At 38.8% G+C, this 144,179-nt stretch overlaps 2 protein-coding genes across 6 annotated transcripts; both read left to right on the top strand.

Moving 5' to 3' along the window:
- Positions 1 to 3,699: 3,699 nt before the first annotated feature.
- Positions 3,700 to 5,654, top strand: Tacstd2 (tumor associated calcium signal transducer 2). The gene has a single exon (XM_046451014.2). It carries the CDS (start codon positions 3,967 to 3,969, stop codon positions 4,927 to 4,929), a length of 963 nt encoding a protein of 320 aa, XP_046306970.1. The 5' UTR covers positions 3,700 to 3,966; the 3' UTR covers positions 4,930 to 5,654.
- Positions 5,655 to 29,366: 23,712 nt separating this feature from the next.
- On the top strand, positions 29,367 to 92,225 carry Oma1 (OMA1 zinc metallopeptidase). Of its 5 annotated transcripts, none has more exons than XM_046451119.2 (9): positions 29,367 to 29,468; positions 37,940 to 38,476; positions 42,341 to 42,569; positions 45,022 to 45,195; positions 45,293 to 45,400; positions 48,006 to 48,134; positions 50,698 to 50,772; positions 71,558 to 71,707; positions 91,776 to 92,225. In XM_046451119.2, the coding sequence occupies exons 2-9, from the start codon at positions 37,959 to 37,961 to the stop codon at positions 91,986 to 91,988; spliced, it is 1,596 nt and encodes a 531-aa protein (XP_046307075.1). In that variant the 5' UTR covers positions 29,367 to 29,468; positions 37,940 to 37,958; the 3' UTR covers positions 91,989 to 92,225. The 5 variants fall into 5 exon arrangements, with proteins under 5 accessions (XP_046307075.1, XP_046307077.1, XP_046307076.1 ...); XM_046451121.2 differs by having other exon boundaries at positions 29,435 to 29,455; XM_046451120.2 differs by having other exon boundaries at positions 29,443 to 29,563.
- Positions 92,226 to 144,179: the final 51,954 nt, after the last annotated feature.

The following is a 144,179-nucleotide window of genomic DNA, read 5'->3' as shown; positions in this document are numbered from 1 at the left end:
AGATAGGGATAATAACACCTTCTCTGCCTACTCCCCTGGGGGTATTGTAGGCTCTGCTGCAAACAATGGGAGAAATTATACCAAAGTTCCATTTGCACCTGGATATTCTATGTATACCTGTGTCCTGGGAGTCAAGGGGTAGTGGGGCTCTCTGCAACTCTCTTCCCTAGCACCCAGCTCCTTGCTCTTGATATTCAGCAGTCTCCAGAATCACCAGTCTTGTGTAGAATACTTTAATGATCTCCAAAGATTCTCACATTCCTGAGATAGCAGATAACAATAGCTAAGATTATTCTACTTATTACATGCCAAACACTATGTTGGATATTGATAATTTTTATCTTGAATCATTAAAATAATTCTGGATGATATTAGTTTTTAAATTAGTAAAACACAGTTCTATATTTGTGTCTTGTTATGTGATATATAGGTATATCATACCTCTCAATATAAAACTCACATGTTGGTGTTAGTTTTAACCCAGAGAGCACTGGATAATCACTAAGAGTTTGTAAAACAGAGCACAAGAACAACTGAAGTGTCATAGGGAGAGGAAATTGTGCTCTTAATAGCAAAGAACTTTGTGGGAAATCATCCTTTTCATAGACGTTGGAGAAATGTAGGTATTACTACCCCCATTTGGCAATTAAGAAACTGTAGTCAGAGTGGCAAAATAACTTACTCAAAATCTTAGCCAATGAGTGCTATGATGCCAGAATTTAAACCTAAGTCTAACTGGATCCAAAGTCCATTTTCTTTCAATCACATTACATGCCTTGCCTACAGAATCAATCTGGCCTCCTCTGATCACATCCCTCCTCCATCCAAGCACAAGGCCAATTAAAGTTTGGAGTCATGCATAAAAGCAAAAGTAATACTCGTGGCATCATTATCTAGCCTTCCTTGAAATTGAGTGAGTGGAGTGTGAGTTAGGGTAGGTATGGAGAACTGTGGCTGCGGTAGATGGTAAGACTTAAGCTAGAAGTCTTGAAGTGGTCCATATGAAGACTGCTGAAGGAGGATGTTAATACCGTAACATTCTGGGCCAAAGCAACATGAATTCATATAATACACATTGTTTACTGTCTTCTGTAGGCTGGTGCTGGAGCTGGAGTGCTCAGATGGGGTTCTTGCCCACTTACAAGCACTCAAAAATACTGAGTTGATGGAATGCTTTATGTTAAATGTTTAAAAATAAATTTTAAAAAATACCACAAGATAAAGCTTGTTTAAAAAATGCTATTTTTCAGAAATAAGCAGGAAATGGACAAAGAAAGTATCAGAGCTGGGACTGTTTATGAACCCATTCTGGTGTTTGTGTGCCTGTTGTGGAAAGCTGCATGAATTACAGAAGTGAAGGAAGGGGACTGGGGACATATGGAGGTCATCTTTGGTCCACCAGCTTCCCACAGAGGATAGAGAGGCTGGGCCCCTCCTATTCCTGTCTTCCCAGAATAGATAGAACATAACTGGAAAAGGCAGAGGATTTGAGACCTCAGAGCACTAGCCCCAATAATGTACTGCCATTTGAGGCTGTCTTAGCTAAGAAGGCAACACATCATCACAAACAGCCCTCAGTCCTGAGAACCCTCTCCCATCAGCTTTCCTCTATTCAGTCTGGGACCCAGTGGAATGATTACCAGATGGCTCTGCTAGTTGCACAGATTTGTAGCAACCTAGTCCATCTCTGAAGAAGTAAGAAGATAGGAAAGATATTTTTAAAAATGGAAATGTAATCTAACTTCTTTTTAACAGATTATTGGAGTTTACAAAGCCTTTGCATCTACTCTTTCATCTATTTAGATTTGATTCTCAGAATAATCTATGAAGTAGAGACTGTATTATACCCATTTTACAGATGAGGGGAACAGAAGCCCAGAAAAGGTAGTATATGTTAATTATATGCTAATTGCAGTATATATATAAGATAGGAAAGCACAGAGAAGATGAATACTTCTGAGTGCAATAGGGAGGACCTATAGGGAAGGATTCCTGGAGGTGACTCAAGAACTGAGTAGGAATACACAATTATGCACTACGTAGACCAAGAAGGGGAAACTCCAGGTAGATGACGTTGCCAGGGCTTGAAACCATGAGGAATGCTGAAGAAGTTTCAGAAGTAAGATGAACAATGATGATGACAATGACAGTGAAGATGGCAATGATAGTAGTTCACACCTATCCATTGCTTACCATATGCAGATGCTATGGAAACAGATATTGTTCTCAATAGTTTCTCTACGTTAGTCCTCATACCTATCATGTAAGGTGCTTTTATTACCCCCATTTTCCAGATGAAGAAACTAAGGCACAGAGAAGATATGGTAATACAGAAAGGATACTATGTGCTAACTTAAGAAGTAGGAATTTTATCCTAAGAGCCACATATCCTAAGAGAAGGCTTGAAGCACTCTTTGTAGAAAGAAGGTGGCATAGATTTGTGATTTAGAAAGTCTCTCTGAAGCAGGGTGTGCTGGGGTTGAAGAGGGAAAACAAAGTGGGAGCCTGGCTAGGTTATTTGTCCAAAGAACTGAACAGAGACGGTGGGGATAGAAAGCAGAGGCCGAATTCAAAAACTTCTGGTGTTGGTAGGTAGACAATTGTCCTTCACCTATTCACTTCCTCTACCAGTAAAGGCAGAATAATATGTTTCCAGCTACCTGCTTCAGGAATTGCTTGACAATTAATGGGGCAGAGTTCTGACTGCCTTTCATGTGTTAAACAACACCTCTGTGCTACTGGCGGTGCATATTAACTGCTGAATATATAAAACGTGCTTTGATGGAGGACCCAGGCATAATTATAGCTTTCTAATTATTGTTAATTTTACCACAGCTTTGGAACTCTGAACTTTCTCAATGATTCAAAAAGAGATGGCAACTCCTCCATCCCATTAAAGGAGCCACACAGTGGCAGGTTAGCAATTTCTCACCGGCTCCATTCTTTCATTATGTGCAGGTTCGGAGACGTACCCGAAAAAGAAAACTTTGCTCTTCTAGAATCAAGTTATTTATTCAAAGAACTCCTTATAGTCTTGCTGGTTATTTAACATTTTTTTTCCTTTTCATCTCCTAATACTGAATACAGACATAATGTACCAAGCGTGTGAAGGAACTTTTAATAATTGGACACTGGGATACCTAGGTTTTAACAGTGTTTTTCTTTAGATTCTGCACCGTTTCTTTTCCACATTTATTTAAGATCTCACAACAGCTAGGCAGGATATCAAAGGTCCTTCCCAGGAATCTGAGGAAATTGTTGGCTGGGAGACCTTAGTCTCTAAGCCTCACCTGTATCACCTATATAGTGGGTATGATAGGTCGGCATGCCTGCCTGGGCTGGCATGAGGATGAGATAATGCTTGTGAACACTGAACTATATAAATGTGTGCTACTGGAACTTGGGGAGGAAGAGAGGGAATGAAAGAACTTGAAGGAAAGTGTTGGGGAAAGGGAGAGAGAAAGGAAGGGAGTGTGAGGACAAGGTGGGGAGGCCAGCGGCAGCCCTGAGCTTCACTTCCCCCTTGAAACTCCTGGGAATCCCTGCCCCGGAGAGCCGCAGGGACGCCCGAGGTCTGCAGCTAGAAGCCTTGCAGAGGGCGGATCCCTCCCAGGGTGGGGCCAGGAGGGCGGGGCCCGGGGCCCGCAGCCGCAGGTGAGTATCGGTTTCCCTCTTCCCGGCTTTCGGTCGGAGGAGGCGGGAGCAGCTTCTCCTGCCCCGATCCTATCGCGGGCGGCGCAGGGCAGTCTGGGCCCTCCGTGGGATGAGGAGTGGGGGTGATGTGTCACCCAAATACCAGCCGGTGAGTAGTCGCCGAACCAGCCGGGCAGGTCCGGCGGAGTATAAGAGCGGGAAGGAGCGGCCAGGAGGCAGACGCCTGCAGACTGTCCTGGTAGCCGGAGTCAGAGCCAGCGGAGCCCCTGCGCCTAATCCTCCAGTGCCCCGTCCGCGCTCTTCCGCCCCACTATGGCCAGGGGCCCCGGCCTCGCGCCGCCTCCGCTGCTGGCACTGCTGGTGCTGGCGGCCGTGTCTGGCTACGCTGTCGCGCAGTACAACTGCACATGCCCCACCAACAAGATGACCGTGTGCTCCCAGGATGGCCCTGGGGGCCGCTGCCAATGCCGCGCGCTCGGCTCGGGCGTGGTGGTCGACTGCTCCAAGCTGACTTCCAAGTGCCTGCTGCTCAAGGCCCGCATGAGTGTCCCGAAGAGCGGTCGTCGACTGGTGCGGCCGAACGAGCACGCGATCGTGGACAATGATGGCCTCTACGACCCCGAATGTGACCACGAGGGCCGCTTCAAGGCGCGCCAGTGCAACCAGACGTCGGTGTGCTGGTGCGTGAACTCGGTGGGTGTGCGCCGTACGGACAAGGGCGACCAGAGCCTGCGCTGCGATGAGGTGGTGCGTACCCACCACATCCTCATTGACTTGCGCCACCGCGCGACAGACCGCGCCTTCAACCACTCCGACCTGGACACCGAGCTGCGGCGGCTCTTCCGCGAGCGCTATCAGCTGCACCCCAGGTTCCTGACGGCTGTGCACTATGAAGAACCCACCATTCAGATCGAGCTGCGGCAGAACGCCTCGCAGAAAGTCCCCGGCGACGTGGACATCGCTGATGCCGCCTACTACTTTGAGAGAGATATCAAGGGCGAGTCGCTGTTCACGGGCCCAGGAGGCCTGGACATGCAGGTGCGCGGTGAGCCCCTGCACGTGGAGCGGACGCTGATCTATTACCTGGACGAGAAGCCTCCCCAATTCTCCATGAAGCGCCTCACCGCCGGCCTCATCGCCGTCATCGTCGTGGTCGTAGTAGCCTTGGTCGCTGGCCTGGTTGTCCTGGTGATCACCAACCGGAGAAAGTCCGGGAAGTATAAGAAGGTGGAGATCAAAGAACTGGGGGAGTTGAGAAATGAACCCAGCTTGTAGGTACACTGAGGGAAAGGGAGAGGGGTGGGTATCAGATTATCTCAGACCAAACTGAGTCACAATTCTTGATTCTTGGCCCAAAGGAGACATTTCTCTTCCCAAATCCTTACTGCACCCTCCCTCCTCCACACACACACCGAGTTTGATAAATTTGATATTTCCTGGTATCAGGGGACAGCTCTTCCTGACTTCTGTCTTGAAGGAAGCAATTCTAAAACTTCTTCCCTTTGGTCCAAGGAAAACTAACTCTGGGAATTAAGGGAAGGATGGCACTGAGCCACGTGTAAGAAGCAAGTGTCTTACAACCCAGCCTCTTTGCAAGTGATCAGATCTATCTGGAAGCTGTAAATGAGTTTAGAAGGCAAACAGCTCTTTTACTATCTTGAGTTTGTTATTTGATGAGCTCCCCAGTTATCATGGCCCTCCTTATTAATTGGGCCTGTGTAGTATCCTCATTTACCATTGTTTGTATTACCGACCACACAGCTTGTCACTAGGAAAGAAGCCTATTTCTACTGCCTGCCTGAACACATTTTAGATGTCTTAGTTTGAGGGCAGAGACTGCCCCAGAAACAGCTTCGATTCTCAGCTCTCCCTTATTACAGCTGATATCAGTAATGTTTTCTTTTGTAAAATGTTTGTATATATGTCGTCTTTGATAATACTGCTGTGATTTTTTTAAAAAACATGCATTTAATAAAATATGGGAAAGGCACAGATGAAAAGATGGAGTTTGTGAATACTCCCTCCGGATTTATACTACTTTGGCCTCTTCTCTCTGATTTCCCATGACTGGGGTATTTTTATTTCAAATCCTAACACTTCTTTTTTGCAGAGCGGTCATTTCATATTGCTACTGTGGTATTTTCTTAGCGGCCCTAACTGGCCAATTTAAATGCTGGTGAGTTTGAGGCGGGAGGCAAAAACTGGCCACGCTGGCTAAGAGAGGAGCCAGCCTTCTTTGACTACCTCTAAGCAAGTGTTGGCACCAGTAGAGAGGGAAAGGTCTAATTTGTTTCACAGCCCTACTCTGAAATAGGAGGTACTGTTCTCATTTAGTCCTTGGGAAAATTTATTAAGCTCAACATGTTGAAATTCTCCGAGAGGTTAAGAAACTTTCCCATGAAATTAAAGCCAGTGTCTGTGGTCAGCCCTATGAGCTGGCTGTGCACATGGCTGTTTTCTCTAGGATTTTACTATTAATGTTCTGTAAAGATTTTTTTTTTTTCCTTAGTAGCTGTAAAAACCAGGCTCTGGCTCTTTCATGCATTCTCCTCCTCCTCACTCATTTGCATTTATTTATGTGAAGCCAAGCATGGTGCTGAGGAGCAGCCTAAGTGTAAACAATGACAGTAATAACCAGGAAGCTGAGGGTACACTGGACAACTGTAAAGGAGGGAGTGGTTGGCATATCAAATATTCTGTAACTAATACACTACATCCAGGACTTCAGTTTCTCGCCCAGGAATCCATCTCATGCCCCTTTCCCCTCCACAGTCTATGCTAACCCCTGGAGACTGTAACATGGGTGAGAATGGGAGAGACTGCTCTCAGCCAAGGTCTTTGCAGCTCGCGCTGGGGGTTTCAGGTGCTGGAGAAGTTAATACTTCAGGATCACCACAGATCTCAGAGTCTGCTGCCACCCCAGCTGGGGAGGAACTGCTCTTCAAGCCTCAAAAATCTTCTTAGGCTCATACAAGATGTGACTTCACAGAGGGGCAGGGGAAGGATGTGGGCTGACTCCCTATCGTAGGACAGTGCCCAAAGTAAGAATGGTAGCAATGAGAGTGAGACTCCATTCTCAGGCTCCCTGGATGCTTCCCACTTCTGTGAGTCACTCACATGTCTTAGCATAAAGGACCTTGGTAATGGCCTCTGACCTAACCCTTCATTTCTTTTCTTTTCTTTTCTTTTCTTTTTTAAAGAGCAAGTGCCTTCTCTAGTTTAATGTTTCTGTGGCACAGCTGGAACTAGAAAGCTTCATTGTTTCAAGAGTCTCTTCAAAAAAACTATCACTTGACTGCCTAAAAAATAAACAGATTGAGTGGACAGTTAAACAAGGGAGCTCCCCACAAAAGCCATTCCTTCTTTGGAATGTCACTTCTGTATAATATCTATAAGTTTCTGCATTCATTCCAGATGATGACTCCCTGCACTTTATAGCACTCACTGTACAAAAAAAGTACTTTTCACATGTATAATCTTCGAGACACTGACTTACTGGAAATAACTGAAATATTGACAAATCTGCGTTCAAAGCCTGCTCCGTTAAGCTGGGAAGTCACTTAACTCCCGTTTTCTCATTTGTTAAATGAAACTACAAATATCTTATTGTGAAGATGAAATGAGGTGGGACTGGTATAAGTACTTAGAACAACTTGGGCACTTGGCAAGAGCTCAGTGTACGTAAAAAAAATTCTCTTTTCTAAATGATATGCATGGCACACATCAGAAAACCGAGTTCTACAGAAGTCGAGTACTCTCATGAATACACATCCTCCACATGCCAAAGCCGGGGTTTGAAACCTTGCCTCTGGCTTCCCACCCCAGGTTGCTGTCCTATGCACCCAGCAGGCAAAATGCTTTTCCTGGTCCTTTCCTCCAAGCCCCTCATGCTTCTGTGAAACTCAGCTTACCTCTGCTGGGTTCAGGACTCCTGAGCCAGTTACCTTCAGGGGTCTAGCCTCGACCCCCAGAAAACTCCCTCCCTTCCTAATTCACCTTTTACTGTTTGGACTCAGACCTGCAGTTGCCCCAGGAAGGAATGTAAGAAGCAGGTGTGACTCACCTAGCAGGTTGTGGCTTGTCTTCTGAGACTGGAGGAGGCACAACTGATTTCCTTGTGTAGGTCACCAAAGACCTCTCTATTCTGGCTATTTCCTTAATTAGAACAATTTTTAAAAAATTACCCATTCCCCTTTCCTCCACTTACATATTTAATTCAATAGCCTCATTCAGCAGATGAGGAAATGGCTTGCCCAACCCAGCAGAGGGTGGCAGAACTACTAGAGCCCCCAAACTTCACTCTGCCCGTCTAACATTTGTCCCACTTGCCTCCCTGGTTACTCTCCTGCTTATTTATGTTTCCTTGATTATTTCTGTTCTTAGGCTGTGGTTAATCTTTAGCTTTTGAATATCACTTAAAGAGGAGAGATCTTTTGATTAAATGTAAAATGGATGAGCTTGAAGTTACCTGCAGCTGTTTTTCTATTTGTAAAATAGGTCTAGTTTTAACTAACATGCTAGATTTTTGAGATTAGACATGTGAAAAGATGGAATATGCACTCAGTGAGTGATCACTCTTGTGTGAACAACAACAACAAAAGTTACCCTAAGATCATGGGGAATAAATTACCAGTAATGGTTAAGTTATTTCAGTGGAATGTGAGCAGAACTTCCACCCCACTTTCTTAAGAGGACATCTCCATTCTTAGACTTCAACCTTGGAAGCCACATGTTTATAGAAGCAGAGCAATCACTCACCTGGTTTGTATAAAACAGCTATGCCCAACACTCCAACATGAAGGCACAGGCAATGATGTTATCAATAGGACCCCTACAGCTCAGGAAATAATGTTAAGAGTTTATAAATGGGATGATATCAAGTTAACAAAAGCTTGTTCACAGCAAAGGAAACAATTAAAAATGTGAAGAGAGAATCTACAAAATGGGAGAAGATCTTTGCTGATTACTCTTCTTACAGAGGATTAATATCCAGAATATATAAACACTTAATACCAAAACCACACACACAAAAAATCCAGTTAACAAATGGGCAAATGAACTAAACAGACACTTTTTAAAAGAAGAAATACAAATGACAAATATGTGAAAAAATGTTCAACAATTAGGGAAATGCAATTGAAACTACACTGAGATTTCATTTCATACCAGTCAGAAAGGTAGCTAACACTAATAAATGCTGGAGAGGATGTGGAGAAAATGAAACACTTTTAACACTGTTGGTGGGATAGTAAATTAGTACAACCACTATAGAAATCAGTATGGAGATTCCTCAAAAGACTAGGCATGGAACTACCATATGACCCAGCTATACCACACCTTCATATTTCTTTTTCCAAAAGAAAAGTCAGCATACTATTATGAAACACGCCTACTTATGTTTATAGCAGCACAATTCACAATAGCCAAACTATGGAACCAGTGTAGGTGTTTGTCAATGAATGAATGGATAAAGAAAATGTGGTAGATATACACAATGGAGTTTTATTCAGCCATAAAGAAGAATGTTATTGTCATTTGCAGGAAAGTGGATGGAACTCAAGAACATTATGTAAAGCAGAATAAGCCAAACTCAGGTTAAGGGTTGAACATTTTCTATCATCTGATGAAGCTAAAGAGGAGAAAGGAAAAAAAAGTTGGGGGGTGGGACTCATGAAAATCAAGAAACATCAGTTAAATAAAAGGGATCAGGCAGAGGGAGGAGGAGAGGGAAAAAGGAAATACTGGGGAATGATATTGGCTAAATTATACTGTTATATGTTTTGCGAATACGAATATGTAACAACAAATCCCACCATTATGCACGGCTACAATGCGCCAATACAAATATGGAAAAAAAGCTCAGCTATGCCTATCCAGGTGGCACACTGATCTTCAACTAGGATGTGAGAGATAAATAAATGCCTCACTTGTTAAACTACAGGTTGAGTATCCCTAATCTGAACATCTGAAATCCTAAATGCTCTAAAATCTGGAACTTTTTGAACACTGACCTGGTACCACAAGTGGAAAATTCCATACCTCAGCTCCTGTGAGGAGTCATAGTCAAAACACAGGTTCACTAAAAATGTACAAAGTCATCTTCAGGCTGTATGTACAAGGTGTATATGAAACATAAATGAATTTTGTAAGTTTAGAATTGTGTCCCATCCCCCAAGATATCCCAATATGTATATGTAAATATTCCCAAATCTGAGAAAAATCCAAAATTGGAAATAATTCTGATCCTAAGCATTTTGGATAAGGGATACTCTCATGTTATCAGATCTCCCTAACAGTCTTTTGTTTTTATTTTAGCTTATTCTTTTACCCTAATTGGCATAAGTGGCTGTATTATTCCTATAACAAAGGAGAAAACTAGGAGACAGAGAATGGCCCTTATGGAAGACAACCCAGAGAGTCCAATGTCCCTTCCATCACATGAGGATGCAGCAAAAATATGCTGTCTCTGAGCCAGGAAGCAGACCCTCACCAGACACTGAATCTGCTGGCCCCTTGATCCTAGACTCCCCAGCCTCCAGGACTATGATAAATAAGTTTATTTATAGGCCACTCAGTCTATGGTGTATTGCTAGAACCATCCAGATGAACATGGTTTAAAAGAGAGAGCTCTATCTCTACAATCCTCGTCTTGATTTCCCTTTTAAACGAAGTATTTTCCAAGGAGGAGAATGAATTCCTGGCAGAATTATTTCTATATCCCACAATGGGAAGCATAACATATAATGAGCACCCAGGAAATGTGTTGAATTGAACTGGTGGGTTGCCAATTATTGAACACATAGACTGTGCCAATATTTTCACTCAAGCTCTAACCTCACAATGTATATCACAGCAACCCGTGAATATGAAGTATGTTCTGTCATTACTGTTTTACCAAGGAGGAAACCAGGGTCTTAAACAAGAGGTCACATAGCTGGTAAGAAGCAAGGTAAAGTTCAAATGTGGGCTTGCCTTCTTCCAGAGACTGTGCTCTTACCACTGCAGCCTAGAGCACCACAGGATGAAGAACCCTGTCTCACAGCAAGCAGTGATGGTGCAGTAGCGAGATTTATTCTCAGAGACTTAGATGGACTCCCTCAAAGGACCATTCAGGGATTTAACAGATGTCTTTTACAATCAAGCATGTCCTGGTGGCCAGGACATTTCACACAACAGTGTCAGATAGCAAGGGAGTTCAGAGTGTGACTGAGACATCCAGTGTAGGGGCCACAAGGTCATACGTCTTCTCATGGGTTCCGCTGATCTAGTCACGGTCCCTTTCCTCCCAAGGAGACGAGATGCCTCGGGAAGTTGAAATGCCTGTTTTCTGCTGGCTAATGTGTTGACTCTTACTCTGGATCACTTCCCTTTACCTTACCCAGCTCAGCTGGACCTCCTTGTGGAGCATAGAACTGAGATTTTACACTGAACTAGGAGAAGAGCTTGCCGTGGTACCAGGGGCACAGATCTCCTGTCTTCAGGGTAATTCCCTAACAGCGAAGAGTGCTAGCCCTGTAATTTATCCACCCTGCCCTTTCAATAATCCTTTTCTTGAGCTTACTATGAGAGGCAATCATGAAACCTCAGGTGATATTTACCAGCATCTGAGAATGTTTCCAGAAGGGAAATGACAACTGGAAGGTGTCCACCAGGACATGCTTGATTGTAAAAGACATCTGTTAAGTTCCCAAATGGTCCTTTGAGGGAGCGCATCTAAGTCTCTGAGAATAAATCTCACTACTGCACCATCACTTGCTTGCTGTGGGACAGGGTTCTTCATCCTGTGGTGCTCTAGGCTGCAGCGGCTGTCATTTCCCTTCTGGAAACATTCTCAGATGCTGGTAATATCACCAGGGGTTTCATGATTGCCTCTCATGGTAAGCCCAAGAAAAGGATTATTGGAAGGGCAGGGTGGGTAGATTACAGGGCTAGCACTGTTCACTGTTAGCGAATTACCCTGAAGACAGGAGACCTGTGCCCCTGGTACCACAGCAAGCCCTTCTCCTATTTCAATGTAAAAGCTCAGTTCTATGCTGCACAAGTAGGTCCAACTGAGCTGGGTAAGGGGAAGGAAATGATCCAGAGTAAGAGTCAACACATTAGCCAGCAGAAAACAAGCATTTCAACTTCCCAAGGCATCTCGTCTCCTTGGGAGGAAAGGGACCATGACTAGATCAGCGGAACCCATGAGAAGACGTATGACCTCTTGGCCTCTACACTGGATGTCTCAGTCACACTCTGAACTCCCTTGCTGTCTGACACTGTTGTATGAAATGTCCTGGCCACCCTATGAGGTTTTTTTTTAATTGTTTGTTTGCTTTTTTAGTTATTTTTTTGGTTGGGGGGGCGTCTGGAGGGTACTAGGGATTGAACCCGGGGTGGGGGGGGACAGCCACTGAGCCACATCTCCAGCCCTTTTTATATTTTATTTCAAGACAGGTTCTCACAAAGTTACTCAGGGCCTCACTAAGTTGCTGAAGCTGGCCTCAAACTTGCCATCCTCCTACCTCAGCCTCTCAAGTCACTAGGATTACAGATGTGTGCCACTGCACCCAGCTACTCTAGTGTTTTGATGTAAATGTACATTATCATATGATACTGAATAATGTGCTTCAGAAGGTGGGAAGAGGTACTTGTTTTAGTCAGTTTTTTCATCTCTATGACCAAATGCCTGACAAGAACAATGAGAGAAGGAAAATTTTATGTGGAAGCTCAGGGTTTCAGAGGTCTCAGTCCATAGATGACCTGCTCCATTGCTCTGTGCTGGAGGTGAGGCAGAACATCATGGTGGAGGGGTACAGAGGAGGAAAGCAGCTCAAGACATGGCACCAGAAAGTAAAGGAGAGAGAGAGAGAGAGAGAGAGAGAGAGAGAGAGAGAGAGAGATCCTCTTAACAAGGACAAAATATATTTCCCAAATGCACACCCCTAATGATATATCTCTTCCAGTCACATCCTACTTGTCTATGGTTACCATCCAGTCAATCCATTCAACTGGATCAACTTACTGATTAGGTTAAGGTTCTAAAAATCCAATCATTTCACCTCTCAACTTCTTTGCACCGTCTCACACATGAGCTTCTGGGGGAACCTCATATCTAAATCATAACAGCATTCATTAATCCAGCAGATGAGACTTCAAGTCCTGATTGTTGCATTCTGAATGTGTGACTTTGAATACAGCAGTTCATTTTCCTGAATCTCACTTTTGAATCATAAAATGAATTTAGTGAAGTCCACTCACTCTAGCTCAGAGAGCTCAGTGGGACTGAGGTAAGCTTAGCCCAGTTTGACCTGGGCTGGCTATCTCCGGAGTGCAGAGGCCTCTTGTAATTGTGGTGGTCACTCTGGAGCAATCACAAGTTGGGCCTCCTGTGTTTTTTAAGATGCAGAGCATTCCCAGCAGCTCAGGAGGCTGAGGCAGGAGAATCATGAGTTCAAAGCCAGCCTCAGCAAAAGTGAGGCTACTCCGTGAGACCATCTCAAAGAAAATACAAAATAGGGCTGGGAATATGGCTCAGTAGTCGAGTGCCCCTGAGTTCAATCCCTGGTTACCGCCCCCCCCCCAAAAAAAAAAAAGATTCATTGATCATTCATCCATTCCTTCAAATACTCTTTGTTGTATTTTATGCATATATGGTACCTATTTGGGGAATATAGGATGAAATGGACAAATGAAGTTTCTTTGGTGCTTATTTTACATTTTTTTTCTTATCAGGAACCCCCATGACCTTCTCAATGGGAGAAACACCCCCGTTTGTTGAGTCTTAGTGGGAGACCAGATGGTTCTGGAGTGGTGGGACATGGGCACGTGACCTTGTTCAGCCAATGGAACACTCCTGACTAGGACATTGTTCTAAAGGCCACAAAGTCATGACTCAGGCCAGCTGAGAAATCACTCACAGCAAATTGACTTTGCCAAGAAGAGCACAGCTATGCTAGAGAAGGACCAATTGTCCACCAGTGGAGAAATACTTCTGTTGCCTCATAGCTTGACCTTGGCCATGTTCCCTGCTGCACAGCCCAACTTTAGTACTTGGTAATTTTCTGCATCTGATTTCTGCCTTCCCATGGATTCTGCAAACTTCCCCAAAATCCTCCAATAAATTCCTTTTATGTTTAAGTGCAGCCAGAATCAGTTTTCGTTATTTACAATCAAGAATCTTGACTCCCAGAGTCTCTACCCTTATGGAACTAAAAGTCAGTTATTAACCACATAATCACATAAGTAAGGGCACAATTAAAAAATCAGACAAGAAAAAGAGCAACTATGGATTATGGGGAGTCACTTCCTTAAAGAATTAATGCTTGATCTGAATTGCAAGATAGAAAATGTTATTTATGAATGGAGAAAAGCATTTTAGTCAGGGAAAAAGCACATGCAAGGAGCCTGAGGCAGAAGGGTGTGATTCATCTGATGGCCTGAGAGTAGATCAGCAAGCGTTGAACATGGATAGCACTATGAACTGGTGCTGCATGAGGTTGGGAAAGGAGGCTGGGACGGACAATGGAAGACCATCTAAGCCTATGAAATGTTCTGAACTTTGTGCAAATGACAAAACCATGCCCTTCATGCAGAAAGATTAGAAAAAAGCATTCTATATAGTTGTACTTAGGTTGCAGCATAGGACATGACAAATGCACCCATCACCCACTATAACTTAGCTTTGGCCGCTCTTCTGTTAAGAGCATAGGGATATCATTTAAAAAAATTATTTTAGGAAGTAACATAATCAGATTTGGGTTTTAAAAAGACCACTGTGGCTGGAATATGGAGACTAGGCTGAAAAGGAGCAAGAATGGAGATAAGGAAACAATACAAGTCCAACTTTAGGAGTATTTAGGTGATTGAGACAGCATGAACTAGGGATGGAGCAGAGTGGTGCTGATGGGGGGATGTAGGGGTACTGGAGGGATAGTTAGGATGTAACTATGGGCATGGAGTCTATATGGGGAAAAGGAGAGGCTGGATTAAGTGGCCAAGACTTGCCTAGGTACAACTTTGCAAGTAGCCAAGCTATTTGCCAGTGTGTGATCTTGGATCAAGTTACTTAACCTTGGGCCTCTGTTTCTTCACTTGCAAAGTGAGAACAATGGTATATCTACCCCTCCCCACAGGAGTGGTGAGAGAAATAAAAACCTTAGTGTATATATACCTCTCTGACTAGCGCCTGGCATATCTTGAGCACTCATAAACCTTAGCGATTGTTGAGGTTTTCTGAAACTGGACCGCACGGTGCCTTTGCAAGCTCCTTGAAAGGGTGCTGCTCCTTTTATTCTCCTCATATTTCAGTGTGTAGAACAGTGCCTGGGGCATAGCCAATGCTCAATTATTAATGCTGATTGAATGGATGGAGGGATAAGATGGGTGTAGATATCTCCCAGAAGGAGTCCTGGACTGTGAGTTTAGACAGGGCCAAATGTGTCCCTTTGACTGTGGGATCAACTTTTCAAGGGGTTAGATTGCATAGAGTTTAATTTATATCTCACCACTGAAAATTATATTCAGAAACAAAAGGAAGAAAAAGAAAGCTACTTTGGATTCCATGAAGGTTTCTTAAGAAAAGCAACATAGAATGCAATTAGGTAATTTATGAGTAGAATAAATACAAGACAAGCAAGGAAAACAGCCCAATATAGTATGTAAAAAGTTAATAGCTTTAGTATATAAAGCTATTAACTTTTTAGTATATAAAGCTATTAACTTTTTAATTAATTTAAAAAAACAGTTCAAGTCTCAGCGATGTACCTTTGTGTAAATTAGAAAGGGCGCCCCCCTCTGGGCAGACAAATTAGAAAAAGGCATTCCATCTCCTTGAAGTGCTCTTGCAGGGCAGGACTGAGCAAGCGTATGGGGACAATGGTGCCCTTGTAAGAAGAAACAAGGTGCTCCCTCCTGAGTTGAGGGTACACAGGTTGGTGACTGGAATCAGGCTTGATTTTTGGCCCTTTGCACCCCCTTGGCCTTTGTGTGGCACATAACACAGAACAACCCCCTGAGATGACCCCGAGTTTGGTAGAAGATGATCCAAGGTCATGAGTAGATAATTCCAGAAAAGGAGACTGAAATGGCAATTATTTAAATCTTTGAGTTTAAAAGAACAGTGGATAAAAAACTTTCTTGCAAAATTAATAAAATGGATTTTGCTCAGTGCTGGTGAGAGGGGTGTTAATTGGTATGTCCTTTCTGGAAAACATGTAAACAATATCCACCAAATATTCAGTGGACAATATCCATTGAATTGAGATGTTTTGGGTGTTCATTTTCTTTGACATCCTAATTCCATATCAAGGATTTTATCTTAAGAAAAAATGATGAAAACAAAGATTTACATAAAAGACATATTCCCTGCAGCAGTTCTAAAAAGTAAAAAGGTGAAAATAATCTAAACATCCAACAGAGGGATGGTTATACAGGTCTACAACTCCTTGAGATCTGGTACATTTCAGAATCAGAAAGTTTTCAGATCACATCAAAACTTGGTGCATATATTATTTAATCTCCTCAGCGGTGATGGCATCCTTTAGTCATTACATCCAGATTTCTGTCTTAAATCTTATAAATAGTTCCACTAAATGATATAAATAGGCCATAACATCAATAGGTCACTTTAGGTCAGCTTTAGTGACACAGGAATTTGCACCAAATTTGCAAAATAGCTTTTGGTTTTCAGAGCATTTTGGATTTGTAGGTAAGGAATTGTGATTTTGTACAAATTATGGTATAGTCCTTGAAGATTTTTTAATATGGAAAAAATATACTCAGCGTTATTGTTTGGATGTGAGGTGTCCTCAAAAGCTCACGTGTGGGACAATACAAGAAAGTTTGGAGGAGAAACAATTGGGTCACAGCCTTAACTTAATCAATGAATTGATTCTTGGTGGGATTAACTGAGTGGTGACTGGAGGAAGGTGGGGTGTGTCTGGAGGAAGTGGTTCATTGGAGGCGTGGCTATGGGGTATATATTTTGTATCTGGAGAGTGGAGTCTCTCTCTTGCTTCCTGATCATGTGAGCTGCTTCCCTCTGCCACACTCCTCCACCATGATGCTCAGCCTCACCTTGAGCCCTGAGGAATAGCGTCTGCTATCTGTGGATTGCCACCTCTGAAACCATGAGCCCTCAAATCAACTTTTCCGCCTTTATGATTGTTCTGTTCAGATCTTTTAGTCACAACAGTGAAAAAGCTGACTAAAACACTCAGTATACTGTGGAGCTAAGTGAGGAGGGGAAATGTAACAAAATTACACAATGATTCCACTCCATTAAAAAAAAAAATGGGAACAAATTAAATCGGAACTGACCATAACTGCTTTCCTCTCACTCCACATCCCCCACACCCTGACATCCCTCTTTTTAAAAAACATATCTTTGAGTAAAATGGTATGAGTGGTTTTCTTTAATATCTTTATTTTACTTATTTATTTTTATGTGGTACTGAGGATCGAACCCAGCGCCTTGCATGTGCTAGGCAATCGCTGTACCACTGAGCCCCAGCCCCAGCCCCTAGAATGGTATACATTTTCTCAGTCGGGAAATCCACTATTTTCTTTTAGTCTGTTTTACTTCAGCCTTGAAGAACCTATAAGGGCAGAAGCAAAGGAAACCTTCCTGGTGGCCACCTCCTGTTTGCCGAGAAAGAGTAGGAGCCTTTGCGCATACTGAGGGAGGCCCTGTGCCCAAGGGAGAGGCTAAAGAACAGGATTAGGAAAGATGTTTTGGACTCCACGGAGGAGCGGTGGGGGAGAAGATCACTTGGCAGGAGATAGGACCATGTGTTAGTTTCCTGGGGATGCCATTCAAAGTACCACAAACTGGATGCCTTAAAATGGCAGACATTAAATTCACATAGTTCTGGAGGAGATGTCAGCGGGACTGTGTTTTCTCTGAAGGTTCTGTGAAAAAGTCCTACTTTGCAACTTCAGAAGCTGGAAGTTGCTGACAATCCTTGGTGCTCCTGGGCCTGGGGCAGTGTAACTGCAAACTCAACTCCCTTGCCATGCTGTCTCCCTTTTGTGTGTCGCTGTGTCCAGATTTCCACCTTCTTATGAGGACAGCAGCCACTGAATTGGGGCTCCCTCTAATCCAGCATGACCTCATCTTAACTTGATGACATCTGCAGAGACCCTATTGCCAAATAAGATTACATTCCTGGGTTCCAGGTAGACATGAGATTTTTGTTATTTATTTATTTATTTATTTATTTATTATTATTATTTTTGTGGGAGGGTACTCTTGGACCCAGTTCAGACACCTAGTGACTGAGGATCCAACCCAACACCTTGCATGTGCAAGGCAATCGCTGTACCACTGAGCCCCAGCCCCAACCCCTAGAATGGTATACATTTTCTCAGTCGGGAAATCCACACTCAAGTGGAGCAGAAGGTACAGACATTCTTTTGCATCTCTTGCCCCCACACATGCATAGCCTCCTCCACTATCAACATTCTCCATCAGAGTAGTACATTTCTTATAACCAATAAACCTGCATCAACACATTATTATCATCCAGAATGCATAGTTCATATTAGGGCTTTCTCCTGGTATCATGCATCTTATGGATTTGGACAAATGTATAATATCATGTATCTACTACCATAATGTTTTGACTACTGTAAAAATCTTCTATGCTCTACTATTCATTCCTGCATCCCTCCAACCTCTGACTACCTCTGATGTTCTTATCATGTTCATAGTTTAACCTTTTACAGAATGTTATATAGTTGGAGAAATACAGTCTGTAGCCTTTCCAGACTGGCTTCTTTAACTTAGTAACATGTGTTTAAGTTTCTTCCTTGTCTTTCATAGATCAATAGCTCATTTCTTTCTAGTGCTGAGTGACATTCCATTGTGTGGATATACTACATTTATCCTTAGCCTACTGAGGAACATTGTGATTACTTCTAAACTTGGCAATTATGAAAAAAAAAAACTGTTGTAACTATGTATGAAGTATTTTTTTTTGACACTTTTTTCCCCCAACACCTTGGGTTAAAAGTCAAGGAGCATGATTGTTGTATTGTCTGTTAAGAATATGTTTAGGGGGGCTGGGGTTGTGGCTCAGCTTTAGAGTGTTCGCCTAGCACGTGCGAGGTGCTGGGTTTGATCCTCAGCACCACATAAAAATAAATAAATAAATAAAGTAAATGTATTGTGTTCAACTACAACTAAAGAATATTAAAAAAAAAAAAAAAAAAAAGAATATGTTTGGTTTGGTAAGAAAATGCCAAACTGTATTCTGAAGTAGCTGTACCTTTTTGCAGTCTCACAAGCAATGAATGAGAATTTATGTTGTTACACATACTCTCAAGAATTTGTTTACTCTCAGTGTTTTGCATTTTGACCTTTTTGCCAGGTATAAAGTGGGGGCTCACTGTTGTTTTAATTTACATTTCCTTGATGACATATGATATGGGACTTTTCATATGCTTATTTCTTTTTTCATGAAATGTCTCTTAACATCTTTGGCTGAGTTTTTAATCAAATGTTTGTTTTCTTACCATTGAATTTTAATTGTACATTTGGGATAACAATCCTTTATTTGACACCCTTTTGCAAATATTTTCTTCTGGTTTATATTTTTTCTTTTCACTCTTTTGACAGTGTCTTTTACAGATTAGAAAATTTCAATCTTAGTGAAGTCAGTTCATCAATTCCTTCTTGCATGGATTGATGTTTTGTTGCATTTAAAAAGTTATTGCCAAATCCAAGGTCATCCAGACTTTCTACTATGTTCTTTTTCTCATTTGGTATTGTGTTAGTTAGGTTTTTGTTGCTGTGACCAAAATACCTGAGCAGTTCAAATTAGAAGAGAAATTTATTTTTAACTCACATTTTCAGATTTTAGTCCACAGTGGACGACTCTATTGCTTTGGGCCCAAGGTGAGGAGGAGCATCATGGCAGAGGGCATGTTGGAAGAAAGCTGCTCACCTCAGGGTAGCCTGGAAGGAGGGAGGGAAAGGAGAAGGGAGAGGAAGAGAGGGAGAGACTGCAGGGGGCGTTAAGGCAAAATATACAATCTCTAAGGCACAAGGCCAGTGATCCGCTTCCTCCTATCGGACCCCACCTGCCTATAGTTACTACCCAGTAATCTATTTAAATTATTAATCCATCAAATAAGTCTAAAAAGTGGATTAATTCATGATTAGAATATGGCTCTCATAATCTAATTCTTTAATTCTTGTATTAACAGAGGCACTTTTAGGGGGAAACCTTATATCTAATCCATAACAGGTATTTTACATTTACACCTGTGACTCCTTTTGAGTTACTTTTTGTGTGTGACAAATGCAAAGAGGTCTGTTCTTTATTCACATTTTGTATTGAGGATGTCCTCTTATTTCAGAACTATTTGTTGAAAAGGCTACCTTTCTCCATTGTATCATCTGTTCCATTGTAAAAGATCTATGGACTCTATTATGTGGTCAATTTCTAGATCCTCAATTCTGTTGCATAGGTCAATTTTTTTAAAAAAAATTCTTTTGGCAGCACCACTGTGTTGGTTACAGTAGTTTTGTGGCAAGTCTTGATGTTGAGTATTGTCAGACCTCTGATTTCATCCTCTTTCAATATTGTATTGGTGATTCTGTTTTGTGTGTGTGTGTGTGTGTGTGTTTCCATGTAAATTTTGGAATCAATTTATCAATATTCACAAAATAATTTGTCAGAATTTTGATTGAAATTGTATTGAATCTATAGATCAAGTTTTGAAGAATTAATAGTTTGACAATATTGAGACTTCCTATCCAGGTACATGCAACATCTCTTCATTTAGTTGGTTGTTTGATTTCTTTCATTAGAGTATTGCACATTGGCTTCAGGGTCTCAGCCTAATATTTGGAGCTGGGTCTCTGCACTTGTATTTACAATCTCAGTAGGAGCGATATGAGCTCCAGCTGTTCATAAGAAGGTAAATGCACCAGCTCTGGCCTAGATACATGCCAGATTGCCAGAGTTGGTGATTTTTGTTTTGTTTTGAATAGTGAATTAAGCAGGTGACGGTAGAAAAGACATTTGTAGCAGGTGCCACTGGTGTTCCATTACATTTCCCTTCATTTTGGAGACCAGCACAAATTTCTGCACATGTTAGTTCAACTTGCAACTGCCAACAGCTGAAGCTCTTTGCTTGAGGCTTTCTCTGGTCAACAGAAGCCCTCTTTGCTTATACAGATAGGAGGTTGGAAGTGCCAGAGGATTAATCACCTCCAGGACAGACTTCAACAAATGACTAGCAAAAGATGGTGGATAAATAGCCCAGCTCCTCATCCCTCAGTTGGAAAAACTCTGAAGCATTTTTTTTACAGTGTTCCAGTCTTCCTCCTCAGGGTCACACTCCATCTGTTCTCATTTGCAACTTGGGTGTCAATACATCCTTTATTGGTGCTATTGCTTGGATGTTGAATGTTCCACAAAGCCCTGAGTGATAAAGGCTTTATCTGCAGGACAGTATTGAAAGGTAATGTAAACTGGAAAGCCTGTGAGAGACCCATAGGTCATTGGGGATGTGCCCTTAAGGAGTTTCTGAGACTCTATCTGCTTTCTCTTTCTCTGTTGTCTCCTGGCCTTGAGGTGGGCATTGTTTGCTCTGCCACATGCTCATGTCATGAGGTGCTGCCTTGGTACAGGAACAAAACAATAATCAACGGATCATGGGACTGGAACCTTGAAAACTGAGCCAAATAGACCATTTCTCCTATGAGTTGATTACATCAAGCATTTTTTTAGAATCATGCATATCTGCCTAACACAATTGGCTTCCTTTCCTTCCTTATTTCACTTCTCTACTCCCCAAATGTTGTCTCCTGGGGTCACCTTCCCTGTCCCCAAATCACTTGCATTTGAATCCTTGTCCTAGAGTCTCCTTCTGGGGGAACCCCCATTAGGCAAAGTGACATGTGCAACCCCCATTAGAAAGAGTGACATGTGCAAGAGCATGGGAGTAAAAGCATGGAGATCTCAAAACAAATTTAAGAGGCTGTCCATCTTATTTGGGAATCTGCTGCTTGGTCTAGTGATTTAATGTATGAAATAATCACCTGCAACCTTTTAATACATGGACACCATGATGTAATGATCCATATTTTATTCAGGGGATTGTGGAAATTGAGACAAGGCATTGAGGACTGCTAATTTCCCCTGAAGACCAGTTCTACACCATCTCTGGAACATAGCATTCATTCCATAAGTGTTATTAATCAATGGATTTGCCTATTGTATTAAAATCAGTGTATTAAAAATGCCCCGAATAGGGGCTGGGGTTGTGGCTCAGTGGTAGAGTGCTTGCCTAGCACCAGTGAGGCAGTAGGTTTGATCCTTGGTACCCATAAAAATAAATAAATAAAATTAAAGGCATTGTGTTCATATACAACTAAAAAAAGTATTTAGAAAATTTTCCCCAATATAGACTATGGGCTCTGGATGATAATGATGTATCAATTTTAACAAATATACCACTGTGGATAGTGAAGGAGACTGTACTTATGTGGGAACAGGACATATATGAAAACCTTCCATGCTTTTCACTCAATCTAAAACTTCTCTAAAGAATAAAACTTGTCAGTTAAAAAATTCTAGTATGTATTATGCACTAGGATTCCTAATGCATGCTCAGAAAATAAGATTTGTCGAACAAAATGAAGGACCTTGGAAAACCAAAGGAATGGTTTTCCAAGGAATGTCTATGTTTGAACTGAGCCACCTGCTGGTGATTTTTGACAAGGGACCTCTACAGTGATTGTGTGCTCTAGAATTTTGGGGTCTTTGACTTCAGAATTCAAACTTGTGAGCAGAGTTTTTCATAACAGCAAAAGAGTACAAATGACTAAAATGTTTATCAATAGAGGAATAATGGAGTTAAGATGCCAATTGTTATAGTTTTGATCTGTAATGTCACCCAAATGCTCCTATGTTGAATACTTGGTCTCAATGCAGCAGTGTTAGGAAGTGATTGGATCATAAGAGCTCTAACTTCACCAGTGGATTAATCCAGTGATGGATTAATAATTTGATGGCATTATTGAGTTGTGGTAAAAATTAGGGAATAGGAGGTGGTAACTAATTATGGAAAATAGGTCACTTGGGGTTTGTCCTTCAAGGATACATCACATCCCTAGCTTTCTCTCTCTCTTTCTCTCCATCTCACTCTCTCATTCTTGGCTTCCTGATTTCCACAAGGTGAGCCACTCTACTCAACCACATGCTTCCTGCCATGATAATCTGCTTTGCAACAAACACACACCAGTGGGGCCAAGTGATTATGGACTTAAACCTTTGAAACTGTGAGCCAAGGCAAATCTTTCCTCTTTGGTTTTTCTCAGGTATGTTGTCACAGCAATGAGAAGCTGACTTACATACACATCCTTTGCACAGAACACCATGCAGTGAGTAAAATGGATTTAGTTGACCTGTATATATTGACATTCGAATTCCCCTTTTTGTTATTCAAGTAATAAACTGGAAGTCACAGAAAATATATGTAGTTTGATTTTATCATGTTTTTAAAACACCAAAATATACCCCAGATATTTAGTTATGCAAGATGGAAACTCAACAAGAGATGGGATAGGGGTGATGAGGTGATTTTTGAGTCCCTTCTAGCTTTCAGATTTAGTAATCCTAAGAAATAAAAATTTATATTCCTTTAAAAAAATACTGTTTTGACCCATATAAGAAAACTGTAAAATGTTATAGAGAGACATAAAAGGAGACCTGGATAAAAGGAGATGCATACCAGTTTCCTGGATTGATAGTCAGCATTGCCAAGCTATAAAGTTCCTTAAAGTAATCTAAGATTATAAACAGTGACAAAATCAAAATCCCAGTGCATTTTGGGAAAAGAAAATTAGTTCTAAAGTAAAAAGAACAAGACAATATTTGGCAATAAAATGTACTTTAAAAAGTTACAAAAGTTAGAATTATGTACTAGTATATATACCACATTTTCTTTATCCATTCATCTACTGAAGGGCATCTAGGTTGGTTCCACAATTTTGCTATTGTAAATTGTGCTGCTATAAACATTGATGTAGCTTTGTCTCTGAAATATGCTGTTTTGTGGTATCTATACACAATGGAATATTACTCAGCATTAAAAGAGAATAAAATCATGGCATTTGCAGGTAAATGGATGGAGTTGGAGAATATTATGCTAAGTGAAGTAAGCCAATTCCAAAACAGCAAATACCAAATGTTTCCTCCGATATGAGGATGCTGATCCATAATGGGAATGTGGGGGGTGGAGCATGGGAGGAATGGAGGAACTTTAGATAGGGCAAAGGGGAGGGAAGCGAAGGGAGGGGGCATAGGGGTAGGAAAGACGGTGGAATGAGGTGGACATCATTACCCCAAGTACATGTATGAAGACATGAATGGTGTGACTCTACTTTGTGTGCAACCAGAGATATAAAAAAATTGTGCTGTATATATGTACTATGAATTGAAATGCATTCTGTTGTTATATATAACAAATTAGAATAAATAAATAAATAAAAGATATGTACTAATGCCAGAACAGACTGATTGTGAAACAAAAGAGAAAATCTAGAAACATATGAGAATTTAGTATGCAGCAAAAGTGATACTTCATCAGGCAAGGCTGGAATATTAGATCACCTGTAGGGACATCAGTTGGCTTGGCAGTCCTCCCATGGGGAGGGCAATGCTGTGTCTTTTGGAAAAGCTCTCTCAGCCTAATCATTCAAAAAGAATTTTAGGTTCTGTTACTTTCTCCTACCTCATGCTGAAATATATTTCTAGTATATTAAAGCTTCTAAAAGACTTAAGAAAGAACAGTCATTAAAGTCCCACTAAGATATTGATAAAAATATAACGTTGGGATTAAGACATAATATAAATGTGACCTCAGAGGCAGAGACCACAACGAAAAAAATGGATAGATTTATTCATATCAGAAAATCGAAAATTAGGTACATTTGTATATGCAAATTAACAAAATTAAAAGACAACAACCAAGTGGGGGGAATGCTACATAAGCCACAGACAACTCTTAAATACATACAGAAGTTTTATTAGTCAGTACATTTAAAAAATGAACATTTTATAGAAAGATTGGTTAAGGGAATGAAAAGGCATTTGCTGAAGTAGAAATTCAAGCAGCACATAAACATGAAAAAGTGTTTACCTCATCAGGAATAAAAAATGCACATTAAAATAGCAGGGATCAATGTTTTAAGTTTTTAAATATGTAAAGTAGTTTCATCTTGCTTTTCATAGCAAAATGGTAGCAGTGTTTGTCAAATTTCCCAAACTATTTGCTTCATTTGGATATAGAGGACTGACAATAATAATTTCCTTTGGATAAGTCCTCAGAAAAAGTGCTCCATTTTGAGCATTTCTTGATGAGGTGTGAGCATTTTTTGTAGGTAGCATGGTAGCGGAGCTGCTAAATGGGTTCTACAGAGGCATTTGTCCTGCGACACCAATGCTGCAGCGGGACCTTTACTCATTAACACTTACAGTAGAAACTGCACTGCACACCAGATCCCATTCAAAGAGGCACCATTCCAGCAGCTGCCTGCCTCCTGGGAGATTTCATTTGGCAGAAGATACACCTGTCTCATTCAAGGATATGTCCTCTCTCCAGGGACAGGACAGTTCAACAACTAGTTGATTGGAGGTACAAAGTCTGGGACTTTGTACTTCAATGGAGGATAACCTTGCAGAGCTATCCCACTCCAGAACTCTTTCTGGGAGTAGCTGAAAAACTCCACAGCTCCCTCTACCCTGGGCTCTTTTCCTTGCTTTCTTATAGGTGTTGCTCCTGAGGACCCTCTCCAGTAACCTTGCACAGAAGGATTTATCACAATCTGCTTCTAGGGGATATAATCAAAGACAACTCAGCTTTCTCCAGTGGAAAGCCACCTTGATAGAGAGGGATATTTATTGATAACTCCTATAAGAAGTGCTGAAGAATTATGATGCATGACTTGTTCTTTGACAGGTTCAGACAGAAGCTCAACACAACAATTGGATCTTTGCTGATCCAAATGCACACTGTGTACCAGTTGAAATGGCCCCAGAATTTGATGAGAGGGTCCCATTATTTGGTGGGCTGCAATGCTTGGACAGCACCTTATTCTACTTAAATATGTGCCAACTGTTCAACATGGTGGAAGTGGATGGCAGTATATTTGAAATCTCTTCAACCTGTAGGATTTGCACAACACCATTCACGTGCTCTATTCCAGTAAAAATTAGTTTGGCATTTCCTTCATCCAGTGTGACTCCCTTTACTTTCTTGTCATCCAGATTGTTCTTCCTACATAACACAAGCAGATCTTCTAATTAAAGCATTTGTTTTCTGCTCCAAAATAATGGTCACACTGGGGCCCAGTATATTATATTTATAATAGATTATTATTATTATTATTATTATTATTTATTAGATTATTATTATACCAGCTTCCTAACTGGTCTTCCTGCCTCTAGCTTCACTCATTTTGTCTAATTTTGTATCTACTAGGATCCAATTCCTGAAGTTAAATGTCAGAATGATTCAACATGGCCCAGCAGGCTCTAGGTAAAGCCAAAGGGGAAGGCCTAAGCTCAAACCCATCCTTGCTTATTCCCCAGAGATTTTTTTTTTCTTTAGAAATTCTAGTGGAACACTTTTCTAAGTGTTGGTGAAAGCAATTTTTTTGTTATACAAGCAAAATATTAATACCACAGAAAAGCAAAATAAAAAAAGAAAATTATTCTTGCTTACCCCTACTATAGTCACCACTACCATTTTGATATGTAACCCTCTTGAAATGCCAGCTGGACAGTGGGGGGCATAATTGACTGACAGTCTGTGCCTCTGATATTGTGGGTTCTTCCCCACATTGAAAACAAGCTCATGCTCACCCCAGGCTGCTCTAAACCAATGACTGGGCATAATGTGAGTTTTAGTAGACACCCATTTTTTGGAGGAATGAAACTCCTCTAAAAAACAAAAGAAGAGAGAGATTAAGGATGGCTAGGATCCCACAATCCCTTCTGAGGCACACCCCAGTGACCTAAGGAGCTCACACAATGTCCCACCATAGTAAGTGGGAATCTGATGGAAAGAGTCACGAAGCCCTAGAGATGTTTCAATGCTTAGCCAAGGCAGATGTGAGCCCTGGTTGGGAAAACCTGAAGTATGGAAATGGGACATCTAGATAGAATCCTTGAGGATGTTGACTCTGTAGACCCTTATAGCTTGTGGATGTGGCCAACTCTTCCATAGTAAGAGTGACACTTAACCTAAATGGCAAGGTCAATCCGAGGTTCTAATCACAAGGCAATAGGTGCTCATTCAGGGACCGCTCCCCATCTTCTCTTTGTTATCAGGAAGGGGAATAGCCAGGGTTCAATCTCAACATCACTCAGTTAGAGACATATTGGGCCTGTTACAGAGGAGAGAGATTGCATAATGAGGCGGCTGCAAGAATTAGTAAGCATGTACCAGCAGGAGCTGACAGCAATTTTTGATTAAATTCAACTTTTTAAGGGTGCTTGATCAAGATATGCAAGAACATAAGCCAGGCTAAATAAAAATTTATTGTCTTTGGGAACCTTTTCTTGGGACATGAAATCCTGGTAAGACCCTAGAAGATAGGGTAAACTCACTGCTAGGTGATTCATAGCACCCAGGAGAAAGTCATGATTCATGCACAGTAAGGCAGCAATGTCTGAATTGCCCTAAGACATGGTAGAGAAGGAAAGAAAGAGCTGTGGGAAGTAGGCTTGCTGGGATGAATTTATTGTGTGAAGGCAGAAGACCAGTCAGAGGGCTGTGTTCTGCCAGCACACAGATACACAAATGATGAATGGGGTGCACACAGATGAGAGGGGCACTGGCATCACTAGGAAATTCAGAGGAGTCTGTCCTCTGTAGGCTAGGGATGAAGGAAAAATCAGCCATCATAAGGCTGGCCTAGATAATATCCAGGGGATAAGAGGATCCCAGAGTAATAGAAACTTGGTGGTGGCTTGAAGCATCAGAAGCCTGCAGGCTGTGATTACTGTTAACAGCTGTAAGCAAGCCTGGCCCTCCCTCTCTGTGCTTCCTATTTTGAGATAATGATGCTAGATTCTATATGTGCTTCTGCTATGATGTGATGCCATCCATGGACCTCACCAGAGGCCAAACACATGGGGCTGCTTGATATTGAACTCTGAGCCTCCAAAACTGTGAGCTAGCTAGACTTCTTCCTTCCTAAAGCAGCATCCCTCCGACATATCTTATGGAATACCAAACTAATATAAGATCCTTAAACTTGAGTTAAAGTATTGGAGAAGACCAGATGGAAGCTGGTGAAGTTGCTCCTTTTCCCAAGTCCAGATAATAAATAAAAACTAATATTTCCCCCAAGGAGGATGATGGTAGAGATAAGTGCCATCATGAAATATTTAAAGGATACAGGATTGGTTATCCCTGTCATATTTTCATTTAATTTGCCAGTGTAGCTTCTTTAGAAATCAGATGGCCCCAGAAGGAGGGCTTAAGATGGAGGCATTATTTGGTGAAGCACCAAGAGAGATGGAGGTGTTATCTGTCCAACTTGTTGCCACTGGACTGTCCCTGTAAGCACTTAAAAATAAACCTTGTGCCTTACATGCCACCTTCAGGTACTTTCTTTTGGTCTCTTAGCAACTTATCCCACTGCTCTAACACAACTGGGTTGTAGACAGTACAGAGGTGAACCACATGGACATCCCACAGAATGTCTCCATTTATTACAACAATGACATCATGTTAAATAGGCATGATAAGCGGGCAGGTGCCTAGCATTCTGGAAACCTTGGTATGGCATATGTACTTCACAGGTTCAGAAAACAGCCCTAGAGAACTGAGGGAACTACTACTTCAGTTTTTAGGATCTAGGGGTCAGGGGTTTGCCGGGGTGTTCCCTTCAAAACAAAAGGCAAATTATAAAATACATATAAGCCAGATAAAAGGAAAAAAATCACTTATAAATCCTCTGAAAAAGATACCTAAAATTGTTCATAGCGTTTATGTCCTTTGAATCTTTTTTCATTGTGCAGAGTCTAAATATGATCCTCAGTCACTAGGTGTCTGAACTGGGTCCAAGAGTATACAAGAGTATTATCTTGTTTATTTATCGATATACTTGTTTACTATCTACTTTCCTTTTTGTGATATAAGCTCTATGAGAGTCAGGTCTTTGTCTTGTTCATTACTAGATAACTGGCACCTAGAATGCAATTCATGCTCAAGAATTTTATTTTGTGTGTGGAATGAAGTGCACTATATACCCTGCTTTGTAGTTAGCTATTTTCAACTAATTTCCAGACACTTCAGGTAGCATTTCATCTTTCTTCATGTGTCACTCCAGAAGTCCTGTGAAAACAGAGTGCCCCCATACTCCAAAGACTGTGTAGCTTCAGAACCAAGAAGCTTGAGTCTTTTGTAGCCCTCAAGTCTTTCTCCTTTGGCCAGTACTGCTTTAAATCTTCAGCAGGTACAGCCTTGCTCTAATCATTCTTTAAACAACCCAAATGAGCCAAAGCAAGTAACAAGATCTGAATAAGTTAACTCACTCCCGGGCAAACCACCCAGCCCAGGGCCACATTCCTCCTCCGACCACACGGGGGCACTATAGAGCCATAGTCCGCACAGGGGCAGAGGTTTCCCCCAGGGAGGACGACTCTGGGCGGGAATATTGACTGCTCGGGGTGGGCGGAGAAAAGGTTCTGGCCGAGCCAAGGGCAGGAAGTGAGGAGGCGGGGCTTCTCAGAGGGTTTTGCGCTTGCGCAGAAGTCGGGCCGGAGGAACCCAGGTTTTCGCCATTGCTAGAGTCTGTGCTCACGGTGATGCCTTTGCCCTCTTCTTTCGTGTTGGGCGGGGCGGAGGGGACGGGGTGCCGAGTGGGAGCTGGGGTGAGCAGGGCAAGGAGAGACGCTGGGTAAGGAGGGGACCTGTGAGGTTGCAGCGGGGCTGGGTGGCGAGGCCTGGGGCGCGGGAGAGAGGGCAGGTGCGAGGGCACAGCCTGGTCCTCCCCCGACCGGGGTGCCACGGAGCCAAGTTGCAATTTGGCACAGAGGCGGTGTTTTCCGGGAAGATCCTCTCCTTCCCTCCTCCCACAGACTGTCCTTCTCATCATCTGCCCTTAAGTGTCCCTACCTAACACGGGATTGCGCGCCTCAGCCGAACCCCTTCACCTGTGCAAACCTCTTGTAGCTGCTTAAGGCATCTCAATATCAGCCCCTCGCTTTTTTCTTCTTTCTGAGGGAGGAAAAAGTTTCCTGCCTATAGTCGACAGTGAAAACCAGAAAACTTCTTGCGTAAATAATTCTGGAGAGTTTTAATAGTTTCTTTATGAACTTGTCTACGAAATATCACTTTTATTCTATTTAAATGTCACCTATGTATGTAAAATGGAGCAACAGTTGTACTGTGCCATGTAGTCCTCAGCGAGAAACGTTGGTCCAGGGACATGAAAATACCTCATTTGAAATTCAGGAGTTGATCAACTATAGTGACTCCGACCAAGGCCTTGTAAGCCTAACTAAAAAGGTTTAAGGTTCATATCAGTCATTCTCTGACAGGGTGAAGGGGGTGCAATGTGGCTTTTGGAAGCTTAAGAACCCAGACTGCTGCCTTACAATTTTTTTTTTTTTAAACAGACTTCCGTTATGTGTGTACTTTGCTTGAATGATTATTTTAAAGTACATGTCCTATTTTTGCCAATCTGACAGCTGTTTCCATAGAAACTAGAGAAGAAATAGTCATTTTCAGCGAGAGTTGTTAAAACTGTCTTCCAGTCTTCAGCTGTGAGTGCCAGTGAGTGCTGTACTTGCTCATTCTGAGATGATACTTAAAGAATTAAGAATCTGAAATGTTCTTAGAGGCTCACAATTCAAATTGCTTAATTTTCTCACATCATTAATTTAGTAATCCTAGAAGTCTGCCTGCTATGTTTGTTGACCTGTCACAGTTCTTTGAAGAGGATGTGTCAGATCCAATTCTTTCTTAGGTGCTGTATTGTCTAGTGATTGGCTCTTTGAAAATGTATAAATAGATTTCTTCCCCCATTCTTTACCCCATTTTAAGGATAAAGCAGAATTACAAAATATCAGGTACTGTTTCTATATAAATGACACTTGATTGTCAGTGATATAAATGGTAATGATTTAAATTATATATGGGTAGTATTTGGGGCTTTTGGCTCTGTTAGTAGAATGCTTAAAACTTTTTACACAAGTTATGAGGGATGAGCAGGAGTTTGCTTGTCATATGAGCAAAGCTAAGCAGTATGAATAGATGCACATAGGCATAGAGATGAGAGCTTTCTTTTCTGAGGGGTACAAGTAAAGCAGAGATTCTGAAATTTAGGGATGGGTGAAGAAAGTTTGGGAAAAGTGCCTGGAGATGTAAGGGGGAGACAGCATTATGAAGATTATTGAGGCCTATAGAAAATGAATGGAAATAAAGCAGAGTTGGTTGGTTTGGAGTTTATAAAAGTAATAAATCCTGTAAAAATTTAAACTGCACAGAAATATGTAAGATGGAAATACTAAATCCCTATGACCACCATCCTGCTACTCAAAGTGTCATTATGAATAGTAATCTTCCTTAAGATTTGCTTATTTTTGCATACATTAACATATTTTAATATTACTATTTTTACAAATTGGGTAGGAATTTTTTTCTGTTTTGTTCTCTGTAATATCCCTACCACCCACAACTATGTCTGGCATGTAGTAGGAACTCATTAAATATTGAGTAAACGAATAAATGAAATGAATAATATAATCCAGAGGTCAAAAACTGAATGAGATTTGTGAATATTTGGTAAAGGTGGTTAAAAAAATTATGTTGGTTGCCAGCATTTTACAATTGACAATTTTTAAGCCTGGATTTCTGCTGGTGGTTTTGAAACATTTGGGAACATTAAGCTCAAATTCCACCATACTTGTATCTCCTTTTAGTTGGAGGTGAATCTGTGTTCATGTAAGTGTGGCTTTACTGATATTCACCTGCCTGAATCCTACAAACCTGCTGCCTAGTATGATAACCACTAGTCACACACAATATGGCCATTTAACTTTAATTAATTAAAATTAAGCTAGCTAAAAATTCTGTTCCTTAGATGTTCCAAGTGCTCAATAACTATGTGTAGGGGTTATCATTGGACAGTACAGATATAGAATATGTCCATCACTGTAGAAAATTCTGTTATGCAATACTGCTTTAGATATTTCAGTTTGCCTCTCCTGGTATACAGAGTTTTTGCAAGTAGCATTTATTGTAATTATTTCTTAAATTCGCACATTTCTTGGTCATGATGTGGATCTCCATCTTTTTAGTGATTGTCTAATATTTAGCACCATATGATTTTATGTGAATTATGTAACTAGATTCTGTTGTCTGATCTGCATTTTAGAAAAGTTGCCTTTACTGTAGTTTGGGGGATGACTTGGAGTGGAAGAGATGGGGTGAAATGAGGCCAAATGATTGGAGACTGTATAGTAATCAATGTTGTAGGATTGCAGAGCCCAGGAACTGGATTGATAGGAGGTGAATACACAGGACTGATTTAATGTGGGCTTAGGTCTTTTGGATGTTACAGTCGCTATAGAGATAATCCAGCATTTTCGGGAACTTTTGCAGTGCTATAAATTGGGAGGTTTGTAAAGTATAGAAGGAACATTAAGGTGGTTTCAATAAAGAACATGTATAATTCTAAAATGTTATCAATTTGTATATAAATGAATGTGTAACTGTTTCATACCATGTAAATGTCTTCGAGATAATTTATTTGCAAGACACTCAGTGAAGAGAGGGAATTATTTTAGGAATAAAGTAAAAGCTTATAAAGCTCAATTAAATGTAGAAAGTACTGTAGTAATCACTTAGGAACCAGGAAGTTCTTATTCATTTTCCTGTGTCTCTATCTCTTGCTGGCTTCATGGTCTATCACTTGTCTCCTTTTCACACATTTATTCCATTGTCCTTTCTGTATATCCTCCTGCAAAGCTTTTGGTTTTCAGCTCTTGCTTGTATATTGCTTTGCATTTCTATAGCACCAACTATAGTCCCCGTTTATTCAACCCCATATATTCCTATGTTGAATACTGTCTTACATAAAACTTTTCTATATCAGATATCCAGTCTTAGCTTGGTGACCAGTGGCAGGGGTCATTAGGGACAAACATAACTCTTTAGGTACATCTCCTAAGTTGAGGTTGTGATTGGGGGCAAGTATTTAAAGCTTATCTACCGTATTAAACCCTCAGATTTGAAGTAAAGGAAGGAAAATGGATTTGTACTGTTTTTGCAGTTTGGTTTCTAGTAGAAGAACTTAAATACACTTTCCCATTTGAAACAGTTCTTCAGAATTTTTGTCTCTTTACATCTACCCAGGTGGCATAAAGAATTATAGTTTCCTCGACTAGATGATAACCTCTGTTAGGGCAACGACTGTGTTTTATGCTGTTACTGTAACTCCTATGCCAGCTAGACAAACTAAATACATGAGGATGGTCCCATTAAATTATAACAGAACTGAATATCTCCCATGGCCTCATGACATTGTATATCTTATAATATGTTCCTGGCACAATGTGTTACTCACCTGCTTGTTGTGATACTGGTGTAAACAAACCTGCACTGTGGGTCATATAATAGTATAACACCTATGGTATGTACATTACATAATACTTGACAATAAACCACTATGTTACAGGCTTCTGTATTTACTATACTTTTTATTTTAGAGTACTCCCTACTTATATTTTAAAAAGATTTACTGTGAAACAGAATGCTATATTATTCTGGCAGCAGCCTCACACATTTTGTTTATCATGTCCCTCGATTGCCTTGAGAGGCCATGTTGAGTGTTTGACCTATACCATCTAGGTTTGTATAAGTACACTTTATGATGTTTGAATAGTGATGAAATTGCCTAACAATGCATTTCTCAGAATGTATCGTAGTCATTAAGCAATGCATGACTACTATTTTTGAAATGATTTTCAAGGTTAAATTATTTTACCACTTGTCATATTGGTTCAAAAAATAAAAATCCTATAAAACATCTTGTTAAAATGTCAAACTATTATAGATCAGCCTGGACTCTACTAATTAAAAATTGGTAGTAACTCAGAAGGGGTTAACTTGGAGTTATTTTTACTTAGCATGAGCTTTATTCACTTTATACATTAATAGTATAAGCTCAGAGTATATAAACTACATACAAAATAAATTTGAATGCTTTTCAAATGGTTTAGTATATAGATAATCTTACTTATTAAAACTAGCAGTTCTAAAGCATCTTTTAGATAATGTTGTATTAGCCAAGGTTGAGTTAGTTTTTTTTTTCTCTTTTCTTTTTTTTTTAAATTTTTTATTGTTGGTTGTTCAAAACATTACAAATTTTGAGTTAGTTTTATATCTCCCCAATTTTTATTATAAAGATTTTTAAAACATTTAGAAAAATTGGGGGGGAAAAACATTTAAAGAACTCATATAGGGCTGGGTTGTGGCTCAGTAGTAGAGTGCTTGCCTAGCACGTGCAAGGCCCTGGGTTCTATCCTCAGCACCACATGAAAGTAAACAAAATAAAGGTATTGTGTCCAACTATAACTAAAAAAAAATAAATATTAAGAAAAAAGAACTCATATAACCATCACAGACACAGTAATTGTTAATATTTACACTATTGGCTGTATGTCCTCTATGTATGTGCATTTGCAGTACAATTTTTACAAAAGTAAGATTTGTACTTCAAGTATCTCTGGAATGAGATATTCACCTACATCACCACAATATCATTCCCTAATAAAATAAGTAATCTTTATCTAAAATAACTTAAAAACAAGTCCAAATTCAAATTCTCCCACTAGGTCTTTTAAAGCTGATGATTTTCTTCCAAATTAGATGCAATTTGGGCACATTGTATTTGGTTATTGTCTTTTTAGTATCTTTTAAAAGATAGTTTAATTGATAATTAATATGTAGTGATTTGTACATATTTAAACTGTACAGTGTAAGTTCTGACTTGTGGTTATCTATAAAATCAATACTGTAATCAAGAGGGTGAACAAATTCATTACCTCAGCTGTTTGCAATGCCTTCCCCTGCCCCTTTTTACCTATCCATCCCCAGGCAATTATTGCTCAGATACTATAGATTACTTTGCATTTTTTGCAGTGTATATTATAGATCTGGAATTGTAGAGTATTACATATACTTTTCTGGAGGGGTACATATGGTTTCTATCACTTGTTAGTATATAAAAATACAATTATTTTTATATATTATTTTTGTATTCTGGTACCTTACTGAACTCGTAGCATTTTTTGTTTGGATTTTTAATGTAGACAATCATGTTATCCAGAAGTAAAGACTGTTTTGCTTCCTTATTTTTGGTCTGGATATCTACCCTCCTTCCCTCCTCCCTCCCTTCTTTCTTTCCCCCTTCTGTCTCTTTCTGACTAGGACCTCTAATGCAGTGTTGAGTAGAAGTGTTGAGAGCTGACATATGTGCCTTGTTCATGATCTTAGGGGGAAAATGTAGTTTGTTTTTTTTTAAACCAATAAATGTACGATGTTTGCTTCCTGTATTGACTGTTTCCTCTTTTATGAGATTGAAGAAGTTTCCTTCTATTCCTAGTTTACTGTGAGTTTTTTATTTTAAAATCTGTGATGGATGTTGAATTTTATGAAGTATTTTTTCTGTGTCTATTGAGATGGTTATATGGTGTTTCTTTCACAGTCCATTAATAGGGTGAATTATTTTGATTGATTTATGAATGTGTAACCATTCTGGGATGAATCTTTCTTAATCATGAGGCCACCTTTTTTTTTTTTGGTACCCAGTATTGAACTCAGGGGCACTTGCCCATTGAGTCACATCCCAAACCCAATTTTTGTATTTTATTTAGAGGCAGGGTCTCACTGAGTTGCTTAGCACCTTGTCTTTGCTGAGGCTGGCTTTGAATTTGTGATCCTCCTGTCTCAGCCTCCTGAGGTACTGGGACTACAGGCGTGCACCACAGTGCCTAGCATGAGGCCACCTTTTCATACAATGAGTTAGATTTTCTAAAATTTGTTAAGAACTTTTGTATCTAGTGGGCTGGGGATATAGCTTGGTTGGTAGAGTGCTTGCCTTCCATCACAAAGCCTTGGGTTCAATCCCCAGCACACCCTCCCCCTGTCCCCCTTCCCCGCGACAGAGAGAACTTTTATATCTAGGTTCATGAGGGATATTACTTTATGGTCTTACTTTAGTGTAGTTGTCTGGCTTTGGTATCAGGCTAATGGTGGTCTTAGGAATGTGTTACAACTATTCTTTCCTTTAATATTACTGAAAGTGTTTATATAGAATTAATATTAATTCTTTATAGAATTCCTCAGTGAAGCCATTTGGGCCTGAGCTCTCTTTGTGGGAAAATTTTTAAATTGGACATTCAATTAAAAAGGTAGAGCTCTTCAGGTTATCTGTTTCTTCTTGAGTAAGCTTTGATTGTGTTTTTCAAGGAATTTATTCATTTCATCTAAGATGTCAAGTTTGACATTTTCTCTTTCATTGGTTTTAATAAATTATCATGTGCCTTGGAGTTGTTTCCTTTGGTTCATTAAACTTTTTAGAATTGTGGGTTTATGGTTTTTATCAGGTTTAAGCAATTTTTGGCCATTATTTCTTCAAGAACTTCTCATCTACCTCCCTTCCCCTGCTTGAGAGGATTCTAGCTGTAAGCATATTAGGCTGTTGAAGTTCCATACCTCATTGATGCCCTATGCAGTTTTTTTAAGTCTGTTTTCTCTCTTATATTTCTTCAGGTTCACAAGTCTTTATTTCCACAATGTCTAATAAGGTGTTTAATCCTTTATGTCTTTCATCTTAGACATTATAGTTTTCTTCTTCAGAATTTAAATGTAGGCCCTTTAAAAAATACATTCCATGTCTCTACAGAACATGCTTAAATTTTCCTTTAACTTCTTAAACATGTAAAATATAGTTATAATAACTCCATGAATATCCTTCTCTACTAATGCTGTCATTTGTATTATTTAGGAGTGACTTCATTTCCATTGATTGATATTTCTCCTAATTATAGATCATATTTCCTGCTTCTTGAGAGCCTAGTAATTTTTAATTTTAAATTATACCGTGTTAAGTACTAGACTTTTTTTTTTTTATTCTTACATCTGTTCTTGAGGTTTTGTCCTCTACTGGCATGTAGCTGTTATATGGAAACAGTCTGACCTTTTAGGTATGTCTTGTTGTCTGTTGGTTAGGATCAGAACAGTGTTGGACTAATTGTTCTGTAAGACTGAAGCCAAACCCTTCTGGGCACTCTACCCAGTTACCATGAATTGTAAGTTTTTCTGCTTCAGTGGGTGGAAACAGACACTGTGCCCAATGCTGTGTAGCCTTGTATATATATTGTGCCCTCTATTCTTTTCAGGTAGTTCTTTGCAAACTTTAGTGGTTTTTGTTTTGTTTTACATACATGTGCCTATAGGACTCAGCTGAATGTGAGAGGGAGCTTCTCTGTAGATCTCCAGAACTCACTCTTTCTGCAGCTCTGTCTTTTCTTATTGTCTGCGTTGTAAATTGGGCCTACTGGCACTCCCAGCTTCATCTCTTCAATTTAGGGCAACCATTGAGTTTCACCCGTATTTTCCTGTCTGCATGGTCACCTGGAAACTCACCAGGTAGTATAGTAAGCTGGGTGAATAAAGGACTCATCTTGTTTGTTTCCCATCTTTCTACCTTTCATTTTCTAATGCTCAGTGTGTTGAAATGCTCAGTTGTTATATATAATTTTTTTTTTTTTTAGGTGGGAGAGTAAATCTGGTCCCACTTTATTTTAATCCCAGTCAAAAGTCCTAGGATTTTATTTAAAAGAAAAACCATTTGTATTTTAAAAGATATATTTTATTAATTTTTCTATCCCACTGCATCCTTCTTTTCCTGTTACTACCAACTGATAAAATTTTACTAGTGTCTTTTTAATCCTGTCTATTCTTACTCCTCAAATAATTTGCTATTAAAATAAAAAGTAGACTTCTCCCCAACAAAAGGTTAAAAATGAAGTGAAAAAATGCAAGTTTTAAAAGTACATATTGTACAGTAATAGTGTTATATATGTCCTTCTAGTTTGTATTGGTGAAAGGCATTGCCATGGGGGTGATGAGTAGAAGCCCAAGGTAATTTAGGCTGAGATATGGCAAAAGAACTACATCATACCTGTTTCATAAATATTATGTTCTTGGTTTGGTGAATAAATATTTTCCATAGATACTTATCTTTTATTTTTTTGTGTTCCAGATAATCAAGCTCAAGAAAGATGAGCTTCATATATGGACTGCAGTCTGCTACTAGAAACTGTTTTCTTTCCCAGTTTAATTCACTGACCAACTGGAGAAAATGGAATTCACCAGCAGTAACTTTAGTGGGCTGTTGTCAAGTACAAAATCTCCAAATGATAAAGAAGTGTCAGGGTCTTAAATCATTCAGTCAGTGTGAGCTGTCAACTTTTCTCCCTGGAAACTTTCATTTCTGTAGGACTTTCAGTAACAAAAGAATAGGATACATCTCAAGTGCCAAAAGTAAGGAAATTTGGATGGTTACTCACAAAGGTACTGCATGGAATGACTCTTTTCCAAGATGGGAGCTTAAAAGATGGGTGCTTACCAAAAAAGTTGCAGTTGATCCTGCTCTTGGAGCCTTGTGTCCGCTGAGCTGTTCCTCTGTCAGGGTTGGCAGGAGCTTCCACACTTCTTCACGGGTTCAAACTGCTCCAGTTCCTCTCTTCTTGATCATTCTGAAACCAGTGCAGAAGCTACTTGCAATTATTGTGGGCAGGTAAAGTAATTAACAAAGTAACTTTTGTACTAACTTTTGTTAATTTTAGTGTTCACATTTGTATCGACTTCTATTAACTTAAAAATTAAAGTGTAATATGGAAAAACAGTACTTTTAAAGAAACCTTGTTTAGTCTTCCTCATACCATATTTAGCTCAAAATTGAGTTTTTATACAGTAGGTCCTACCCAGTTTTGTTATGTGTAATTTAATGCTCTCAAAATAATTTGCTGCATATTAATTTATGGTATAGAAATATGATCTTGAAAAAGTTATGTGTTCATGAGACCCCCTTTTGTTTAAAATATATTTTTAGTTGTAGATGGACACAATATCTCTTTTTAAATTTTGATATGTTATATATGACAACAGAATGCATTATAATTCATATTACACACATAGAGCACAATTTTTCATATCTCTGGTTGTACACAAAGTAGAGTCACATTCTTTGTGTCTTTTTACATGTACTTAGGGTAATGATGACCACTGCATTCCACCATCTTTCCTACCCCTATGCTCCCTCCCTCCCCCTTTCCCCTTTGCCCTATCTAGAGTTCATTTAATCTCCACCCACCCCCCAAGCATATTATGGATCAGTATCCTTAAATCAGAGAAATCATTCAGCATTTGTTTTTTTGGGATTGTCTAATTTCACTTAGCATTATATTCTCCAGCTTCATCCATTTACCTGCAAATGCCATGATTTTATTCTCTTTTAATGCTGAATAATATTCCATTGTGTATATATACCACATTTTCTTTATCCACTCATCTACTGAAGGGCATCTAGTTTGGTTCCACAGTTTAGCTATTGTTAATTGAGCTGCTATAAACATTGATGTGGCTGTGTCCCTGTAGTATGCTGTTTTTAAGTCCATTGGGTATGGACTGAGGAGTGGGATAGCTGGGTCAAATGATGGTTCCATTCCCAGTTTCCCAAGGATTCCCCCTACTGTTTTCTATATTGGCTGTACCAGTTTGCAGTCCCACCAGCAATGTATGAGTGGACCCAATATCTTTATTTATTTCTATGTGGTACTGAGGATTGAACCTAGTGCCTCACATGTGCGAGGCAGGTGCTCTACCACTGAGCTATAGTCCCAGCCCATTTTGTCATGTAAATTTTAAATAGGAAATAAGTGTACCTTTTAAAAAGACTTTATAAGAAGAATCAGAAGTATTGACTATAGCTCATGCTATAGTACTTAACATTGCCTTTTTATTTTGTGGAATTTGAGCCAGTGAATCATGAAACTGAAGAGCTTTTCTTTTTTTTTTAATTGGTTTTATTTTTTTAAATACATGACAGTGGAATGCATTATAATTCTTATTACACATGTAGAACAGTTTTTCATATCTCTGTATATAAACTATGTTCACACCAAATCATGTCTTCATACATGTACTTTGGATATTGATGTCCATCATATTCCTCCATCATTGCTAACTCCCTGCCCCCTTCCTTCCCCTTTCACCCCTCTGCCCTATCTAGAGTTTGTCAATTCCTCCCATGCTCCCTCTCCCTACCCAACTATGAGTCAGTCATCTTATATCAGAGAAATCATTCGCCCTTTGTTTTTATGGGATTGGATAACTTCACTTAGCATTATCTTCTCCAGCTGCATCCATTTACCTGCAAATGCCATGATTTTATTCTCTTTTATTGCTGAGTAATATTCCATTGTGTATATATACCACATTTTTTAATACACTCATCTACTAAAGGGCATTTAGGTTGGTTCTTTTCTTATATAAGAAAGTGCTCATACCTAGTCAAGTTAACTTTTAAACCATTAATATGTAATTGTTCTGATTCTAAAATATTTCTCTTAGTAGTCCTTTATAAAAATTACCATTTTTGCTTCATATAAATAAATTCTTTTTGCAGTTCTGGGAATTGAACCCAGAGCACTCAACCACTGATTTATATCCCAACCTCTTTTTATTTTTAGCTTGAGACAGTATCTTGCTAAGTTTCTCAGGTTGGCTTTGATTTTGCAATATTTCTGCTTCACCTCCCATGTACTTGGGATTACAAAAAGTGCTTAAATAGTATATTTTTTTAAACCCTGTTTTTTCTTATTTCATTGAAATTGAAGAAAGCTCATCTCCTCATTAAGCTTTCTTAAATTTGGTAACTACAATGTCTCTTCTAGTTTTCTTTCTTCCTTACCAACAACCCAATTTGCTTTTAATAAAAATAAAAAAGTTCTCTGTAGGTTATTGTGTTCTTTATGATTTGGTGTTTGCACTCAGAAAATAACTAGTTATATTGGATCATAGGTTAAGTAACAAACTCTTCCCAGTTTCTTGGGATAATAGCTTTCTAACTTCTCATGTGAAAATTTTTTATTTTTAATGATTTTGTTTTTGTTACAACTATCAGTTACTTAAAATTGTCTTTTAAAATGTGTTCTATATACATTTTAATTAAGTAATAATGTCATGTAAATTTTAAATAGGAAATTTAAAATTTGTGTTTGATTTACTTATTTGTAGTTTGATTTATGTCTCTTCCGGTTAAGACTCTTTGTCTAAGGCATTTGTCTAAGGCATTTCATATATGTTATTGTGTTAGGCAGCTTTCCATTATGACAAAATACGTGAAATAATCAAAGGCTTATTTTGCTCATGATTTCATAGGTTTCAGGCAGTTGTCTTTTGGCCTTGTTACTTTTGTCTTGTGGAGGTTCAATGCATCATGGCAGAAGCCTGGAAGCAAAAAGAGGGAACTAGGAAAGGGCTAGGGTCCCAATATTCCCTTCAAGGGCATGCACTTCATGCCTAACTTCCTCTCACTAGACTCCTACCTCTCAAAAAGTTCCACCATCTCACAGTCCCAGTGGTGCCATAGGCTGTAACAAACCTTTTAACACTTGGACCTTTGGGGATAATTTGTAAGCCATATTAGTAACTTAACAAAATTATGATAACTCTTAAGATTTTTTAAAGTAAATTTTTGTTGAAAATGATGTATACATATTAAATTTTTATTTTGATTTTACTGGTGAACTTATACGGAAAACTTTTTATCCATTATTGAAAACATTACTTGTTGTCAAAATGTTTATGAATTCTGCTGAGCAATAGAAATTGGACCTTCTCAGATGTTATCTAGAAAATCTCCCATTTGCTTATTTACAGTGCTTCTGATCTTCTTTTTACCTCTCCTTTCTCATGTTCTAGAGGGGATAAAGGAGTTTCTGCTTCTGAACAATATTTATTTCCAAAATCAATGCTGAGGTAGTTTTCCTTATACCTTGCTGAAGCACTGGCCAGAAATCTGAGAAGCAGTGGGAAGAATAGTGGTTAAAGGTATAGATTTGTTGTATAGTAGCTCCTTATATGTTTATTTGGGCAATTTATCCCTATTAAGTGGTTAAATGGTCAGACTCTGGAATGTCATTGCCTTCATTGCCTGGCTTTCCTCTTATTACTCTCTGAACTTGCACAAATTGCTTAATTTCTCTGTGTCTCAATTTTCTGTAACATGGTTGTTAGGAAGATTAAATGAGATGACATCTGTGTAATGATTAAAAAGAGTGCTTTTTGTGTGGCAAATAGTCAATAAATGTTAATTAGGTAGTTGCAGTAAAATAATCAAATAACTCCTCATTTACTATTTGTCCTTAAAATAGCTGAAGAACAAATTCAAATGAGCATTAGAATTTTTAGCTATCTCTCTATATAGTTGATTACTCTTTGATCTTTTAGCTAATACGTTAAAAAATCCAACTATACTGAGAAAAATATCATAGAGATTCAAATGTTTAATGACATAAAATTCTAGCACATGCATTTGCATTTTGATGATATATGCTAGTACAGTTATCAGAACTTTGAACTTTTCTCTTTGCTCTAGGGGCATAAGGAAATGGTGGCAGGCACTTCCTCCTAACAAGAAGGAACTATTTAAAGAGAGTGTCAGGAGGAATAAATGGAAGTTATTCCTTGGTTTCACTGGCTTTGGACTGCTATTTGTAGTGTTTTATTTTACTCACCTGGAAGTGAGCCCAATCACAGGAAGAAGCAAGCTATTATTATTGGGGAAAGAGCATTTCAAACTTCTGTCAGAACTGGAATATGAAGCAGTAAGTAGTAAGAACTGTTTTTCTTTAGATTGTTTACGATAACACTCAAAGCAGGAAAGTTACACATATATGAAAGATGCACTGCTTTTTAGTTGTTGGAATGAAATAAACATCTTTTAGTTGTTGGAATGAAATTAACATCTTTTTTTTTTTTTTTTTTCAAAAGTCCTGAGAACTTTCACATGTAGTATTCCCACTGTCTTCATTGCTTTGTTTCCCATTCACCCAATAACTCCTGTTCAGCATGTGTTATCTTTACTTTCTCAGGAAAGCCTGTCTTGATTATTCAGACTGGGATAGGCAGGGTGACTAGATCAGGCTCTAGGGGTTATCCTTCATTCACATTGAACTATGAACCTGCTCATTTGTAGTTGTGGCTGGTGCTCGGTGATAGTGGGGTTAGGTCTCTTACTTTTGTCTTCTTTTATCTTATTGTATTTTTCCCTCAAAGAACATACAGGAGGGTAACTTCATTATTTGTATAATTATTTACTTGTTAGTTTGTCTCCCTTATTGAACTAAGCTCCATGGGGCCAAGGACCTTGTCTGTTTTGTTTGGTGTTTTATCTTAAAGACTAGCATGTACATGAAGTGTGTTTAGTGTGAATTTATTGAGTGAACACATATGTAGTGATGTTTTAATTGAAAGTCAAGTAAAATAAAATATACATTTTTTCTAAACATTAGCTTTGGCAATTGTATTTCCTGAATGCAAAAAAAAAAAAAGGAGTGGGTGGGTGGGAATTCTAATTCTTAACTCCTTGGAAAGTATAATAACTCAGGTAGTTAGACATTTTGTACCCTAGTGAGCTACTTGGGGATAGCAACATTCTGTCTCTAATGCCTAGGGCATACCATGATATGTGCTTAGGTCATGTTGGCTGAATTGATGTCTTTTAACCTCACTTGACCAAACTTTGATATGATTAGGTCTTTTTTTTTTTTTTAATTGCAAATAAGCTGCTGAATTTATCAAAGAAAAGTTACCATTAAAATAAAAAATAATAATGACTTGTCTCTGTAAAAATTGTTCTTAAGACTAATCTCTTATAAGAGTATATACAGAGATGTGAGATATTTTTTAGAATTTAGCCTAGTAGGAGACAATTTTGAGGAAAGTATTCTGGAAAGATTAAGATGGGCTTTCTATTAGTGCATCTTGTACCATTCATATTGCTAAGAAATTTTTAAAAATTATATATATGTACTTCTACATGTGTATATACATATACATATAGCCATAGATACACTTGTCTTTTTTTATTGTTTAATCTACAGATATAATACCTCTGTGATAAAATTAAAGCAAATGTTCTTTTAGAGATAAAGTATTATAATTACATATAATTGGAACTCCTTCAGATAGGTTCATAGTAGGTTTTTTTGTTTGTTTCAGTCAGTTTACATTGATGTATTATGCTTTAAAAATGTTAGTTGATATAAAGACTATTTTAATAGTCTTTAGAATATGGATTCTACAAAATATGTGTTTTTAGTGAAGCTGAAAAAGAAGGTTGCTCACTTGTTGATTCATTTGTGAACGACAACTTGGAAGTTAAAGTATATATTCAGAACATCCTTAGTTATCTCAGTATACTTGAAAGGATCTCACATGAATATAGCTTCAGAAAAAGTTCTTGAAACACGAGGTGGCTAGTTTTGATCAGCATCATATGGAGAAAATTATGTAACCATTAGTTCTGATATTTTAGTAATTCCCTTTCAATCTGTGTGAATAAATCACTTTAAAATGAATAAAACGTCTTTTTAAAATTTTGTTCTTCATATTAGTATTGGTGTGTGGGGTGTTTTTCTAGTAAGTTATAAAAGTAACTCTTATGTCTTGCTTTTTTATGTGAAATCTTTGTTTTCTAGGCAGTGTTTTGCTTTCTAAAATACTTAGAAAGTAGAAATAAAATTTAAGCACTTTACTAGCATATAGGTTAATATAATGAAATTTTGATTTCAACACATTTATGTGAAAAATATTCATATTAGAATTTGTTCCATTGTGAGAAACCACTTTGCCTTTGCATGAATAATTCAAATTTGAGAGATTTGAGTGTTTAATATATACAAACTTTTACGTAATTAAAACTTAAAATGTTCAACACTAAGTAGTCATGTAACTCTTTATGAAGCAATATAAATGTTTTGTAAAATTCTTTTACAATAAAGAATATTTTCTTTATTTTATTTTATTTTTTAATTTTTTTATTGGTTGTTCAAAACATTATAAAGCTCATGACATATCATCTTTCATACATTTGATTCAAGTGAGTTATGAATTCCCATTTTTACCCCAAATACAAATTGCAGAATCACATCAGTTACACATTTCACAATTTTTACGTAATGCCATATTAGTGACTGTTGTATTTTGCTGCCTTTCCTATCCCCTACTATCCCCCCTCCCCTCCCAATAAAGAATATTTTCATTTTAATTTTTTAGTGGATGGAAGAATTTAAGAATGATATGCTAACTGAGAAAGACCCTCGATATCTGACTGTTAAAGAAGTGGTATATCATCTAATTGAATGTAATAAAGATATCCCAGGAATCTCTGAGCTCAATTGGGTTATTCATGTTGTTGATTCTCCAGATATAAATGCCTTTGTACTTCCAGTAAGTAAATGTTTTCAAACACATTTTTATTGCTAAATTTAATGTCCTTATATTTTATGTTGTTCTAATTGCTTGTATTATTTTCTTTATGGTGCAGAATGGACAAGTTTTTATTTTCACTGGGCTCTTAAATAGTGTAACTGATACGCATCAACTTTCCTTCCTTCTGGGTCATGAAATAGCACATGCAGTACTTGGGCATGCTGTAAGTACCTGAAGTGAATATTCAGTTGTCAGAATATTGCTGCAAAAGTAGCAGGTTACATCTCTTCCAAGAACTGAGTCTTTTCAGTTTTCTGTTTATAATGATGGAATTTTAGTGTTTAGTAATTTCCTTATTCTGTTACCTAAAAAAAATGTGATTGGCTAATTTTCAGATTTTTTTATGATCTTTATACTTGATACTGAATCATTAGTGTTTCTTTTAAATACTATTTTTATTACCTGTCTCTTTTGCTAAAAAAGTAATTATTTTCAACCACTAATTATTTCAAATTAGATTTTAAACTTTCCATAGTTATCAACATATATATAATCTAGTCAGAAAATTAATTATATAAAATGATATTACTATTGAAGTGTGAAAACTAGTTTTCTTTTTGTTCATTCTCAGAGGATAGCTTAGAGCATCTCTGAAAATATCTAGAATGATAGGCCATATATAATTAATGCAAAGTAATAATGATACCTTGTCATCTTACAGTTTACCAAGGTTTTTAATATGTATCTTTTCATTCATAACTTTAATACCTCATGAAGTATATATTTATTATGCCTATTTTATATATGAGGACTGGTATTTAAAAAGACTCTAAATAACACAACATGACAAAGTGACTGACTTGGGAATTTAAAATAGGTCTTCTGCTTTCAAGTCCAGCATTTCTTCCTTTTACCACAATTACCTGTTTGTTGGCAGCAGTTTTTAAAATACATTATAGAATTCAGGTTGATTTATGGTCTTTTGATTACACATCTATTTGACTTGGTATGAGTCCAGGAAAATAACATATACTTGTTTTACTCCTTTTTAAATTGCCACTCATTAAAAAATATGAATGGCTCTTTTGTCCACATAATTAGAGAGAAGTATATTTTCTTTAATTGAAAACCTGAAAGCAAATAGTGAAGGGATTATGAAATACTAAATCAGAAGTGTAAGTAATGTTAACCTCAAATGGAAACAATAATGTTTATGTTCCTTCTAAAAGTCTTCTTAAATTCTGCCTATTCCTAGAGTAATAAGAAAATAAGATAGGTCAAAGTTGTACTTATTCTGAAGTGCAAATAGTACTTTTCTCCCTTATTTCCTCAAAGTTAAAGGAAAATTTAAAAATTGTTTTTCTTAAATATGTACAAAAATAAGTCTAAGCAATTGTTAGTGTCATTATATGCACTCTGTCTTCCAATTAATGTTGTCATAATCACAAAAATAAATCAATCTGGCCACTTTAACATTTAAAAGGTTTTACTATTCATTATATTTTTCTGGAATCTAGTTCAATGCCTCATTCTCATTATATTGTTGTTATCTTTGTCAGTGCAAGAACAGTAATTAGATGAGACATAAAATGCAAATAGTACCCTTCATAGAAAACAGTTATTAATACTTCTATTGCAGAGGTCTTTATTATATGAACACATTTTTCTCTTTTGGGAGTCTAATTTTAATTAAATCTAACTTTTTTTTGATGTTTTCTTTGTTTTACAAATACACAAATTTTTTTATTTCTAGTTTTCTAAGACTGTGTAGTGGTAATCATATTCTTTAGTAATTAATAGCAAGGACTTTCTGCTCCATAATGGCTTCATTATTTTAAGTTTCACTCTTTCATGTTAAAATAATCCTGTACTTGTTTTTCATAGGGCACAGTTCTTATAATGAAGCAAAGTGTGTTTGTGATGAAAGATGATATTTTTGAAGAATATAGTCCAAGTCATTGCTTTTAGTTTCAGGCATGTTTCATATGTTCAAGTTAATAACTGCTATGTTATCATTCTCAGCATTCCATTAACATTTACTAATCAACATCAGTAGCAAACAAGAAACAATCCAGTGTATTAAACTTATATTAGACGTTACTATTCAAAACAACTATATTATGTATAACCTTATTTGGTTACTTTTATAGGTAAATACAAAAACTCAACCTAATTCTCTGGTGAGGGATACTAAAATCACAAAATTGACAACTTGTATAAATCAATCATACTTTCCTAAATTAGATCATAAAGACCAAAAGACTTTTATTTAAAATAAACTTCCAGTCTTTTTCTGAATTATTTCTTACTTTAACTGCTTCATATGTTAGGTAGTGTTTAGTCTTTATCCAAAAATGTAAGTACAATAAACACATTTATTTTATGTTTAAAAAGATTTATGATTGTATTAGAAACTAAAACTTACTGGGTCTGTCTGATTCCTGGTCCTTTCACTAATAATGATATGAATTTGGGTAGTATTTTTAAGGGCCTTCTCCATCTCAGTTTCATTATCTGTAAAATAGGAGTAATTTAACCTATTTCACAGTATTGTGCTGTTAATATAAGAAACTGTAGATTAATAAACCTGTCATTGTCTGACTTGATAGTAAGCAGTGCAGTAAGTGCATGACTATGTAAGTAAGGGACAGGAAAAAGAGACTGGGAATGATATGCACACAGAAGAAAGAGAAGTAAGGGTTTTATTTGTTGAGGACCACTTAAACACATGCAGTTATTTAATGTGATTACACATGATAACTAGAGAATATAAACACACTGTCTCAATTTATTGAATGTAATTTTTCACTTTTTTTTATTGTTCTCAGGCGGAAAAGGCTAGCTTGGTTCATTTACTGGATTTCCTTGGTATGATTTTTCTCACAATGATTTGGGCCATTTGTCCACGAGATAGTTTGGCAATTTTGGGCCAGTGGATACAGTCTAAACTGCAGGAGGTAAGTCTGAGATAATAACTTGAATTTATAAGGGTTACTTGCGGATATTTTAATACTATTGTGAAGCAACAAATACCAGAGATGTTTCCACTTTTAGGGTGGAAATTTAATATTTAATATTTAATATTTATTTTATTTAATATTTAATTTAACATGGGTATTGAATTTTAGTGCCTTATGTTTACTTGTTTTAGGGAATATTCTTATATGAGAATTTCAGGAATGCTACACCTCTCAAATAAGTGATGCGTATGGATGGTTTAAAAGGGTTAGGTAATTTTTAGCTAATATCTTTTTTTCACATAGTTGTTGGTTTTACAGAGAGAAAGCATAGTCATGAACCCTTTCTTTCATTCTGTTACTCTAGTGTACTGACTCCCTTGTCCCCCAGATATTTTCATTTTTGGGGAAAACTCTTCAAAGAAATCTCTAATGATGATAGGGTTACTAAGCTGCTTTATCACCCTCTCCTGCTCACTCCCATTTAAACTTACATTGCCTCAAAAATATTGAAAGGACAGTCTTACTAGGTATTTGTTAACTTTGGTTCTTAGTGTTTATGTGTAATGATAATCTCAAAAATGTATTAAGTCTTTCATTTTGTTTAAAACGCTGCATTACTGAAAGTAGGTCTTGTAATCTTCATAAGTACTTTGTTAACCATGATTAACTATTTTACATTTTTCTTTATTTCTTCTTGTCCTGGGAGTTTGGTTATTTAGGCACAATCTGTCATTTGTTTATTTAATGTTGTGGAGCACCCATCAGAGTGCCATCTGGGTGTTGTTCAAATCTAATGTTCAGAATTCTCTGAGACAAATTGCTTTTGAGATTCAATAACTAAGGCTTTTATTTAGAGTTCTCCTATCACTTGGCTTCATTTATATTGAAGTAAAGGTTCTCAAAGGGAAAAAAAAGAAGGAATGGTTATTGCTTATATTATAGGATCTCACATTTTGGACCTTTGTTTCTGTCACTGACCTGCTGGAATGTCAGAGGAGTTCATATGGTCTTCCCCAACCCATCCATCTATAGATTACTTTTTCTGTGGTGGAATCAGATTTGGTTATAATAAAGATATCTTGTATCTGTTTCTTGAAATTCTTGACGAAGCCTGCCTTTTTATGGTAATTCTTTAATTCAATAATTAAATTGAAAATAGAATAGAGATTACTTTTGTTTGAATTCTTTTCCCCTCAAAACTTTTGGTGACACATATTTTTCTCTCTATAAAGCCCTGCTCACTGTGACTGGGAAGGAGAAAGGAATGCTGATAGTAAAATTGTTAGGGAGTGGGAATTGCCTACATTCATTTGCTGTGGCTATTGAAAACTACATTTAATGACAGGATTTCTCAATCTCAGAACTATACTTGTTTATTGTGGGGAGTTTTCCTGTGCCTTGTAGTTATCAGGGTCTTTTCCTAGTTGTGACAGTCAAAAAGTCTGTACTTAACAAATGTCCCTGGGGGACAGAATCATACCAGATTGAGAATACTAATTTAAAGCATTTAGCACAGTCCTTGTCATAAAGTAAGGACACGGTAAATATGAACTATTGATTTTATTATTGCTTCATTTAATTCTCTTTGTAAATCTAGGAATTTGGTGCTTGCTGGTATTAGTTCCATTTTATATATGATACTACTGGTTCTCCTTTTAAAGCCAATGTTTTAAATTGGTATATTATGAGTAGACTCAATGGGACACATGAAGACTGCTCATGAGAGTGAAGAGACTGTGATGTCGTTTACCAATCTAAACCAGATACGATTGAGAAGAAAAAAATTCACTTCTAATGATCACATACTGTTTTCAGATTGATTATTTTTAGTCGTCACAAACATGTTGCTACGTTTGAAAAATCGTTTCCCCAATTAATAGCTCTTTTCTCAAAGAAAAAATGCCTATTGATCTGTCCTTTACAAAGTTTTAGTATTTACTGAAAATTAGAATTTAACTGAAAAGCATTCTCATAAATACAAGTAATTAGGAAAATAAAAGTTATAATATCTATTCTTAAAAAATTGAAGTCAGAAGAAAATTTCATTTTCCTAACAAATTAATACTTAGAAAGGAAAGGGAAATTAAGATAATTTATCAAAGAAACAAAGTTCTGCTATATTGTTAATTTTCTTACTGAAATAAATCTTCTAATAGTATCACTGGTTATTATGGACTTATATTTTTTTAATTTCATTTTAAACTGTAATATCAAAATGTTCTTTGGTCATATTAAGAGCTTGCATTAATAAGCTTTCTTAGAGATCCCTCTACTCAGTGGAGATTATAATTGGAAAACAGATATAATGATACAATTGACTGTCCAGAAATTTGTAGGCATGTTTTTTTCTATTTTTCCTTGTTTTTAAAGTATTAATCTGATGGAAGAAATGAAGGTTCCTTTTATGTTTTATACCATGGTATTCTTTAAAGATGTAGGAAGTATAGAAATTTTATCCTAGATACTCTCTGAAATTGATTTTTAAAAATTTCATTTTGTTATTCCTTTTGTCAAAAAACAAATTACCTTAATGGAATTTTTCTATCATATTTCTTTTTAGTATATGTTTGATAGACCGTACAGTAGAGCACTGGAAGCTGAAGCTGATCAAATTGGACTACAGTTTGCTGCAAAGGTAAAGTGATTATTAGTTGAAAGTAGTGTTCTTCACATAGTAAAAGATAAATGTGTGTTGTCTTAATGTTTGGCATGGGCAGAGATTAAGAATTAAAATATATTAATCCTAAATATTTATCAGCTTCCCATTACTACAACAAAATACCAGAGTCAGCTAATTTCAAGTGAGAAGAGGTTTATGTAGTTCGTAATTTTGGAGGTTCAAAAACATAATGCCTGCATTGACTGAGTTCTGGTGTGGGTAGAAGATGGTGACATGTCATGTCAGAAGCGTGCATAGAAGCAAAGTGGTAATATCTATAATGGAAGTAGAGAGAAAGAGAGGACAGGTGAGGTCCCACAATCTCATTCAAGGACACACCCCCAGTGACCTAGGGATCTCCAACTTGTTCCCACCTTCTAAATGTTCCACTACCTCCCAGTAGTGCCACCTGGGGTCCAAGCATTTAATGGTAATGGACTCTTGGGCGTCATTCAGACCTTATCCAAACCATAGTCCCCTTATGTAATTTTCATTAATCTGTAGAATTTGAAGATTGTCACCTTTGCAAGAATGCAAACTAAAGATGTTCACTTAACCCCCTCCTATATATGAGGTTTTGTTATGTCTTTAACAGAATATGTAAGATTATAGTGCTGTAATTATAGGGTTATATAAAAAAGTCTTAATCTTTTATTGGAAATAATTTTTTGCATGTTTTATTATTTGATTACAGACATGAATTATGTAAATTGAAAATTTTAAACGTAGGGATAAGTAATGTCTTGATCTCCTTTCTCTATAGCCAGGAATGGTGGCACATGCCATTAATCCCAGTGCCTTGAGAGGCTGAGGCAGGAGAAGGAGGTCAGTCTCAGCAACTTACCAAGGCCCTAAGCAACTCAGGGAGATTATGTCTCTAAATAAAATATAATAAAGGGCTGGGGATGTGACTCAGAGGTTAAGTGCCCGTGAGTTCAATTCCTAGTACCAAAGAAACAACAACAACAACAAAAATAACCAGTCAACCCCAAAAAAAACCTCAAAACAAAACAAAACAAAACAAAACTTGCTCTCCCTAGAAAGCTAATGCAGTCTTTAGTTTCCTCCTGTCCTTGCGTTTCTGATCTAAGGAGGCTCTTTGAGTAAATAAGATGATGTATAGCTGTTACCCCACCTAGAGAAAGGCTAATCCTATTGTAGCTATGATTCTGATTGAGCAAAATGTTTTTACATTTTTACATACACGTAAATAGATGTATAAAGGAATAGGCATTCAGTGTGTTTTTGTTGTAGCAGGTGACTTTTTTTTCCTTTACTTTTACTTAAATTGGTTTTGTTTCTCTCCTGAATGGATACTTCTTGCTTGACTACTATTTTAATCACCTGTAGTAACTGAGTTCCTGAATTTAACATTAGAAGTAAAAGTGTAGTTTTAATAAAAATGAGTGTAAACAATGCCACTTCACATATTAAGTTCAAGTTTTATTTGATCCTTTGTTAAGTTTCCAGTAGTTATTATTATTGAAATTACTATTACTTGAACCTCTCATAATGAGTTTTATAGTTTAATTTTATAAATCAAGATATTACTCATTTACAAACCAGAAATCATTATTTGAATATTAAGTAAGTAAAATTAAGTGAATTTTCAGACTGCATACATTGAGATTCCTAAATAAGGAGTGATAGATATGCTATATCAAGACCTTTCTAATTTTAATGTAGTACGGTCTGTCAGATTTTCCCTTTATATTGTGTGTTCTTTGTTCTTGATAAGAAACCTTGTTGATCTCAATAAATTGTGCCTGCTTAATTTCCAAGAAACTTCTTTATTATCTTTTTCATACCATATAAGAGGCTAAGATAATTTTTTTCTATATGGATAGCTAGTAGAGTTGGCACCATTTATTGATGAGTCATCTTTTCTTCACCACACTTCAGTATCTTTTTGTTTTAAAGGTGGTGGTATATCTGGGGGTCTATCTTCTGGACTCCTTATTCTCTCCCATACCACATCATTACTATGTTTTTGTAATAAATGTTGACATCTGATAGCTTTTGTCCTCCAGTGTTTTGCAAGATGGATTCGGCTATTCTTGGACCTTTGCATTTTCATTTGAATTTTAGAATCAGCTTTAAATTATACAACTGTTTACAAAGCATGCCTAGAATTTTTATTAGAATTGCATTGCATTTATACATCAATTTGGGGACGACTGCGTCCTGTGCAGGCAATGGGAATGGGATTCCCCTCTGTGGAATGGGTTGCCTGAGAAATAAAAGCTAAGAAAAATAGAACTACGACAAAAACCTCAAGACACAGAAAATATTTTCAAAAAGTTGGGGTGTGATGGGCAAGCTAACCAGACAGATCAAGCTTCTAGACTAAAAGGCAAAATGGAGCCCACGTCTGCTTTATTTATATTGGGGGGCATCAAAGGCCTTCCATAGAATGTTCTTCTCCAAAAAATGTTGAAGGTGAGCTGCCCAATTCCCAATGGGTTGTGCCCATCTCTAGAGAGACTGTGAGAGATTTTCCTAGCTGAACAAAGATAAAGGTCATGTGCCTTGGGCAATCTATTGCATGGGAGAGCCAGGGATAGTACCTAAGGTTAAACCTGAAATCTCCCTGACTACATGCTAAGATCCTCATGTATTTTTTACAGGTGGTGCCCTGTTGTCTACCATATTGATTTTCTCATCCATGAATATGATATATTTATCTATTTATTTAGATGTTTTTAAATTTTTCTCAGTAATGTTTTGAAGAGTTTTTGTATGTAGGACTCAGACATATTTGGTTAGATTTATTGTTAAATGTGTGATGTTATGATAGATAGTGTCATTTTAAAAATAAATTGCTTACAGATAGAACTATCATTTATTTATATAGCTAACTTGGTATTCAGCAATCTATTTCTTACTTTCCAGTCTGTATACTTTTTTCCTGCCTTATTGTAATAGCAAGAAACTTCAGATGATAGGCAACTTTGCTTCTTCTGGATCTTAGAATATTTTGCCATTAATTATGATGTGTGTTATAAGCTTTTTATAGAGACTTTTTATCAGATGAAAATTTCTCTTTTAATATTTTAAGTGATTTTTAAAAATTATAAATATTATATTTTATCAAATGTATTTGCTACATTTACTGAGAGGATTATGTGATTTTTCTCCTAATCTGTTAGTGAGGCAAATTACATTGATTTTATTTTAAAGTAGTCAAACTTTTACTTGTAGAAATAAACTGGATTTTGTCATTTACATTACTCTTTAATATGTTGCTTGAATTAGTTTGCTGACGTATATTTTGAATGTTTATGTTTATTGGAGATGGTAGCCTGGAATTTGCTTTTCTTATAATGTTTTTCTCAGTTTTTGGTATCAAGGTTATACTGACGTAATAAAGTGAGTTGGGAAGTGAACTTAATTTTCTATTCTCTGGAAGACAAGAATTGTAAGAAATGTAATGAAATGAAAGCCGTGTAATGTTAATCTTTCTATAAGAGTAGCATTATTTATTTTTTAAATGTTTGGATAATTCATAGGTAAAGCCACTTGGTTCTACAGATCTCTTTGTGGGATTGTTTTTAATTATGGGCTTAGTCTCATTAATAGATGTAGAAGTATTCAGTTTTCTATTGCTTGTGTCAGTTTCTGTTGCTTGTTTCTCTAGGAATTTGTTTAAATTTTCAACAATATTGGTATAAAATTATTTTAATATATTATTCCTATATTTTTAATGTCTAAAGGATACCTGTATTTTACATATTAAATTTTAAATATCCTCCTGGTTCCTAATATTGGTGATCTGTGCCCTATCTTTTTTTTCTAGATTTTATCACTTTCATTAATCTTTTCAAAAACCATCTTTTGATTTTATGTAATTTCTTTATTATATGTTTGTTTTCTATTATATCAGTTACTTTTCCTATCTTTATTAATTTTTTTCAGGTTTCATATGCTGTTCTTTTCCATTGTTTCTTAAAGGGATACTTATTGATTTTTTAAATTCTGTTTTGCTTTTAACACACATGCTCTTTAAGTTACAGTGGGGTTACATCTTTATTAACCTGTCAGAAGTTGAAAAATATGCTGTGGTTTGGAAGTGTCCCCCAGAGGCCCAGGTATTAGAGACTTGGTCCCCAGCCCATGGTGCTATTGGGAGGTGGGCCTATTGAGAAAAAGTTAGATCACTGGGAGCATGCCCTTGAGGGAAATATTGGGTCTCTGGCTCCTTCCTCTTTTGCTTTCTTTGCCATGAGGTGAATAGACCTCTTCTTCCATATGCTCCTCCCATGATGTATTGTGTCTCCACAGGCCCAAAGCTACAGGGCCAAGTGACCATGGCCGAAACCTCTGAAACTGTATGCCAAAATCAGTCTTTCCTCCTTTTAAGTTGATTATGTTAGGTATTTTGTCATAGTGACAGAAAATTGACTAACAGCTCATTACACCTAACTTTTTAACCATCATAGCTTAGTAGTTCAGTGCCTTTTACCATATTTGTGACTTATCTTTGTGGTCATGTGTCTGGCTGGGAGCTGTGACTCTGCTGCTGCCCAGGCTCATTAGAGTACCCTATATATATATTGCTAGCCCAGGAAAAGATCAAAATTTGAAGTGTGATTTCTCCTGAATGCCTATCACTTTAACAATATCCTCTAGTCAAAAAAACTCAAGTTAAACCATTGTAAGTTGAGGACTATGTATATATTTAAGGATATCCTTTAGGAGAACCTTTGCTTGCCACATTGCAGGAATTAATATGCATTTTTTTCTTTAGTTTAAAATATATTCTTGTTTTCATTGTGGTTTTCTTTTTGACTCTTGGATTATTTAGAGGTTTATTGCTTAATTTTTAATCATTTCATGATTCTATGGTTACCTTTTGTTTTTGATTTCTAAATTAATTACACTGATTAGAGAATATACTGAATGATTAATGTTATTGTTTGTATATGAGGTGTCCCCCCAGAACTCCTGTGTTGATGCAGGAATGTTCAGAGATAAAATGACTGGGATTGTGAGAGCTATAACCTAATCTGTCAATGTTAGTTTGAACAGACTAGCTTGCTAACTGTAGGCAGATGGGCATGGCTGGGGGTGGGCATCTTCCCTGTGACCCTTTCCCCCACAACTCTCTGCTTCCTGACCTGAACAGCTTTCCTCTGCTGGGCCCTTCTTACCTTGATCTCAGAGAAATGGCATCGACTGTCTATGGATTGAGGACTTTGAAACTGTGGACTCCAAATAAACTTTTCTTTTTCCGAGTTGTTTTTGTGGGGTCTTTTGATCATAGCCTGGCAAAACTGACCAAAACAGAATCATTTTTGGGTCTTGCTTTGTGATTCAGCATGTGATCAAGATTGTTAAAATGGTGTGCACTTGAAAGTTGACTCTGCTATGTGAATGCAGGGTTCTACAGATGCTAGTTTTCTCAATGTTGTTAATTTTGTTGTTTTAGGTCTTCTTGGTGAATTTTTTCCTCACATATCAGGGAAAAATTCTGAATGATTAATGTTATGATTTGTATATGAGATTAGTTAGTCTTTCATTATCATTAAAGATTTTTCTTTTTCTCTTTTTAATTGTATCAATTTTTGCTTTATGTATCTTTTAGCTATTTTAACCATCCACATTTAGAATCTTACATCTTTCTGGTGGATTGATCTTTTTATCAGTGTACAATGCCTTTTGTCTCTAGCAGTGCTTTTTGACTACTATTCACCTTTTTCTTTATAAGTATTGTTATTCCACATTATTATTATTTTTTTGGTTAGTGCTTGAACGGCATCTTTTTCTTCCTTATTATTTTCAAACTTTCTATGTTCTTAACGTGTGTATCTCTTATAAGCAGAAATCCTGTTCTTGAGAGGCGCTAAGTAACTCAATGAGATCCTGTCTCTAAATAAAATACAAAATAGGGCTGGGGATGTGGCTCAGTGATCGAGTGCTCCTGAGTTCAATCCCTGGTACTCCCCCCTGCCAAAAAGAAGAAATCCTGTTCTTTAATCTTTACCTTTCATCTGTTAGTTTAACTTGCATTTCTTATTGACTAATGGTGTTAGTGTAAGCACATTTTCATGTGCACATTGGGCATCATTCATGTATTTTTCTTTGTGACCTGTCCAGGTATTTTGCCCTTTTCTGGGGCAGGGGGACAGAGTACTGGGGATTGAACTCAGGGGCACTTGACCACCAAGCCACATCTCTAGCCCTGTTTTCTATTTTATGTAGAGACAGGGTGTCACTGAGTTGCTTAGCGCCTTGCTTTTGCCAAGGCTGGCTTTGAACTTGTGATTCTCCTGCATTAGCCTCCGAACCTCTTGGATTACAGATGTGTGCCACTGTGCCTGGCTACTTTGCCCATTTTAAATTGAATTGTTTGTCTTCTTATTCTTGAGTTATAAAAAGTTTTTATATACTTGCTAGGTAGAAATCCTTTGTCAGATGTGTGTATTTTATCATTTTTTTTTATTTTATGGCTTGTTCTTTTTGTTGTTTGAATGGATTTGGAGAATATTTAAAATTTTATGAAGCCCAATTTTCCACTTTGGATGTAATTATTATTCTTTGTTTCATTTTCTTCAGATGGATATTTTAGCTTTTTAGACACTGAGACCAAAAGACCTGACAAGAACAATTAGAGGAGGAGAAGATTATTTGGGGGCTCATGGCTTCAGAGATCATGGTCCATAGATGGTTCGCTCCATCGCTCTGGGTTTGAAGTGAGGTAGAACACCAGGGTGGAAGATTGTGGAAGAGGAAAGCAGCTCAGGTCTTGAAAGCAGGAAGCAGAGAGAGGGGCTAAGCCTAGCTCACAAAATATATACCTCAAAGGCATATCCACCTAATAACCCACCTCCTCCAGTTACACCCTTCCTGACTACAGTTACCTCTCAATTAATTCCTGTTAGGGGGATTAATGCACTGATTAGGTTAAAACTCTCATAATCCAATCATTCCCCCTGTGAACTTTCTTGCATTGTCTCATGTGAACATTTGGGAGATACCTAATATCTAAACTCTAACAGTGAGAGCTAAGATCTTTGATTTTAGACTTTCTTGTTCTTTACCAAAGACGGTTAAAGCTATAAATTTCCCATTCTCCATTATTTTAGGTGAATTTGAAACATTGATATATTGTTATATTTATTATCATTTTAAGTAAAGATGTTTTCTAATTTTTTTGTTATTTCTTTTATCCCTGAGTTGTTCAGAAATGATTCTTTTTTTTTTTTTTTGTGAGAGAGAGGGAGAGAGAGAGAGAGAGAGAGAGAGAGAATTTTAATCTTTATTTTTTAGTATTCGGTGGACACAACATCTTCGTTTGTATGTGGTGCTGAGGATCGAACCGGGGCCACACGCATGCCAGGCGAGCGCTCTACCGCTTGAGCCACATCCCCAGCCCCAGAAATGATTCATTTAATATCCAGATATTTGTGGTTTGTTTAAATGTTCTATTGTTGTTTATTTCTAATTTAATTCCTTTGTGGCCCGTAAACATGTTCTATAAGATCTTAATCTCTTAAAGATCCAGAAACTTGATTTGTGGTGCAACATTTGGTTTGTTATGGTGAACAGTCTATCATTTGGAGAAAAAAAAAAGTGTTCTACCATAGTTGAGTGTGTTTTTTCAAAAAATACAAGTTAGTTTATGCTGATTTACACTGTCATTCAGATTTATATCCTTCTGATTTTTTTCTACAAGTCTGCTTTTTTGAGAGAGGAGTTTCAGAATCTTCAACTATAATTTAGATTTGTCTATTTTCCCTTTCAGTTCTCTTGCTTTTTGCTTCGTGTAATTTGAAGCTCTGTATTAGGTGCATATGCATTTGGGATTATTTTACCTTCTTGATTTGATTAATCATTACAAAATATTTCTTTTTGTTTGTAATAATACTTCTTGACCTGAAGTCTATTTTATTTGACACTAATATAGCCTCTTTAGCTTTCTTATGAATTACTTCACTTGGTATATCTTTTTCTACTAATTTATTTTCTAGCTATTTGAGTTTTCACATTTAAAATATGCCTCTTCATGATACTCATCATTCGGTACAAGGGCATGGCCAGTGTGGTCCCTGTGGCCACAGTAACATACACTGATTGTGTAGCCTGTTGTTACATGTTACAGGGTGTTTAGGGTGGTTCAGAAAGTAGAAGGCAGAAGAGAAGAGGGGAAACCTCAGAATAATTAGGAAAGAGGACATGTTATATAAAACCTGAAATTAATTGGAAAAAGTTTCTAATTAATAAATTGATCTAATTTCAGAAAAAAAATAAAATAAAATATGCCTCTTCTTTGCCTTTAAGTTGAAGTGATAGTCCATTTATATTTATTTAAATATTTTTGAGTGTGGTTGTATTTAGGTCTGCCAATTTGTTGTTTTTTGTTTGTCTTATCTTTTTTTGTTTGTTTCTCTGTTGCTTCTTTTTTGCCTTTTTTTGATTCAGTCAATATATTTTTATCTCATACCATTGACTTTCTAGGTATAGGTTTTTGCATTGTTTTTAAATTGATCCTTTTAAGATAATGGTAGTCATATTTAACTTATTCAAATCTACTTGAGGTTAATATTGAATAATTTCTAAGAAAAAACAGAAGTCTTACCATGATGTTTGGCAGTCATCATGCATTTAGGCAAAGATAAAGTCCAATCTTCATGATTTCTGAGGGTTTCTTCTTAAATTGTAACATGCTGCTGGCCTGAGTTTTTTTTTTTCCACAAAAACTACAAACCATATCACTTTAGCTTTTTGTTGCTCAAACTCAATTATTTGATGAATGCATTGATTTCGGGGGGGTGGGGGGGAAGGCTGCAGACCCATAGATCTGGTCTCCAGCATTGCTCTTTTAAAAGTAGATGTCTGTCTATTCTCTGCCAACTTTTCAGTAGTCCCCCAGAATCCCACCCTTGCATTTCCCCTTCTTCTTGTTAGATAATTTGGGCAGAGCTGACAGAGTTTCTCAGGCCTTTTGTTCTCACTGTAAGAATTTCCTCTTTCAGATTTCAAACTGCTTTTTTATCCTTGAGCTTTGTTCTCTGGCACTGTAGCTGGTGAGCTGTTGTTTTTCACTACTATTTTCTGCAGCTTTGTCTGTGGAAGCTGGACAATATCCTTAGGCCTGAAAACCGTGAGCTTTTGTCTTACTTATTCTAAAAAAAGTTCAATATTTAATTCTCTCTCTTTTTCGGGGGAGGGGCAATACCAGCTATTGAACTCAGGGGTGCTTGACCACTGAGCCACATCCCCAGCCCTATAATGTATTTTATTTAGAGACAGGGTCTCACTGAGTTGCTTAGTGCCTCCTTGTTGCTGAGGCTGGATTTGATCCTCCTGCTTCCCTCTCCCAGCGGCTGGGGTTTCAGGCATGTGCCACTGTGCCTGGTTTAATTCTCTTTTGACTTGTTTATTTTTGTTTACTGGCCAGTGTCATTAAATATCTGTTATTTTTGATCAAGTTTTTTATAATTTTTATCTGCTGTAGTGTTCACACAACCTTTTTCTGTCCTTACTGGAAGCTTCACATTCTTTGAAAGAATATTTTTATAGGGCATAATATTTTAAACTGACAGTTATTTTCTTTTAGCATGTTAATGATGACATTCTAGCATTTTCTAAGTTTATTGTTTCTTTTGAGACATTGTGTTGTGGGATTCACACACAAAGAGACAAGGCATGGGGTGTTCAATAGAAAGCAGTATTTATTTTGTGCCAACACAGACTTGGTGGATTTTCATCCAAAGATGGAGCGCAGAGAGGCTTTGACTTATACAGCCCCTACTAATTCCCCTCCCCCCGACCTAATTACATATTAGCTCCTTCATCTCCCTTATATGGGTATTCTATACTTTAAAATCATAAGGAAGTTAGGACAGAGCTGTGCCTGCCACTGGGGAAAGGGAGCTTGTCAGGGTCATGCATGTGCCCTGAGTGTCAGCAGAGTTGCACATGCGTGCTGTGTGCTACCTCGCCTTTTTTTTTTTTTTTTTTTTTTGGTCTGGGAAATGCATGGGTGCATGGTTACTGAAGGTGCCATGTTGTCCTTCAGAGTCCCACATGCTTGCACAGATGCTAGCCAGGCTACACTGCCTTTGAAGAGGGTTCCTACCACATCAGCTATCAGTCTTTCCATTGTTCTTTGGAAGGCAATGCATCTTTTTTCCATGGCTGCTAAAATTTTCTGTTTGTCTTTGCTTTTCTGTAGTTTGAGTGTGATATGTCTACTTGTATTTTCTTTTTATTTATTGTGTCTGCTGTGGTTACATATTTTTCATTAGTCTGGGAAACTCTCAGCCATTATCTTTTAATGTATTATACTTGCTTTATTCTCTTCTCTCCTTCTGGTATCAGGATTACAGATAATGTTAAACTGTCATGTGTCTCTTTAATTCTTTTTAATTTTTTTATTTTCTACACATGTTTGTGTTTTAGGATGCATGTTTTTCACCGTAATGCAGTTCACTAATCTTATTTTCAACTGTGTCCATTCTGTGTTAAACTCATCTTTAAGTTTTAAATTTCAGTTACTATGTCTTTCCATTCTAGAATTTCTATTTGATTCCCTCTTATAAATCTTAATTCCTTGGTGAAATTCTCCATCTTGTAATATGTTTCTTCATATTTTCTCCAATATGTTAATCATAATATTTTAAAATGTCACTATTAATTCTAATGTCTGGATTATATCTGAGTTTGTTTCTGTTATCTGTTTTGCCTTTGGTCTTTTTTTCTTGAAATGGTTGCTTATTTTTGATTGAATGCTGAATATTTCATATAGATAGATATTTTAGCTCTAGTTGACATTTTATTTGATTAGAGCAACTCCCTGTATTTGATGACAGAGTAAAGCAGGTTATTTCACTCAATCAGGAGCCTGCCTACTGTCTTTGTCGGGTACACCAGATTCCTAAGGGTACTGTCCTCTAGGCAGGCATCCTGAAAGTCTGGAGTGTGCATTGTCTTCCTCCTCTTTAGTGGTCCTCAGCTTCATTTTTTTTTTTTTCTTTTCCTCATAGCAGCAAGGTACTGTTAGAATTGTTGAAATCTTTACTCAGTATTTTGGCTTTCTTTTTTTTTTTTTGTACTAGGGATGGAACTCAGGGGTACTTTACTACTGAGCTACAGTCCCAGACCTTTTTAATTTTTTATTTTGAGACAGGGTCTTGGAAAGTTTCTGAGGGTCTTGTTATGCTGGGTTTCTGTTCTCGAGACTAAAAGGCTCAGGGGTCACTCCAGTTAAACTGGGCTAACTGGGCTGCACGAAATAACCACACAAGAGACACAAATACCTTTTTCTTTGGGGTCGCTGTGACGGCTCCTCTGACCTTAAGGGTCCGCAGAAAGAGAGAGCAAGAGCATGCACTGACCCCTTTTATTGAGGGAAGCTATTCAAATGAGGCAAAGGGTCAGGTTTCAGGGGGCTGAGTATCTTCATGATGTCCACTGTCAGCAGGTTGACTGACACCTGGGTAGGCCATACCCAAGGGCACAGTAAAAGAAGGGGACATACACAAGGCACTTCCATGGAAGATTCTATCCTAAACAGGGCAAGGGGTTATATTACAAAGAAACAGGTGAGCGTAGCTTCACCCATGGGGCTGTAGTAAGACATACCCATGCACGAGACAGCAACCCTCGCACCCAAGAAGGATGGGGAAAGCTTTGCCACATTTCTGCGACTGAGCGCCTCAGCACCCAGCCGGGGAGTGTAACCCAGTCACGTGTAAGGTTGGTCTCCCACATTGTTAGGTTGCCCAGTCTGGCCTCAAACTTGTGATCCTCCTTCCTCAGCCTCCCCAGTCGCTGGGATTACAGGTGTGTGCTACCACACACAGATTAGCTGCTTCCTGTTTAACTTTAGCTGTTGCACTTGGGTGGCTTAAGAATGGCAGATACCTCTGCAAACTAGAATCAAGTGTAGTATCAGTGTTCCCCTTGCCTTTAGAAGCTCGACTTCTCAAATTTGGCAGCCTTGATGAGTCTGATTCTGAAGTTTTTGGTTCTTTAGACCCACCAGGCAGCCAAACACTTTCCTTTGCCACCTCTTTCTGCTTGAAGTTTTCAGCCTCTTGCTCTTCATTGCTTAAAATTCCTCAGGTTCTCTGAGGGGGAAGAATGATATATAGAAAGGGAATTTCACCTCATTGAGCTCCCCTTTCAGGGATTTTTCTTCCTCCAGCCTTGGCTGACTTGTTAACTCTCCAAACTTTTGAACAAGATTTTCTTATTTTGTCCAGATTTTCTAATTGTTTATGGCAGAAACATTGGTCTGTTGCAAGCTGCTTTTTCAGGACTAGAAGAAGTAGTTCCTTAATTAGTAATTTTAATAATTACCTAATATTCCATAATAGAAATGATACATTTGTTTATCTGCTATTAAAATTTTGGATTATTTCCAGGATATATTCTTTTTGTGATTGTTCTATAAAAAAATAGAAATATTTATATTTCTTTAAATCCCATGGACTTTTATACTTGTAGGAAGGGTAACGACAAGATTGCTAAAATTTTCATTTTCATATTTAGCACATACTCCCAAGTATTCTCAAACGTTAATGGCAGATTTCATCAACATGTGAGAAAGCCCTTTTTCTCATACCCACATCAGTACTTTTTCAGTCTTTTTAACTTTTTGTCAATTTGGACGAAAAAGGATGTCTGGCTCCTTTTTTAAAAAATGTTTTCAGTGCTGGCAATGGAACTCAGTGCTTTGTGCATTCTAGGCAAGTGCTGTACCACTGACCTACTTCACCAATTCTTTTTATTTTATTTTGAGGTAGAATCTTTTTAAACTGTACAGGCTGGTCTCAAACTTGAGATCCTCCTGTCTCAGTCTACCGAGTAGCTGAGATTATAGATTATAGGCCTGTGCCACCAATTTGACTCATTACTTTTTAAATTTGTATTTTCTTACCTCATGGTAAATTGAACATTGCCTCTCTTCTGTTGACTTTTATTTTCTCTTTTGCAGATTATCTTTTTTTTTTTTTTTTTTTTTGGCTGGGTAGATTTAAAAACATAGATATTACAGGCTCTATACTTGGAAATTCTGAATTAGTAGGTAGATGACAAAGTTCTGATCTGAAAATATTTAAGAACAGACAGTGATTCTGATACCCTGGTAAATTTAGACATTTCTGCTTTAAATAATCAAATTCCAATTTTGTGTTTTGGGGAGACTTGGTTAATTTTTTTAAATTGAAGAATAAAATTAGAGAAATTAGTGGAGATTACCGATATTTCTTTGATTATTTGTAACATACAAACCACTTTTTAAAAAGAGTACTTGGATAGATAAAAGTCTGATCCCATTTTCTAAAGTGCACTAAATATTGTTGTGTTTTGTAGTACGTGACTTTTTTTTGCCAGTTGTGATAATATGGACTACTAAGCTCAAATGAGAAAGAAATATTGCTACAGATGTTAAGTCATAAATATGTAGCAATGCAGATAATGTCTTTGCTGTGGAAAACTTATGTTATAAAAATGACATCCCTGAAATATAAGTTTTTATTTCCTGTCAAAAAAGAAAAACAGTGTAAAATCTCAAATATTTTATTTATATTGCCATTTATTTTTTGATAGCACCTTTTTGGATAATAGCACCATTATCTGCCATTTAGTACTTATTATATGCCACTATTATGCTTAGTGTTTTATATATATTGCATAATCTGATCTGTCAAATAGTAATTCTGTGAAGTGGTTATTGTTATGACTATCCTCTCCATTTTACAGATGAAGCTGCTGAAGCCCATGTAGTTTGTCACTTTCTTGCTCTCAAGTACAAATGGTAAAGCTGTGATTTCAATCCAAGTTTGTATGATTCTAAGGTCTATGCCTCTGTCTATCAGTTTTGTTTTTCCAATCAGTTTTTCTACTTCTGTGTTGTATTCCATGCTTACATCCTTTTTCCTCACTCAACTTCTTAGTAGCTTTGAAACTATTAACCACCTTCCCTTTTAAATGCATGTATATATTTGTGTGTATATCCATCATTTCAATATAGTGTAGAAAGATAAATATTATGAACTCATAATGGAAAATATTATCCTTCTCTGCCCCACTTTACATAATCATCTTTAATTCTTTTAGCTATTTCTGTGTAATATGTTTATTTTGAAATTTTTTTCATTTATTAAGTTTAGATATTATCTGTTGACTTCTCATTATGGAAGACTCAGTGTTTATTATCTGACTAATGATTTTATGTGCTTATTTGTCCATGTGTATTTCTCTTTGATTAAATATCTGCTCAATACTTTTACCATACTCTAATTGGATTGGTTTTTTTTTTTTTTTTTTTTTTTTTTTTACTACTAACTTTAGAATATTCTTTATAATTTCTGGATATAGTCATTTGTTGGCTATGTGATTTGAAAATAGTCTTTCTTTGTCTGTGGTCTGTCTGCTTTTTCTTAGCAGGGTTCTTTGCTGTGCTATTGCTTTTTTTTTTTTTTTTTTTTTTGGTGCATTTGAAGAATAAACATTTCATTTTAATGAAGTCCAGTTTGAATTACCTGGATAGAACCTCTATACCAATTTCTGGGGCCCTGTTTCCTTTTGGTACTTTATTACACAAATTTCAGCCACTTCTGGAACCCTCAGCTCCTGTCCCCTAACTCCTCTCACTGAGACTTGCCATGCTCTACTTGGCTTCTGCCTTCCTGTGCTGTGGTTAGGAAACTAATCCCAGGCAGAGATCAGGGGCACATTTTGGGATCACCTTGAGAGTTTTTCTTCAGTCTGGGATCACAGTTCTGTCCTACCTAATACATTTGCCTTATTTATTTTGTCTAGCTTTATAGATATTAAAAATGAGAACACCAGTCTAGGACTAGTTATTCTCTAATGATTAAAACTATACAATAAAGTCCTTAACTTTTGATGCATAATTATCTGTCCATATTTTATAAGGTGCTAGGAGATTTATCAGAAGCTCTGTTTGCATAGGTTGGGTTAGTGAACTTCACTGTAAGATGAAGCATGGTCAGTGAGCTCTTTCTTTGAGAACCTTTACATGGAATATAGATAGGCCTTTTCTCTCTCCTTATTTCAGTGTGTTTTCAGATGAATTTTGTAAAATTGGTTGTCAGTGTTTGGGGCTTGAGAGGGCAGAAGGAAGTAGTGTTTCCCATTCATTTTATTAATCCTCTATTAGAAAGAGATATTCTCTTAAGTATTTGATTTTGTTGACTGTGCATATCTTAGCTTTTTCGTTGCTACGACCATAAAGACATGACAAAAACACTTTTAAGGAGGAAAAGTTTATTTGGGACTTACAGTTTCGGAGGTCTCAGTCCATAGAAAGCCAGTTCCATTACTCAGGGCTCCAGATGAGACTGATCATCATGGCAGAAGAGTGTGGCAGAAGGAAGTGGCTCACATGATGAACAGAAGGCAGAGATAGAGACTCCACTTGCCAGATACAAAATACATACCCCAAAGGCGTGCCTCCAAAGACTCACCTCCTGCATCCACACCCTACCTGCCTTCAGCCACCACTCAGTTAATCCCATCATGGGATTAATGCATTGATTGGGTTAACATTCTCATGACCCAATCATTTCTCCTGTAAACCTTTTTGCATTGTCTCACACTTGAGCTGTTGGGGGATACTTCACATCCACACACTGTAATATTGCATATTTGTTTGTTATTGTAACAAATTTTGAGAGTTTACAGTCATTTGCAGAAATTAAATTTTTTATTCCTTATTTTGAAAAAATTTTGATTTGTTATGACAAAGTGGAGCATGACAACAGAATGCATTACAATTCATATTACATATATAGAGCACAATTTTTCATATCTCTGGTTGTATACTAGAAATTAATTTCTTTAAAAAATTTCACAATTTAATTATTTATTCTTATTTTTGAGTATCTTTTTTAAGTTTTGAAAAGAAAACTAATTTTTTTTTTAAATGGATCTAAACTGGGAGCATCCTTTTAGGAGGGCATTATGTGTGATTGCTTTTTATTGTTACAGTAATTAGAGAGGTATGAGGAGATTACTGTGTTTAATGGGGATTAGGAATGATAAATATCCTAAAGTCTTCACAGGACAAATTGTCTGGTGCTTGGAGCCTATCTTGTCCCTTTGGGAAACACTGCCTGCAGGTTTAACTAACATGAAATAACTGTGCCAATAGCACCATCTAGTGAGGGAATTAGGTACCATGCTGAATCTACTTTCCTCACAGAAATGAGAAAATTAAAAATTCTCAACTATGTAAAATAATAAATTATAGACTCAGATTTTTGAAGCAGGAAGGAAATTTAGAGCTAGTATAATTCACCTTCCTCTTTTACTGGTAAGGAAACTTACCAAAGAGGTGAAGTGATTTATCTAATAACATGCTTAGTAGCAAGATCCCTGGCACTTGTTTTCCAGGTTAGTATTTTGAGCCTTAATTACAGAGCACTATCTTTGTGTTTTATTTGGATTACTATCTTAGGTTCTTGAAAAGTTATTCATTTAAGAAGAAAAAGTAGTAAATTAGAACATCTCATTTAATAGGTGTGTTATAAAGTAACTTTTATATGCATACATTATGCCTAATATCTTTTTTGCATTTAATTTTATCACCCAGAGAAATGCATATTCACTTACTTTTTAACTGCTACAATTTAAGCTCTTGAGTGTTGAATTTTATGATAAAACTTTACTGAACATAGAGAAAAATAGGTACATGAAATTTTATTTAAAACTTTATTGTACTGATTGATGAACTGGAACATTAGCAATCAAAAGAAGCAGAAAACTTGGGCAAAAAAATTTAAATTAAATGAACCTCAAAATAATATGCTCCCACTTCTCCTTTGTGTTGGGACATAGAAAATTTTGGTGTAAATCAAATTTGGTTTTTCTTTTTTAGTGAGAAGCATTAGCGAATACTTTGAATGATTTAGATGAAGCTATCTTGAAACTGTGTCACATTCAGCTGGAAAGGAGAAATTTTAAATTATTTTCTGGAAAAATATCTAGAGAAGTGGGTTACAAAATAAAGTGAGTTTTAGCAAGTGACGCCTGCAGTGGTGTTGGAAAACAGTGAAGCTGTGTCAGTGTGTGAGACTAAAACAAGCTAGTTTCCTGGTAGATAACAAAAAAGACAATGGTATGCCAATGACACTCATGATGGTCTTAACAGTGGTTATAATAGCAATCAATGGCAGGTAACATTTTCCCACATCTGGACACTGTCTGAATGCATTGCATATGTTATGGGGATCCCTTTAAGGTATAGGTCCTGTTATTATCATTTTACAGGTGCAACTGAATGGTAGAGAACTTAAGTAGCTTGCAAAGATCTCACAGATAGTAAGTACCAGAGTAGAGGTATGTTTGTTTCTAACATGAAACTTTCTTGTTTTAACCCATTGGAAACAATTTTAGTCTTTTGCATTATTGTTTCTAAAATAATGTTCATTTTTAAAATCTGTTTTGGTCCCTTTAAATTTTATCTCGGTTACTTTTCTAGCTCTAGTAATCCAAGTACCCTTCTGCTTCAGTGTTGTCTCACGTGATTATTTTATTTACCACAAGTCTATGTGGGATACAGGAGGGGATGCTAGAATGATTAAGGTGTTAATGAGAGTCAAAATTCAGAATAGCTAATACCAAGATTTAACCTCTTACAGGGAGTGAGGGCTGAACAAGTTTTGTTGGAGAGTCCAATAAATAGAAATAGCAAAATTTGGACACTTTTCAGTTTTATTTTTAAGGAACATTTTGTCTACAAATAGAGTACCAGTAGGCTTCAATGTGGTCTAGACTTGTTACATATTTTTCTCTGTTATTGTTTTGGCATTTGAGAAGTGTTCATACCATAAGAAAAGTTTTTATACTACTTCACTCTTTATGAATATCATATTCCACTGAGTTTCTAACTGAATAGTAGCAAATTCTTTCTCAATAATATGTCCCTTAATGCATATTTATGCATATTGCTACTGTAGTCTAGATTAAACTAGATCCTTCTTCACTTATAAATGTATGACATCATCACTTATGACCAAACATAGCACCCTCTAACTACTACATGCCTCTGGTTGCTCACCAGGGGGAAGGAGAAGTTGTAATAGTTGACTGTATTCTGGGTTCTGGACTGGATATTTTGCAAGATATCAAATTTTATTATCCTGATGATCCACTGCTTTAATTTCAGTTTTATAAATGAATCTTAGACTCTTGGAGACTGAATTTTTGGTTCACAGGCACACACTCTGGCACCAGATTACTTAGGATCAAATTGTGGCTCTGTCTAACTAGCTTTGCAAACTTCACCAAGTTATTACTTAACATCTGTGGCCCTTGGTTTCCTCATCTGCTCTTTAAAAAGGGGGTAATGATAGTACTTATCTCATAAGATTGATATGAGGATTAAGTGAGTTAATATAGTGAGTTAATGTTTATAGTATCATTAGTATAATACCTTGCACATGGTGTCATATAACTGATTATTACTTAAAAGAATAACTGGTATTTTGAACCCAAATGTTTTTGGTTCTAAAACCAATGGTCTTTTCATTAGCCCAGTTTTCTGCCTTACAAAACATTTCACTGAAACACATTACTTGTGTTTCTCTGATTGGATGTAGTCATTACTGATTCTGTTTTAAGAAGGAAAAGTTGTCTAGAAAGTCTTATTCTTTCTTTCTTTGTTTTCATGTTTGATGAACACAAGTTCCTTATATTTGCTATTATTTTTGTTAATAAGGGACATATTATTGAGTTAGGCTTATAAGTGAGTTAGGCTTATGATGAAGAGCATATTTACTTAAAAAATGTTTTCACTTGGTGTATAGTTGTGTCTCTTTCTCTTTTGTAGTAAGAACATTTAACACAAGATTTACCCTTTTAGGTAGTGTAGCTTGTACCATTGCCCTAGTGTTCCCTGTGAGTTGAGGCCAGAGTGTGCTCCTTGGGAAGCTTCTGGGAGTATTAGGGAAATTGGATAACTACTGCAATGCTCCTTTCCCTTGTAATACCTGTGGGCCCAGGGAAATCTGTCTTGTATTGGGCAAACTTGGGGGAGGCAAAGGGGTGAGACCATTTTGCCATTCTAGTTCAGATTTCATTCAATTCTGCAGAGTGCACTGGTATCTCAGGCTTGTTTCTAAGTGTGAGTGTTTTCAGAAGGATGTTCCAAGCAAAGTCTATTGAAGTATCATCTTACAGTTTTCAGTATTTCATTTGTTTTTTTTGTTTTGTTTTGTTTTTACCCTATTAGCTAAGCTGTGCTTTATAAAATGATATGATTTCAATTGGAGCTCTTTCAAGTCACTGTATATTTTTATGAATTATTTTAGATTACCTTACTTGTTTGTCTCTGTCTCAGATTGTATTTATATTATGACTGTGATGCCCTGCTATTGACAGATATATATTCTTGTAGGTATTTGAAATTCAGCCATAAATATTTTTGTGTATATATGATATATATATATATATATATATATATCACACATATATTACAACTTGTGCATTGATAGATATGTATATATATATAAAACATAGGTTATATATTTATATGTTTGATATATGTATTCATCTGATATATTCCAGTTTATGCACACATATACATGTCTATCCATATCTGTGCAGTAGGAAGGTCTTCATTATTGTTCTTTAAATATTGGATAAAATTTACTTGAATTTCAAAATTTTACTTGAATTTCAAATTATTTTTTCCTAAATTTTCTCAGCATTTGAAATGGTATTTGATAAGTATTGATGTAGCATCAATGTAGATGACTTGTATTAGCATGTGATGTACCACATTTGCCTCTTTGGGTGTCACAGTCACACTATTTTAAGAGTTTTTGAAATCACATTTTCATCAATATAATATTTTTTCTTTGTTTTAATCAAAAGTAAAATATTTGGAAAATAGGTAATCACTTATTTTTCAGTTCTTGTAGAGAGAATGTTAAGAAATGTGAAGAAATTGAACAGGCTTATGAAAATATTTATTGTTACCTTATGGAGGATTTAACAATAATTTTTGTTACATTTTAATATACTTCAGAAGTAAAATTTTTATTTCTTCTTTATCATCAGATACCTCATTTATACTCTTAGGGGAACTACTAACAACAGTTTTTAAAGTAGCCTTCCAGAAATATTCTGTTTATATTCAAGTATGTGTATGTAGGTATGAGGGTATGATGGAATTGTATGTGTGCTCATTGTATATAAGATATAAGATCCATATATATGTCCTTTAAAATACTTTGTAAAGATATTCTGAATGACTTAAATATATTCTTTCTCACATACATTAAGGAAAAGTAGATAAGTTGATGTACATTAAAATATATAACTGTCTTTTGTTTCTGCATGCTTATTTGAAATCTTGTAATTGTTCTAGTGGTATATATTAGGAGTGAATTATCTTTAGTGTAGTGTAATAACTTTTTATATGTTAAAACATAAAAATTTAAAAATTTATTTTTATATAAGTATAAACATTTTCATTTGTATAGAGATTTTACCCTTAGTACATATTCTTATTATCCATCATACTGAGAATAGTAGTTTATCTTTGGGGAGTTAGGTATTATTGTGAATGTTGTGTTGGGCAGGGAGTAAAAAGGGACAGTGGCAGTCTCTTTATTTCTATAATATCATAGTATTTGAATTTTTAAAGTCAATGAACATATTCTGCTTTTATTAAAATGGTGGTAGAAGATGTTTTAAAAACATATAGTGACATAAAGGTACATTTTTAAAAAATGTCCTCATAACTAAGTTCATTGTGTGCTTTTATTAATTTTGGTTATAGGCTTGTGTGGATGTAAGAGCCAGTTCAGTGTTTTGGCAGCAGATGGAGTTTGCAGATAGCCTCCAAGGTCATCCCAAGTTACCGGAATGGTTATCTACACATCCTTCTCATGAAAACCGAGCTGAACAATTGGATAGGCTCATACCACAGGTCAGCTAACACTGTACAAAGCAGGAAATTATTTTTGCTCTATCACTTGTCATTAATGCTGTTATTTCTTTTGCATAGATAAAGAAAGTTCTAGCATGTCAACTATTTGTTTATTATGATTATGGATTATCAATTTTTAAGGAATTGGGCTGAAAAGTATAATCCTGCATGTCCACAGTCGTGGGGAGAAAATTGCTCTGTTAGTTGACTTTTGTCAGTGGTGAAGACAATCCTTTAGTGTGCGACTTTTAATTTTAACTGATTTGATAAAAGTTTAAAACTAAAATTTAAAATTAATATATGTGTGTGTGTGTGTGTGTGTGTGTGTATACACACATACATATATACACTACCTTGGTTATAATTTAAGTTTTCCTTGGTGATATAAGCTTTTTGTTAAAAATACCAGTAATTTTATTTTGCTGTATATGGATTTCCAGTTTTCCCAGCATAATTTGTTGAAGAGACTATCTTTTCTCCAATGTATGTTTTTGGTGACTTTTTCAAATATAAGATAACTGTAATTATGTGGGTTAGTCTCTGTATCCTGTATTCTGTACCATTGGTCTACAAGTCTATTTTGGTGCCAATACCATGCTATTTTTGTTACTATTGCTCTGTAGTGTAGATTAAGGTCTGGTATAGTGATGCCACCTGCTTCACTTCTTCTTGATAAGAATTGCTTTAGCTATTCTGAGTCTCTTATTTTTTCAAATGAATTTCATGACTGCTTTTTCTATTTCTATGAGGAATATCATTGGAATTTTGATTGAAATTGCATTAAATCTGTATAATGCTTTTGGTAGTATGGTCATTTTGATAATATTAATTTTGCCTATCTAAGAGTAAGGTAGATCTTTCCATCTTCTAAGGTCTTTTTTAATTTCTTTATTTAGCGTTCTATAGTTTTCATTGTAGAGGTCTTTCACCTCTTTCATTAAGTTTATTCCCAAGTGTTTTAATTTTTTTGAGGCTATTGTAAATGGGGTAGTTTTCCTCATTTCCCTTTCAAAGGATTTGTCACTGATATACAGAAATGCCTTTGAGTTATGGGTATTGATTTTGTATCCTGCTACTTTGCTGAGTTCATTTACTAGTTCTGGAAGTTTTCTCATGGGATTTTTTGGATCTTCTAGGTATAGACTTTCTCATCATACACAAAACTCAACTCAAAGTGGATCAAGAACCTAGGAATTAAACCAGAGACATTGCATCTATTAGAAGAAAAAGTAGGCCCAATGTTGGATTAGGCCCCAGCTTTCTTAATAAGACTCCTATAGCATAAGAATTAATATCAAGGATCAATAAATGGGATGGATTCAAACAAAAAAACTGTTTCTCAGCAAAAATCAGTGAGGTGAATAGAGAGCTACAAATTGGGAACAAATTCTTACCACACATATATCATTAGAGCACTAATTTCTAGAATATATAAAGAACTTAAAAATCTTAACCAACACCAAAAACAAACAAACAAAAAAACAAAACAAACAAAAAACAACCCAAATAGCCCAATCAATAAATGGGCTAAGGAACTTAACAGACACTTCTCAGAAGATGATATACAATCAGTCAACTAATATATGAAAAAAATGTTCAACATCTCTAGCAATTGGAGAAATGCAAATCAAAACTACTCTAAGATTTCATCTCATTCCAGTCATAATGGCAGCTATTAAGAATATAAACAATAAGTGTTGGCGAGAACGTGGGGAAAAAGGTATACTCGTACATTGTTGGTGGGACTGCAAATTGGTACACCCAACATGGAAAGCAGTATGGAGAATCCTTGGAAAACTGGGAATGGAACCACCATTTGACCCAGCTATCCTACTCCTCAATCTATACCCAAAGGGCTTAAAAACAGCATACTACAGGGACACAGCCACATCAATGTTTATAGCAGCTCAATTCACATTAGCTAAACTATGGTCTGCTTCCCAACTCATACATGACTGTCTTCTATTGGTAATCTCACACTGTGGAAGAAGCAAGGGAATTCTCTGGAATATCTTATAAGGATACTAATCCCATTCAAGAGGGCTTCATTCTCATGACTTACTTACTTCTCAAAGGCCTCAACCCCTAGCACCATTTTGGAATTTCAACATACGAATTTTTAGGGACATGATTATTTATGATATTTGGTTATTTACTCTAACCAAATTCCATTTATATTCTTAATTTAAAGAAAAGTTATTTGAGAAATTCCAGTAAAATGTACCAGGTATAATGTATGGTAATCATTTATCATAAAAGGGCAATGTAGACCTAGTCTCATCAGTTACTGATAATACTGAGGTTCATTGACTGTAAGAGACTCTTCAGTGCTACAAGATCTAGGGACCTGTGGTTCCTTAGGCATCCTGTCTCTAAAACCATAATAAACTAAGATTTCTTTTGGAAATTCCCTTTTTATTTACATCCAGTGAAATTCTTAAAAAAAAATGTGGTTTATTTAAACGGACAAATGTACTAGCCAACTTTGATTAGAAGCCTTTCCTAAATTCTGAGTTGTCATTTCATCAGATTACTGAGGATCTTCAGAGAGGTTAAAAAAAAAAAATGTGCTTTAATTTTTTTTAAAGTAATGAGTTGATTCTTAAGTGTGGGAAAAAATGGTTGGAGAAACTAATATTATTTTGAAGCCAATGATGAAGAAAAACATGGGAGGTATTTTTCTTCTAAAAATAAACTATCCCAGTTCAGAAACTTAATTTGAAAACCTCAGATACATTTCTTATATTTCCCCCCCAAGTGATTAAATTCAATTTGAAAGCAATAAAACTCTATTGCAATATTGGGAATAATTCAGTGGTTGAAAAGAAACTGATAGTTAGTATACGGGTATATTGTTAATTAGAATACAAAGTCATAACTCAAAGATTCTAATTCTCTACTATCATAGGTCTAATTTTTATAATGAAAAAAAGCAATTCTTCAGGCAGTGTGTGGAATTATGTGAGTCTATACACTACTAAAGACAGTATTTTAAATTCCTATTTCATTTAGGATTTTTTTTTCCTACTCAAATGAGTACAATATTATATTTTACCTTAGCCTCCTGTCCTTGGATGTTGCTGATGTTATGGCTAGTGATACATGTCTCAAAGGTAGTTGGGACATTGCATAGACATGTCTAGGCCGGAGGCAATGGCTTCAATGTCACTCAAAAGAGGTGATAGTTGAAGCAGTGAGAGTGGATGAGTTCACCAAGGAACTGATAAAGACCAAGATCTAGAACAGAGTAGCACCAGGAGTAGTTATTTTCTGTATTTAATTGGTCGGAAGAAGACAGAGCCTGTTGTGGGTCAGATTCATAGGAGGAGAACCAAGAAAGCAAGATTTTGTGGTTCTATGATGAGAATACAAATTTTGGTAATTTTTATTTTATTCATTTAAATTACTGACAGTTTAAAATTTTTCTTTTTGGATTCCTTGAATATCATTACAAATATGTATTATTTGTTACAATAGTATGTATTTATATATTTAAGATGTGAATTTGTTTTATATATTTAGCAAATATTTATTGATCACCTATTATGCACTGTGTTGTAGGTGTTTTAGGTCATGTAAACTAGACAGAAATCTACACCTTCATAAAGCTTATTATACAAAGGGGAGACAGACAATAAATAGGGGAGGTAGGGTCTCTCTGGTGTCTCTTTTTGAGAAGAACACTAATTCTGTTGGATCAGTTCACCCTAAATTTAATTTAACCTTAACATACCTCCTGTAGGCCCTATCACCAAATATGTACACACTGAGGGTTAGATATGAGTCTTGGGGGGAAACACTTCATTCTTTAGCAGACAGACAGTGTGTGAGCAGAGATAGGATGGGGTGCTGGAATAGCCCTTTAAAACGGGGTTAGAGAAGGTGCCCCTATGAGGACTCTGGTTTCTTCTCAGAGATGGGTTGCTCGTAAAGAGTTTTGAACAGAGAATTGGAGGAGTGACAAGTTCTAGCAGATGCTTGGAAGAATGTGATTTACAGCTTCCACAGAGCAGTACAATTTTCATATAATTTTGGAGTACTTTAGCATAATATATTGTTCAGAAAATAAAATAGTTCCTTTCCTGTTTTGTTCAAAAATTGAGATAATGCTTCCAAATAAGAAAAAAATCCTTGCTACTTTTTAATGTAAATTCTGAGATAAAACATGTATAAATGTGTATTTAAATATAATCCTGTGATCCACTAGCATTTAAAAAGGATAAATATGGGTTTGTAGTAATAATATTATTTGTGGTTAATAAGCTGATAAGCTATAATTTTATTTACTTGAAATAATCAGTTAAATTTAGGAAACATATCCCACATATTTTGGTTACCATAACAACTTGGGTGAAAAATTGAAGAACAGATGTTGTATCAACCTGTTGATGTTTAATAGTGTGACAGTTTTAAAATTATAGTTATACTGTTCAGACTTTAAATTCATGTACATCATAATTTGTCCTTGAAAGAGATACCCGTTTTTTCAATAAGAATTTTTATAAAATATGAGTGGACATAAATAAGTTAAATTTACTTAAATATTTATTTTAAAACCAAACATTTAATAGATATTTTTGTTCTCTACGTCTTTATTTTTTGTTCTTTTTTGTTATTCTCTATTTCTTATACTTTCCTTCCCCCTCTTTCCCTCCTATTCCTTCTTTGGGAGGTACAGGGAATGGAGGATGATAAAATGTGTAGGAGAAGCATTTGAGGATTATTTGATTATATATTGATTATTATATTATATATTGATTATATATTGATTATTATTTGAGGATTATTAATTATATTTTATTATAATTAATGTCATAATCATAATTTGAATAAGGTTTATTTTTAAACATTTTTAGAGCTTTCAATGCCAGCTTTATTTGTTAACTGTTTTTAAAATCTTGATATTCATGTTCAATTTTTAGGTATCAAAATCACTCAGTAGCAGACTGTAAATGCATTCATTTTAATCTCATTTTATTTTGAATCCTTTAAACTTTCAGGAAGCTAGGGGTTTGAACTCATGCGTAAATCATTCTTATGCCTTTATAATTGCACAAAGTAAATGAATAAATCATTACTATTATACATCTCATGAGCAGAAAATATAAGAGTGTTTAAAGTGAAATGTCATTGTTGGCCAATGTACACAAACATACACTGCTCACCTTACAGAATTTCATTTTGTCTGACATGGAGAGTGTGGAGGAAAAGGCAAATATCATAGCAGCAACTGTAATTGAATTGGCCTCTGAATCATATAAAGCCAGGAGGCCTGACAGTAACATTGTCTAAAACCTTAAAAAGAAAAAAAACCATTATATTATACGTGATGTGTATCTGCTTGAGGTTGAAATGAATGGGCTATTAGGAAAAATTGCTTGTGGGTAAGGGAGGGACAGTAATGATATTTTTAGAAAAACATGTTAAAAATTGGAGGTGATTTTTTTTTTCCCTCCTTGATGTGTCTTGCCTTCTGTTTTCAAAGGACACTTTTAATCCAATAATGAGGTCTCTCTGGCATTATTTTCCCTCCTTTTTTCCTATTAAACTCAATTATTATTGTTTATATTCGAAGAATTAGTAATTGTTTTACTTGATGTAAAGTAGAATAATTCTGATGTGTATCAGTTGTTTCATGAATACTTTAGTTACTGGGAATAAATACAGTGAGTGCCATTCCTAAAATAAATAAATGGGTTTATTATGTACTTTAACCCTTAAAAATTGTATATATTTATGGGGTATGACATGTTTTGATATTTGTTCATGTTGTGGAATGATTAGATCAAGCTAATTAATGAATCCCTCCCCCAAGCTTATTTTTTTTGTGAGGGGTGGCAACATTTAAAATCTATACCTTTAACAGTTTTCAAATATATATTATATATTTTATAGTATAGCATATTTTTGTTAAATATGATCATAATGATGTACAATAGCTCTCTAAACTTATTCCTTCTACCTGAAACTTTGTGCCCTTTGACCAGTATCTCCCCATGCCCATCTCTTTCCCATAGTCCCTGAGAGCTACCATTCTTTCAAATTCTTTGAGTTTAACATTTTAAGATTTCACATATAAGATAGATCATATAATATTTTTTTTCTGCACCTGGCTTATTTCACTTACCATAATGTCCTTGAGATATATCCATGTTGTTACAAATGACAGGATTTATCATTCGCCTTTGTTAAGAGTGGTTGATTATAAAATGTTTTTGTTTGAAAACCTTTCCTGATTATTTTTTCATTATAGAGGACAATCGATAGGTTAAGTGGCCTGAATTTTTACTTTTTAAAATTTACTTTAAATATTCTTATTCATGGTTATTTACTTTAAATCACTTCAAAAACTGGTCAGACTACAATTTCCATTGCAGATTATGAAAAGAGTTGAAGTATAAATTTTTCAAAAGATGAAATCATTACTCATTCAAATATAAAATGAATACATGTGTGAAGTTTTACTTAATGTTTGTTAATTAATGTGGGAAACTAATTGTTACAACTAGTGCAAAGGACAACTCAAGAACCATAGTGTGAGCCAAGAAATCATAAATGAGGTTAAGGGAAAAAGCATAGACAGTTTTATTCAGGTACATAATAGATTGCAAATTAGGAACGCAGGCTCAGACCACACCAGCATTCCACAGCAGGAAAGTGGACTTCAGCTTTTATCAAGTCCAGCAATTGGGAACTAATGCAAAGAAGGGTGGTCGTAAGTTTTGTAGGTCCATCAGAATGTCCAGGTCAAGGCAAAACGGGGTTACTCTGGTATTTCTTGAACATTACATGATATTGTTAGATTCTAGAAAATGGTTCCCTTTGACAGACTCAGTTCCTGCATGATATATGTGTGGTAATCTTGCTCCTGTCAGTAGATCTCTAAGGCTCAGGAAATAATTTTTGCTTTTGCTTTTTCTTTTGTTTTTTTTTTCTCATGTTTTACATTCTGCAGCCATATTAACTTTTATTTCATTAAGAGTTATATAGGCAGTAAGGAATACAAATAGATGCAAAACTCCATTTATAGAGCAGTAATCAGATTCATCCTATGAGACATAGTTCATTTCCATTTCCCATTTCCATAGACAAGTATCATTTTCATTATTATTAATTTTCTATGACTTACAGAGTTGTGAAATAGCTCAAAGACCATGACAGGTACAGATAACCTAGAAGGGCACACTTAATAGACCACCTAATGATATTTTTTGCCCATTTCAAAGTCTTTTATAATTCTTTGTTTTTATTTTCTATTGACATTCTTTCTCCTTTCAAGAAAAAAGATACCTAATCAAATATCCTATCAGACTAATATATAAGCATGTCTTGTTTTATTATTTTGAAGTCATGCAGGTATTATCCTTACCATATTTTTGTTCTGTCTCTTAAAAGTAACAACCCACTGTTGTCATTACTTTTTGTCAGATCTATTGGATTGCAGTTCTTTTTTATTTTATTTATTTATTTTAAATTAATTTTTAAATTTACATATGACAGTGGAATGCATTACAATTCTTATTACACATATAGAGCACAACTTTTCATATCTCTGGTTGTATAAAAAGTATATTCACACCAATTCATGTCTTCAAACAAGTACTGTGGATAATAATGTCCATCACATTCCACCATCATTTCTAACCCCATGCCTCCTCCTCCCTTCCCCTTCCAACCCTCAGCCCTGTCTAGAGTTTGTCTATTCCTCCCATGCTCCCTCTCCCTATCCCACTATGAATCAGCCTCCTTATAACAGAGAAAACATTCGGCTTTTGTTTTTTTTGGGATTGGCTAACTTCACTTAGCATTATCTTCTCTAACTCCATCCATTTACCTGCAAATGCCATGATTTTATTCTTTTTTATTGCTGAGTAATATTCCATTGTGTATATATGCCACTTTTTTATATATATATTCATCTATCAGCTTCCTTAATAAGACTACTTTGGCACAAGAATTAAAACCAAGAATCAATAAATGGGATGAAATAAAACTAAAAAGTTTCTTAGCAAAAGAAACAATCTATGAGGTGAATAGAGAGCCTATATCTTTGGAGTAAATCTTTACCCCTCACACATCAGATAGAGCACTAATCTCTAGGATATATAAAGAACTCAAAAAGCTAAGCACCAAAAAAACCCCACAAATAACCCAATCAATAAATGGGCCAAGGACCTGAACAGACACTTCTCAGAAGATGATATACAAACAATATATGAAAAAATGTTCGTCATCGCTAGCAATTAGAGAAGAGCAAGTCAAAACTACTCTAAGATTTCATTTTACTCTAGTCAGAATGGCAGCTATTAAGAACACAAACAACAGTAAGTGTTGGCGAGGATGTGGGGAAAAGGCACACTCATACATTGCTGGTGGGACTGCAAAATAGTGCAGCCAATATGGAAAGCGGTATGGGGATTTCTTGGAAAATTGTAAATGGAAACACCATTTGACCCAGCTATCCGTCTCCTCATTCTATACCCAAAGGACTTAAAATCATGGCATTTGCAGGTAAATGGATGGAGTTAGAGAAGATAATGCTAAGTGAAGTTAGCATATTACATGGATTGAAGTTCTTAATGTTAAATTCCTTAGGTATTTTGAAAAGTATATATATGCTTGCTTTCAGAAATTAAGGGATGGAGTTGGAAGTAGAGGTAATAGTAAAAGGATTGGTTTCATTTTCCAGGAGGAACATTTAAAACTTTCATGAGCCATTTAAAACTAAAAACACCACTGTAAAATCAAGAGTGAAGTTGCATAAAGGCAAAAGTGATAGAAGAGAAGTGAGGACAGAGAAGGAAAAGTACTTTAAAATGTATGTTTTAGTTTTAAATTTTAAAAACCCATGTAAAAGTAGAGAATGACTTGAATAATTAATGAAACTCAATTTCACTCATCTGACAGTATCAGTCCTTTTATGCATTTGCTCATCTGTCCTTTTCTGCCCCTCCCCCAGATGTATTTCAGTGTAAATAGCGGACATCAGGGTATTTTATCCCTAATTATCTGGGAGGAACAAATAACTCTTTACCCTTCATAGTTCTTCCTTAGGACAAGTTTCCTGTAACAAAGGGCAGATTAACAAGAGAGGAACAGATGCAAGTTTATTAACATGTAAACTTCATGTACACATAAGTGATACCAGGGAAAGAGGATTTTGAATTCAGGCTTAAATAACATCTTCAGCTGAAACACAGAGAGCATAATGAGGGCCTTGCTATGGGGAGATGGACAGAAAAGTATGGTAAGCAAGTGTGGTAAGGTGTGTTGTGCAGGTTTAAGTCAGTATCTTTCCATTGTTTAGAGTCTCTAGTGATTTACAGAGTAATCTTTCTTTTCCTGGTACAGAGAAAGACATTTTCTTTATAGATGTAAATTTCTCTATCAAAAGGGTAACTTCTGCCATTTTCAGAGCTTCTTCTGTGTGTGTTGTTTCTTAAAATAAGTTCAAAATAATTATTGTGCTAAAGAGATATTTGGGATGTCATTTTCTGGACTGATAGTCATATTTTGGGATGATATGTCCGGAACTTCATTTCAGGGGAACAAAATGTTTTCCTTCTACACTTCTGTTTTTTTTTTTTTTTTTTGGCTACCCTAGTTATTAAATTCATGTAAAACAGTTTAGTAGGAGAAAAACCATATTTAATTATATACATATGCACAGGAGTCCCACAACAATATGAAATTCAAAGAAGAGTCAGATCATTAGAGCTTATATAGCATCCTGAGCTACAGAAAGGAATAAGATTGGGGCTTTTAGGGTGGGGTGGGATAGAAGTTCCAGGAGGGTAAAGGGAGGAAATGTATGGTGAATAAAAGTTGCCTTGTTGTACAGATAAAAAGTCTCTCAAGTAATAAAGTTGAAGAATAGATGATTATCTGGGCATGGCATCAACCTCCAGTCTCTTCTCCTGTGCTGTGAGTTAATCTTTCCTGATTGATAAGATTACCCAAGAAGAAATTCATAACAGTTGAGTTCCTTTAGGAGTATCTGTCTTTAGGCAGATGGGGGGTTTAGAGAAAGCCTTGCTTTCCTTCTGTGTTCTCCAAATGTCCTTAGTTCAAAGTAATCAGCATACCTAAGTGCCATATTCAGGGTAGCATTTCCTGAGCTTGTTCACTGTATACTTCAATATGCATTTCAGGAAGTAGTGTCCATATATTCTGTAAGTATACCATTATCCTCTTACATGGGTTCAGCTTAACATGGCTGCAGCTAACTTGAGTTGTCATCTCCATGATTACTTTGGAGTAACCTTACTTAGTTTTCTGGCATTTACCAGGAAACTGTAAATAGACAAAACCATTAGTTATTCCAGCAAGGATGAAGTCGCTTTTGTCCTAACCAATATGTATGACCTCTCTTTCTGACCCAAATTGAAGGGGTATAACTGGTCTCGCTGCCACATTTCTGACAGTAAGTCCCCAATAAATTGCACTCTGGTCTAATGATACTTTGGGGCCCAATTCTCATATACTGAGGCTAGGTTGTTCTGTAACACCTGCTTAAGGAAATTCATAGTTTTTCCTTAAAATTAAACATCTGTCCATATTTAGATATTTAGATTTCTTTATCTCAAAATAGAGTTTTATAGTGGGTTTGTTCAGATTGCAATCCATTATGGTACACATATTGCATTTTGTTCTCATGACCCTTCAGTCTCCTTGACTTTAGAACAGTACCCCTCACTTTGATCTTGCTTTTCAATATGTCATTGACTTGTTGAATAGATCTACTTCCACATTCTAGATTCTAGATTTATTTGATTGCTTCTTTGTGGTATCATCTAACTTGTTTCTCCACACACTTGTAACTTGAAGTCCAGTTGGGGCAAAAGCATTTTATAGGCAGTGTATTATGCTTCCCATTTCTTAATATCTGGCTACCCACATGCTCCAGAGTCCATCAGTGTGTTTTCCTGACTCTTTAATTGTGCATTAAGTTTTCCCCCTTATAGCTAACAAGAGATTGTGGGATGATAATTTCATACCCTACAATTATCCAGTTCTCAACCTGAGCTTTCATGATTGAAAGCTTTTCTATTTGAAGAGGCTGACCTTAGTGTGTGTCTTCAGGAGGAGTCTATATAAAACAGTGAAGAAGGAAATTAGACCAGCCAAATCAACCCTACTGAAATAAGAATGTTAAAGTTATATTTTTCTCCTATTCAAGAATAGATTGAACGAACAGGTAGGTAAGAAAGGCTTAAAAAATCAGAATGATAATAAGTTACAAGAGTTAGAAAAAAATAGCTGAAAAGAGAAGAATGATAAAGGTAATTTCATCTAAAAAATTTATTGAACATTTCAGTGTCCTTAACTAGTAGCACCAGAGGAACCTCATCTAAACTAAATCTAGTAATAACATTGAAAAACAAAGCCTCAGAAATGCCCATTGTCTCCTCATAAGATAAGCCTTAATAGTAGAAAAACATAAAAAAGGAAAAATCAAATATCAGGCGTCGTTTCAAAATTTCACTGCTGGAGTGAGCAGAGGAGGTAGCAAGAGCTCCTACAGAAGCAGTGCCACCTGAAGCTGGCATGATAAGCCTGACTTGACTGCATCAAAGTGACAGAACAAGAAAGTAAGATACGTTCCTTTTCGAAAATTGCAAAACTTGTGAATACAGCAGAGCTATAAAACTTTCAGTGGAGGCTATAAAAACCAGAATCGATGCCTCAGAACAAAGACTTATTGATTTGGAAGCTAGAGGAACATAGCACAACCGAATTAAAACACTCAAAGCCAAAAAATGTCCAAAAAATGAAAGAATATTGAAAGACACCAGGAAATCCACGTTGCATGCAACAATATGAGGGACAGATGCGATCATTTTTTTACCGGTGTCTTCATTTCTTTGTGGCATCTATATAACTCACTTTCTGTTGTCGTTGTTTAGATACTATTTCTCAAGATGTGATTTTTAGAAGATTCCCAGAATATCACGCATGAGAACTGCTGACATGGCAAAACTTGAATATCTAAATTTATGAAGGATCCAGTCTTCATTGAAACGATGGGCTCTTACTGGCTACCTAGGTAAAAAAGCAGTCATACCAGAGTAAGAATGATTTTGAACCTTACTCTTCAGATTCTTGAAGAAGTATGAGTCTAGGAGAAAAGACAACCAAAAAAACACCAAAAAATTAATACACTTTGGTATGATATCTAGCCATACTGATATTCTTGTCTTTTAAGATGGAAGATCCTTCATAAATGTAACTCTAACAACATGTCAATGAAGTACTCATTAGCATCGGTGTTTTTTCCCCAGAATCTATTGATGATCAGGAACTAAATCAACTGCACAGTTTAGTTTCTATGATTATATCATTCTTAATTTTATATTATGCCATTGTTAAAGAACCACAAAACAAGTAAGGAATTTAAAAATCAGTTGTATAATATGTAAAATAAGGTGTAACTGACATAAGAAACAAAATGCTAAGTAAAAGGAGTAAATCAAATGCACACTTTTCACAAAATATTATGTTTGTAATATAAAATGTTATGATTTAAAATTTCAGAACATAGTATTAAGTTATTATAATAAAAGTGAAAGGTAAATGACCACATAAAAATTAAAACAATGTGAATGAAAGGTGAGAGATAAATCAACAAACATGAGAATACCTTACAATAAATAAATTTCATAATGAGGTTTTTCTGTTTTTATGGGTTGCTGCCAAAGCTATATTTAGAAAGAATTTAATCAATTTAAATGTCTCTGTTAATTAAAGAAAAAGAGAAAAGTTGTAGATAATTATAAGTGCCTCAAATAAGGGAAATAGAATTAATAAAATTAAGCAGGAATCAAAGGACAGTAGTTGATTCTTTGGGAAATTTCGTTAAGGCAATAATCATTGGATCAGTTAGACAAGGAATAAAATGAAAATAGTATCTGGAGAAGAGATAAATTAACATACTATAAAGATGAATTATTTGGGAGAGTAGTTTTAGTTAGATGATGTTAATTGATAGCTCAGGTTAAAATCAGTAATTAAAGTGTGTGCATATGTGTATGTGCATGAATTGCCAGAGTGATTGCAGCTAGAAGTAGAAAATATAGTAAAATAGAATGAACCTCTTCAAATTAATTTTGGAAAGCAGTTAGGTACAAATAATCAAATGAAAAAAAACCCAATTATAATAAACCCATAGAGTTTTAACATGTGAAGAAAGAAAAGGGCATCTATCCCTGATGGTGATTTACTTTGGAGAATTTTTTTCACAAGTTGAAAGAACAATTACCCAGTGACTAATCCCAGCCTCAAGATATAAAAAGAGTTGTTATCGAGTATCTGATTCATCCTATGTCATTTCATTAGCATAAATGATTTTGTTTCTACAATTTGATAAATATACCTTTAAAAGAATTTTTGGACTGGTTTCATTAATCATCAGATGGTAGAATACTAGGTTTCAACAATTATTTATCATAAGCAAGTAAGTTATCCTTAGATTCATGGGTGTCATCTTAAAAGTAAAACTATTGCCCCCCAGGAAGAAATGTAGGGTTCATCTTTGCTGATTCTCTTTCCTTCCTGTCTGCATCCTATCAAGGAGAAGAACATCTTTTGACTTCCTCTACAGTGCATTAGGAATCTGTCCTCCTCTTTCACCACTGCCACCACCCTGGTACAAGTCACCATCACCTTTCCCCAGTTACCACATGCACTCCCTATTTTAGTCTCCCTGTTCCATTTTTCACCTCAATTCCTAAAACCCTGTTTTCAATAAATGTCCAGAATGATCTCTTTAATGTGATTTCCTTGCTTAAAACCTGCCAGAAGCTTCTTATCTAACTTAGAGTAGAAATTCAGACTCCATACTTAGTCTTCAAGTCACATAATTTGGCCACTGCCTTCCTCTCCTGTTTTATCACTTGTTGCCCCCACCCCCAGGTTTTTCTTGGTTCCAGCCATTTTACATCAAGCTTGTTTCCTCTTAGAGCCCCTCTACTTGCCTATTTCTCTGCCTGGAACATCCTACTTTCAGTTCTTCACACAGGCGTGACCTCCTTGGTGGTTTTCTGTGATCCCTCAATGTCAAGTAGCCTCTCTTCCACACAGTTGTTCTTCATTTTTCTACACAACACACTTTTCATGCTCTTCATGCAAAATGATGTTGTTTACTTTTTTATTGTCTGTCTCTACCCTAGAATGTAAAGCCCCTGTTCATTGTTTCCTTAGTGCCTGTGACAGTTTCTGAGATGCCTAGTGAATATATAAATGAGTGCATGGTGGGTAATGATAGGAAAAATAAGCAATATAATAGTGGGCTAAAAATAGAAAAGTTGGCAGTGGAATTGAATAGCACTTCCACAGCTTTATAGAACATTAGCATCTAGGAAAATTAATAGTTGGTGATGGGGAAAAGAGGCTCATAGGAAGTTGAATTGTTTAAAAAAAATAGCAGAGTGTCAGGAGTCTTGGCCTTTGTTTCTGACCTAGCCACTTAACTTTGAGAAAGGAAATCTAACCTTTGGTTTTCTTCATATTTAAAATCAGGGTAAGCAATATCTTAAAGGAGTTGCTTTATGTACTTGTGTGGATGAGGTTCTACCTGCTTCTCTCCTTCATTGCCTGCCTCCTTTATAAGACACTTTATGGTAAGGATTATATACCAGGCCCAGGACTTAAACTGTGACTCATGTTGTAACATCAGTTTCGAAAACATGTGAACGATACCTGGCATGGTGCAAGGCACAAAATGAACGGTCAGTGTCCATGCACTTAGCCTGTTCAACAAATTGGGCTGGAAAAAACTGGAAATCCATATGCAACAAAATGAAATTAAACCCCTGTCTTTCACCATGCACAAAATTCAACTCAGAGTGGAGGACTTAGGAATTAAACCAGAGACACTGAGTCTGTTAGAAGAAAAAATAGGCCCAAATTCATCATGTCGGATTAGGCCCCAACTTCCTTAATAAGACTCCTATAGCAGAAGAATTAATATCAAGAATCAATAAATGGGATGGATTCAAACTAAAAAGCTGCTTCTAAGTAAAAGAAACAATCAGTGAGGTTGAATAGAGAGCCTACTAATTGGGAGCAAATTCTTACCACACACATGTCAAATGGAGCAATAATCTCTAGAATATATATAAAGAACTCAAAAATCTTAACACCAAAAAAAATCCAATCAATAAATGGGCCAAGGAACTGAACAGACACTTCTCAGAAGAAGATATACAATCAGTCAACAAATATGTGAAAAAATGTTCATCATTGCTAGCAATTAGAGAAATGCAAACCAAAACTACCCTGGGTTGGCTCATCTCTATGCACTTCAGATCTTCCTCAGGACTCTCAGAACCATATATTCTCGCCATTAAAGCCCTTCTTGCTTTCTCTTAGGCTATAAATTCCTTAGAATGTTCTCCTTATGACACTTATGACAATGATTAGTGTTCTATATATGTTCTATATACATTTAGCATGTATTAAGTGCCTATTATGTGCAGTACATGGAGTTAAACAAGACAACAAAATAAAAAAAGTAGAAAATCATATTCTAGCAGTATGTTAGGAAAGTATTTGCTCACTTTTGAAGATATAAACGTATATTTAATAAGATGGATTTGAATTTATAAAAGTAAAAAGATGTCAGCATCCTAAAGCATAATAAAGCAAATAAAAATACTTTATCCAGATAGCAGATAAAATTTTACTCTGCAAAATAGATGAAGCTTTTATAGAAATATATGTGGTATATTATAGAATTTTGCTTTGATAATAGGAGGAGAGACACAGTTTACATATGAAGAAAGCAATAGAAAATCTTTATGAAAGATAACATAGTTTTTCTAGCAATTAAAGAAACAGCTCAAACATGCCAAATACATTTATTCAGTAAAAGAATTTACTCAAGAAGCATATCATGTGGTACAAGCAAGCATTAGCACAAAAAAGCATGTTGGGTGAAAGCATTAGATAGAAAACAGGTTCTGATCCCTTTTTTTACTTTCAAGATACTTAAAAAAACAGACTCTCATTTTTTTAAAAAAAGAAAAACAGCTTTAGGTTTTCAGCACAATTGAGAGGGAGGAATACAGAATTAGCTGACCCCAGGTATAGATTCCCATACCATCAAAATCCTGCAGCCAAGTATCGTATATTTGTTACAATTGATGAACCTACACCATCCCATTGTTACCACACAAAGTCCATAATTCATATTAGGGTTCACTTTTGGTGGTGTATATTCTGTTTTGGCAAAGATATGGCATGCATCTGCCATTAGAGTATCATACAGAATAGTTTCAATGCCTTAAAAAAAAATTGGTGCCTACTTATCCCTCCCAATGATTTTTTAGTTTCTTTAGTTTTGACTTTTCCACACTGTCACATAACGTTCTCATATTAGCTTTTTTTATACTTATTAATAAGCATTTGAAGTTCCTCCTTGTCTTTTCATGACTTGATAGCTTATTTCTCTTCAGAGCCAAATAATATTCCATTGTCTGGATGTACCACAGTTTATTACTATTTATCTACTAAAGGGCATCTTGATTACTTCCAAATTTTGGCAAATAAAACTGTTACAAAGATTTCCAAGGCAACTTTTTGTTCCCTACCAGTCATTTAACTTCTTTGGGGATCAATTTTCTCATCTGTAAAATTTAACTGATGATTTCTGAGGATTCTGGTGTTTGGAATATGTGGTTATCTTGATAAGAATTTGAAATCTTATGTTATCCTGATTGTGACTAAACTCAATATCTCTATATTGCTGATGTCATTATAAATTGATTAAGTTTTTCTGCTAGAAAGGAATCTGGTCCTATATTACAGAAATTATAATCTGTTCTTTGATCAGATAGTTCTATTTTTGAGAGTTTTGCTTCAAGTAAACCCAAGTGGAGGTTAAAATGTAAGATTTTTTAATACAAAGTTTTTTTTTTTGTTTGTTTGTTTGTTTGTTTTGAGTACTAGGGATTAAACATGGGGCACTCTACCACTGAGCTACATCTCCAGCCCTTCTATTTATTTTTTATTTTTGAGACAAGGTCTTCCTAATCTACCCAGGTTAGCTTGAACTTGTGATCCTTCTGAGTTGCTGGGATTGTAGGCATATATCACCACTACCAGCTAACAAATATTTTTATAGTAGGGTAATTTATAAAAGCCAAATAAAACTGTGGGAACAATTCAGATGCCCAGTAGTAGAGAAATACAAAGTAAATTACAGACAGCAACCATGACTATTCTGAATGATGTGTACCTACTACTTTACTCAGTGTGGTGGTCTAATTATTTGTAATATATGAAAAGACTGAATAAGAGAATTTAACAGTATTTACTAAATCTAGAAAGATAATGGAGATGGCATCCTCTTCTGTTCTCTGTGCATTTCTTCATTGCTAAATGCTGTGCCAGCTGTTGCTGTGCTGGACTCCATACTTTCTCCTTTTAATGATGCCAGCATGGGGCTTAGACATGTGGTATAGCAGATAAACTTCTCACTTGGAAAAGAAAGTCGCTGTAGTTGTGAAGGGTGCCTGTATGTTTCAGTTCAGCCAAGAAAGTCTTGGCTTATGCCTGAAATCTCAGTATCATCTCTTGTACCCTCAAAAGTGTACCTGTTTGGACAGTAGCTCACCCTGAGGGTCTGGCTTTCTCAATTGTATAGCAGGGAAACCTTTTCTTGTTATTTAAATTAAGTTTACTTTGACAAACAGTTAATGCTCAATAGAGGTAATATCTTAAATCTATTGTATTGTGAGATTCAAAGGGAAGTAAGACAAAGCCTCTGCCAGCAAAGAGCTTCACATTTTATTTACTTATTTATTAGTTCTAATCAGTTATACATGACAGTAGAAAGCTCTTTAATTCATTGTATACAAATGGAGCAGGATTTTTCACTTCTCTGGTTGTATATGAAATAGAGTCCCACCATTTGTGCATACCTCTTTAGTTTACTTTGGTAAAAAAATAGCCTCATCTATCAGACATGCTCCTATCCCTGGTTCCTGCCTTAGCCCCATCAACCGAAGAAGACTCCTTTCTGACTTTTCTCTGACTGCATGCCACTTGCCTCTTACCCCACATTCCTGTGAGGTTTAAGGGGATATTCCCGTCTAAGAACCTGCATGCCATTAGTCTGGGTACCTTGCCCAAACATGGTTGAGTCTGCTTCCAGGGCCTTTTTGGACCTATTCCTTTGGATACATGTGCACACATAGGCCCTTACAGGCCTGATGGGATGGGATGGAATGGGAGGGGAGGGGAGGGGAACAGAGGGAACAGACAGCAGTCTAGTAGAAGGAACTAGAGTAGACTCTCCCTCAACCTTACACATTCTGAAATTCAAGAATTTATACCTGGACATACAGGTAATTTTGAGTGGATATTCATTGAAGTAGGAGAATAGAACTTCCTTTATATAATAGTTTATTACCTTGGATTATAGCTTGTAGATACTTAGACACATGGTAACCAGGCCTCAATTTGCAGTCTTGCCCTGGACCCTGCAAATATTAGAGGCAGGCCTATTCATAGTACAATGTAAAGGATGTACCTGTGAGAGCACATTCGATCTTATTCTGTTCTTTAACCTGTGCTGTGCTGGTTCACCAGCTTTCCACACTTCCATCTCCCTTGCATTCCTTGCTGTTCATTCCTTTGTGAAATGCTTTTCCCCAAGATTGCCATGTGGTCTCTTAAGTCTTTTAGGTCTTCTCCTCCCTGCCCAGAGTCATTTTTTTTTACTAGTAAGACCTTGTCTGTCCAGCCTTTCTAAAATTTTACCACTCCCCCAGATACTTACTATCCCCCTTTCTGTCTTTTTTACTTCCCTTAGTACTCTTCACTATCAAAAATTCAGAAGTTGGGGCTGGGATTGTGGCTCAGCGGTAGAGTGCTTGCCTAGCACGGGTGGGGCCAGGTTTGATCCTCAGCATCACATAAAAATAAAGATATTGTGTTGTTCCCATCTACACCTAAAAAATAAATATTAAAAAAAGTCAGAAGTACTGAAAAAAAAAATACTGAACCAACTTTTCTACTTAAATGTCCTTCTTTTAAAACCACTTAAATATTAAAACTTTTTTTCATACAAATATTTTAAGATCTTCAAGTTATTCGTGGGCCTTCTTTAGAGTTAAGTCAATAGTTAAGGGTAATTACTTGAAGCAGTAGTTCCCCCATCCTGCCCTCAGTTTTGGGTTAATTACTTTCCAAGTTTATTGCATAATTTTTAAAATTTCCCACTATATCTAAATAGCCTGCTTATGTTGCGACTTCCTAACTTTTCAGTTTTAGGTCTTTTATTTGCTTTCCACTAAACAGTACCAGACATAAGCTCCCTTTTACCATCATCATACCTGTGCATGCACACACATGTATTCAGCTCTCTTCTTCCCCATAAATTTTAACCATTTAATGAAAATTGTGAGTTTAGTTAGGTACTGGGACTGAACCCAGTGGCACTCTACCACTGAGCTACATCCCCAGCCCTTTTTTGTTTCCCAGTTTGAGACAGGGTCTTGCTAAGTTCCAAATGTTGTCCTGGAACTTGCAACCATCCTGTAGTTGTAGCTGAGCCACATAATGCACTGTGATGACTTTTCCTTCCCCAACAGCATTTTATTTTTCCTACAGTTTATAATTTTCCTGATTTTGATTTTGTTTCCTTTTCTGTTATTTGCATGAATTTCATCCCATGCTATCCAAGTATGTCTTTTTTCAGTATGTTCAGACATGTATTTCTACTGCTTTCCTTTTTTTTTTAAAAAAAAAAAAAACACTCTCAAGAGTCTTCAGATTATTGTTACTCTGAATGGTTGTTCTCAGGGTCTGCTTGAGTTTGAAACTATAGAGATATCTCTAAGATTTATTTATTCTTTACAGAGCGTTTGAGCAGTTGTAGATACAATTGCTGTTGTTTAAAAATACTATTTGAGCAAATGATGGTAAGTAGATACTTACCATGAATTTATCTGTGTTTATCTTTAGTGTGTTTTAATTAAGATGACTTTTATTCTAAAATACAGAATGCATTATATTTGATTTGCATAAAATATATCAGGAATTGCACTGTATTCTTTCGTTATAGGCTCTCAAAATTCGAGAGATCTGTAATTGCCCACCACTTTCTGGACCAGACCCTCGATTGCTATTCAAACTCAGCATGAAGCATTTTCTTGAAGAATCAGAAAAAGAGGACCTAAATATCACTGTTAAGAAACAGAAAATGGATACTCTTCCAATCCAAAAACAGGAGCAAATACCATTAACATACATAGTTGAGAAAAGAACTGACAGTTGAATTAAAATTTATGAGACTAAGGACATGTGAAGAATACAGCAATCCTTATCATTTTTGTGCTATTTTTTAAGAAATGATGTTCAAAATGAAAAAAAAAAAGAATATCCAGGGTCAAATCATGTATATTACAGATATTATCTAAATTCTTCTATGAGGTATTTATTTTTCATAAAATAGTGATGTATTTTAAAATATCTTTAATGAGAAAAATGTCACAGAATAAATTTATATTATACATCTTGCTTTCTCATACTTGCCTTTGATTTGAAAGTCAGACCCCTAGCGGATAAGAAATCTGAATGTGTAATAGTTGTTACAGGATTTCAGCCTAAACTGGATTCCAAAGTTTGGTGATTATGATGAACTGGGAAATGGATGTCTGAAGGTATCTGTTTGCAGGAAATGGTTTGCATTGGTGGGGAAAGTAGAGATTATGTGGACATGAGGACCTTGGGATAGAAAATTTCCTGGTCTTCACCTATGGATGGTATGACAAGGGAAACAGTCACAGGCTGATGCCGAAGAAGCCCTTTTAGTAGAGAAGCACAAGAAGTGCTGGTTTTGGTCCAGGCAATAGTAGAAACAACAAAATTGGGAGAAATGTTCATTTTCATGTTGTCACAGCATATTTAGTAAAGTTATGTCGTTTTGGGTTCTCAGCAGTATTATAGTTTGGAAATCCCTGGGGTTCTCAGAGAAGACAGTCACTCTATTCTCATTGAGATACCACTAGGAGAAGGAATGAGATGCTGTCCCCATGTTCATCTCCTGCGTACCAGACATCAACAACAGTGCTGGAGATGGGATAGAGAGAGAAGATGGGAGGGGAGGGGAGGGGAGGGGGGATAGTAGAGGATAGGAAAGGTAGCAGAATACAACAGTTACTAATATGGCATTATGTAAAAAAGTGGATGTGTAACCGATGTGATTCTGCAATCTGTATACGGGGTAAAAATGGGAGTTCATAACCCACTTGAATCTAAAGTATGAAATATGATATGTCAAGAGCTATGTAATGTTTTGAACAACCAATAAAAAAAAAAAAAAAACAACACAACAGTGCTGGAGGAGGAAGATGAGAAAAGAAGCACAAATCCCCAGTGATGCCCAGAAATTATGGTATTGTATACATTTGGGAGAAAATTTTCAAATATGAGTTTTACTTATACAGTATTATTTGTGCTCCCAAACTGGTAAAGATTAACACTGTTCTAGTTATATTCCTAGGACAGAATTTTCCTTAAAACATATTTTATTAAATAAATAATTTTTTTTGAGAAGGGAAAAAGAAAGTAACTATTTTTTTTAGCATCTACTATGAGTTGGACTATATTCATTTATTCTACCACCTTGTGAAGGTTTTATTTTCATGTTACAATAATAGGCTTGAAGAGGTTAAAAAATGTAAGAAGACTAAATCTATATCTGACTTCCAATGTAAGAAGAGCAAAGGTATATCTGACTACCACTCTATTTTCCACAACTCTTAAGTATCTTAAGATTAAGCTATCAACAGATAAGAAAAAAAATTCTAGTTTTTTGGTTTCTTCATGTGTGGCTTCAATACAGGTAAACATCTTTATGCCCGCATAAAACCTGAGACCACTTACCTTGTCTGCAGGATGATGTTTCAGGTCTTCCTTTTAGATGCTTCTATCAAAATCTGCAGTAGTGAGGCAGTATAGGAAAGTGGGGCCCCTCCTTGCATGTGGGAGCCTGTGGAGTCTCATTTAGGATGTGTCCTAATACTGTTCAGTTTGCTTTGATAAATTATTTGTTAATTGTTAAGAAGACAAGTTCAGAGCCTATTTTTTCTTTTCCAGGGTTTATTATGTATTGCTCAGAAGGTATTTCTTGATCTGCACAAAAGACAACACTTGTAAGGGAGAGATTCACAGTGCCTGTTCTACATACTGTCATTCTTCACTCTCCTGGTGACTGGGTTTTGTAAGAGGCACTCCATAACATGTAAAGACGTTTGGAGAATGTCACCCAGAGGTAAACAGTAAAACACAGTGTTTGATTTCCCTGCAGATTTCCTAAGAAAATAGTGTAGTGGAGACCCTCGTCTATTTTTCCTTCCACCCCATTGTCACATCTGATTGTGGTGTTCAGACTTTCTAGAAAACATATACCAGTTGACATCATGTCAAAGAAAAAAAAGCAAAGAGTAAATAGAGATAATATCTTTATAATGCATATGAAAAAAATATTTTTTAACCCATGGAATCAAATATAAAAGAAATATTACATTTTGGTCCAAGGTTTTAGGAACAAATAGCAATTAGAATGTAAGATATATGTGTAGTGTGTGTATGTATGTGTGTGTGTGTATTTGAAGTATCTTATTAAAACAACCTCTATATGTTTCAGCATTTAGTTGTAGAATTTTTCTTGTTGTTGTCTGCACTATCCCTGTGCCTATAAGATTTAGATGTTGGCTGTTTAGCTCAATCATTAGGGGCATGAGGCCAGTAAAGGCACAGACTTCATCTAATCTCTTTTACAATGCAGATAATTGTGAAACTGTATCCTCTAAAAAGAGAATGTGTGTATTTATTGGTATATATTTAATACCTTATAGTCATGGCACATTATGGGCATACAATTAATATTTTATTATTACTGTATACTCAACATCAATCATCTGGTCAAAGGATAAGAGAATGAAAAAAGGAAAAAACAGTCACATTTTGTGAAACTTTGCCTCTTGGGAGTTAGCTTTGGGACTCTGGCCAAATCACTGCAACTTTGTAATCCCCATGTCTTCATTTATTGTCCTCAGAGGTTTGATGCAATGATTAGGTAAAATGATGTACTTAAAGCAGCATAAAGCCTAGAGCTTCAAACATAACCATTTTTTTTTTTTTTTTTTAGAAAAATCAAATGCTTGCTTTGTACCAAGTGCCTTTGAACCTCAGTTCAATCCTGTAAATGATAGATATTATATGTCCCCTTTGGAGATCAGGAAACTGAAGTTTAGAGGGGCAGTGAAGTTTGCCCACGGCTAAGCTATGAAAAGATGAGGAAGAAACTTTACTTGTAAGAACAGAAAAACTAACTCAAACTGAGTCAAGAAAATTTATTGCCTCACCTAATGGAAAACCCCAGAAGTGAACTACCTTTTGGCATAGTTTAATCCAGAGGATCATGATGTAAGCAAAGCAATTGATCTTTTTCTTTGTGATTTTTCTCAACTGTGGCTTCACTCTTCCCTAATGTTATTAAGGTGGATGTCAGCAGCTCTTGTGGTTACATGCTTCATTCATACCCAGGTAGAAAGAACAACTCAGCCTACAACTATTGGAACAGAGCCTTCAACACTCTAACTGTATCCCTGAAGCAATCCATGGCAAGGGACAGGAACATCCTGTTTGGCCTGGACCTATCCGGATCCAGCCCTGGAATTGAGGAGGGGCACCATCAACACCACCAAACAAAATGTGAGATGGAACATGCAACCACAGGGCCCAGTGAAGAAGTGGCAGGACTAGAATTGAAACCTGTTAGGTTTATCCTCCTTCAGCAGGCAAAGAAACAGAGTAATTCCTTAAAATGAAATGATATTTATCTCAGCAAAAAGAACCTAAGTTTTATCTTGCTTTGATAGTAAATTTGATAGTTTATTTGCTTTACCACACAAGGATTTTTTTTTTTTACCTGCACCGTATCCTCAAAACTAACCTATAATATTGGAAGGAAAAATGATATTATTTACTCATAGAGGAGAAACTAAGCTTGAAGGAATTAGGCAAATTATCTAAGCATATATTTCAAGTAAATGGCTAAACTGGGATTGGAACTAAAGGTCTCACTGATTTGTAATCCAGTGTTCTTTCTGCTTCTCTTTGGAGAAGCAGGTATCACTTCCATTTTTTCTTTGGAAACTGTAGCTCAAAGATATTAAGCAGTGTGTCCTGTACTGCTTAACTCTTAATGTAGAACTGAACTGCAAACCCTCATCTTTTGACTCTGAAGTCTGTGTCTTTCTTTCATTTTTTGCCACTTCAGCTGGCAAATCTTATAAATGTATGGAAACTGTGTTTCTCTTCACCCCTCACTAGTAAACAGCAGGACCAGTATCTTTTATCCCCTACTTAAAATCATATTAATACTATTATGACAGAAGGTAAAAATATCCATTTTAAGCATATTGATACAAATGAAGGGTAAAAGTCCTATTCTTTTAGAGCCTAGAGTTCTGTAATCTGTGGTGAGAAATACCTCATTCATTTCTGGGAAAAAACCCTCAATATTCCACCCTCTATACCTGGCCCACTGACTTCCATCAGATTTGTTAGAAGCTCCCAGCTTCTAATCACCAAGCACTCCTTTCCTGTGCACAAGGAGTTTGTACCACAGCTCTCTGTCAAAGGATCAGAGTGTCTGAACTTGTGACCATGGTCTCTCGCTGCCCCAGCTGTTTAGGAGTTGAGGCGGCTGGCTGGGCAAGGGGCAGAAGTCACAGTGTGGTCCTATTTTCAGCTCTCTGAGATTCTATGATATTATTAGACTAATCAGGGTCTCTGATCATCATGTGCCCGCTGCCATTTCCAAATTCCAGCCAAAGGAACAGAAATTTGTGGTTTTAATTTGTCTTGGTGGCCTAATTATGCGAGAGAAAATCTGAAACTTTTTAGTTAGGCTCTTGGAAATATTAAGCATAGCTGGCAGATTCCTACTACCACCATCTTCATAGACCACAAGGGGCCTGGAACCTAATCTTGAGCTGTGTTGGTTTAAAATCAGCTCTACTTTCCCCCACACCTTGAGAATATTAAAAAAAAAAAAAAAAAAGTAAAATTAACATGTAGTAATTTTAGCCAATAGATACAAAGAATGATCATATTTTTGTTGGTTAGATATGATGGATGGTCTACTGGAGGATTTTATTGTTCTATATTTAAGGATGTATCTTCTAAAGTTAACTTGTCACTTCAGCTGGCAAATCTCATAAGTGTATGGAAAGTGTGTTTCCCTTCACCCCTCACTTGTAAACAGCAGGACCAGTAACTTTTATCCCCTACTTAAAATTAGTCATTTTAATACTATTATGACAGAAGGTAAACATATCCATTTTAAACATATTCATACACGTGAAGGGTAAAAGTCCTATTTTAGGGCCTAGAGTTCTGTAATCTATGGTGAGAAATACCTCATTCATTTCTGGAAAGAAAACCTCAATATTCCACTTGTTTTTGCACAGAAGCAAATTGAATTTAATTTTTTTCATTATTCCCCTTTGATGGTGTAAAAGAATCAAGTGCAACATCACTGGTCTTACTAGTCTTAATTTTTTCTAAGGGAAACTGGGATGGTAACATTTACCCTGCTTAGTTTTCAGGCTTATTCGGGGTTTTAAGTACAGTAACAGGTGTATTCTTCAAACAGCATCCAAAGCACTGTACTCACACGGATTTTTACATGCTGGCATTATTAGCAAGGGCATTTCCAGAAAGATGGCCATTTATGTGGCCTATTATAGCTTAGAACTGATGATGTGCCCTGGTCTGGATAGTGCTTCTGATTTCCATTGTTTTGGCTTGGATATGAAATGTCCCCCCCACCCCCAAAATTCATGTTTTGAAGGCTTGGTTTATAATGCAGTGTTCAGCAGTGGGGCCTTAAGAAGTGATTGGATCATGAGGGCTCTGATGTCATCAGTGGGTTAACCCTTTGATGTATCAAAGTTCAACAGGTTATTGGGAAGTGGTGGAACTTTTTAGATGGGGCCTTGTTGGAGAAAGTAAGTCACTGGGGAAAGTAAGTGCCCTTGGGGGGCATATTTTGTCCTCAGTCCCCTACCTCTTGCTTTCTGCTTCCTGACCACCATAGGTGAGCAGCCTTGCTTCACAGTGCACATCCCACCATGATGTTCTGCTTCACCATAGGCCCCCAAACAGTGGAGCCAAGTGACCAGGGACTGAAAACTCTGAAACTGTGATCCAAAAGATATCTTTCCTCCTTTAAGTTGATTTTCTCAAGTATTTTGTCATAGTGACAGAAAGCTAACTAATACATTCATCGGTTTCTATATTCTGATGTTTAAGTATAGAGAAATGAGGCCAGCCTTTTCCTAGAATCACCATTCCATTCTCCATATGATAGGCTGGGAGAATAGGAACTAATATTTGTTGATCCCTACTGAAGGCAAGATCCTACAAACTTTCTCTCCTTTTAATCCTCACAGCAATCCTGTAAAGGCTGGCTGATTCTCCCAATTTATAACTAAAAAAATGGGGTCACATAGGACTGTGGTGCTTGACCAGAGATACAAAGATAATCCAGGTCTATGAGACTCAAAAGGTTCAACTGTCTTAACATGCTTTTACACACAAATGAAAACAATTGACAGGGAAACATTTATTTGGGGTCCTTGCTTTGTTCTGTAGGAACACTTTTCTCCTGCTTCACAGTCCCTGACACTTTCCAGTATCTTATTTCTCAATAGCAACTCTGCTTGCCATGAACCAATCACCTAACCGAAAGCTAGTCTTGACATGTTACTGCACATTAGTGCTAAGTGAATTCAAGCCAAAAGATTGAAAGCTTTAATGAATGGAGATATGAACAAATTAGTGCAAATAAGCAAGCAATTGTTGTTTCTTAAATGTTTGAAGTAGCTTTTGGGTGAACTTTACTAACATAGCAAAGGGAAAGTCTCACCCATGTACCCAGTGACATTTTTATATCACCTCTTCCCACCTATGGCAGGGTATAAAAAACCCCCACCAGTTCTTCACTCTTTAGTCATTTGCTAATCTTACTATCTGCTTTATTTTTCTTCAGAGTACCTATAACCCTCATTTGACACTTGTGGCTACCCAGACTCTTGCAGGCCATCAGCTTTGACCTTAACTAATCTCAATGTACTAGCTACTCCTCTCAGGGGAACTAGTTTAGGGATTTGAGTTCAGAAGTTGTAGATTCACATTCTGTCTTCCTTACTGGCTGTGGGATCTGACAAGTCACTGTGCCTCTCAGCTCAATTTGTCCTTGCCATATGATGTGAAGACAGGAAGAGTCCTATCACTGTCCCTGCTTCATTATACTGCAAGCCTGCCCTTGGCTACTGGCCCAAGAGTACCTTCAGGTCAGGAGCTCTGTTATTTTCCTCTATTTTTGTGTCAACAGTCCAAAGCATTGCTCAATACATGCTTCTTAAATCAATATAAAGAATAATAACTGTTATTGCCTTTTAATGTTGTGCCATTGAATTCTTCACAGTGGAGTCTCAGTGGTTCTGCTAGACAGGCAGATTCCTTTCCAGGTTTGCCCCTAAGAGCTCAGCCTCTGCAGTCATCCAGACCTGGGTCTGAGGCTGGCTGATTCTGGGTGGGTTACTTTACTTACTCTCTAAGACTGTTTTCTGCCTAGAAAATGAAGATATCCACAATGGGTGCTTTGCAGGGTTATTGGGAGGACCCTGTGTGTGTCCAGGGCTCAGCATACTCTCCAGGGTGTAAGAAGTATTGTCAGGATGCATTAGAGTTGATTAGCATTCAGAGTTAGTGTCAGGACTGCTTGAGGAGCCACACCCATGTCTCCTGGCCTCGAGATCACCTGCCTATGCTGGGGGTGCTTGCTTTTCTCCCTAGAGGTTCCTTTGGCACCACAGGATGTCGCTTAACCAGCAGGGTCGGCTGGACATGCAGGGATTCAAGCCCAAGCCCATCCCTCAGTTAGTGAGGTTGAGTCACTGGACACAGGCCTCAGCATCCACATCTTCTTGAGATGATTCTGTGGTATGTCCCACGAAGTTTGACAGAGGGGACCCTGTGGGACTGAGCCTCCTGGGGTCTAGAACTTTCACACATTGGCTTTTCTCTTTCCTGACTTACTTTCAGCCCTTCACAAGTGCTTGCTAAGATTATTTCCAACTAAACTAACTGAAGGCCACCTGCCCTGCCCTCATGCTTATCTCAGGGCATTTTTAGGGAAGCCTAAACTGTGAAGTTAGCTATCAAACATTATTATTCAATCCCCAAACAACCCAACTTAATAGGTAGAGAAATTGAGATTCAGAGAGGTGAAGTTATTGACTGCTGGGTTACACAACAGTTCTGAGACTCCTGAACTCCTGGAGTTGTTCTAAGGATGTAAGAGTCTATTCTCAGGCAGAAATGGGCTTTGTAAATGTACTGTTATGCACATGTTGCTTTTTATCTCTTCATAGTGCAACCTCTTCAAATGAGGATGACATGGAAGGTGGTTCTGTGATGTCAAGAGTGGCCATAAACATGCTCGAGTACTCAGTCCATTTTCAGGCCAGTTTGTCCCTGGAGCAGCCTCACAGTTTGAGCTTGTAATCCATGATTCATAGGCTCTGGATCCAGAGTGACCCTAATAGTCACCATGAAGTGAGAGCTTTGACTTGGAAATCATAGTCCAGGCAGAAAGTGATATTTACACACATGTGACAGCTTGTCCTGTAGCAGAAAAAATTTATTTAACAGCCATAACAGATTGCAGATAACACTCAGTGGCCTCATCCAGAACATAGAAACCTGTTGAAATGCAAAGGAAATGCAGGCAGGAAAGACAGACCAGGCTTGGGGAAACCTGCCCAGCAGTGCTCAGACTCACTCTGCAGAGAGCCCTTGAGTCAGATTGTTCTGGAGATGGGGTCACTGGGGCTCAGTAGGATCAAGTCACTAACAATACAAACAAACAGTAAGGAGAGCAATAATAACAGCCTCCACTCATTACTGAGACCTCTTACAAACCAAGACCTAAAAGCACTTGACACGCAGTAGCTGGTTTGACTCCTGCAGCAATTCTGTGAGACAGGTATGATTGTCCTACTTTAGGAATGAGGACACTGGAGCCCAGAGTGCCTCAGTGTCTTGTTCTAGTCAGTTAAGGCTACCTTGGCCTTCCCAGTTTCTGGGCCCTTGATGCAATGCCCTTTGGAGACATCAGACATTGGGAGCTTGGCTAATTGGTTGGTCCATAATACATGAACATACAGAAATACTTTTTTGGAGAAATACTTAGCATCCTGGGACAGTTTCCTTTCCTACCAAATGATCTGGAATGCCTGCCTTATAGAGCATGTGTGAGGAGGTAGTGGGTTTAGGCTTCTAGGTCCCTGGCATAGGGTAAGTGATTGTTGCTTGCTACTGTTCTTTCCCTCTCACCTAATAGCTTACACTCAGCCTTATTTCCAAAGCTGCTTTACAAAAGGAAGTTTGGGGCCAAAGCCTGAGAGGACATTCAGTTCTTGGCAGATCACTAAGAGATTCTTTTCATAAGACAGAATGTCAAGAGACAAATATAAGATGGCATTTTCAACCAAGTCTGTTTTGTACTCCAGGTAACATGAAGTAACAATCAGCCATCACTACAGTGGTCTCTGTGGTCTCTCTCCTGGAACTGTTTCATACATCCCAGCAGAACTGGGGAGCCCTCCTCACCCCAGTCTCAGTGACATAAGAAGGACAATTAGAGCTTCCATGGTCAAGCTCAAAGGCCACAACTGGACACTGGCTCTTCCTCAAAGGGAACTGCTTCTCCCTCTTTTTACCTATGTTGAAAGTTTCAGTGTGAGACTTATGAAAAGTGGTCAAGACAACAATGAAGCTAAACTAAAAATAATATTATGTCAGGGCCAATAGAAGGTGACTACTTCTTAGATAAGAGGCTGTGGTAAAGACAGATGACACTAAAGAATACTCTACTCCTAGTTGGGACCAAAGCTAAATGGCCACACGAGTTGAACACTGCCGACTTGCAGAGTGCCATTCACCTGAACCGTGATGTGTGTCCCAGTTCATAGAGTTATGTGGCAAGGCAGCCCAGCCTTGGATGCCTTTTTCTTTTCTGTTAGGAGCATGCTAATCAAGACCATTGTTGAGGATAAGCAGGGATTCTAGGTGGGAATTTTGGTTGCTTTCATTAACATTTTTAATAATAGTAAGTCATAGTAATAGTTAACAATTATGGAACAAATTGCCAGGGATTCTACTAAACATTGTCCAGTTCTATACACTAAAATGCGACTGTTGCCCAGCCAACAATCACTGTTGCTCTTCCTTTCCAGCAAACATTATTTTGCTTTGTGGTGGTGTGCCCTGCCCGAGAGAATAGATCATGACCATCTTCGTCAATCATGGCAATGCTCCTCACCAGCCAGTGACTAAAAAGGCACGTGACCAGATATGACCAATTATAAATCAAACAAAGCAAATGTTTTCCAGGGAAAATGTTTCTTTGGAAAAGAGAGAAGTCATGGAAAGGATTTTTTTTTTTTTTTTTTTTTTTTTTTTTTTTGGTACCAGGGATTGAACTCAGTGGCACTCAGACCACTGAGCCTCATCCCCAGCCCTATTTTGTATTTTATTCGAGACAGGGTCTCACTGATTTGCTTAGTGCCTTGCAATTGCTAAGGCCGGCTTTGAAATTGCGATTCTCCTGTCCCAGCCTCCCAAGCCAGGATGTTTTAGTTTGGGGTCGAAGCCTATTGTTGTTGTACTTTGTTTTCTATCCCTGCTTTGCAAGGATTGTGTCAAGCTATGAGGGTCTCCAGCATTCTGGAGGTACCACCCCAGAACCCCAACATCCCTGAGTTGCTGGGCTAAGTGCATTGGCACTTCCTCCCTTTTAACATTTTGTGAAGTGAGATATTAAGTGTCTTTATTATTTATGCCACTATTAGGTGGTTATTTATGCCACTATTGGGTGCCAAGAAATATTTCTACTGACACAATATTGGTTCCACTTTACAAATGAGAACTTTCCATATGTCAGACAGCTAGTAAGTGGGTAGGCTTCAAACCAGGTCTGCCTGAGCCTGATTTTCCTGCCCCTATTCTGCCAGTGGCCAAGTCTGGGGTCCAGGGGAATTGTATTTCAAGGACAATATGCTGGTCCAATCAAATAAGAAGGGCTTGCAACAGTGGACAGTATGGCAGAGTAAGGAGCTCTCAGTCACTGCAACGGGACTGTTCAAGCAGATGAGGCAGTCATGTTGGTGGAGGTGACAGTGACCACAAATGAGAGGCAAATGTCTCATGCATGTTTCCTGGAGTAGAACCAAAAGGGCCCAGAGAATAGGTGAGAAAGAAGTTGCAGTGTTAGTGAAGCAGGTTTTCAGTTTGATGTCACAACCGTATTTCAAACATCTGTGCTCAAGGAAATGGGTCTGATGACTGTGTTTCTGGACCAGGGAGGGCAATAAGGATTGGGTCCAGGGCTTCCATGGAAGTCCTAGCTCTGCTACCTCTAGACTGTTAACCTCAGCTTCCTCTTTTGTCAAATATAAAGTGGCCTCAGGGTACTTCATGGGGTCACTGAGAAGATCATATGAGATGATCATATGAGATGATGGTCCATTTCCAAAAGTACTTACTGAAGATCTACTATGTACCTAGCCCTCTGATAAGTCCTGATGTCTGCATAAGCTGACAAAAGTTTCTCAAACTTAAAATAGTAAATATTATTCTTTGTTTTTAAAAATTGTTCATGTCTTCTCTGTCTCCTACCCACCAAGGAAACAACAACAACAACAAAAAGAACCCCATCCATCTATTTTGAAATAAATTGAGCTCTTATCTAGGAAAATAGAAGAAATGGCTCCAACGGACAGAGTTTCCAGCAAGACAAATCCCCCAATGGCCTCTCTCTGCCACCGCTCAATAATGGTGTTTGCTATAAATCAGAGAGCTTCTTTATCAAGTGCCTGGGAAGCGCTTGGGACCGATTTAGCCCTAGAGTGAGATTAATCACAAATGCTGCTTTAGAAAGAGTGATGGGTGTGAATAAGAAGGTTTGGTGGAGATCACTCTGATTCATCCCAATTGCTATAGCTGGAGTTTGCAGAACTAAGGTTGTAAGTTTTTAAGCATTTCTCTGTTTGAGAAAAATTATTGCATCCAAGGATAGATTTCTTAATCTTTTACAATGGGCTGATAGGATGAGGAAGACATTTTTTTTTTTCCAAGCACCTACTACGTGTGTCAGGTACAGTGCTTATCTCATCTCTAATCAGTCCCCAGAACAACTCTTGAAATAGATCTGGTTATTCTCATTATGCATGTGAGAAAAATGAGAACCGTGGTAGTGGAATGTCTTGTACAAGGTTATGCAATGGCCAAGTGGCTGCAATAAGAATGAAGTGCAGGTCTGTGAGACTTCAAAGCTTTACCTTGAAGCCTGCTAGAGCTTTGATTGTAGATCCCTGGCAGCAGAGCTCAATGGATATCAAGAAATAAATGGAAGTGGCTTATTGTGACTGCCGGCCCCAGCAATGATGCCTGAGATGGTCCTTTAGGACCCAGCTTTAATGACACCATACTCTGATGACCTTCTTCACCTCATTTTTTTTTTTTTTAAGATAGAGGATGAATGAACAAAAGTCCCCCAGAAAAACTTCCTCTCTGCTCATGCACAATTGCAACCCTGGAGGGCACTCTTCAAGAAAACCTGCTGTGGGAGCATGGTTGATGAATGCTGCAGCTGCTACACCTTTAGGTCTATCATGATGCTTCACCTGCATGTAGGGGTGTCACAGTGGGCCATTCTTGCCAATGCAGGACACCTCCAATGGACAACCTTTTCTTAGGGGATCATTGTTGGCCTGGCAAGATCTTCTTAGAACTTCACTACAGTGAAGCTCTCCTCCTCCATCCCCTTTCCTTCCCACTCTCCTTTTTTTTTTTTTTTTGAGAGAGAGAGAGAATTTTAATATTTATTTTTTAGTTATCGGCGGATACAACATCTTTGTTTTGTATGTGGTGCTGAGGATCGAACCCGGGCCGCACGCATGCCAGGCGAGCGCGCTACCACTTGAGCCACATCCCCAGCCCCCACTCTCCTTTCACTCCTGTCACATCCACATCTTACCCCGCCTACCCCTTTATCATTCATAAGGGGTTCTCCAATAAATCTCTTGCACCTCTAATTCCATCTTGATGTATGCTTCTTGGAAGATGCTAATGGACATATATGTTTTCCCAAAACAAATATCTGTAATTAAGAAAATAGATTAATAGTATGATGTGTGCCATACAACTGATTACTATAGAGCAGTGAAAATGAGTGAATGAGAGGTACAGGTATCAACATGGATATATCTCAGAAACATTTTGCTGAGCAAATCCAAAAATATTGCAGAGTGGTGTATACAGTATGCAACATTCATATAAAATTTTAAACAAGTCAAACAATGTAATATATCATTCGTAGTCACATACATGTACAATTAAAGTATGAAAACACACTGGGGAATGATAAACACCTGAATCAGAAGAGAGATTACCACTGGGAAGAGAAAGAAGAAAGAACACAAATGCATTTTGTATTTAAGCTCTGTGGTTGGTATGGTTGTTCATTGTACCTGTGCTTTTTAAAATGCCTAACGTATTTCACAATAAAAAATTAAAACATATTAAGTAGATCATACACAATGAATTGCCTCTAGTGAAAATAATAAAATGATTAGGATTGGCTATGTTTTGAGAATTTGGGATACATGTTGTCACATGCCAGCAGTCGAGTCTCAGTCTATTGTGGCTTTATTGCACTGAGTAGCAATTGTTTATTTTTACACGTGTTTCTATTCTCTTTCTCTCTCCAACCCTCACTGGACCACCAGCTATAAGAAAGAAGACTCTCATCTCCTTATTTCTGAATCCCCAGGGCCATGACAGCAGCAGGAGAGCAATATGTGTTTATTATGTCTTTAATAATCAGGAGATGAGAACATGGGGCCCTGGGAAGAAAGATGGCAGGTAGTGCAGATGGCAGAGCATAAGTATTTTTTCAATATAGTCAGAAAGGCAGAGGCTCTGTCTTTGTGAGTGTAGCTACATTTGAGTGATAGGTCTGCAATGAGGTGGCTGAGGGGCCAGGTTAGAGGGTGTGACATATTTGAGCTCTTATTACTGTGCTAGTCACTTTGTTATACATGACATGTAACTGGGAGAGTGAGGCACCGATAAGGAAACTGATGCTCAGCAAATTTGAGAATAGGGCCACCTGCCAGATTAAGCCTCTCTAGTCCTAGTTGCTCACTGTGATGCACTGTATCCAGGTTCTGTATCTGCATGACAAGGCAAGTGGTGGGTCTGCTGTGAGGCCACACCTTCCTTATCAATGTGTTTGTTTATTCAATGCCTCCTACATTTTCAGGGACTTTTGCACCAGGCACTGGAGTATGGTGATAAGCAGCACAGGCTGAGATCCATCCTCAGGGAGCCCCCAGCTAGCAGGAGGTGCAGGTTCAGTGTGGTAAGGTCTGTGATATGTGAAGGTCAGGGCCTGTGGGTAGCCCAAAGGGGTAGAGCATCTCCCCAATTGGGCTTGAAGGAAATGATCTCCAGATGAGATAGAGTAAGTGCAGAGGAAGGGGAGAGAGGAGGGTGTTCAAGAAAGAACAGCTCCTGTGAGGCCTGCAGAGGTGAGGAAAGGGACAGAGCTTCAAGCAGCAACTACTCTGAACATTCCCTTTGTCTGCCTTCCAGGCTCTGAATCCTGGGCTTCAGGACACCCATCTTGAGTCTGCTTTTATTTAGACCTACCCACCTCATCTGGGTTAGTCCATGTCTCCAAGGAAAATAGAAACTGAGACATGATTAAACCTTCAAGAATCTGGTAGGGTAAATGCCTGTGAGAAAAAGCAAGGAGGAAGCTCAAGGAGGCTGGAAAAGCCATGAGTTCATGATGCAGGAGGGATACTCAGTGAAGAAGAGAGGGAGGGCAGGAAGTGTCTTAGGAATCCTAAGGAGCTCCTAGGGAAATGTTGGCAGGGCTGTCTAGGAGTCACTGCGACATGAGTTTCCCATGAGAGGAGTCCTGTGTTTCCAGAAATAGCCTTTCCTGAGAGTCTCTGCCTGAGAGTCTCCATTGACTAGGAGTGACCAGGGACCAGCATGGTACAGAGTTGGTGCTGGAGTTTGGAGGGCACTTGTTGGTTCCATTGATTAATTATGCCCCCTGAAATAGGACACCTGAGAGGCATATTCTTGTAGCCTCCATATTGTTCTTGGTTTGTTTATTTCAGGAGTCTGGGCTTAACTGGGCATGATGGCATATGTCTGCCATCCCAGCACTTGGGAGACCAAGGCAGGAGGATTAATTGAGCCTAGGACCTCTGAACCAGCATGGGCATGGGCATGGGCATGTTGCAAAACCCTGTCAAAAAATGAAAAGAAGAAAGAAAAAAGAGAATAAATAAATCTGGATTTCTGCTTTGGCTCTTATTCCTGGGTCTGACAAAAGAAACACATCTTACCCAAGGTGATGGAGACCATGGTTAGGGTACAACTTGGAAACAGCCCCCAGCTCTGCCACTTACCAGTCAGACACTGTAGACAAGTTACTTAACCCTCAGTTTCCTTGTATGAAAACACATGGTGTGTCTGTTACCTATGTATAATGGTACCTGTTACACTTAGGGGCCATTTTAATTTATCAGCCTGATGGTGCTACATCAAAATATAAAATCTCTGTGCCTGATCACTGCTGTGTACCAAATAGATCTGAGCCTCACTCCATTCTTGATGTTTCACCCATCTTTCTACAGTTTTCCTGAACCTGAGGTTTGGTTTGGGAATCCTCCTCTAATCTGTAGCCTTCCTTTCCCATGGGGCTTTTCACAATGATTGGTTGCTTGTTTTGTTATTTTCATTCCTTCTGATAGGCCGAGTTCCTGTGGGAGTGGACACAATGTCCTGTTACCTGTTGCATCTTCCAGTATCTGTTATGATGCCTGGACCCTATCCAGGCAATGGCCACTCTGTAGGGTTACATAGGGCATCTGCCTGAGAGGGAACTAGGCCTGCATCCTGGTCAGGGCGCTGATCACTGAGCTGGGTGCTCAAGGCCTATGCCTGCCTGAAGGAAGCAGTATTCTAATTTGCAGCTCACCAAGGCGGGCTCTATTGGGCTACAGCTATCGAAAGGAGGGTTTGTTTCTTATCTGAAAAATGTGCTCTCTTGGTTCACGGTAGCTCTGCCCCTGAGCCAGGCTGAGACTGTGCAAAAGCACCAGCGTAGAACCTCTTGCTGTGTTAGCTGCTCCTTCCACACACTCCTAGAAAGGGTATGGATGAGCCCTCTCAATCTGTTTCTGCCTTAGTGACCTGAAGGGTTGGAGTCCCATTTTATCTAAGGTCCTTTTCTGCCCCAGGTGTTTGGACACTGCTAGGTGAAGGAACAAGGGCTGCCCAACATGGAGCTCAGGATCATCACCTCCTCTCCTGGACTGGCATCAGCCTTGCCTACCAGGTCAGTTCTTACCTCCTCCTCCATAGAGCCCGCCTCGCAAGCTCACATCCATAGTATTTGTTTTGTACTTTATTACCTGATTTCTCTTCTTCCTTCCCCCACTCCCCCCTTCTCCTTCTGCACTGGAGATTGAATCTAGAGCTTCCTGCATGCCAGACAAATGCTCTACCACTGAGCCACATCCCTGACCGTTCGGTGACTTCTTACTTCCTCCTTTAATTTCCCCCAAAACCTATTGTTATTATCTCATCTCATAGACAAGGGAAAAGAAATTCAAAGAGGTAATTTGCTAAGGCCATGAAGCTCATAAAAGGTGGAGTTCAGTCTTGAACACAAATCTAGCCAGTATAATCCCTATCCATCATCTTTTTGATGCTTATAATTTTTCTCTGAATTGTGTGATTCCTTGTTTCTGTCCCCTTGTAGAATAGAAGAACCTCAAGGATAGGGGACATGATCCCACTCTATTACAGTCCTTCCCAAACACCCCATGCACCTAATAAGCTGTCTAAATGCTATCTGAGTAAAAGACAACATCCTTGGGATGAATCACATCACATGACAAACCCTGGGAAAGCCCTATACAAATGCACACCACCATGTATTCACAACACTCACATTGATTTCTTTTATGCATACACATGGGGTAGTTGGTGTGACACATAGACACTGGGCCAACAGACATGCATGTGTCTATAGGGGCAGGCACAGCATTTACATGCAAACCCATTCATGTTTTACATGAAGGATGTGGCCAGAGCCACAGGAACATGTGCATGTAGACTGGGAAGCATGCAAATAACCTTATGTATGTGACACTTATTATGTGGTTGCATGTATCCCTTAGAGGGTGGGTACCAGAGTAGGCAAACCCAGCACCATATAGCCTATACATGAAGACTCACACAGCCAGGCAAGGGCCAGGAAGGCATGTTAGCCTCCTTCTCCCTGAGGTGCCACACTCAAATGGATTCCACTATAGCTCTTGGTCTTTCAAAGATACAGAGGGCTTACACTTTCTCCTCGGGGCCAGCTCTTCCTTTTTCAAGTTGTCTGGCCTTTGGAAGGTGCCAGGTTTAGTATGTGCTTTAGGATGCCTGTCACCTCCACACACAGCCACTCCTCTCAACAGGAGCTCTCTGCTCTCAGTGGGGAAGGCATGAAGGCTCAAAGTAATTAAATCTCTCTCTGTTCCCTTCAGCAACATTGATCTGTACAGGGACACACTCTGACTCCTAAGGAACAAAGCTTTTAATTTCTCGGCTGGAATACACTGTTCTTAGACTTGTTTCATATGTGAGTCATTAAGAGTGAAAATTACAGCATACTTTCTCATCTTCAGAGCTCGCTACAGCTTATAAACCACTTTTGCACTCCTTCGTTGGAGTATCACAATCATGCTATGGGAATGAAAATTCCCTGTTTTATGGATGAGGGAACCGAGGTGAACAACAGCAGGCACCGATGTCCTACTATGTTGGGTACTGTTTTTAGTGCATTTCGAGTTTCAATTTTTTAAAATCTTTGCAATAACACTAGGATGTATGTCTATCCTCATCCCCATTTTACAGATGAGGAAACTGAAACACACAAGGTCAAATTAACCTGCTGAGATCACTTAGCAAGAGTCTGGCCAATGGTATGCTATATGAAGTTAAAGGGATGTGACACAGGATATTTGTCTCCTGGGTAAAAACTTAAAGCAATGCCTCCCATATTTTTTTTCAAAGGTAAAACATTCTAAAAAAAATGCTACTGATTCAAATACATTGGGATTGAGGGGATCCAGATTGGAGATCCTTGGGATATGAAACCTGCTTCCTCAGGTTGTGGCTGTGTCATCTACCCATCATGTGTCCCTGGGTAACATTACCCCCTTGCCTGTTTGTTTACCTGCAGTGTATGATGAAAACAATACAACTAAAGGGATAGCAGCACAATTGTGGATGCTCCACAACTCCTCAGGGTGAGGGAAGAAATATTTGTAATTGTCAGAAGCATGATACAGCTGGCAGGAGAATATGAAATCAGTTACGTAAATTGTGAACTATATGTCAAAGTTCTATTTGTCTAGAGACAGGGTGAAAATCAGCACATTTCTCATCAAGACAGAAAATAAAAACAGAGGAAAGACCAGGAGCCTTTTAGAATAACTCAGCTACAGAGAGGGTTCAATCCCTTCATCAGTACTCTCTAGGTGCCCATCCCATTGTTCATCTCGAAGCTGGCTGGCTCTGCCTCCACTGGCATGTTCCTCTCTGACTCCTATTTGGTTGTTTGGTAGTGTGGCTGGGGATGGTTGCAGTTTCTTCCTTAGTTTCTGTAAGTACATGAAAACAACTTCAGAATGAATTCCTCTTATGCTTTCTCCTTGACAATCCCAGTAGCTGTGCTCTCCAAAGCTCCCATCTCTTGTGCATCTCCATCTCTCTCCTTTCTCATCCCTCCATGCCTTCCCCTTACTTTTAAGTGCTTCTAGAGAGTTTGCAGGAGACTCAATCCTGGGCTCTAGAGAGGAGGTCTTTGATCTTTTTGATCATGTAATGTTTTAGTCAGTTTTTTTTTTCTGCTGTGACTAAAAGATCTGACCAGAACAATTTTAGAGGAGGAAGAGTTTATTTGAGGGCTCATGGTTTCAGAGGTCTTAGTCCATAAATAGCCAGCTCCATTCTTCAGGGCTCAACATCAGGGTTTTAGGGCTGAACATCATGGTAGAAGGAAGGAGCTTACATGATCAAGAAGGAGGGAGAGAGAGAGAGAGAGAGAGAGAGAGGCACTCCACTGGCCAGATACAAAATATATGCCCCCAAACCATTCTCCAATGCTCTACTTCCTCCCATTACACCCCACCTACCTTCAGTTACCACTGAGTCCCATCAGGGAATTATTTCACTGATTAGGTTAAGGCTCTCATAATCGAATTATTTCACCTTTGAACCTTCTTACATTGTCTCATATGTGAGCTTTTGGGAGACACCTCATATCCAAAACATAATATGTGATTTTACTAGAAATAAAAAAATTGAGCATCTGATAATAGCACATGCTTTTTTTTTTTTTTTTTTTTTTTTTGGCTGAGGGTTCAAATCCTAGGTCTTATGTAAGCTAAGCAAGTACTCTATGACAGAGCTACAACCCCAGTGCCACATCTACTTTTTAAACAAATCACATAGTTACATCTGCACTAACATTTTATATATAAAACAAAAATTAATGAAGATTTCAAGATGGATATTTTTTAAAAACATGAGATAAAGATTAATAGTAACTTAAAAATATTAACAAAAGTCTGATGTTTTTGAAAACCTTGGTTTAACCCTTCTCAAGTAGTTATTCAAAGGTATAATCCAAAGTACAGTTTATACCAGAAATTGAATTTAATTGTCTTAGCTCCAAGAGACAATAGCTAATTTCATCACAAAAAAGATCAGGAATTTGTAAACCCTTGTGTTTTTGAGTAACAGTTACCTAACAGCTTGTTTTTTTGATGGCTACTTCAAGCCTCTGGTCCTGGGATAACCAGTGAATCTCTTTCTGGTGCAAAAGATTTTCATCATCTCTTGTCAACACTAACATTTCAGATAATACAGTAAATGCACTTTATCTGTACACACATCAATTATAAAATACAAAGCAAAATGGACCAAAAACCACACACACACACACACACACACACACACTCATGCACAAACATGTGGAAAGCCAAACACTGAATGTGGGTTCCAAGGGTAGTTGTTTTGTACTGTGGGACACATAGTACAGAACTCTGAGAGATCTGTTCTTAGGATCTCTCAGTAGGTGAGAAGTCCTAGGTAAGGGCATCAGTGTCCATCTGTGTATTATGTCTTAGTAAACTTCAATATTCTTTAAATCTAAATATATAACTAGAAGGGCCAATATGTCCCCCACTCAAGCTCCCACAAATCATTATGCATATTTTCTAGGTAGGTCGATTTCATTTTGGAGCCCTGTTAGCTAGAGAAGAATAAAATTCAGAACCACGGATAGCTACACACAAGTAGCTACACACAAGGGCACAGTATTTCCAATGTTCTGCTTTGCCACCATCTGATAGGATAGTTATGAGACATGACCAAAATGGCATAGTAAGTGTCCAATAACGATTCCTTCCTTTCTTGCTTCTCCTTCTCTACTGTTCAACCTGGTGACAAGTGATGGGAGGGAGACAGGAATTCAGAGTAGATGGCCAGAAATTAAAACAATGTAATTTTGGAAGTGTTTCTAAGTAGAACTGGAATGCGATTAGCCATCATATTTCTCCTTTTCTCATCCATCTCTGCCTTTTCCTTACTCTTTATTCCATCAAGAGAATGATCATGAGACTCAACTCTGGTAGGAGAAACAATTGGTCTCCAGAACAGTGGCTGAGGTTTAGAGAAGTGAAAACACTGGCCAATATTAATATTTAAACATTGATATGACATACTGCAGACAATATGCTCTTTTTTGGGTGTATATCTCTACTAGCACTGAAAAATTTGAAAATATGGTACAAGTGTGTGTACATTTTTTTTTCCTTGGTTATGGGGATCAAACCTGGGCATTAGGTATGCTAGGCAAGCACTCTATCAGTGAGGTCGACTGCACCTTGTAAGAGACCCTGAGCCAGAGCCACCTAGCTAAATTGCTACAAGATTCCTAACCCTCAGAAACTTTGAGATATAAATGTTCAGTGCTTAAGGCATTAAATTTTCAGTTGTTTTGTTATGTAGCAATAGTTAAATAATGCAGTTTTCAAAATCCCGAATCCTCTTTCCTCGTTTGTAATTGGTTTTAATTTTTGACTTCTTGAGTTTTCCAAACAAATGATTTCTGGACCTATCTCTTATTTCTGGTCCTAAACGTCCATTGTTGCTTTTCTTAGTTACAGTTTAGTTTCCTTATCCCAAACAATAATAGCTCAATTTTTGAGCATTTACCACATTACAGGCATGATGCATACATATATTATCTCCCCACTCATTTCTACCAAGATACGAAGTGACCTCATCATTATTCCCATATAATTAGTAAGATGAGGTTTACACTGGCCAATATTAATATTTAAACATTTATATGTCATATTGCAGACAATATGCTCTTAACTACTCAGCTATCTATGGCTTTGATCCTGGTACATTTCTATTACTTATAGGTCTTTTGGTAAAACAAACCTAAGTTCAAATTGTGTCTTCAAATATGACCAGCTGATCACTGTCTCCTCTTCTCCAAATGTGGGAAACAACATCCTCCTCAAATGGCTTTGTGAGGGACCAGTGCTATCTGATAGAACTTTCTCTGATGATGGAGTTGTTTCCAGTCTATCCAATATGGAAGCCCAGTTACATATGGCTATTGAGCATTGAAATGTGGCTAGGATAAATGAACAACTTAACTTTTTATTATTTTCAATTTGAATAAATTTAAATTTAGGAGGCATATGTGGCTAGTTTTACCGTATTGAACAGAGCATTACTAGATCATAAGCTCCAGGAAGGCAGGGGCCACAGCTATTTGGCTCACCATGACATACTCAGCACTTAGCAACAGTGCCTGACACAACAGTGGCACCTGTAATGAACTGTCAAACGAATGAATGTATGAATAAGTGGTCCATCTTGGGCACTGAATAAATAGCATCTATTGGCGAGGCAGAGCATTGATCTTTACTGGACCTTCCTTGCTTCTCCCCATACCACTCCCCTCCACCACAATAGCAGCCAATTATGCTCTCCTGCAGAAATGTCATTTGAGCTCTAGGAATTGGACAGAAACTAGATTTCAGGTGACTGTGGGGGACAGAGGAAAAGAAGCCCCCTACATCTTTAATGGGCCACAGAGGACAAGAGCCCCCCTCATCCCTCCAAGATTGACTAGAAAGTTTGTCTGTAACAGAGACAGTTAAATTAATGATGAGACCCAGTGACAGGGAGGCCAGAGCAGCCCCTTAAATGTCACCTTCGTTATTTTTCAAGCCAACAGGATGAACTGCCTTCCCGTTGGCTTCCATGTTGTTATTGTTCCGCCTCAGGGTGGAGGGATTTTTTTTTCCTAATCCCTACAACATGAGCTGTGTAAGTTCAGCAAGGGCAGGAGGCAAGATGGCACAGGCTGCTTAATAAGGGGTCTGGCTGTCACTGAGCTGGAGCTCTTGTGCAGACACGGGAGGTGGTGGGCGGGGGTGGCCTGCTGGGGCTCCCTTCCTCACCACAGCCAGCCTCAGCAGTGGGGGGTACTATGACTGTCAGATGGTTTTCCCCACTACTTCTTCTCTGGATCAATATCCAGTCTGAAACAAAATGCATCTGGCGGGGAGCGGTGAATTCTGGCCTGGGGGCTAGGAGATGGAGGTTGGAGTTTGGACTCTGACATTACTGGTGTGGGTGATCTCTGACAATTCATTTCCCCATATCAGGACCTCAAATTTTAACCCTGCAAAAGGAAAGGGGACTGGACATGGCGATCTTTAAGACCCTTTAGGCTCTATGCTTGCATAGGGATTGAAACTATGGACTAGGCAATCACCAAAACAAAGGGTGAGCCCCAACTCTGCTCTTCTGAGCTATTATTCAGCCTCTCTGAGACAATAGTACAACCTCAAAGGGATGCTGTGAGGATTAAATGAGATAATGAATTCCAGTGGTCTCAGCTCTGGCTACATATTAGAATCACCAGGAGCGCTTTTAAAAAATCACAACGCCCACACCTAACTCCCAGAGATATCGACTTTGTTGTCCATAGTGAGAGCTAAATGCTGAGATTTTAACAAAAGTCTCCTCAGGTGCTTCTGAATCATTTTTAAAGTTTAATTTGGGGAAAGGGTTCATATACTGCAGGAGCTTATTAAGTGTTTTGTGACTCAATGGATATTTTAAAGATCATTTTTGTAACCATCGTTCTCCAAATCTGGCTCTCTGGACCTAAGTTACCCATGACAAAAAAAAAAAGTGTCCTAGAGTTGCAAAATGCAGCTTTATTGATTCTTCCTCGCTATTCTTCTCCAATCCTCCCTCACCTTCCCCAATTTGCATACTCCTCCATTGCATCTCTTTCCTATTCAGTGGGCCTCCATTCTTCTCCTGCCCACATCAGCTCTGCTTTGGACCATCATTATTGTACTTGTGGATTCTTTCAATAGAAAGAAATCACTGTATCATTTTCCCAGCTCCAGTATACAACTCAGCACACCCCTTTCTCTGCTGAATCGGTGAAGCATAGTGATCATGAGTATATTCTCCATAGCCATACAATCTGGATTCTGATCCAACCTGAGCCATTTACTAGCTGTGTAACTTTGAATGATGTTCTTTTGCTTTTTTTAAAAAAAATATTTTTAAAATTTTAAGAACACAGAGTAATTGTACATATCTATAGTGCACATAGTGATATTTCAATACATACACATAATGTGTAATGGTCATAGCCATTACCTCAGACATTTATCATTTCTTATGCTGGGAACATTTAAAATCCTTTTTACTATCTATTTTGAAATAGACACATTTATCCTATTATGCTATAGAACATTAAAAGTTATTCTTATCTAACTGCCCCCTGTGCCCGCTAACTACCTTCTCTACATCTCTCCCTCCTCGACATCCTTTCCAGGGTCTGATATCCACTATTCTACTCTTTGCTTTTTTGAGATCAACTTTTTCACTTTCAAGAACATACAGCATTTGTCTTTATGTTGCTCACTTGTTTCATTTAACATAATGTCCTTCAGTTCCATTGAATGAGTTTTTTCTTAACCTCTCTGTTCTCAGTTCTCTCATATGTTTAAGGGGGATCCCTGAGACCCAGGCCTTTGTTTGAAATCAGCTGGTCTTCACCATCAGGCCCTCTCTTACATATCACTCTGCATTCAAAGAAGGAGAGAACATTGAGGAATTGGATGTATTGAGCACCTATTGTATGTTTTCCGTATGTGGAAATGAATTTATATAAATTCATTTCCATAAAACTTAACGACACAGATGTGTTCATTTTAAGATGACAAAAGCAAGGTGCAGAAGTTGTTTATCCTGTCCCTCAGACCTGCAATGAGGAGAGGCAGAGCCAGGGGCTAGATCTCAAGCTGTGCGTGTGACTCTGCCTGGTGAAGCATCATCCTTTGGGAGACATTTTTCCACTTTGATTGACCTCTCAGCTATGGGAGGGACACTGGTAACTTGAGAGGGGAGGGAAAGGAGACAGATACACACACTTGTTCAATCACAGCTTCTGAACCCACTGCCCAATGGGTGATAGGTATCAAATGAGGGGACATATTTGTGACTTTCTTTTTCAAGAAATGGCAGTAAGGAGGGAAAAGTGCACTTAGGTAACCAGCCTGAGAGTCCCAGGATTCATTTCTTCTTATGTATATCAATTTCTAGATATAAGAGATAAACAGCCAGTCCCCAGGACTCTGAGTGAGGTGGGCCGACCATGACTCAGTGGACCTTTGTTCTCCTGAGCTGCCTCCTGCTGTCCCTGCTCCTGGAGACTTTGTTTTGGTTGAAGCATGTCTTTGCTGAGGACTGCTCCAGCCTGCCTTCTGTGGCGGATGGGGGTGGACCTGCAATCCCAGGAATGCAGGCCCTCTAGAGCATCCCTCCACTTGAGGCTAGTGGGTGTTGGTGTTCAGTCCCCAGCTCCCTGCTACTCTGGTGGGTACAGAGCGCAGATCTCATACTCCGGGAATTTCCTAGCTGGATGAAGCTGCCATTACCAGGGTGGCTGGTTTCCGTGGGCATCTTGGCTCACTCCCTTTTCCCTTGAAGGCTCCTGTCTCCTCAGGTGTCTCCTGACTCCTCTCCCCATTGAAAACTGGAGGATTTTTTTTGGTGGGGGGGTACTGGGGATTCAACGCGGGGCCACTCAGCCAGTAAACCACATCCCCAGCCCTATTTTGTATTGGGTCTTAGTGTCTCGCCATTGCTGAGGCTGGCTTTGAACTCGTGATTATCCTGCCTCAGCTTCCTAAGCCGCTGGGATTACAGGTGGAAGCCACATCACCCAGCGTGAAAATTGGAGTTTTATAGAATAACTAGATATTCAAAGGTAGGAAGGGTATAAGACAACAAATTCCCTTTCCACAGAAGGAAGGGAAACACTTGACACACAAACTGGATCTGGAGAATTGTTTTTGTCTGGGAGCAGGCAGAACTGGCGGGATCTCAGAATGCCTGCAACAGAGGCCCAGGCTGCAGCCTCTCTAAGGAGCAGGCCTGCACTCTGGCAGCAGGGAGGTGTGGCTCCTGTTGCCAGCTCCCTCTCCTGGCCTCCTTGAGAGCCCTTCACAGACCCTCCTCCTGCAGACTCTAGGCCGCCCCTTCATCTGTTCATAAAGCTGCCCTGTGTGGCTATAGTCACCTCTTGCTCAAGGTGAACTTTGAGTCTAGGTCAGCTCCTCCTCCAGGCATCTGGCCCTGGCTCTCCACTCTCTGAGGCTCCTCTGACTAATCTGAATGTGTCTTCACGCTGGACCTTCTTGGCTACCCCAACCTGCTGCTGCCCCCACAACTGGGTGTGCAGTCTTGAGTCTGTGCCCCAGAGGGAGTGGTATTTCAACAGCCTGGTATATCCACAAATTAATCTCAAGGGCACTATTGCGGTGCTGGCTCTTGCCACAGCCCCTGGAAGGAGCAGCCTGTGCCTCATTTGATCTTGGACTTCACCCAATTGCCAACTGGGTAAGAGGTGGAGACCTCATCCAAGACTAGAATTGTGTGATATGTGTAAGAAGTTGAGCCTAACCCATTTTGATTTCCTTCCCCAGAATTTGATGGAACATTTATAGAGACTGCTGCCAGTGTCTGTTAGGTCCTGGAGCCTGAGGGTCATGTGAGCCAAGAGTGGAGGGTGTGGGGACTCCGAACAACAACTGAGGTGTAAACAGAGGAAGGCAGGATTCGGGGAGCACAGGAGGAGGCAGCAGAGCCACAGGGAGAGGAGCAGAGGCCAGCAGGCCCTGAGATAGAGCGCAGACCTCGGTTCTCCTGAGGCCTGGCTCTCCTGAAATTTCCGTCACAGGTTCTGGGAGACCTCTGGGAAGCCCTGTGGTAAACGCTTTCCACTTTAGCTAGCACGAGGGGGTTCCCTTATACAGTCAAGTGTCCTGAAGTGAGCAGAACTCGAGGGGAATTGTGGTACTGACCACAGCAAACCTTGGCAAGTGCCAGAGGGCAGTGAGCAGCGGGACTGAGGAGCTGAGGATGAGTCACTCCAGAGGGGCCGTGGTGTGGTGCTAGGTTTCCAGATCTTCTCAGTGGGGTGTGGGCTATATGAGGAGCTGAGATACAAAAGGAGAGGAACCTGCAGAGGCGGGACTCCAGGGCTCAACCAAGGCTGCTCTAGACTCAATAGACTGGTGTGAAAAAACTCCTCTCAGGTGGGATCAGGTGAGCAAAGGCTTCACATTCATTCCCTGCTACCATTATTGTTATGATCAATTATTATGTTATTATGTGAGTTTACCTACAACCAAATTGACTTTCTTTTTTCTGGGTGTGCATGTGTTATGGTTTAGAGGTGGTGCTCCCCAAAAGCTCACGTGTGAGACAATGCAAGAAGGTTTGGAGGAGAAATGATTGGGTTACAGCCTTAACCTAGTCAGTGAATTAATCCCTGCTGGGATTAACTGAGTGGTAATTGGAGGCAGGTGGGGTGTGGCTGGAGGAAGCAGTTCATTGGGGCATGTCTAGTGGGCATGTATTATGTATATGGAGAGTAGACTCTCTCTGCTTCCTGATCATGATGTGAGCTGCTTCCCTCTACTACACTCTTCTACCATGATGTCCTGCCTCCCCTCCAGCTCCAACAAATGGAGCTGGCCTTCTGTGAACTAAGACCTCTGAAACCGTGAGTCCTCAAATAAATTTTTCCTCCTCTACAATTGTTCTAGTTGGGTCTTTTAGTCACAGCCGCAAGAAATTTATGTAACTACCATCACAATTATGACACACAGCAGCCCCTACCCCATGCCCTTGGCCTTGTAATCGAGCTTTCTCCCCATCTTTAGCCCCTGGCAACCATAGACTGTCTCCATCCCTACAGTTCTGTCTCGTCCACAGTGTCGTATTCATGGAGTCGTATATTGTGTACGCTTTCGAGGCCGTCTTCTTCCACTCGGAGCCATACTCATTCCCAACCCATCCATGCTGTTTGTTATTGCTTTTAATTGCTGAGTATCCCGCTGCATGGAGATGCCACCATTTGTTTATTCACTTGACACTGTTGTCAATGTTTGACGATTATGAAAAGAGCAGCTATAACATTTATGTACAGGTTTCTGTGTGAACACAAGTTTTTATTTCTTCAAATTAAATACATAGTAACAGGACTGCTGGTTCCTATGGAAAATGTAGTTTTACCTTTATAAAAAAATTGTTTTGCAGAATGCCTTTATGATTTTGCATTCCACCACTGTGAGTAGAAGTTTCAGTTGTTCCATATCTTCCAACACTGGTTTTTCTTTTTCTTTTTTCCCCCCCAGCCATCCTTTTAGGGGTATAGTTATATCTCATTGTGATTTTAATTTGCATTTCATAAAGACTAATGATCTTGAATATCTTTTCAAGTGCATATTTGCCACATGAATAACTTTTTGGTGAAGTGTCTGATCACAACTTGTCCATTTTTAAAAATTGGGTGCTTGTTTCTTACTGTTGAGATTTGAGGCTTCTTATATATTCTGAATATAAGTCTTATGTAGGTGAGTTTCTAATATATTCCTCTAGTCTTAAATTTGTCTTTTGTTTTTGTATTGTCCCCTTTATCATTAACTATCTCTTTCCCTTTATCTCTGGTATTTTTCTCACCCTGATGTCTATTTTTGTATTAATCTAGCCCTCTAGCTTTCTTATGATCAGTATTTGTATGGTATGTTTTTAAAAATACGTTTTACTCTTTTATTTATTTTTAGTGCTGGGGACTGAACCCAAGGCCTCATACATCCTAAGCAGGTGTTCTACCATTGAGCTTCCCCATAGCCTGCCTTTTACTTTAAAACATATACTTTTTATTTCAGAATAATTTTAGATATTCAGAGTTACCTATACCCTCACCCAGCTTCCCTGATGTTAATGTCTTATTTATCACGGTACATTTGTCAAACTAAGAAAGTTATGTGGGTAGAGTACCATTAGCTAAATTACAGGCTTTATTTGGATTCACCAGTTTCTCCACTAAAGTCTTTTTTCTTTCCCTGTTCTAGGATCCAACTCAAGATTTGATACTGCATTTAGTTATCATGTTTCCTTGGTACCCTCTGATCTATAACACTTTCTCAGGATTTCCTTGCTTTTCCTGACCTTGACAGTTTTGACAAGTACTAGTCAGGTATTTTCTGAAATGCCCTCCAATTTGGGCTTGTCTGATGCTGCCTCGTGATGGACTGAAGTCCCATGGGTGAAGTGTCCTTCTCATTGTACCGTTTCAGGGACTACACGATGTCAGCTTGGCTCATCTCTGCTTCTATAACCTTCATTACTTGACTATAGCCTTGCCTGCCTCTTTTCTCCCTTGTCAAGCTCATTTACACACACACACACACACACACACACACACACCTATTCTTTGCAAGTGAGTCCCTAAGTTCAGCCCACAAGCCAGCACAGAGGAATCAAGCTTCACCTCCAGGAATGGGAAGCCACTCCTTTGACCACAATTAGAAGATTTTTCTTAGAGATTCTTCTTCTATTTTTATGAAGGGCATGGCTCTAGACTTCATGCTATCTTTGAGTCTGGACTAGGGGGAAAAATCAACAGGAAACTCACTACCAGCTTGCTGTTACTTAAAATTGTTTGCTTTGCAAATTCACCAGCAACACTTGCTTTTCAACACCCTTAGATAGTTGTTCCATGAATGTGTTACAGTGTTTCTAGTTGTTTTTAGTGAGAGCCAGAGTGAACCTCCATATCCCATCTTGACTAGAACCCAAGCCCCTCATTTATTCAATAATTACTTACTCCCATTCTCATATTCAGTCATTTATTTATCCCTCAAAGTCATATCTATATCTATATCTGTATTTATCTATCTATAATCAATACACATGATTTGAACACTTACTAATAGTCAGTGGTTATGTTAGTTACTGAAGATACAGACATGAAGTAGACAGAATTCTAGTCTACTTCTATTACTTGGGTATAACGGCCAAAATCTCATTCAGTTTAATATCTGAACCCACCTAACATAATTGAGTGCTTGTTATTCTAGAGCTTGTTATTCTTGAGCTTGAGGGAAAGCAAAGGAATTATCAAATAAACATTAATATAGTGGAATGAGTGCTGTGATACTATAGAAGTGATTAACTGCCTTAAATGAGGGTACATGAGTCCATTTTCTGTGGCTAGAACAAAATATCTGAGACCATATAATTTATGAAGAACGGAGGTTTGGTTATTTATCTCAAGGTTTTGGAGACTGGAAAGTCTGTGAACATGACCCTCTTGCTACATTTTAACATGGTAGAATACTGCACATGGTAAGATAGAGCAAGCAATGCTAATAGCTCAAGTCCCTCTTCATTTTCTTATAAAGCCACTACTGCCATCATGGAAACCCCACCCTGATTACTTCATCTAATCTTAATTACCTCCCAAAGACACTGTCTCCCCATACCATTAACACATCACTTGGGGGATGATGATTCCAACACATGAACTTTTGGGGAATATATTCAAACCCTAGCAGAACATTTCTTTAATAAGGCAATCTGCCTTCAGGAAGCAGTCTCTTTGGGAATATGTGGATTTGGGCTAGGTCAGCCCAATTTCACTTTGAAAGAATAGAATGAGCTGAGACATTGGTTTGGAAATCAAGGGGACATGGGTGAAGAAGTGGCGAGTCTTCTTTGACCTGAGCATTCCTAGGATTTCAGGACAGGGGTGTGACTGAAAACAATCCCAAAGACTCCTTCAAGATAATCCTTGAGTTTAGAGAATTCATATTTGGTGGTCTCCTAACCTGCTCTCATCCACCTGGGCAGTTCCATATGCTTAGTATTCCATCATTTGTATAAATACTGGCTTTGCTCCAAGGATGCAGACAAGTCTATCCGAAGGCTTGCATGCCTGTAAAGGGTAAGGAAGCATCAGGCCTGGTTCTGCAGCCATATCTGTAAAGGGGTGGGAGCAAGCAGACTCTCACTGATGTTCAGGTCCGAGAAGGGCCAGGTCCTGAGACTTACCAGTCATCTTCAAGAGCATTACATCGGCCTCATTTATCTTGGATTCCAATCCTTGGGGTCTCAAAGCCTTCCTATTCATTCCCCTGATAGCTACAGGTCCTGCCTCCTCTCGGACCTTTCCTTATGCATTAAATCAGCCATTTATTCATTCATACATGTGTGAAAGAAATGTTAAAGTTGTCAGAATCCAAAGGAAGTCACTTGCGCCGTACCTAACAATAGCAACAAAAAGTAAATGAAACCAGGAGGTCATGAAGGAAAGGTTCTTAGACCCAACTGCCTGATAGAACAAAAGACTCTTTCAGAACCACAGCTTGCAGAGAGGCCATTGCAACCTTATGCAAAAAAGTATTTCTGCAAGGACCTCTGCCCAGCAACTGTCTGTTCACCCTTGGTTGAACAGTTGCTCACACTTTCGTCCTTAATCATTATGGCCAAGGATAGTGTTTCAAAATAGCTGATGTAATCCCACCCATTTTTGCCTTATAAACTTCCACCAGCCTCAACCTCTTTGAATACACCCTTGGTTTACCATGACGTTCATACTTGCATACCCTGCTTCTCCCAAAGAAATGTCATGTTTCTTTGTGACACATGCACAGATGCATCCAAGTATATTCCCTCTGAATTCTATGCCAGATCTTTGTTTGACTCTGCCTTGCTGATGAGAATCTTGTTTAGCCTTCTATACTATGCCCTTCTTGTACCTCTCTGACCACTCCTATATCTCTTGATTGGCTCTTCTCTACTCTTTAGGCATGGATGGCTCACCTGAACTGTTCTCATGGTCTGCCCTGCTCTCTCCCTCCTGCTCTGGTCCCACCCTGCTAATGGCCAAGGCAGTGTGCAATGTGTTCTGAGATGGAGGAGGAGTACAAGGTTTCACCTAGTCATGCAGCCTGGCTTCTGGCTGCTGGTGGCTCAATCTAAGAGCTGGCATTTTTTCCTCATTTCTGCAACCCTACTGGGATCCTTTGTTACAATTTATATCTTCTACTCATATTCCATGTCTCCAATTTTCTTCCTTGAAAATGCATTGGGGCCTCCCTGATCCCCACCTCTTCTCCTTCCATAGATGAGGTCCTTCACCCACAGACTCAGTGCCTGGATCAGTTCCATGTCTTGAGACCCAGCATAAAACCCACACTGGGTCTGGTTGTCCTCATTGCATGCATGTTTCAGGGTGAGAAAAAGGCATGAACTTGGGGTCAGACTCATCTGAGCTCCAATTGAAAATTGTATATGAGCAAGCTGGGCAACCCTCCGACTTTAGTTTTCTAATTGCAAAATTGATTGTGGGTAAAATCCTGTTTTCTACATTGCTGAAATAATGCTGTTTTTGTTTAGATAGTAAACAATCACAGACTTCTGGGGAGAAGGGTTGAAGCCCCCAGTGGGTTGACCTTGATCTAAGCGGATCACGGGAATTCCTTTCATCTTGCAAATGTCTGCTTTAGGACTGGGCATGTGATGATTTTCTATCCAATGAAGCATCAGGGGGCTATCTGCTGGGAAGCCCCTGGAAAGGATTTCTTCAACAGAAAAAGGAGACGGAGTAGGGGGGGGGCGGGGGAAGAAGCTCACGCTTTTCTGCCTTAGAATATGGTCCCCTCTTGGGCTGGCTGGAGCTGTAGCAGCCATTGCATGAGGCTGTGTGGCGCAAACCCAAAGGGCAAAGCCCACACCCAAGGAGGAGGGCAGGGCAGAAGCACGTGGGAGCCTGGTTCTGGATAACATTGTTAAACCGCTTAACCCACTCTGAACCTGTGTCTCCTTGGGTTTTATTACAATTTTTTTAAGTCATTTCAGTTGAGTTTGCTGCTGCTCACTGCCAAAACATGGTGATATGTGGCGTGTTGGCCTATCTTACAATTATGATAGAATTTCTGTTCATCCTTCAGATCTCAGCCCCAATGTCACCTCCTTAAGGAAGCCTTCCCTTATTGCTCAGACTAGCTCCTGTTGTCCTGTCTACCTTTGTCACTAGCACCATGTATCGTTCCTTCTTTTTTTTACATGACATTACCTGATGATTCACTCTCCCTCACTCATCTACAAGTTCTGTGAAGGCAGGTGATGTTTCTTGGACTGACCACTGAGTGTCTCTTGTCTAGTATAATGTTCAATATGCAACTGCCCATGAATAACATTTGTTGAGTGAGATAATGTGTTAACAGAAGTGTGTTGCTTAAGGACCAGGATGTATCCTGAGACATGCATCATTAGGCGATTTGGTCTCTGTGTGAACATCACAGAGTGCACTCACACAAACCTGGATGGCACGGCTTGCCACATATATAGAATATATGGTACTATTGCTTTACCTTCAGATATGTGGCCTGTTCTTGACTGAAATGTCACTTAGCAGCACATGACTGCATGTAAAAGAAAAAAGTGGCACACAGCAGGGAAGTTTACCTTTGTGTCCTTTTTGAGCCTGAAAAGTTGATCAACTCTCTCTCTCTCTCTTTTTTTTTATTTTGACAAATGACTTTGTACCCAATCACTGGCTGATGTATTTCAAAACAATTTTAAATTTACTTTGAAAGGCACCATTATTTCCTCCTCTCAGGAGCAGGTGCTATTCCAATGCCCCATCCCTTGCTGCTATTCTTTTAGCATTCATGACAGTTAAGCAAGCCCCTTCTTTGATTTTTCTTTCTCTGCAGACTCTCAGTGAGTGATAAGTCATTACTTACTTGTGAATAATGACCTGGGAGGTTGCTGCACCTTGTAGGGATTTGGCCACCTCCCACTGAGCATGGAGCTAGCTCTTGGCTAATGGGATGAGGGTGATTTTGCCCCTGATGCCATTCTCATGGGATGGCCAGAGTGGCCTTCCACAATTCAGGGATCATGGAGCTTGTGAATGAACAGAGATGACATGGGGCTTGGAAGGAACAAACTGGAGCAGCTTGTCATCCTTCAGGGGTGTTTGGGAAACAAGCCAGAATACCATGGTGATTTATTTTTGTAAAGCATTAGTTTGCTGTAGAGGGTGAAAGCCTGGGAGTTTGCAGAGGCAGAGCTACAGTGGGTGCAGAGTGTCTTGGCTCTCTCTTATGCACTGACCAGGCCCAACGATGGCATCAACAACAATGATGAAAACTACAGGCTGGGAGGAGACAGGATGTAGAGTTGGCAGCAAGTACACACGTTCAGTTATCTAGTCCAGCCTTTCTCAGAGGATGTTTTGTGCAGCGTAAATCTTCACATGCTCTTGCTGAAGTCTCCATCGATAAAACGTCTGGAAAACACAGTGTGCCCTACCCGTCTCTCCCTTCCACCTCAGCCCTTTGACTGAACCTTGCTCAGTGAATATAAAGGTCACTGCAAAAATTTGAAAACCAGATTGATTGTTTAACTTGGCATTCTAGAGCTTCTTTCACCAAGGCAACCCTTATTTTTTGTAACCAATGTTAACAACTCCTGCAGGGAAGACATTTTGGGAAATGCTGATCTGAGCAAAGGTGGTTATTAGGTATTCTTACACATATATAACAAACATTCACTGAGCAGTTCATTCATTCATTCATTCATTCATGTAATGGATAAGAAACAAGGGATACAGATTTGATCAACAGCTGCATGAAGCTTATAGTATAATAGACAAAACCAAATAATAAACTTCCCAATTGCTTTCGTAATTTCACCTGGGATGAGTGCTATGATAAAGAAGCAAAGCTAGGAGGAGCAACATGGCAGCGAGTGGGGAGGCAGCGCTTTCAGTACCTCCTCAACAACGGGGTCAGAGAGACGCATGGATACGCTTAGATTCGACCTGCTGAGAAACTCCTAGCAAAATTCCACTAAAGAGAGACCGGCCGGGAATTGGAAGGATTTTTGGAGGTGACAGTTTGCCCTAGATGAGTGAATCTCCGCCACGCAGCGCAGAGGTCCAGACCCGCCAGCCGCTGCCCGCGCGACTCGGCGACTGTCGGCTGCCTGCACGCGGCCCCTGCGTCAGGGCCGATAGCCTCCGAGGCGCAGCGCAGCAGGAGCGGTGCAGGGACTCTAGGAAGAGGTCTCTCGCCAAGCCTTCATGAAATAGCAAACCGGGAGCTGAAACCAACCAGAGACAGACCAGTCCCACCCCTCCCTTCGGACACTCCGGCAAGGAGCCTGGGGCCTGCCATAGCAGAGAGGTGACATCACCAGAGTTCTGCCGACAGAATTCCTTCCCAGTGGAATCCACGTTAGCAGGTGTGTGACTCCCACCCCCTCCAGATACAAGCAGCCAGGAAACCTCGGGAATCTCTCCGGGGGCGTGTCTGTAGGGAAGCAGAGGGGATTCCAGATCCCCACCTCCCCTTAACACCAGCGGCGACACCCAAGATTTTAGCCGCCAGTTTCTGGGGGCGTGCCCACCAAAGGGGTCCGGAAAAATTAAACTGTTGGTTCCCAGATCACCCCACCACAGCACTGGGGCTTAGATGAATGACAGAGAGGGTGTTCATCGTTCGGGATATAGGACACGCGGTGGGGCTGCAAGTGTAATCAGATCCTTGGGGAACCGCCTCTGGTGAACAGGACCTGGCTGGCTGGCTGGGAGGAGGAACAGGGGGAGGGGCCGGATAAGTGAAAGGGCTCTGGACTAACAGGATTGAGAGACTCCCAGGAGCCACCTTACAGGGATTTCTGTCAGCACATAGAGGGCAGAAGCTCGGCTCGGAGGGCACAGCTCCGCCTATTGGAAGAGAAGAAAATGGGATTCAGCCATAGAACAGCATGGCAGAGATCTGATTTCATCGGAGAGCGGCCGAGGAGAGAACTTCATCGGTGCCAGCGGCGACGGAAACAGTTGGTCTCCTGGTAGGGAGGGTGAGTCACAGATACCCGAGTCTCTCTCGCTTTGTCGTCGAGCCAGAGGGGAGGAGCGGGGCCGTCGCCCGCGCCCGCAAGGTAGGCAGACCTGCGACCAACCTGCAGATCAGGCCCAGCGGTCTGCGGGCATGGTAGGAGGGGCAGGGCAGAGCCGCCGCCCGCGCCGGCAAGGTAAGCAGCCCTGCGACAGACCGGCGGATCAGGCCCAGCGGCCTGCCAGCGTGGTACACACTTCACCCTAACTGGAGTAGGGGCAGAGCAGAGCCTTCGCCCGCGCCCAGATCAGGCCCAGTGGCCCACCTGTGTGGTGGTCAAGTGACCCCAATTGGAGTGGGGGCGGAGCGGAACTGCCACCCGTGCCCGCAAGGTGGGCAGACCGGCGACCAACCTGCAGATCAGGCCGAGCGGTCCCCGGGCGTGGTAGGAGGGGCAGGGCAGAGCCTTTGCCCCCACCTGCAAGGTAGGCAGACCTGCGACAGAACGGCAGATCAGGCCCAGGGGTCCGCGGGGTTGGTAGACACCTCACACCAATTGGAGGAGGGGCAGAGCAGAGCCCCCGCCCGCACCTGCAAGGGAGACTTTTCAACTATACAAGAGCAATATAAATATATGGGGGGGGGGGAAATTTCAAAAACACAACAGTTTCACCAAGAAGAAAGAAACGCAAGCAGTATGAAAAGACAAGGAAAGAAAGGACTACAAGCAATGCAGGTCAACTCAACTTTAGAAGAGGTAACAGCTGCAGCAGATGGAATGTCAGATAAAGAATTCAGGATATATATGCTTCAGATGATCTGGAGTATCAAGGAAGACATTAGACAGCAAAATCAGACAATGAAACATCACTTCGACAATGAATTACACAAACAAATCCAGGAAGCAAAGGATCAACTATATAGGGAGATAGAGGTTATAAAAAACAAACAAACAGAAATCCTAGAAATGCAGGAAGCAATAAACCAACTTAAAAACTCAATTGAGAATACTACCAGCAGAGTAGAACACTTAGAAGATAGAACATCAGACAATGAAGACAAAGTATTTCAACTTCAAAAGAACATAGACAGCTCAGCAAGACTGTTAAGAAACCATGAGCAGAACATCCAAGAAATATGGGATAACATTAAGAGACCAAACTTAAGAGTCATTGGGATACAGGAAGGTATAGAACTCCATACCAAAGGAATGAGCAATTTATTCAATGAAATAATACGAGAAAACTTCCCAGACTTGAAGAATGAGACAGAATCCCAAATTCTAGAAGCCTACAGGACGCCGAATGTGCAAAATTATAAGAGATCCACACCTAGACACATTATAATGAAGATGCCCAACATACAGAATAAGGAGAGAATTTTAAAAGCTACAAGAGAAAGGAAGCAGATTACATTTAGGGGTAAGCCAATCAGGATAACAGGTGATCTTTCAACACAGACTCTGAAAGCTAGAAGATCCTGGAATAACATATTTCAAACACTGAAAGAAAATGGGTTCCAAACAAGAATTGTGTATCCAGCGAAATTAAGCTTCAGGATGGAAGATGAAATTAAAACCTTCCACGACAAACAAAAGTTAAAAGAATATGCAGCTAGAAAACCATCTCTTCAAAACATCCTCGGCAAAACATTGCAGGAAGAGGAAATGGAAAATAACAATGAAAACCAACAGTGGGAGGTAGGACAGTAAAGGGGGGGGAATAATCAAAGAGGAAAACAAACCATGTTTAGTAACAGAAATAAACAAATATGGCTGGAAGAACAACCCATATCTCAATAATAACCCTAAATGTTAATGGCTTAAACTCACCAATTAAGAGACACAGGCTAGTAGAATGGATCACAAAACAAGACCCAACAATATGCTGCCTACAGGAGACGCATTTGATAGGAAAAGACATACATAGGCTGAAGGTGAAAGGTTGGGAAAAATCATATCACTCATATGGACTTCGGAAACAAGCAGGAGTGTCCATACTCATATCAAATAAAATAGATTTCAAGCCAAAGTTAATCAAAAGGGATAAAGAGGGACACTACATACTGCTTAAGGGAACCATACACCAACAAGACATAGCAATCATAAATATATATGCCCCAAACAATGGTGCAGCTATGTTCATCAAACAAACTCTTCTCAAGTTCAAGAGTCTAATAGACCACCATACAATAATCATGGGAGACTTCAACACACCTCTCTCGCCACTGGACAGATCTTCCAAACAAAAGATGAATAAGGGAACTATAGAACTCAATAACACAATTAATAACCTAGACTTAATTGACATATATAGAATATACCACCCAACATCAAGCAGTTACACTTTTTTCTCAGCAGCACATGGATCCTTCTCAAAAATAGATCATACATTATGTCACAGGGCAACTCTTAGAAAATATAAAGGAGTAGAGATAATACCATGCATCTTATCTGATCATAATGGAATGAAACTGAAAATCAACGATAAAAGAAGGAAGGAAAAAGCATACATCACTTGGAGAATGAACAATAGGTTACTGAATGATCAATGGGTTATAGAAGACATCAAGGAGGAAATTAAAAAATTCTTAGAGATTAATGAAAACACAGACACAACATATCGGAATCTATGGGACACATTGAAAGCAGTTCTAAGAGGAAAATTCATTGCTTGGAGTTCATTCCTTAAAAAAAGAAAAAACCAACAAATAAATGATCTCATACTTCATCTCAAAATCCTTGAAAAAGAAGAGCAAAACAACAGCAAAAGAAGTAGAAGGCAAGAAATAATTAAAATCAGAGCTGAAATTAATGAAATTGAAACAAAAGAAACAATTGAAAAAATTGACAAAACTAAAAGTTGGTTCTTTGAAAAAATAAACAAAATCGACAGACCCTTAGCCATGCTAGCGAAGAGAAGAAGAGAGAGAACTCAAATTACTAGCATATGGGATGAAAAAGGCAATATCACAACAGACACTTCAGAAATACAGAAGATAATCAAAAATTATTTTGAATCCTTATACTCCAATAAATTAGAAGATAGTGAAGGCATCGATAAATTTCTTAAGTCATATCATCTGCCCAGATTGAGTCAGGAGGATATAGACAACCTAAAGAGACCAATATCAATCGAGGAAATAGAAGAAACCATCAAAAGACTACCAACTAAGAAAAGCCCAGGACCGGATGGGTATACAGCAGAATTTTACAAAACCTTTAAAGAGGAACTAACACCAATACTTTTCAAGCTACTTCAGGAAATAGAAAAAGAGGGAGAACTTCCAAATTCATTCTACGAGGCCAACATCACCCTGATACCTAAACCAGACAAAGACACTTCAAAGAAAGAAAACTTAGACCAATATCTCTAATGAACCTAGATGCAAAAATCCTCAATAAAATTCTGGCGAATCGGATACAAAAACATATCAAAAAAATTGTGCACCATGATCAAGTAGGATTCATCCCTGGGATGCAAGGCTGGTTCAATATATGGAAATCAATAAATGTTATTCACCACATCAATAGACTTAAAAATAAGAACCATATGATCATCTCGATAGATGCGGAAAAAGCATTTGACAAAGTACAGCATCCCTTTATGTTCAAAACTCTAGAAAAACTAGGGATAACAGGAACATACCTCAATATTGTAAAAGCAATCTATGCTAAGCCTCAGGCTAGCATCATTCTGAATGGAGAAGAATTGAAGGCATTCCCTCTAAAATCTGGAACAAGACAGGGATGCCCTCTTTCACCACTTCTGTTCAACATAGTTCTTGAAACGCTGGCCAGAGCAATTAGACAGACGAAAGAAATTAAAGGCATAAAAATAGGAAAAGAAGAACTTAAATTATCACTATTTGCAGATGATATGATTCTATACCTAGCAGACCCAAAAGGGTCTACAAAGAAACTATTAGAGCTAATAAATGAATTCAGCAAAGTGGCAGGATATAAAATCAACACGCATAAATCAAAGGCATTCCTGTATATCAGCGACAAATCCTCTGAAATGGAAATGAGGACAACCACTCCATTCACAATATCTTCAAAAAAAATAAAATACTTGGGAATCAACCTAACAAAAGAGGTGAAAGACTTATACAATGAAAACTACAGAACCCTAAAGAGAGAAATAGAAGAAGATCTTAGAAGATGGAAAAATATACCCTGTTCATGGATAGGCAGAACTAACATCATCAAAATGGCGATATTACCAAAAGTTCTCTATAGGTTTAATGCAATGCCAATCAAAATCCCAACGGCATTTCTTGTAGAAATAGAGAAAGCAATCATGAAATTCATATGGAAAAATAAACGACCCAGAATAGCAAAAACAATGCTAAGCAGGAAGTGTGAATCAGGCGGTATAGCGATACCAGACTTCAAACTATACTACAGAGCAATAGTAACAAAAACAGCATGGTACTGGTACCAAAACAGGCGGGTGGACCAATGGTACAGAATAGAGGACACAGAAACCAATCCACAAAACTACAACTATCTTATATTTGATAAAGGGGCTAAAAGCATGCAATGGAGGAAGGATAGCATCTTCAACAAATGGTGCTGGGAAAACTGGAAATCCATATGCAACAAAATGAAACTGAATCCCTTTCTCTCACCATGCACAAAAGTGAATTCAAAATGGATCAAGGAGCTTGATATCAAATCAGAGATGCGCCGTCTGATAGAAGAAAAAGTTGGCTACGATCTACATACTGTGGGGTCGGGCTCCAAATTCCTCAATAGGACACCCATAGCACAAAAGTTAATAACTAGAATCAACAAATGGGACTTACTCAAACTAAAAAGTTTTTTCTCAGCAAAAGAAACAATAAGAGAGGTAAATAGGGAGCCTACACCCTGGGAACAAATCTTTACTCCTCACACTTCAGATAGAGCCCTAATATCCAGAGTATACAAAGAACTCAAAAAATTAGACAATAAGAGAACAAACAACCCAATCAACAAATGGGCCAAGGACCTGAACAGACACTTCTCAGAGGAGGACATACAATCAATCAACAAGTACATGTAAAAATGCTCACCATCTCTAGCAGTCAGAGAAATGCAAATCAAAACCACCCTAAGATACCATCTCACTCCAGTAAGATTGGCAGCCATTATGAAGTCAAACAACAACAAGTGCTGGCGAGGATGTGGGGAAAAGGGTACACTTATACATTGCTGGTGGGACTGCAAATTGGTGCAGCCAATTTGGAAAGCAGTATGGAGATTTCTTGGAAAGCTGGGAATGGAGCCACCATTTGACCCAGCTATTCCCCTTCTTGGTCTATTCCCTAAAGACCTAAAAAGAGCATGCTACAGGGACACTGCTACATCGATGTTCATAGCAGCTCAATTCACAATAGCAAGACTGTGGAACCAACCCAGATGCCCTTCAATAGACGAATGGATAAAAAAATGTGGCATTTATACACAATGGAGTATTACTCTGCATTAAAAAATGACAAAATCATAGAATTTGCAGGGAAATGGATGGCACTAGAGCAGATTATGCTAAGTGAAGCTAGCCAATCCCTAAAAAACAAATGCCAAATGTCTTCTTTGATATAAGGAGAGTAACTAAGAACAGAGTAGGGACGAAGAGCATGAGAAGAAGATTAACATTAAACAGAGATGAGAGGTGGGAGGGAAAGGGAGAGAAAAGGGAAATTGCATGGAAATAGAAGGAGACCCTCAGGGTTATACAAAAGAACGTACAAGAGGAAATGAGGGGAAAGGGAAAAATAATACAAGGGGGAGAAATGAATGACAGTAGAGGGGGTAGAGAGAGAAGAGGGGAGGGGAGGGGAGGGGGGATAGTAGAGGATAGGAAAGGCAGCAGAACACGACGGTCACTAGTATGGCAATATGTAAATCAATGGATGTGTAATTGATGTGATTCTGCAATCTGTATATGGGCTAAAAATGGGAGTTCATAACCCACTTGAAGCAAAGTGTGAAAGATGATATATCAAGAACTATGTAATGTTTTGAACAACCAACAATAAAAAAAAAAAAGAACAAGAACAGAAAGGGGGTCCTTAAAGAAGTTTTAGAAAATGCATACATTGTCTGAAAAATTTTAAGATCTACCATCTAACAAATGATACCTGTGAAGAAATTGAAAGGACAATAAAATCCTTACACGTAACAAAAGGCTTGAATTGGGTGTCAACATACTTTATATACAAACAGAGATAAGAAAAATTGTGGTATATATGTGTATTAATTATTGTAATGCAAAAAAAACAAAGAAAGTACATGTATAAAGGCATGAATTGACGTGAACATACTTTATATAGAGAGATATGAAAAATTGTGTTCTACATGTGTAATAAGAATTGTAATGCATTCCACTTCTGTCATGTATTTTAAAAAAATAAAATCAATAAAAGATAAAAAAAAAGAAGCAAAGCTATATCTATATTTAAATAACAGTGTAAAGGAAATGGTTTGGGGGTACTCAGAGAAACTATCTGCTTTGTCCAAGAATAGACCTGTCTTATGATGGGTGACTGTTAGTTCTAAAACTGGGACAGTCCCAGGTAAATCAGGATGGTTGGTCACCCTAAAAGAAAGTGGTTTCTGGGTTCCATCCAAAGATCTCACTGTGGCAGAGAGAACTCTGGTAGGTTGGAGATCTGTTTTCTGAGGTGGCTTTGCCTCCCTGAGCCCACCATCCCTCATTGGGGGGCGGAGGGGAGGAAGAGGAGTGGAGTGGTGGCCATGGGAAGCTTGGCTGGGTGTAAGTGCTTCCCAGGTGCAAAGCATTCCATCCCTTTAGTGGGACTCGCCACACAACCAGTTTTCTCCATCTTCTAGCAAAAGGCGTTTCCCACAGATGCAAGAACAAGAGCTCACCCACAAGCTCAGCTGGAGCCTAAATCACAGAAGGGTGGCTGTGGGGACAGCAGGATGCTACAAGCCAGCACTTTCTCCAGGTCTGAGAAGGACTTCAGCCCAAGAGCCACTTACTGCTGTGGACTCCTGGGTAGGGCAAGGCCCAAGGGCTGCACCTGGTCTCTGCAGCCATAGAGAGAAGGCCTGTGGCTGCTTGTGCACCCTGGGGGAGTCTCCTTACCTGCTGATTATTCATCTGTAAAGTGGGAATGTTAATATTTATTCCATCCAGTTATTAGGGATTTGAGAATAATGGTATCACCTGAATTTATAAATTATCACGCACAAGGGATTGTACCATGTGTTTATATTAATTCCCACAAAAAGATTTGATTATTATCTCACCAATGTGAAAAATGGGGCTTAGAGAAGTTAAAAGACTTGCCAAGGTAGGGTGACCAACTGTCCTGGTTTATCCGGGACTGAAAGTCCCATACCCTGGGCAATTCTAGGAAACCTCCAGTCATTGGTCAAGCTAGAATCTCACAGAATTAGCAGGTAGTAGATCTGTATAGATGATTAAAATTGTTAATTAAACAACCAAAAATAATTATTACAGTTGTAATATACACATCACATTATATAATGTATACATATACTTGTACACTATGTATGTAATACATCATGTGTTATATATAATACTCATATCAATATAATCTAAGTGCTTCTATCCATCTAAGAAAACCCTTTTCTGTTAATCATACTCATCTGACTTAGGCTACAGTTTTCTTCATTTGGGGTCCAAACCTGTGATGATGATTCCAGACATGAGCAGGTGATTTTATTTGACCAGTGAAATGTGAGTGGGAGAGACAACAGCTCACAGTTGTTTCTCTGAGCAGGACTAAGAGCACAAAATCCAGAGTTTTACTATCTGGTTCCAATCCATCTCTGACATGAAGGGCTGTGACTCCGAGACTTAGTTTTCTTCACTGTAAAGGGGAGAATCCCAACCTCACACCATTGATGTGAGGATGATATGAGTAATGGACGTTAGACTCTTACAGTAGTTTGCATAAGCTCTCATATTGGCTATTCTAATTTCTCCTACTTCATTTAGTATGATGATGCATACCAAAGGTGCTAAAGTTGTCACAAAAGGTAGTTTTGGTAGCATATAAGGAACCAACAACCAGAGATACTTAATGATTGTTTTCAGAGTCACATGATGCTTAATGCTGGATATACAACAAGGACCAAGACTGGGGAAAGGTAATAATAACACCAAGTTGGCACTTACTATTTGCCAGCCATGGAATAGCTCATTTAAACTGACTTTACAGATACAGAAATAGAAGAAAAAGTGAAATAAAGTTGCACAGCTAGTAAATAGTGGTAGAGTGTGAAGGAAAACAGAAATTAGGGCTGGGGTGTAGCTCTATGGTAGAACACATGCTTAGCATATATGATTCAACCTGGATTCAACCCCCGCACTGAAAAAAGAAAAATAGCATTTAGATATTTGAGCATGAACAATTATTTAACATCAGAAATGGTAACTATGATCACTCTGTGTTAGCAATGAAAAGGTTTAGTTATTCCTTTCTCTGTGCAAGAGTAAATATGCTTATTCATTAATTTACACGTGTTACATGTTACATACCCTATGTGATATTTTCTACCTCACCTTTTTATACCTGAGCTTCTAGCTTTAGAATAACTAGACTTATCAGAGGGTTGCCGAGATGGAGCTGAGAGCTCCCATGTGTGCTCCACCCAGCTTCCCTAAGGCTACTGTCTTCGTCATTGTGTGGAGCATTGGTTAGCCCCGCCCCGGTGCCTCCCCATGAACTCCAGACCTCTCAGTCTTCAGCAGTTTTCCACTCATGTCCTTTGTCTGTCCCAGGGTCCATTCTGTGGTGGGAGGCAGGAGGCTACCAAACTTAAAGTAGAAAAACAACCTGAGTGTTGATGTAGAAGTTTATATGCTACCGGAACAAAGACTTCATAGGACTGTATAATCATCGGTGGTCCTTCTTTATATATTGCCACACTGGCCACTGGGAAATGTTTTTACAGGAAGGCTCCTGTGTGATGGGAGGTTAGATTTATTTAACTCAGACCAGGCTTGGACTGGATAAGTCCTTAGATTACCTACTAAACCTCTGGAGTAGGGGGCAATCTAGGTGTGTGTGGGTATCCAGGGGAGGCAAGAATAAATATGCTTATTTGCTCTTAATGAATAAGTAAGCTGAGCTACCACCATTGTCACTAAGGGGGGGGGATCAGGAACAGGTAGGGACTGGATGCATCTAAATTCTGCTGTGTGGTTCCATCATATAGTGGTTGGTAAATCTAAAAGGGATAAACATTTCTTTCAATTTCAAATTTGAACTTCTGTGATTATTCATAAATGCAAGACTTTATGAAGCATCTCAAATGTATCAGGACCTCTGTTGCTTGCTTTATGTATGTTAGCTCCTGCAATCCTCAAAACAAGTTCTGCTTTACAGATCTCAATTTAAATTTTAAAAATTAAAAGGGTGAGATCAGAGAGGCTAAATTACTTGCCCACAGTCACACAGCCTATTAGTGTCAAAGCCAGAATTAAAACTCAGGTTTTCTGATTACAGTGTTCTTTTATACCCCCAGCTGAACTCCTATGACATCCCCTTAATAAAAGCCTCTTTGGAATTAGGTATCAAAGGGTAACATTCTGCTGAACATTTAGCTAAGGGATAAGAAGGTTCTGGGAGGTACAGAGTGGTTTTGTGTGTGGATATTTGTCATGGTTGTTGGGGGTAAACTATCGCTTCTTCCTCAGTTGAGCAATAATAAGAAGTCTTGTGTCAGCTCTTGGTTGAAACCATAGGCTTTGAAGGGGAGCCAGCTATTGCATGAATGAGCTGGGCCCAATTGGCCTCCGGATGGTTCCAGGGGTTCCCTTGGGGCTGGCCAAGTCGAGTTTCCTGGGCCAGATGCTTGGGAAACCTCCAGCTTGGCTTTGGGGGTGAGGACAGGTACCCAAACAAAACCAACAGAGTGAGATGGGAAAATGGGAGGCACCCCGGTGTGCCCTATTTACAATCTGCTGTAGTTCCTTCGGGGTTTTATTTGATTTTCTCCTTCACTGAGAAATGGGGAGACATCAGAATGACTTACGTGCCAAAGAGAGGACTCCAGGCCATCCTTCAGCCTCCCCTGCCCCCTCGGTCCCTTTCATGTGACAGGATGCCCTCAATTACTCTCTCTGGGGGGGTCCCAGTCAGAAAGAAGATGGAGCCAACCATCTGTTACCGACTCCAGTGAGCAATTTAATTTCCTCTTGTTCCCAATGAGGAGGGTTTTGAGAAGATATAAATTCCTGTCAGTCCTGGTAATCAGGAGCCTGCTGTGGGAAGGGGTGGACACCTCCAAATTAGAGACGCCTACTGGTCGGGGGGCCCACCAGGAGGGCACCCTGCACAGTGGTGGGGGAAGCCATATGAGGGAAGCGAAGAATATCAGAGAAACTTCCTTAGAGATCTTCCAATCTGACACCTCCTTTTATAGGAAATCGGTACCAGAGAGGGAAAGCAATCTGTCTAGCTAGGCAGGCAGTTAGGACTTGAACTAAAGATTCAATTCCCAAAACTCCTCTTTTTCCAGCATGATGCAAGGTAGAATGGATGACTTAAATACTTGCCCTGGGGTTTAATCTGTACAGGTAGGGCCAGAGAACAATAATCAGGAAGACAATGACAACCACGGCAAGAGCCACCCTTTATGTGACCCGCTCTGCAAGGAGTGTGGAACTAGTAGAGTGGACATTGGAGTCAGACGGCCTGGGTCTAAATCCTTCTGCTGCTCAACAGTTGTGTGTTGTGTGACCTTGGGCAAGTTCCTTGCCCTCCTCTGGGACACTGGATGAGACACTGTCAGTTCTTTCTGTCTATCCAGCCTTACCTTTCCATGGCCAGCACCTGCATCTTTTTTGGAGAGCTGCCCTTGGGTCACCAGACTCTACTTTGTTCATGTGCCTTGCAGGTCTGGAATCTCCTAGGCACAGCCTTTAACCCACGTGTGACAGATGTGGGATATAAACACCCCAGCTCCCTTGCCTGGGACTGGGATAATTCTAAGGCATGTGTTTTGCCTGCTTTCCAGAGGAGCTGTCTAATAATGCAGTAATGACTGCTTTGCCCTTTGCCAGTGTCACCTGTGCTCTTTACACTCCCCCCATAATCTGTTCGTGCTTTAGTCCTTGGGTCAAGATGTGCCTCTGCGTGGTTAATCCAAGCTAAGACAGTCCTGAGCTCTCTCATCTATATAATGGTGGTAATGATGGGGCTAAGGATGCAAAGGAGGATGCCTGACCCTCAGTGGCAATTCACCAAATGATAGCCTTGTGTCTGATACATACTTATCAATTATGTCATTACATTACATGGTACACACTAGCACCTCTCATTGTACAAATAGGCAATCCAAGTTCCAAGAGTCTAAATGATTTTCCCAAAGTTATGCCATTCAACAAGGATCCACATGCAAATCTACCTTTGAAGTTCCTTGCACATTTGCCTCCACCAGGAGATTTTCCTCCCTAATGCTCCCAGTCCTGGTCTGGTTCCCTGCTCTAGTGCTCCCATGCCCTCTGTCACAGTACTTGTCCTAGTATTAAAATGGCTCTCTTGCTTCTTGTACTTACCCTGGAGCCACAAGCTCTTTGAAGCCTGTGACATGGCCTCAGGCATCTCTATAAGGTCAGCTTATAGCCTGGTGCTCAGCACACACAGGCTTCAGGTGGGTACTGAAATAGTAGTCCCCCTTTATCTACACCTTCGCTTTACTTACTACCCATGGTCAACCAAAATCTGAAAACACTTAAGGGAACAAATCCAGAAATAAAGAATTCATAAGTTTTAAATTCATACAGTTCTGAAGGGCATGGCGAAATCTCTTGTTAACCCCTCTCCTTCCCACCTGGAATGTGAATCATTGTCCAGTGCTGTACATGCCACCGGCCCATTAGTCACTCAGTAACTATCTTGGTTATCAGATCGACTATCATAATATCACAGTGCTTGTGTTAAGTAACACTTATTTTTCTTGACAGTGGCCCCAAAGTTTAAGAACAATGATGTAAAGGAAGGACATAAAACATGGAAGGACAGATGGGTGCTGTGTAGCAATGCTGCTGGGCATATGGGAAGCCACATAGTGTACTGAGGGTCTGCGGTTTCAGATTTCAACCAGACAGGACAGTAGGAAAATCTCACAGGAAATTCCTTTTCTCTGATCCTGCTGCAGAGAGGATTTTTAAATGGGGCTGATGGGCTTCTTGGGGGTTCCAAATTTTCATCAAGGCGACTAGTTCTCCCTAAAATCTTGTCAGAAAGACAAGGATCTCCCAGGCTACCACCTAGAGATAAGTGGGAATCTAATCACAGTAATTGTTTCATTGTGAGGTCATACAGGAGTGACAGGACATAACTTTAAAGAACTGATAAAGAGCCTGAGAAAGATGGGCCAGGAGACAACAAGCAGGCTAAGGAGGCTAGAAACTCTGAGACCTTCTAATGAGAATGATAATCACAATTGCTGTGATAATTATAATCATAACGGTACCCACCTCCTTTGAGAGCCTACATTATAGGGTGGCCCAACTGATAATTTTTTTTTCTTCCCCTGAAATGCTCCAGAGTAAACCCAAGGCCTCATGCATTCTAGGCATGCTAGGCACATGCTCTACCACTGAACCACATGTCCAGTCTGCTTTTACCTGAGTTCGAATCCTGCTCTATCACTTACTAGCTGTAAGGTGTTAGGCAAATCAGTGTTTCTGTGCATCAGTGTCTTAGGTGCAAAATGAAGTTAATAGTTCCCTTCTTCACAGGACAGTCATGTGCTGGGGACTATGGCCTACCTGTGTGATCAAGCAGGCAAATGTTAGTTTTTACTAGGTGCTAATGAGACAGAAAGACATAGAGTGGACCATGATTATCTTTCCTCTCAAGAAGCTCAGAGTCTAGAGTTGAGATCCTGGAAGTGTTTTGATTACTTTATCTTTAAAAGTTCCTCCAATAATGTTTATTTATTGAAAAAAAAAATGAATGTCAGAATTCTGGGCACCATAGAGAAGCAGTGTCTAGTCCAGCCCTGGTGGAGGCTGTGGACAATGGACGACGGGAAGGGTTTCCTGGAGGAGGCCACACTGAAGCGAGTCTCCTCGGATCTGTCAGAGGCCACTGAGTGGAGAAAGGAGGAGAGGCCTTTCCAGGCAGAGGAAATACCCCAGGCCAGAGTTGATGACTGGGCTGGGAGAGGGCTGTTGAAGCAATATGGACAAGTGTGCAGAGACTGAGACATGGGCCACAAGTGGGTACCGGCCACTGTGCTGCGTAAAGACCCCCAGTGGCTCCACTGCTTTGGGGACAGAGATCAGAACCCCCTGCTGAGCCCATGATAGTCTTGCACTGGTCCCTGCCCCTTAGTCTCACCTCTCCCCACCCCTGCATTGGCCACACTGCCATCTGAGGCCTGTTCTCCCAGCACAGACTCTGAGCCAGGTGGTTCTTGTCCAGGTGTTCTTAGGAGCAAGCAGGAAAGCAAGTAATGGAACAGGAAGTCAAGGAAGAGTGACTTAGGTGATGTTCCAGATTCAGCTTAACCCACACGAAAGCTGGGCCTGGAGCTCCAGAACTTGCCCTGCTTCCTTCTCCCATGTCCCTGGCACTGGGCACCTGAGGAGGATGAGCCCAGGCCCTGCTGGCTGCCCTGCAGGGGAGGTAGGTGTCTCCAGGGCCTTGGACGACTGTGGAGGCCCCTGGTGCAAGGCGAGCTTCTAGCAGCAGGTCACAAAGGCCCAGAAGGGACCCCAGCGAGTGTGTGGGTTGGGGCAGTGGGGATAGTGCCCTACACTGGCCTTCTCTGGGGATGCTCAGTGCTCCTACCCGAGGGCCTTCATGCCTGCTGCTCCCCTCCCTGGAATGCTGTCTCCCTGACTTCATCTAGTAAACTCTTTTCATCCTCTGGATCATGGCTACTTGACATTTCCTCAGAGAAGCAGTCTGGCTCTCAAGATAGGGTTAGGTCCACCTATTGTCTGTCCTCAGTGCGCTCTGCGTGTTCCTTCCTGGCACTCCATAGCAAGTTGTAATTCATTATATACCTAATTAGTCTCTATGTATTAGGCAGAACTCTGTTGTTTGCAAATGGTGGAGAAACAAACTTCAGCTAGCTGAAGCAACAGTAGAGGAATGGCTCCGTACCTGGAAGGGATGTGGGGTGACTAGAGCATCAGGACTGCCTGTAGCCACCAGGGCTCCCACACGGCCAGCTGTTTCCCGCTCCTCATCTGGCCTCCTTCTCTATTGCTGCCCAGGTGGAGGGAAACTGTCATGGACATCTCCAGATCAGTGTCCTCACTGCTACAGGAAGAAGTCTGATTGTTTTGCAGCCATTTTTCCCCTAGAACGATCTCCTAAGATGCAAATGTGCCACTGTGATTGGCTACGCCTTGGTCATGTGCTCACATGGCTCTCTGAAGGCAGGATGTGGCTGAGGGTAGGGCCCCACAGTCACAGGACCCAAGGGCAGCGCGACTCCTCTGAGAGGTGTGGGGAGGAGTTGGGCACGTGGTTTCAGTCTCTCTGATGTTGTATCTTCAGCAAACAGAGATATGACCTAGTAGGAGTCCACCACTGATCTAGGTAACAAGGGATGTCAAAATAAACAGAAATCTCTGCTTACCTTAGAGCTGATATTGCAATAGGGAAGGGCAGAAAAGAAGCATGTTACTAATCAAATGTGCCAGGTGGTGATATGTGTTTTGCAGAAAAAGCAGAGTACAGAGCTGCGGAGAGTGCTGAGAGGAAGCTGTGTTCTCCAGAGGAGTCAGAGGGGGCATCTTGGAGGGTGGTGAGGAGGGGCCAGTGGGTGAAGGATACCCTGGTCACTCAGGAATTTGAAGGGAGTCCTCCTGCCTGGCCTCTTCCTCCCTCCCTCTCTGCCCTTCCAAAGCATATCTTTCAACTATGTCAGAATGCCCAGTGGTGCAGGTCCTTGTTAGAAATGTGGGTTCCCAAGTCTCTCTCAGGACCCACAGAGCGAGGCCTAAGATTTGGATTATTGACAGGCTCCCGGTGACTCTCATGCACACTTAAGTCTGGGCATTACTTCCTGGGACCGTGGAGAGACAGGAAAGTCTCTGAATAGGAAAAATTTTGATCTCGCTTGTGTTTTAGAAAGATTCCTCTCGGAAGGCTCTGTGGAGGACAGGCTGGAGGCTCTGAGACAGAGGAGCACCAGTATCAGGAGGTGTTGGGGCAGAAGAGAAGGCTCAGGAGGGAGGAGGAGGGTGCTGAGGCTCCCTGTGCTCTGACTCGGTGGTTGCCATCACCCAAATAGAGCCCCTGGCGTCACTGACATTTGGTTTTTTTCTTTAGATACTCTACATTTAAGGAGGGATTTAGAGTCATATATTATAATGATGTCACTTGATTATACTTAGGAGACAAATAAAAAAATTCTTTGTTCTTTTCCTTCCTTCCTCCTCTTCCACATTTTTTTTTTTGAACTTTTGGATCTTGACTTAAAAGATCCAATTTCTGCCTTTATGTGACTCATTTGCCACGGGGAGATCACTAGGAAGGCTCCAGCCTCATCCAAGGGGTGTAGAGTGGAGATGGGGAATGACACAAGAGCTAAGAGAGCCAAAGGGTTAAGAATCTGGGGGCCAGAACTGGTTATTCCAACTGGGAACCTCAGACATAGTGATGGCTCTGTTGGGGGTTGGTTCCCACTCCCTTACTACTGTGCCTGAAGGATAGGGGATAATACATCTTTATCTCCCCTGGCTCTCCCCCAAACCCCAAACTCCAGTGTTCTATTTATGTTCTAGGTAATAGCCAGCCAATAATTGGGTGCAAGGATTATTTGAGATAATATTTGCAAAATTCTTAGCACTTAATGTAATCCATGCATTTTCTCAATATAGCAATTCAGGCAGGTGTTATTAAATTCATTCTACATGCTCAGAGAAGTAAAGTGACTCGCCTGAGATCACACAGCCAAGATGAAGAGCTGGTTTCAACCTGTGACCAACAGGACTCTAAAATGTGGGTGTGTATGGTGGGAGGCGGTGGTGGATATTGACTGCCAGGAGGTGAGGACTTTGCAGGTTGTCAGGTCTTCAGTTAAACAGGCAGGAGTTGGTCACAGCTTCTGTTCTAGTGAGGAAGACCATGACTAGGTTGAAAAGCTGAGGGAGCCTTCTGATGCTCTTCCCCCACGGTGGCCCTGCTCACACTGAAGGTCCTGTGCTCCTCAGTGGCCAAATCCAAATACTCTCTGATATTTGTTCAATAAATCAGACCCTCTAGGGTTAGCTGTCTTATAAATTATGGAACAGATTAACTGAGTTAGGCTGAGGCATAAATAACAGGGATTCTCCACCCAGTGACAGGACAATGCTGGGGTAGCCAAAACAAGGACTGGTGACAGAAGAGGGGGCCACCCTCCTCTTTTAGGACAAGGCTGGTAGCAAGCAGGTCCAGGGGGAAAGTGGGCAAAAAGGGGCTTTGCAGGGGGGTATCCCAGGAAGAGGGGATGGCAGAGCAAACTGAGGAGGCTCTTGGGAGGGGAGGGCTTTGTGCAGGCAGAAGCTTTGCCAGTGGGTACAAGGACTTGGAGGGGTCTGGGGGACATCATTGGAGGTGCCTGGTGAGTAGCTGAACACAGGGGTGACCGCATCACTGTGAAGGTGTGGGAAAGAGCTATAGCTGCTGTGTTCCGTGATGCGTAAGATCTGCGTGGGAGCCCCAACCACGGGGCAGAACACGGCCATCAATATCAGGTACAATGAGGACACAAGACAAAATGAGTGAGGCTGGGCCACCAGCATTAATATACAGCAGGAGGTGAGCCAGTCATGGAGACTGAGACAGAAAGGCTAGAACCAGGAGAGGAAAGAGTTCTGCCAGGGCTCAGTGAGGACTAGAACCCAGAAAGAGGGGGATGCAGCTATCACCAGATGTGGAAAAGAAACCAGGGGAAAGCAGAGTAAAAAAATGCCTCAGTTCTCTCCTCCTGCCCACCAATCTGCCATTGGGTGAACCCAATCCCAAGTCACCCAGAAAGGGGTCCCAAG

Source organism: Marmota monax, unplaced genomic scaffold (assembly GCF_021218885.2).
Source record: "Marmota monax isolate L192 unplaced genomic scaffold, Marmota_monax_Labrador192_F-V1.1 WCK01_AAM20220418_F8-fsc00023, whole genome shotgun sequence".
Taxonomy (NCBI): domain Eukaryota; kingdom Metazoa; phylum Chordata; class Mammalia; order Rodentia; family Sciuridae; genus Marmota; species Marmota monax.
This window is presented reverse-complemented; position numbering and strand designations above follow the sequence as displayed.

Bases quoted from the DNA above. Each gene is read 5' to 3' on its own strand.
- Oma1 (XM_046451119.2), top strand. From the start codon at position 37,959: ATGAGCTTCATATATGGACTGCAGTCTGCTACTAGAAACTGTTTTCTT. The intron at 48,135-50,697 runs GTAAGTCTGAGA...ATTTCTTTTTAG, and splicing joins TACAGTCTAAACTGCAGGAG to TATATGTTTGATAGACCGTA. The intron at 50,773-71,557 runs GTAAAGTGATTA...TTTTGGTTATAG, and splicing joins GACTACAGTTTGCTGCAAAG to GCTTGTGTGGATGTAAGAGC.
- Tacstd2 (XM_046451014.2), top strand. From the start codon at position 3,967: ATGGCCAGGGGCCCCGGCCTCGCGCCGCCTCCGCTGCTGGCACTGCTG.